Here is a 113,572-nt window from a genome sequence, read left to right as displayed (position 1 = left end):
TTTTGGCTGTTTTATTTCTTCGGCAATTTGTTTATGTTATGCTGGAAACGGTGCTACAATTCTGGTTGTGGCTGTCTTCTGCTCATTCAGCGTATCTTTGTCTTTAAATTTGATGCCTAGATTCTCACACCAGTTTTCAAAGGGGATTTTTGTGTTGTATTAGCTTTGTGTTTGGCTGGGTTTTACTGAACAAGCAGACACAAGTTTGTTGATAAAAGAGAAGTTTTTTATTTTCATTATTTTATGATAAAGTTATTAATCAAAAGCAGCATAAAATATTTAAAACAAGATATATATTGTATTATTTTAAGCTATTAAAGTATTAAACTATGAATACATATTGAAAGTGAATTCAACAAGCATAGTAAAAATTACTGTATATTAACAAATACAACTGAATGTACATACAACATGATTTACATTTATATAAGTTAATAATTTTAAAAAGTTATTTTTTGTTATTTTCACAAGGGATCTTTGCGTTGAATTGCTTTGGAGTTGGCTGGGTTACACTGAACAAGCAGACACAAGTTTATTGTAAAATAGAAGTCTTTTATTTTGATAATTTTATAATTAAATCATTAAACAAGAGAAGCATTAGAACTTCAAGAGAAGATATATTTTGTATAATTTCAAGCTATTAAAGTGTTAAATCATGAACACATATTGATAGTTAATTTAACAAACATAGAAAGAATTACTGTGTATTAACAAATACAAATGAGTGTAAATAATAAAACATAATTTACATTTATATAAGTCAGTAATATAAGAAAGTTGTTTTCTGTTATTTTCAGTTAGTACTTATATTTAACACAAGATTGATAGATAAAATAAGTACATAGTTTTTAATACTACAATATTAGAAATGAAAATATATAAAAATTCTTACCTGAACAAGCAGACACAAGTTTGTTGTAAAATTAAAGTCTGCCTGTTCAGTTTGAAAACTCTCAATTTATACCAATAGGGTAAATAAATGTCACCTTGTTAGGAAATAACTAATTAAACATATATACATAAAACATTAAAATAATATAATAAATTTGTAAAACATTATTTACAGTCATTTTCAAAACACTATAGTGCTTCAGGGAGCTGTCTGTCTGACAGCTGTCAGCTGTAGCTGTGTGACAACATCCCCTGCTTCTGAAGAAATCCATGCTCCGACATGGAACTGGCAATTGAGGATTTAAATGGCACGGTGTCGTTGCTATCACTTGGTTGGAACTCTGTGTGATGAACAGACCCTTATTTTCATGACATGTAGGATTGACCCTTGAACCTCATTATATGTACATAGATACCTTTTTCTTAGACATAAGAAAAGTTAAAAATATAAATGTGTTCAAATTTAAATTGTATTACATGTAAATGACATGTTTTAATAATATTCTTACAAATTGGTACTCAGAGGTACGAAAGAAATAAACATGAAATAAACAGAAATAAGTTCACTGAAAAGTACTTGAAAATATATCTTAACATATGTACTGAGTTGTACTATAATGTTCAGAAATGTACTTTTAATAAAAACACATGTACTAAGTAGTACAGGCAAAGAATAATGAAAACATTTACAAGTACTGAGTAGTACTGAAAAATATCACAAGTACTGAGTAGTACTGAAAAAGATTAATGATAAATATTCAAGTACTGAGTAGTACTGAAAAATATGATGAATATTCAAGTACTAGGTAGTACTGAAAAAGATTAATGATAAATGTTCAAGTACTGAGTAGTACTGAAAAAAAGATAAAAAAGTACTAATTAGTACTTTAAAATGTCAGTGATTGTCTTCAGCATACAATATTGAATCACAATGACGTTGGTGATGGTAATGGTAGGCACTTTGTTGAAAAGTGGGATTGACCTTTGAACCTCTTACATAAAACAATACTAGTTTTTACGAAACAAAGAATACAAAAATATTTATATAAAATAAAATGAATTAGTTCTAATATAGCAAAAATAATTAAACGCTCAAGGGGGAAAAATGTTCATCTATTTTCATTACTTGATAGGCTAAAGATTCTAAGAAGTAATTTGCTTTATTGATGTCTTGTTTTAAATATAATACATGTATGTGTATTAAGAATTTCTGTAGAAGTTTTTTAAAGGATCCAAACACGGACTATTGTATGAAGATTGTGGTGTTTGTAATTTTGTGCATGTAGAATGTATTGACATACATGTGTGATTATGTTTTGTAATTAGGTCTTCGTTCCAATCATTCCCCAGACAAAGTAGGTATAACTACTGCCATGAGTAGAAACTCATGGACGTAGAAAAGAAGAGTTCTGTGAATAAGAAGGGTAGAGTTATAGATATTGTAAAGTTAATACCGGTTAGCACTTATTTCATGAGACCTGCCCATTACTTTTAATATTTTACAATTCTAAAGGTAACCTGCTTATTCAAGAAAAGCCACATTTCTACAGTAGTTTAACCATTTTATGTCAAAATTTTAGGGTGGAACAAGGACCAGAATTTTGTTGAAAGTTACAGTGTTTAAGATTGAGAAAAGTTGGTTATATAGAATAAAGTGTTAAATACTAAATAAACAAAATATGTAATTGAAAAATACATGAATGACATTGATACTGAAAAATTTAGAACCTGTATGGCAAGGAATCATAGTTCAGCACAGCCTAATGGTGAAAAAAAATGTAGATATTATGACACCGCTGTAGAATATAGGAATAGCCCTTTTTGTGAGTGTTTTATTTGGAACATTTGTACCATTTTGTGTTTGTGTGTCATTGTAACTATGTTTTAAGGATTAAGTACATACATTGAACATATTGTAAATTATCAGGCTACAAATGTGCTAATGTTTTATAATTTGATGCCTTGTGAAAATGTAAAAGTCATTAGAGAACTTGCTAATGTTATGTATTTGTATTTTGCCATAAAAGAAAGACTACATTTTTTCTCACTTAAGGTTGCTTTGACCAAATTGAAGAAAAAATGTTCTTATTAATGTTTTAGTATCATTTTTGACCTCATCTTATAAATTTAATGAAAAAGCCAATTAAATGCTGAACTTATAATCTAAACATATTACTTAAATCAGATTCTTTCAATTTCACGACATGACCGTAATAAATATATATCTACTTAACCATTAATGAGGTTCATGTTTAAACTGGTCAATTTTTCCCACTATATCAACATTTGGCCTACCTTTTATCTGCACTTTCAAGGTTTCGGATTCCATGCTTTTTGGTTCCATTGTTATTTCTTGAGGGCTGTCCGATGTGCATGTGGAGACTTCTTTTGTATTGAGCCCGTTTGATCTTAAATTTCTCACAAATTCTTGTTGTGGCTTCCTTCTGCTCATTATGCCCCCATTTTGAAAAAAAGGGGGTATATTGCTTTGCACTTGTCGGTCCGTCGGTCCGTCGGTCCGTAGACCAAATGGTTTCCGAGTGATAACTAAAGAACCCTTAGGCCTAGGAACTTCAAACTTGGTATGGTGATTGGTCATGACCAGTAGATGACCCCTATTGATTTTGGGGTCAAGGGGTCAAAGGTCAAGGTCACATTGACCTTGAAAGCAAAAACGGTTTCCGATCAATAACTAAAGAACCTTAAGGCCTAGCAACTTCAAACTTGGCACGATGATTGCTCATGACCAGTAGATGACCTTTATTTATTCTTGAGTCAAGGGGTCAAAGGTCAATGTCAAATTTACCTTGGAGTAAAAAAACAGTTTCCAATCAATAACTAAAGAACTTTAAGGCCTAGGAACTTCAAACTTGGTATGGTGATTGGTCATGACCAGTAGATGACCTCTATTGATTTTGGGGTCAAGGGGTCAAAGGTCAAGGTCACATTGACCTTAAAAGCAAAAACGGTTTCCGATCAATAACTAAAGAACCTTAAGGCCTAGGAACTTCAAACTTGGTATGGTGATTGGTCATGACCAGTAGATGACCCCTATTGATTTTGGGGTCAAGGGGTCAAAGGTCAAGGTCACATTGACCTTAAAAGCAAAAAACGGTTTTCCGATCAATAACTAAAGAACCTTAAGGCCTAGGAACTTCAAACTTGGTATGGTGATTGGTCATGATCAGTAGATGACCCCTATTGATTTTGGGTCAAGGGGTCAAAGGTCAAGGTCACATTGACCTTGTAGGTAAAAACGGTTTCCGATCAATACCTAAAGAACCTTAAGGCTTAGGAACATTAAACTTGGTATGGTGATTGGTCATGATCAGTAGATGACCCCTATTGATTTTGGGGTCAAGGGGTCAAAGGTCAAGGTCACATTGACCTTGTACATAAAAACGGTTTCCGATCAATAACTAAAGAACCTTAAGGCTTAGGAACTTCAAACTTGGTATGGTGATTGGTCATGATCAGTAGATGACCCGTATAGATTTTGGGGTCAAGGGGTCAAAGGTCAAGGTCACATTGACCTTTTAATTAAAAACGGTTTCTGATCAATAACAAAAGAACCCTTAGGCCTAGGAACTTCAAACTTGGTATGGTGATTGGTTATGACCAATCAGATGACCCCTATTGATTTTGGCGTTAAGGGGTCAAAGGTCAGGGTCACATTGACCTTGTAGGTAAAAACGGTTTCCGATCAATAATGAAAGAACCCTTAGGCCTAGGGACTTCAAACTTGAGATGGTGATTGGTCATGATCAGTAGATGACCCCTATTGATTTTGGGGTCTAGGGGTCAAAGGTCAAGGTCACATTGACCTTGTAGGTAAAAACGGTTTCCGATCAATTAACTAAAAACGCTTAGGCCTAGGAACTTCAAACTTTGTGTGATGATTGGTCATGACCAGCAGATGACCCCTATTGAGTTTTAGGTGAAGGGGTCAAAAGTCAAGGTCACATTGACCTTTTAAGTAAAAACGGTTTCTGATCAATAACTCAAGAACGCTTAGGCCTAGGAACTTCAAACTTGGTATGGTGATTTGTCATGACCAGCAGATTACTCCTATTGATTTTGGGATCAAGGGGTCAAAGGTCAAGGTCACAATGACCTTGTAAGTAAAAACGGTTTCTGATCAATAACTAAAGAACGCTTCGGCCTAGAAACTTCAAACTTGGCATGGTGATTGGTCATGACCAGCAGATGACCCCTATTGATTTTGGGGTCAAAGGTCAAGGTCACATTGACCTTTTAAGTAAAAACGGTTTCTGATCAATAACTCAAGAACGCTTAAGCCTAGGAACTTCAAACTTGGTATGGTGATTTGTCATGACCAGCAGATTACTCCTATTGATTTTGGGATCAAGGGGTCAAAGGTCAAGGTCACAATGACCTTGTAAGTGAAAACGGTTTCTGATCAATAACTAAAGAACGCTTCGGCCTAGAAACTTCAAACTTGGCATGGTGATTGGTCATGACCAGCAAATGACCCCTAGTGATTTTGGGGTCAAAGGTCAAGGTCACATTGACCTTGTATGTTAAAACGGTTTCCGATCAATAATAAGAGAACCCTTAGGCCTAAGAACTTCAAACTTGGCATGGTGATTGGTCATGACCAGCAGATGACCCCTATTGATTTTGGGGTCAAGGGGTCAAAGGTCAAGGTCACATTGACCTTGTAGGTAAAAACGGTTTCTGATCAATTTACTAAAAACGCCTAGGCCTAGGAACTTCAAACTTTGTATGATGATTGGTCGTGACCAGCAGATGACCCCTATTGAGTTTTGGGTCAAGGGGTCAAAGGTCAAGGTCATGACCAGTAGATACTTTATAACCCTTATTAATTGTTTGATCACTGGGTCAGACGTCATGCATAATAACCTTATCACATGACTAATTGGCTGCTGATAGGGGGCATACATGTTTTACAAACATATCTTGTTCAGTGAAATTTGCTGTTTGCGGATTCTCACACCAGTTTTCACAAGGGATCTTTGCATTGAATTGCTTTGGAGTTGGCTGGGTTACACTGAACAAGCAGACACAAGTTTGTTGTAAAATAGAAGTCTGCCTGTTCAGTTTGAAGACTCTCAATATATACCAAAAGGGTAGACTAATAAATGTCACCTTGTCAGGAAATAACTAATTAAACATATATACATGAAACATTAAAATGATATAATAAATTTGTAAAACATTATCTACAGTCATTTTCAAATACACTATAGTGCTTGGGGGTGGTGGTCCTCTTGAACGAAGAGCAGGCATGGGGTACTGTGGTGGGTTTCGTGGGTTGCTCATTAAATTGTTACCCGATTTATCTTGCACCAGTCTTTCAGGCCGTCGTTGGGGAAATTGTTGTTATTGTTGTTGTTGTTTAGTAATTGAAGGGTTGTTGTACACTAAATATTATCTTTACCTATATCTGAATATAAACAACACTCTAATAAAGATATATTTTATATACACTTTATTTTCTCAAAAAACTGTTATGCTTGTTGGTTCCATTGTTGGTTCCATTGTTATTTCTCGAGGGCTGTCCGATGTGCACGTGGAGACTTCTTTTGTATTGAGCCCGTTTGATCTTAAATTTCTCACAAATTCTTGTTGTGGCTTCCTTCTGCTCATTCAGTGAAATTTGCTGTTTGCGGATTCTCACACCAGTTTTCACAAGGGATCTTTGCATTGAATTGCTTTGGAGTTGGCTGGGTTAAACTGAACAAGCAGACACAAGTTTGTTGTAAAATAGAAGTCTGCCTGTTCAGTTTGAAGACTCTCAATATATACCAAAAGGGTAGACTAATAAATGTCACCTTGTCAGGAAATAACTAATTAAACATATATACATGAAACATTGAAATGATATAATAAATTTGTAAAACATTATCTACAGTCATTTTCAAATACACTATAGTGCTTGAGGGTGGTGGTCCTCTTGAACGAAGAGCAGGCATGGGGTACTGTGGTGGGTTTCGTGGGTTGCTCATTAAATTGTTACCCGATTTATCTAGCACCAGTCTTTCAGGCCGTCGTTGGGGACATTGTTGTTATTGTTGTTTAGTAATTGAAGGATTGTTGTACTCTAAATATTATCTTTACCTATATCTGAATATAAACAACACTCTAATAAAGATATATTTTATATACACTTTATTTTCTCAAAAAACTGTTATGCTTGTTGGTTCCATTGTTGGTTCCATTGTTATTTCTCGAGGGCTGTCCGATGTGCACGTGGAGACTTCTTTTGTATTGAGCCTGTTTGATCTTAAATTTCTCACAAATTCTTGTTGTGGCTTCCTTCTGCTCATTCAGTGAAATTTGCTGTTTGCGGATTCTCACACCAGTTTTCACAAGGGATCTTTGCGTTGAATTGCTTTGGAGTTGGCTGGGTTACACTGAACAAGCAGACACAAGTTTGTTGTAAAATAGAAGTCTGCCTGTTCAGTTTGAAGACTCTCAATATATACCAAAAGGGTAGACTAATAAATGTCACCTTGTCAGGAAATAACTAATTAAACATATATACATGAAACATTAAAATGATATAATAAATTTGTAAAACATTATCTACAGTCATTTTCAAATACACTATAGTGCTTGAGGGTGGTGGTCCTCTTGAACGAAGAGTAGGCATGGGGTACTGTGGTGGGTTTCGTGGGTTGCTCATTAAATTGTTACCCGATTTATCTTGCACCAGTCTTTCAGGCCGTCGTTGGGGACATTGTTGTTATTGTTGTTGTTGTTTAGTAATTGAAGGATTGTTGTACTTTACCTATATCTGAATATAAACAACACTCTAATAAAGATATATTTTATATACACTTTATTTTCTCAAAAAACTGTTATGCTTGTTGGTTCCATTGTTGGTTCCATTGTTATTTCTCGAGGGCTGTCCGATGTGCACGTGGAGACTTCTTTTGTATTGAGCCCGTTTGATCTTAAATTTCTCACAAATTCTTGTTGTGGTTTCCTTCTGCTCATTCAGTGAAATTTGCTGTTTGCGGATTCTCACACCAGTTTTCACAAGGGATCTTTGTTTTACACCGTTAGGATATCGGATTATTATATGTAATATCCAAGTTGGTGTAAAATTAGTTTTGAGATTCTTGTGTCTGTAATAATAAGTAGACAATAATTTAGATCTCTGGTAGATTTATTTTGTCTCAGTCAATTTAGTATGTCTATCAAATACAATACAAAACATAAAACATCATTCATAAAGAAATCATACAAGTAATGTATATGTATCTGAAATTATCTATATTATAAAAGATTTCATAATTTTACTCATTTCATTTAGATATTTAAACATCTATAAAACCAATGTAGATAACAATATAGGTTTATTCTATCTAAAAAAATAAAATAATATTTCTTCGTTATTATTCTAACAAGTTATTCAAAGTGGGGAATGGTATTAAATATATTATATAAGTTACTCGCAAGGCACATGAAAAGTACCGAAATGTTTTTACATGAGATCATTATTTTTTAAACAACAATATTACTAACTAATTGTAACATAAAATTATAAACTTGATAAGAAATCCTATAATTATAAGAACACCTTATTTGACAATTTTAAATTTGGAAGGTATTTACAAAGAACATATCTAAACACATCTAGATGATTAAAATTAAATTATTTCTTAAACATATTTCTAGAATACATTTTTCTATAAATTTCAACTATAATCTGTAAAAGTATAACAAATCTTAATGTTGTAAAATTACTAAACTGGTATCATATTTAACTCTTAATTAATATGTAAATGTTACATAGTAACAAACTGTAGTATTTTTTATTGTATATTATGTATATATTTGTTTTTCTAACATAGCCATGTTTATATTTAAAATGTTGGTTTTTTCATATATATTTTTGTTTTCAATTTTGTTTGTTTTTCTATCTCAACCCTTTTCTCAGGATTTTGTCTATATGGCGCTGATCGGACTGGTAGCGCCTCTGGGTAAGTTTCAATAGTATGTTTACATATGCCTGTTTTACCTATGTTTTGTAGTGAAGTAGAAAATACATCTTTGTTCTTCATTAAAAGATTTTTTAGCCTTGAACTTTGTACATTTGTTAAATTGTCATTTTTGATTTCAAAGCGTATATCATCTGTAAAATCAGGCACCTTTTTGTTAAAAGTTGAATCAACATTCAAGTTTGAAATATTGTTGGTGCTAGAAGATTCATGTAAACTGTCATCACCAAAACAAAATATCTTTTCACTATCAACAACATAAACATTTGCAAGAATGCCAGATTTTGACAAATAAATGTCTTCATCTGTTGGATTTGCAAGTTTCATAACAGTTTTATTGTTTTTAGTTGTAACTAAACATCTAGCACCAATAATATTTGTTCCTTGTAAGTTACTTGAAGGATCAAGCAGTAGAGTTTCATTTTTATGACCTTTAGAGACTCTAACATTAATTATAGCTTCAGAATTGGCTTTAATTACTTGAGGTTTGATACACCGAACATAACCAAGTTTATTATCTTGAAGCATGACAACAGAAACATCTATATGTGGGAATTTTACTAAGTTATGTTGAAAATCAACAATACATTTATTTTGTTTAAGAAAATCTAAACCTATTATCATTGAGTGATGAAGATCTTTAATTATTATAAAGTCTTGTTCCATTGTAAGACCAGAAATTTTGATTGGTAATCTAATTGTACCATCTACCTTATGAAATTCACCACCCACTCCCCTAACAAGTGGAATTTTAGAAGGTCTTAATCTACTTTCATAATTAGGAATGGTTTTCTCAAGTAAAGATCTTTGGATACAACTCACACCAGCACCTGTGTCTAATAAAGCCTGAATTTTCTTGTCATTAAGTTCGATATGAATGGTGTTTTTTACCATAGAAGCAGTTAAGGTAATTATATTTTCAATCAATGGTTCTTCTTTTTGGTTATAAATATGATTGGTTGGATTTTTGTTATAATTAGCACTAGTGTGAGTGTATGTTGAATTATCAACAAGAGGTTTTACACTTTCATGGGAATTTAACCTATTAGCACACTTAACTTGTGAGAAAGAGTGATCTATAATAGCACTATCATTTTGTTTTAAGTAAATATCTTGATTTAACTCATCAGTTTGAGTATAAAGCACACTTAGAACTATTTTCAATGTTTGAATTTGACAAACTTTTTGTATTGAAACAGCTTGATTCTTGTAAGTTTCTATTAAAAGTTGATTTTCTTTTATCTGTCTTACTATTTAGTATTTTTGAATTTGCTTTTAAAGATTTATCTAGATTTGTGTTCTTATCAATTTTCACAGATCTACGTGCCCTATGCCTGTCTGTAACATTATTACAAACAGGCCCGTGGCCCTATTGTTGATTTAATTGTTGCCTACGAAGCCTAAAACACATAGGATAGGAATGACCCTTCTTCCCACATAAATTACATATCATATCTTTATACCCCCAAAAACGAAGTTTGGGGGGTATATAGGAGTCACCCGGTGGTCGGTCGGTTGGTCGGTCGGGCGGTCGGTCGGTCGGTCCAGACGTCCGTTGCATTTTCCTTGTCCGGAGCATAACTTGAAAACTAATGATTGGAATTCAATATAACTACATACAATGGTCAAGCACATTGAGAGGAAGTGCAGTGCACAAGAACCATAACTCTATCTTGACTAATTACAGAGTTATTGCCCTTTGTTACTTTTCCTTGTCCGGGGCATAACTTGAAAACTACTGGTTGGAATTCAAAACAACTTCATACAATTGTCAAACACAATAAGGGGAATGCAGTGCACAAGAACCATAACTCTATCTAAAGTAATTACAGAGTTATTGCCCTTTGTTGCTTTTCCATTGCCTTCTTTTTTTTGTCCGGACCATAACTTGAAGACTAATGGTTGGAATTCAATATAACTACATACAATGGTCAAGCACATTGAGAGGAAGTGCAGTGCATAAGAACCATAACTCTATCTAAAGTAATTACAGAGTTATTGCCCTTTATTACTTTTCCATTGCTTTCTTTTGTCCGGACCATAACTTGAAGACTAATTGTTGGAATTCATTATAACTTCATACAATGGTCAAGCACATTGAGAGGAAGTGCAGTGCACAAGAACCATAACTCCATTTTGACTTATTACAGAGTTACTGCCCTTTGTTTCTTTTCCTTGTCAAGAGCATGACTTTAAAACTACTGGTTGGAATTCAAAACAACTTCATACAATGGCCAAGCACAATAAGGGAAGTGCAGTGCACAAGAACCATAACTCCATCTTGACTAATTACAGAGTTATTGCCCTTTGTTACTTTTCCATTGCTTTCTTTTGTCCGGACCATAACTTGAAGACTTATTGTTGGAATTCATTATAACTTCATACAATGGTCAAGCACATTGAGAGGAAGTGCAGTGCATAAGAACCATAACTCCATCTTGACTAATTACAGAGTTACTGCCCTTTGTTACTTTTCCTTGTCCAGAGCATGACTTGAAAACTACTGGTTGGAATTCAAAACAACTTCATACAATGGTCAAGCACAATAAGGGGAAGTGCAGTGCACAAGAACCATAACTCCATCTTGACTAATTACAGAGTTATTGCCCTTTGTTACTTTTCCTTGTCCAGAGCATAACTTGAAAACTACTGTTTGGAATTCAGTACAACTTCATACAGTTGTCAAGGACATTAAAAGGAAGTGCAGTGCACAAGAGCCATAACTCCATTTTGACAAAATACAGAGTTACTGCCCTTTGATACTTTTCCTTGTTCCGGAGCATAATTTAAAACGTACTGGTTGGAATTCAAAACAACTTCATACAATGGTCAAGCACAATAAGAGGAAGTGCAGTGCACAAGAACTATAACTCTATCTTCAGTATTTATAGAGTTATTGCCCTTTGTTCTTTTTCTTTGTCTTTCTGGACTTATTACAGAGTAATTCAATTTAACTTCATCAATGGCCAACCACATTGAAAGGAAATGCAACATACATGAACCACAATTATCTTTAATTGCCCACAACCATAACTCTATGTTTCAATTCCATTACAAGGTATTCTGTTACTAGTAACATCCTCATTTTTGAAGCAGACTTGTGGGGGTATTAATCACATTTAGTGATAGTTCTAGTTTGCTTTGCAATTATTTAATGAATGTTTCCTACCTTCCCCACATCGTTCACATCCTTGATTTTCATATCTCATCGGTGATGGTCTTGGTAGCTGTGGTTGCTGGTAGGGCTGTTGTTGCTGCCAGTGTTGTTGTTGATATTTGTCCGGCCTTTGCTGTGTTGACCAATTAGCAGGACTCATCGCTGCAATTTTTTTCAGACAGCCCCGCTATCTGCTCGCTTACAATATCAGAAAAGGCTGCAGCAACATGAGCAGTAGGTGCTGTAGCCAGTGTTCGCTCTGCAAGCTGTGCAGCTTTCCTAATCTTCTCAAGGTCGTTGAGACCTTGTGGCATCACAATATTCCTTATTTCACTGCGGAGACCTCTGATAGTGATGGAAGCCAACATCTCCTCCGGATATTGCATGTTCTGGGCAGCGTTTAACACCCGCGTTATATATCTTGAGGATGTTTCCTCTGGACTTTGGGTAATGTCCCAGATTTCAGTGGCACCATACTTCCCACTAAACCTGGCTGTAAGCGAATCGCTTAGACTTTTATAGTCAATCCTTACTTCCAACTTAAGATTCCTATAGAAAGCGTCTGCGTCAGCTTCTAAATAGAACGCTATTCCCTTTAACTTCTTTTCTTCGTTGTAATTAACGAGTTCACAGTAGTTCTCTTATTTATGCAGCCAGTCTGCTGCACGGCTGCCTGGTGCCCCACTGAATTTTGGCATTTCAATCCTTGCCATAATTAAGAAGTCACTACCTCCAAAAGAACTAGTAGCACTGTATAGTGTAGAACTTTCGGCACTTAAACAAGTAGAAACTTCACTCTCAGAATCTTCTTCTGCTTCTTCAATCGGTGGTGGCGGTCCGCTTGAGCGAAGGGCAGGTTTGGAATACTGTTTTGGGTTCTTTGGATGGCTCATTAAATCGATACCCGGATTCTCCACCAGTCTGTCACGAGGTGTGTGTTCGTGGACGTTGTTGTTGTAGTTGTTGTTGTAGCTTGGTTATTGAAGATTTGTGGTACTTTAAATAATATCTTTACCTATATCTAAATATAAACAAGACTCTAATAAAGATATATTCTATATACTTTATTTTCTCCAAAAACCAGTTATATATATAAACATTATAATGCACAATTTTGTATCAATATTTTACACAATACATTTTTAATGCATAATAATGTCACAATAAATAAAATAGAAATAATGAAGCAATTAATATTAACGTAAAATAATTATTTAAAGAAAAACAGTAAAAACATGCACTATGTATAAAAACTTTAGTTACTTGAAAAATATAAATCTTAAAGAAACTGTGCATTGAAAAACATAATTAAAATAATACATTTTATTTGGGGTTTACTCGCTTTAATGAGAAGTACCGAAGAATCAAACGATTTAATCTATGAGCATTAATTAAAATTAATGTTATTTTACAAAATTCAGTTATTTCTTATAAAATATTATTTGTATCTAAATAAATCTAAATTTGTTAAGTAAATATGTTTTAAAGTGGTATATATTGGAAATAAGAAAAATAATTAAATATTACTTGAATCTAACTTTAAGAATAAAAGATATGTTTTGAATAAAGTAATAACTGTACATTTATATTAAATAAAATCACTTGTTCATGTATTTCAGAAAAGACACTTTATTGTATGAAGTTTTAAATTTAAGCAATGTTAAATAATATTACAACTATTAAGTATAAAAATAGACAGTCTTTAAACAAATACTCACATCCTCTGGGCCAGAATCTGTCAAAACACCTGTTTTGTTGTGTAACAATTTTAAGGTATACATACAATGGACAATTATCAGTTTAAATATTTACCTATTTCAAAAATAAAAATATTTTAGTTTTTTTTGAATTAAATGAAACAATATCCACAAACAAAATTGAAAACAAAAATATATATGAAAAAACCAACATTTTAAATATAAACATGGCTATGTTAGAAAAACAAATATATACATAATATACAATAAAAAATACTACAGTTTGTTACTATGTAACATAAAAATATAACAGTTTACTATTTAAACCTTATATGAAATAAAATTACAACAAAGTAAGAAATGAAAAATATAACAAATTTTAACAAACAGAAAATAACATACCTGTAATAATAAGTAGACAATAATTTAGATCTCTGGTAGATTTATTTTGTCTCAGTCAATTTAGTATGTGACTGCCAGAGTACTGTCCAAGCTTATATACAGGAGTCTGATATCTGCTAAATACCTTGATGAATAGTCTCAAGTTTATACTTTGAATTATTTATTAGATTTATGTCACTTTTACTTGTAATTACAACAATGTATCTTTCAGAAGTATATGTTTTGAACATCTTGAGAAGAAGCTTATCTTTGCTTATTGTTCCAATGAATGGTAATGAAGAACGTCTATTTCTGTTCAACCTTGGTGTTGTGTTTGTGTTAGGGAGAATAGTGTTGATGTGATTTAGTAAATCAGGTTTTTCTTCGTCTTTAGGTTTTTTAATTAATTATGCCCCCATTTCGAAGAAAAGGGGGTATATTGCTTTGCACTTGTCGGTCCGTCGGTCCGTCGGTCCGTCGGTCCGTAGACCAAATGGTTTCCGAGTGATAACTAAAGAACCCTTAGGCCTAGGAACTTCAAACTTGATATGGTGATTGGTCATGACCAGTAGATGACCCCTATTGATTTTGGGGTCAAGGGGTCAAAGGTCAAGGTCATATTGACCTTGTAAGCAAAAACGGTTTCCGATCAATAACTAAAGAACCTTAAGGCCTAGGAACTTCAAACTTGGTATGGTGATTGGTCATGATCAGTAGATGACCCCTATTGATTTTGGGGTCAAGGGGTCAAAGGTCAAGGTCACATTGACCTTATAAGCAAAAACGGTTTCCGATCAATAACTAAAGAACTTTAAGGCCTAGGAACTTTAAACTTGGTATGGTGATTGGTCATGATCAGTAGATGACCCCTATTGATTTTGGGGTCAAAGGTCAAGGTCACATTGACCTCTTGGGTAAAAACGGTTTCGGATCAATAACAAAAGAACCCTTAGGCCTAGGAACTTCAAACTTGGTATGGTGATTGGCTATGACCAGGAGATGACCCCTAATGATTTTGGGGTTAAGGGGTCAAAGGTCAAGGTCACATTGACCTTGTAGGTAAAAACGTTTTCCGATCAATAACTAAAGAACCCTTAGGCCTAGGATCGTCAAACTTGGTATGGTGATTGGTCATGACCAGCAGATGACCTATTGATTTTGGGGTCAAGGGGTCAAAGGTCAAGGTCACATTGACCTTGTAGGTAAAAACGGTTTCTGATCAATAAGAAAAGAACCCTTAGGCCTAGGAACTTCAAACTTGGTATGGTGATTGCTTATATCCAGCAGATGACCACTATTGATTTTGGGGTCAAGGGGTCAAAGGTCAAGGTCACATTGACCTTGTAAGCAAAAACGGTTTCCGATCAATAACTAAAGAACTTTAAGGCCTAGGAACTTCAAACTTGGTATGGTGATTGGTCATGACCAGCAGATGACCCCTATTGATATTGGGGTTAAGGGGTCAAAGGGGAAGGTCACATTGACCTTGTAGGTAAAAATGCTTTCCAATCAATAACTTAAGAACCCTTAGGCCTAGGAACTTCAAACTTGGTATGGTAATTGGTCATGACCAGCAGATGACCCCTATTGATATTGTGGTTAAGGGGTCAAAGGGCAAGGTCACATTGACCTTGTAGGTAAAAATGCTTTCCAATCAATAACTTAAGAACCCTTAGGCCTAGAAACATCAAACTTGGTATGGTAATTGGTCATGACCAGCAGATGACCTATTGATTTTGGGGTCAAGGGGTCAAAGGTCAAGGTCACATTGACCTTGTAGGTAAAAACGGTTTCCGATCAATTAACTAAAAACGCTTAGGCCTAGGAACTTCAAACTTTGTATGATGATTGATCATGACCAGCAGATGACCCCTATTGGGTTTTGGGTCAAGGGGTCAAAGGTCAAGGTCACATTGACCTTGTAAGTAAAAACGGTTTATGATCAATAACTTAAGAATGCTTAGGCCTAGGAACTTCAAACTTGGTATGGTGATTTGTCATGACCAGCAGATTACCCCTAACGATTTTGGGATCAAGGGGTCAAAGGTCAAGGTCACATTGACATTGTAAGTAAAAACGGTTTTTGATTAATAACTAAAGAACGCTTCAGCCTAGGAACTTCAAACTTGGCATGGTGATTGGCTATGACCAGCAGATGACCCTTATTGATTTTGGGGTCAAGGTCACATTGACCTTGTATGTTAAAACGGTTTCCGATCAATAACTTAAGAACCCTTAGGCCTAGGAACTTCAAACTTGGTATGGTGATTGGTCATGACCAGCAGATGACCTATTGATTTTGGGGTCAAGGGGTCAAAGGTCAAGGTCACATTGACCTTATAGGTAAAAACGGTTTCCGATCAATTAACTAAAAACGCTTAGGCCCAGGAACTTCAAAGTTTGTATGATGATTGGTCGTGACCAGCAGATGACCCCTATTGAGTTTTGGGTCAAGGGGTCAAAGGTTAAGGTCATGACCAGTAGATACTTGATAACCCTTATTAATTGTTTGATCACTGGGTAAGAAGTCATGCATAATAACCTTATCACATGACTAATTGGCTGCTGATAGGGGGCATACATGTTTTACAAACATATCTTGTTTCATATAGCTTTCCCATTTTCAAGCCATGAAAACGGCTCCATGCCTACGTTAAACTTAGACAACAATGAAAAATCATTACCTTGCGCCATGTTTGTGTCTGTATTCTTTGTGATTGCTTCTGATCGTAGACGATAGGGTAGCATGAGAGGATGATCTTTTTCAATTCTCCACCAATTATTATCTAGCTGTATTTCTCTAGATATTTATTTGAATAGGTAAGGACTGATTGTTTGACGACTGTAATTAAAAGAGACAACTCGTTTGTACTGTCTAATAAAACCGAACTTAAAACCATTACACATAATACATATATAATTGAAATCAACAAGTTAATTTGAACAAAAGATGAATAAACAAACATTGAAACAATATGTACAGAATAAATGAATATACATCATATTCTAAATTATCAAATTTCAAATACATAATTAGTATAAAGTAGTTAATTAACTATAAATTGTCATTAAGGCCATAGAAAATTAATCTTTAGACTCTCATCCAGGTTTCAAGAAATAATTGGGGCGGGTGGGTTTAATTTATAATTTATAATTTATTTTATCCATCACTTTTAAGACCTGAAAAAACAGAAATGTATGTATGAATATATTGATGAACGTCGCATTATTTCCACCCAGATTTTGATCAAAACTAAACCCAAACCAATCACAAACAGTATTCTTGTTTACTGCATCATATATCTCACATGTGACGAACATTTTGACAATTTTACTGATCGAAAACGAAGGTATTTAAAATCTTGATCACTAGACTCTGTAAAGTCTGATTTTTATGCGTTCGTCCCGCGAATATTCAACCACAATTGTCGTCCACAGACGTTGCGAAATGCAGGGTTCCCGCTGTCGCTCGCCAATGGCGCCAAATGGGACAAAATATTAATTCTGGCGCATAAAATCTTTAATTTGCAAATTTAACTGGCGCCAACTTAAGATAAAAACATTCGACAGCTAGTAATTACTTAAATGTCATAAGCGGCCGCGTCACTTACATAAGCGGCCCAAATGTGAAAGGTCACGCACTGTTAGTTTGTTTATCAAACTGTATAATCGGGTATCGTACAATCAATTATGTCATCAATTGTGTGACACTTCGGGAAAATGTGAAGACGAAACTAATTTTCACCCAGAGGGAACCGTTATTTTTTTATGAAAATAAATTATTTTTGGGCGGAAAGATTTTGATACGGGCGGGCGAGGATGAAAGTCTAAAAATTAATTTTCTGTGGCCTAATACTCTAAGTAAAATATAAGAGAAATTTTTTTTCATCGATCCATCTTGTCTCTGTGATCGTCTATCGGTATCTTCGGCCACAAGGCGATTCGATGTTTATCTGCCGGTAATGGAATTTTATTCATTTCGTTTCTTGAACATGTGTTCCATTACACAGCAGTAATCTATGATAGGACGTATGCGAGAGGGCTGGAGCTCCTCTCTGAGACAATGGCAGCATATTTCCGCACTTCTGGAGGTCGCCTCTTCGGCAAAATGCCGCTTAGCTCTTCGAATGAAGTAATGTGTTATATATTTTTGGTGCATGTAACATCGTATCCTTTTCTGCGAAGCCAGGCACATGTCCAGCAAAGCTTATTCTGGACTGCAGCAGCTATAATGTATTGTTTCTCTGTAATTGTCTCACAGGCTTAAAAAATGAGTTGTATACAAAATATAAATGTATTTACAAGTTCGTAACAATTTATACAGTTTCATTGCACATTTAAAATTTTAACAAATATTTTACAAATATATATATATAATTATATATAAAAAGTTTACCAAGGGATGACAGTCTCCAAGAAAAAAAAATAGACTGCGAAGCATTCTGGCCTGCCTTCTTACGGCTTGTGATAGTGCTTGAATTGTAACGTCCATCCAGAGCAATGTTGATAGCATTCTCAGGATTGCCTCGTTTTCGGTTGTTCTCGAATGAAGTAATGTGTTGTTAGCGGTTCCGAAAGGTTTAGAATCGCGCGACCAAACGCCTCTGCAAATTGTATAACACCGTCAATAGGCCGCAGATTGTGGTCGCAATTGATTCGTCCGTTCCCCCAACATTCATTGCGCAAGTCCCTTACTTTTGCGACATTGTCTTCCGACACCGTTGCAAGAAGTAAGTTTATGATGTATGCGCGGAACAACATTCCAATCTTGAATTTCCTCATAATTGGCATTCTTCTTCTTCTTGTTGTTTCTATGATAACACCATAAATACTCTAATGAAAATGTTAATATGAAGGTACAATTGTTATATATTATTAATAATCAGGTAATATCCGCAAGTAAAGACTTAAGAAAAATATATAACTGAACAATATAATAACCCCTTTATAATAACCCCTCTTTATATAATATACCCGTTACATTACAATGTATATAAGTTATAAACTCATGAATATTATCTTTAACAATCTGATCTTTGAGGTTATAATATTGTTCACGTTTTCTTTGACTTGTTGCACCAAGTTTATGACAGTTTCGGATCTTCTTGTTGTTTCATTGTTGTAAAAGAATTTGTCTTGAATTGAATAATACGAAAAAGTGATGTTAGAAATAGAATTCTTCATTTATTTGCAATGTTTTTAACATTTTAAACATCGTAGATGCTTATTTTACATGGTTTTACATTGAAAAAGGTGTGTGTTCACAGTTGTATGTACATGGTTTTACATTGAAAAAGGTGTGTGTTCACAGTTGTATGTACATGGTTTTACATTGAAAAAGGTGTGTGTTCACAGTTGTATGTACATGGTTTTACATTGAAAAAGGTGTGTGTTCACAGTTGTATGTACATGGTTTTACATTGAAAAAGGTGTGTGTTCACAGTTGTATGTACATGGTTTTACGATGTAGAGGCTGACTTAAATAATGTCTAGTCAGGCAGTGTTTAACTGTACCAGCAAGCTTTTTCACACCTCTCTGTGTTGGTTGGACGATAAGTGACCTTTAACCAATCTTTTGTGTTTTTCGTCCGTTGTTTCTAAATGTGTTGATTGTCAAACACATAATCTAACGAAAATAATAAAATTAAAACACATGAATGATAATTAAACATAACGACTTGAATGTAATAAAAAAAAATTACCATGAATACTTGAGTTAAATAAAAAAAGTTTTTTTTTTTTTTTTTTTAAATATATTCTATGTATATAACTGAATAGAGTTAAACATAAATTTAATTATATTGAAATACAAAGATCATAATATTAATATATAAAAAATATACAATCCCTCTGAAAAAGAATAAAGATGTATTATTATCTGAATGGATGTGTTCTTTGAATTTACTTCTATTCTTTGCATTATATGACAGTTGTCTTGTTTTTCAAATATCTTACAAAAACTTATTGTAAAGCTACAGTCTCACTTACATCCCGGCAGAGCCCAGGTAGACGTCCGGGGTGATCCGGGAACGACCGGGTACAACCGGGGTACATCCGTAACTCTGCCGGCAACGTCCTGGATGATCAGGGAACATCCGGCATTCGACCCCGGATGGAATAAAATATTTAATATCACCGGGGTGGTCCGGGATGATCCGGGAAGGTATAGCTTTGCCGGCTTCATCCTTAGCTCTGCCGGGAACGACCGGGGTTATACCGGGAAAGCACCGTAGCTCTGCCAGCCCAAACCGGGGATGTTCCTGGGTATGATATAGCCGGTAGAGCTACGGCAGAGCCCCGGCATATAACGGCAGAGCCCCGGTAACTACAGGCAGAGCCCCGGAGGATAAAGGTAGAGCCCGGATCATTTCAAAAGAAAACGACAATTTGCGATGATTGCACTTGTTTGTATTAAAAGCCTTCCCATTTCCCTTCTATACAGTATGGCATAAGGATTTTTCAGAAAATCATCATGAATAACTATTCTGGAAAATAGATATTATATTAAATAAAAATTATGTATCAATGTTATCATTTTCGGGAGTTTTCAATCCACCGGGGTTCTACCGGGGCTCTGCCTGGATCGTCCTGGGCTCTGCCGGGGCTCTGCCTGGATCGACCGGGGCTCTGCCACGGTCAACCAGGGCTCTTCCGGCGTCATCTGGGAACGACCGGGGAAGCACCGGCATGAACCGTAGCTTCACCTGGGCTCTGCCTTGATGATCCGGAGTGCATCCTGGGTGGTTAGTAAGGAACTATCGTAGTGCTGCTGGGGTAAGTGTGACCACAACAATAATTTCATCCCGGACCGTCCCGGATCATCCCGGTAACTTACCGGGGTGGTCCTGGGCTCTGCCGGGAGTAAGTGAAACCGAGGCTTAAAATAATTCGTATTTTTTAATGTACACACAGTACATTGTGTTCCTCAGGTCTTAAACAATTCAGAATTAATCTGAAATTGATTGATTCTTGTACAAAATTGTAGGATATAAGAGTCTGTTAGTTGCTTAAAATCACTTTTAATATCTTTTTGTGAATAAAAAAAATCTAGTTGGGCCTTGGGTCTGCTGGGCCTTATATCTAAATTGCAAAATGTTCTGGCAATATTGACATCCTTCAGCTGTAAGTACGGAACATAGTTCCAATACTTATTTAAGGAAACATAAGGGTCATCACTATACAGGTCAAATTTTCTTACAATATCAATGAATAAGGACCTACCTTTGTTTGCTGATGTGGACTTCATTTCTCTGTCTTTGGATTGTGAAGTGATTCTTTTTTCTTCAGTTATAGTGCTGTCTGCTGGTAGATATCGCTTGAACACTGGATTCTGCTCTCTTTTACACATCCAGTGTATTTCGATGTGTGTTTCTTTCTGCTATCCGGATTCCCCACCAGTTTTCACATTGGTTATTTTGTTGATAATTAACTTGGTCAGGTTTTCAATGAAGAAACGTTCTTGTTAAAAAATTCAAGTCTGTTTATACCAATGGTAAGCCACTATATGAATAGCAAATGTCCAGACAGAAACTAAGTTGCCATGAAGTACAAATCATAAATTTAATGCTATGACAATTCTGCCTTTGACCTGGTGGAATTAAAATGTGTCAGTCTCATTAGAATGCATTGTGTTATATGCTGAAATTCTTCCAGAAATTAACCAATCATTTTGCTTGAAATAATGAATAAGGAATTATAGCAATTTGACAGAGGAAGTCGATATTTATCTTAATATGGTGATTTTATTTTAATTAACATATTTTATCACCTTAATCAATACTTAATCAGTAGAGACAGGAAATAAGTGATAGATGGACATACTACTGTATAATTAAAATCAATCCAACAATGTGTGAAGAAAAAATCTTTTAACATGATAAGTGTTACATAATTATATAAACACTAGGATAATTATCATTGTTATCTGATAATAAATGTTATAAATGATGATAATTATATTAAAAAAATGAATGAAGAATTTTGTATATTAGAAAATTGAATAAAGAATTTTGTATAATGAAAAAAATGAATAAAAAGATTTGTATATTATAAAATGAATAAAGAATTTTGTATATTGAAATAATGAATACAGAATTTTGAAAATTTGCAATACGACGGAAATAACAACTTGTTTTGCAAAATTGTTGTGGCATTAACATTGCAGTTATATAATAGAACTGAATTCAGTAAGAAAGATTTAAACAAAAAAATATCACACTGTTTTCATTTTGAAATTTGTATCTGTTTTTCTTTTCTTGAAATATCAATATTTGTAAAATCTGGCAATAAGAGACCAGACTTTTGATCAGGGCAGGTTTCTAAAATATTTGTTGCTAACTTTTTCCAGGAGTGGTTGTTGTCTTCCTTTGTAAAAAAAACACATTTTCTTCAAAATCACTTTTCACAAATTTGTAGTGCAATGGTTCACTTGTATGCTTCATATGATTAATTTTTTCCCCATCCGTTCTTTATAGTTGGCCATTTATTTGCTCATCCTTCAATAACTTGTCTCCCAATCTGTAGAGTTAACGTTTGTGTGATATCTTGCTAAAGTGGGCATCTATATCTTCATGTGTATGGCCCACTGGTAAAAATGATGGGTGGTTCTGGGGGGAAAAAAATGTCACAAATGATACGGATTAGGTATCACTTAACCTAATCGGATGGCGAAAGAACCAGGGTGTTAAAAGTCTCATTTTGAGAATGGCATATTGCTCCATCAGACTTTGTACTTAAATTGCCACCACATGCACTTAAACGACTCATCAGGTAAAATACCAGACAATCTAATAATATTATGAAAATCTATTATTCTATGCTGCTACATTGTTTGTATGAAATCACAAATTCCCTATATATTTTGTCTTCAAAATAATATTCATTTATTAAGATTGTGATGAAAAATAGTTATGTTGCCATTATTTAATCAGAAGGTAGATTCATACACCAGTATTTTAATAGAGATTTCAATTGAAACCACAAAGCTTTCATTTTGTTTATTATTACTTTTATGAAAATGTTTAGGTATTTTTATGATTAGTTTGAGTATAAAATTATACTGTTGTTAATTATTATAAGTTTGTTAAGATTGTTTGTTGACTTATATTGAGACTTGTACATTTTATCATTTTTACCACAGAAATATGCATACAAGTGTAATTATAATTGTTATTGTCCAGTTTACTAGTATTTGAATAATTCACAATTGTTCAGTTTATTTGAATAGTTCACAATTGTTCGGTTTATTTGAATAATTCACAATTGTTCAGTTTATTTGAATAATTCACAATTGTTCAGTTTATTTGAATAATTCACAATTGTTCAGTTTATTTGAATACATGTAATTCACAATTGTAATTGGTCAGTTTATTTGAATACATGTAATTCACAATTGTTCAGTTTATTTGAATAATTTACAATTGTTCAGTTTATTTGCATTATTCACAATTGTATCAGTGAAGTATTATGAAAATTTATATTGAGTTCAATCATTTTGCAATAAAAAAAAGATTCTAAAAATAAACAAAATTCTGTATAACATCGACACCCGAGTAAGGATTGTAAAAAATCATAATGGATTCATTATTGTATATGAAAACAATGCATTCACTTATGTATATAAAATAATGGATTCATTTAATTTATTAAAAATGAATTCACTTGTTTATCCAAAAAGGTGTCCCTTTTGTTAATATTAAATATAGATTCACTTATATTTATAATAATGGATTCACTTACGTTATATCAAAACTTTATAATAAAGGCCATGCTTATGTTAATAAAAAATGGATTCATTTAGTTCATTAAAAATGGATTCACTTTTGTAATAAAAATGGATTCACTAGTTTATCACTTTTGTTAATTAAGCTTGTTAAATAATTTTATGTTGTATTGTTTATACAAATATGTATTGTTATATGAATAAAAAATTGACATAATGAAGAATAAATTTGTTGTTGATTTTTCACTGAATTATAATGGCATAATATGAACCATCAAGAGTTTTTGGAAAGGTGCTTGCCTATATTGTTTTCTTTGATAGAACATTTGAAAAATAGACCATATCCGGTTTTTGTGTCGCCTTGAAAAGGCGACATATAGGGGTTACTTTTGTCTGCGGTGTCATTGTCGGCGTCCCCTAAAGCTTGTCCGGAGCATAACTCAGTCACTATAAGTCGGATTGACTTCAAACTTGGTATGCATGCTTTTTTCAATAACCCAAAGTGCAGTGCACAAGGACCAATACTCTGTACTTCTTAATTTTTGAGTTATTGCCCTTTGTAAATTTTCATACTTTAATTTTGTCCAGGCTATTTCTCTTCATCTATAAAAACTATGGACTTGAAACTTCATAGGATGATAGATCTCATTAAGAAGAAGTGCAGTGCACAAGAACCGATACTCTGCACTTCCTAATTTTTGAGTTATTTCCCTTTGTTAATTTTTATACTTTATTTTTTGTCCGGGCCATTTCTCCTAATGTATAAAAGCTATGGACTTGAAACTTTTAGTTAAGACGTACATTCTATGTAATGCAGCCCAGGCATTTAACATTCTGTCCTTGTAAATATATAAAAACTAAAGGCCTTATTTATCTTATAATTTAAATACATTTTCATACCAATAAGATTTTTACCCTCCCCATAGGATATAGCATATAGTTGCCAACTTGTCCGTCTGGTCATGTGAACGCGAGAATACTTGTTGGGTACCGAGAACAAACAGTAACAGTAAATTCATTTCTGTAACTATTGCTGGGTATTTTATGGTCTTACCTGATACATTTAAAACAAAAAAAGTGGTTGATAAATATCCATTTGTAGAATATCAATTCATCCATCTGTGACAAGCTTGATATGAGAATAACTTGGAAAGGTCATCTTCTAAATTTAGGTAGAAAAAGAGGTCACTTGGGACATGGTCTCTGGTGCTTAATATATATTTTTACACATTTGCACAAACTTACAATGTTTTTCTTATTTGGTAGGTAGATTATATGTGGGAGGATTTCTAAATTTAGGTGGAGAATATAGACATTAAGTTCCCAGCAAAAAAAAGTATAGTAGATGAATGATGTTAGTCAATCAAAGGCACCATTGCCCTCCCCCCATCCCCCTCCCCCAACCTGACGAAATGCTTGAAATGGAGCTTAATAACTATATTTATTTCAAAGTAAGTTGTTTGTTTGACAAGCTTTTTGTGGTCATGGCAATGGTACTTTTGACAGACTGACTTCAAGTTGCTAGTTATGACCAACGTGTATACCAAAAGGACAGTAAGCACAAATATTAAGTGGTCATGACTAACCTTCACATGGAATCTTATGACTGTAGGCATTCTCTAGCTTTTGGTTGGATAAGCTTTTTGTTGCGAAGACCACAGTGACTTTGTCTGACACATTAATCAAAAGTGGTCATCTACTAGTCATGTTCAACCGCCAAACCAAATCTCGCAATCTTCTCAAGTTAATGACAAGCTTTTATAGTGACCTTGACCTTTGTAGAACTGACCTACACAGTTAAGACCAGCCTCCAACCAAATTGCAAGACAATAGACCAAATTGTTCTATAGTTATCTGTTGTAAACCCACAGCAACCTTCACTACTGACAGACTCAACCCAAAATCAATACTTTATGCTTTCTTAACATTGATAGATATGAGGAACTGGTGAAAATCAATCTTCTAACCATGACCAATCTCTACAAAGCATTCCCTAGTTATTGCTCTGACAAGCTTTTTGTGGTGGTCAATGTGACCTTGACCTTTGAAGAAATATCCCCTTTATCAATAAGGAATATAAATCTGCCAATCAAAACCAACCTCAACACAAATTCTAAGAACTAAAGGCTAAAGCATTTTCTTGTTATTGGTCATTGCCTATAGACGGCCACTATTGGTTTTGAGGTCATCAGGTCAAAGGTGAAGGTCATTTTAACACAATAAATTGAGTGGAATGAAACTTGTCAGTAATTCTCTACATTAATTTTCAGCAGAGACATGGCCCTTGGCCAGGGGATAACCCATACTGATTTTGTGGTCATTCAGTTTAAAAATATAATTATTGCATCATTAGGAAGTTTGCAATCTTTTCCAGTTCAAATGGATATGTATGGAAAAGAACTAAAATTTCCTTAAAAATGATAAATGGCTCTGTCTACATTAAATAAAGGACAAGTCCATGAAAGATATTTAACATGGTAAATGTTAAAAAAGGGACCCAGGGTTGGACTTAATGAAAACAACACAAGAAAAACTGGTGTTTACCTGAATATTTATGTATACACTTTCTAGTATATATATCAAAAGATGTGTACTCCACACATGTTTCACATTCTTCCATAACAGCTATATACACATAAACTAGCACATATCACTTGAGTAAGATCAGAACAAAGTAAAAAGCAAGGATAAAAATATGAACACATTTTCCTAAGGGTTTTACAGTTTGCATCATTATATATCAATAAAATATAACATGACTTGTATACATGAAGCAAGGCAAAATAATAGAAAAAGTCGGGGTGGGTTTGGCAATGGAAAACAAGTAAAATGGGGTTGAGGAGGGTGCGTGAGGGAAGTTCTGTGGCAAAAATATTTGATTTAATACATTCTGCATTAGACGGTCTGAGAGTATAAATAAATTTTCTTTTATTATCTCAAACTCAAATGTCTGGTAACTTATTAGTCAGAAACTAGCAAAGAAGGTTTACCGACCTACTGAAATTCTGTGACTGAAGACAGAGCACAGAATTTTTTTTTTTATAACCTAAAGGCCGGTATTCAGGAGCCATAATCCTGTAGAATGGGTCTCACAGTATTTATACAGAATACAAAATCTTCACACATCATATTGTAGCGAAGGAATGGCATTTGGGAAATAATGTTTCACTAACAAAGGCATGGCATTTGGGAAATAATGCTGGACTTCTAAATGAATGGCATCAGAAGAAATAATGTCAGAATACCTAAGGAATGGCATCAGGGATGTAATGTTGGACAACAAAAGGAATGGCACTGCTGAAATAATGTTGGTACTATCAAAGGCAAGGCATTGCGGAAATAATTTTGTACTTATACAGGTATTGCAATGCGAAAATAATTTTGGAGTATCAAAGGAATGGCATTTGGAACAAAATGTCTGAAAAAAAGGATTGGCAGAAAGGAAATAATGTCAACTACCAATCAAAGGCTCTTATAAATAATTTAAAAAATAATACTATATTCTGCCATCATCCATGGTTCACTTGATTTGATAGTGGAGAACCATGGTGAATGGATAAACTTTGTCAATTAATCATTTTGCTGCCTATACTAACAGGTAAAAACATTACTGGAATCATTCAAGCTAAAAAAAAATAAAAATAAATTGACTGGATTTCAAAATATTATAGAAAAAATTAAAACAAAAATAAAACAAAAAATATATGAAAATGTTTACAGGGAATGGTACGAAACATCACAAACAAAATATATAATTCATGGAACGTAACAGAAAACATTTACATCTCCGTAACTATAACATAATGTATTGAAAATTAATTAAAAGCATAGAAAAAAATTGATACATGTATGTTATTCCATAATCTTTTTCAGTTCAAAATGTTCTCTTATCTGCTTGCGCTTTATTTAATCAAACCACTTCCTATTACTATATATCACATACATGTACATGTAATTTAATGTAAATGGCATTTTTGCCATTTTTGACATTTTTTAGCTGTATCATATCATGTGGTACAAAGAATCTATATCTAATACTTTTTTGTGTAGACTAGCATCAAACACTCCCAAAGCTTCGGGGTGGGGTAATGAAAAAAAAAATATATATATATATATAAAAAGAGAAAAAAGCAGCAAAAAGTATAAAGGAATAACATGAGACATGAATATAATATATAAAAGAAGAATATGTTGTATAAACTTAACAGATCTGTAAAGATATAGGCAAGATCATCTATATAAAACAATGCACATTTTCCCCCCTAATATTTAACAATGAATAAATAGGAACACATATGAAATATTGCACAAAGGTTAATGTTTTTGGCAATAGCAATCTAAAAGGTAAAATATTAACATGACTAGAAAAAAAACATGAATGTAAAATTGTGAAATGGATTTATAAAGATCAAAAAACATAAAATTGATACATGGCCCAGCATGTGACTTAGATCTACTCCCTGGTAGTAATTCAACTTTACACAAGATTTTGAATTAATGACTTAATCTTGATCATTCTAATCCATTATACAAAATGACATCCAATAATTATGCAGTGCAGTAAATATAAATGTTTTTAACTAGTGAGAGAAAACTTTTGGCACTACTGTCTAGTAAATGATTCATTATCCACCAATGTTTCTTTACTTTCCAAAATCTTAAACCATATTGGCGACTTTCCAGCTGCTTTATTGGTTGAGTAAGACCTAAGCTGCCCCTGCAATATTTCAGGCAGGAATGGACACCTGAGTAGTTCCACGGATATTCCATAAACTAGCTGAATAGCTTCATCACATGAAAGAATTCAAAGTCTCTGCTGGGTTCGAAACCCACAGTGGTGAGAAGCAAGTGGTTTTAAGTCAATAAGGCCTAAACCACACAGCCATGCATGCCCCCTACTGGACATGAAGGTCACTTAAATAAAGACAGGTCAAACTGAACATCTGTGCAGTCTGACCAGGCTCTATACTCTTGGCTAATTCTTTCTTCAATTTTCATCTTGATATACCAAAATTTATAAAGCACATTTACAAACATATAATTTTGTTGTGTCCATTGTATAAATTCAGCAGGTTTAGGGTTCAAAGTTTTGGCATTAACAATTTGTCTACAAACTAAACAAAATGCACTATTTTAAGCAAGAAACATTGGTAAATTTATTTCTAAAAGAAGCTGCAAAATGGTTTACAATAAGAAATACATATCATAGAATATTATATGTGAATACAGCATCATATTCAAATGTGAAAGACTGTGCTAATTTGCTCCCCCCTATATTTTACCTTAAAATAAAACAAGTATGTCATCATAAATCAAAAATATTATGGCAAAAATGTAATTTCCATATGACAAATAATGACTGCAACCATGCATTACAATACCGCTACCATGTGACAATTATTGCAAACATATATTTCCATGTGGAAAAGCAATGATTGCAACAACCATGTGACAATGACTGCAACCATGTATTTCCATGTGGCAATGGTTGCAATCATATATTTTCATGAGGTAAACAATGATTGTAGCCATGTGACAATGACTGCAACCATGTATTTCCATGTGGCAATGGTTGCAACCATGTATTTCAATGTGACAATTATTGCAACCATGTATTTCCAGAAGGTAAACAGTGATTATGTCAATGTGGTATACAATGACTGCAATAATATATTTCCATGTGGTAAATTATAATAGCAACCATGTATTTTTATGAGATAAACAATGACTGTAACCATATATAAAGCATAACAACAAACCAGACTAGTATTACATTCTCAATAACCTTGTAAATTACGAACATTGCTATGCTAACTGGAATTAGTCCTGATTGGTTTCAAATTTTTGCTTGTTATCAGATTTGAACACATTATTTCTAAAACTGAATTTCATTGGTAAATTATAATGTAAATAAATACTTGTATGAAAAACATTAGTTCTTTGCACTAAGGTTAAATAGTGAGGCGTTAAGAATGGCTTCATCTTCATTTAATTTATCAAAGATAAATTGGAAAATGTTTTGGCTATTAATTTAGGCTGAGTAAGAGGACTTCTATAGTTTTACACAAAACAAATTTTATAATGGAAAATTCAATAAAATGGATTCTTTTTTGGTCTACTCTGATGTTTTTGACTAAAAGAAACATTTAATAAATACTAATTTGTAGGAATCTTGTCTTGTATCTTCATTCATGTAAAATACTAAAGAAAACATGTAGCAACTACAACAGCAGCGTTAACTTGATAAAATAGACAAAACAACACATCATATTTCCATGCACAATAGGTCTCTACAAGTCGGTGCAAATATGCTTTACTGTTTTATTTGAAAAGTTGTAATCTGTTGTGGCCAACCTACGTTATACTCCGGTATATCACGCACATGGAAAAATCTCTCCATTCATTTTTATTTGACATTTTGATTGCTTTTTAAGGTACAAAGACACTGTTAAGTTTTATATATGGTAACTTTCTAGCTGGACAGGTAGTAGCTCAAAATGTCTTTAACAAACACTCAGTATCTTTAAAAAAAATATTTTTTTTTGTTTTACTTAAAACAAGATTTAATGTAACCTTCATATTTCAACCAGCAAGGAAAGAAAGTTGGCCACTATGCTTTTAAGAATAGTAGATTCTGAATGACAGTACAGTTGTTATCTTTCTATGAATGAAAATTATCTATAAATTGCCTACAATAAATTACTTGTGATACCTAATGATTTCTATTCCATATAAAATATGACTTAACATCTTTAAAGAACTTCAATAAAAAAAACAACTGACTACAAAATTATTCAAGAGCACATAAAACATGCATGCTGTGAAAAAGAGAGAAAAAGTGAGAAAGTTTTCATTCACACACTGTCAAACACTATCATACAAAGAAATATTATTTAACAAAAGATAATGTATACATTAAAAAAGAACGTACATTTATACAATTGAAATAACTCTATATATATATATATATATGATATATATATTTACACTAACTGTATTTCTAACAAGGCACTGTTTTCATAATTTTGTATCACTGGGGATATTATCACACTTACTTCTTACCAAACTGACTAATCCTGCTTTGTTACCATTTTAAACTCGATATGTAAAACTTGGTATATGCTGCTTTTTATAAACATATTTTTGGGTAATATACACTTAGTAAGGAATAGGAAAACTTAGAGGACATATTTATTTATATACCCACTGATTTATATCAAAGGTAGAATTCCCAATTATCATTCTTATCATAATTTTATCTTGCCATTTTTTAAAATTATCACCCAATGATAATAATTAAACTATTTCTCAACTCTTCAAAATTATCTCTAATTCTTCTTTTGATGCTTGACTTGAAATTTGTTCCTCAAATTCTAGAATTACCACTAAATACAATCTTGGAATAATTTTTAAATTCTAGAATTAACAACTCAATTCTTGGAATAACTCCTCAAATTCTAGAATTACCACTAAATACGTTCTTGGAATAGTTTCTGAAATTCTAGAATTACCACTAAATACGTTCTTGGAATAATTCTTCAAATTCTAGAACTACCAACTCACTTTTTGGAATAATTTCTCAATTTCTGGAATAACCACTCAATTCTTGGAACTATTCCTCAAATTCTAGAATTAAGACTTGATTTGAAAATTCTAGAATCGCAACTGGAATTTACTATCCTTATCATCATTACAATGTCTATGGTAAACAGGTAACAACAATCACTTTTTCACAGATAAAAACAACAATATGAAAACAGTGGGATCAATAAAGACATAACAATTAATTCGTATAACAAGGAACAAGAACAATACATAACAAGAGAACCCTGTTGGCCCTTTGTGACTCACCTGTATCTTACAGTGCAAAATAATTGATGAAAAATATAAAAACTTTTAGATAAAGGCAACAGCTATTTGTAGTGAATCAATATAATAAAATATTTTCCTATGGTGCAAAATTAGTTAATTAAATAAAAAACCCATGAAAGAAAAAAAAAGAAAAACAAAGTTGATGTTTGATTTGGTTGGTTCATTCAGTAATCTTTTCGCTTTCAGCGAACATTTAAGGAAGATAAATATAGCCGCAGAAGTAAAAAAAATCTACATAAACAAAATATATTACAGATAAGGGACACTTTTCCAGAACTCGGTGTATACTTTTAAAATAATGACTTTTGGATATTTGAAGGAACACCGATACAAACTAGCAGACAAACACGGAACATCTAACAATCATAAGAGCTCAAAATGTGCATATAAGCTCAGGTGAGCTTTAAAAATTCATGGAATGATATAGAAATAGTGCATCTGATATACAATAAATTTACAAAACAATGCATACTTGAAACTTTTAACAGCCATTCATGGATCAAAATCTTGCTGTTCATGTGTAAAATATTCTACACACATGTCAAACATCAAAATATATGTTTCATAACAATTATAATTATCTAGACATTCTAAATATATGCTGTCATCTCAATAGTTTACAGATTTTCAAAATTAACCCTATATATATATATTTATATCAAAGAAGAATATCTCCCAATATTTTACAGTTGTTTAGAACTTATAACTAAAGGTGAACCTATCAAAATCCACCAATTTACTGGAATTTTATGGCTGACATTACGCTGTCATGTTTCGTATGTGTTAGACCATAGTCAAATTAAGACTCTCCCTCCCATGGAGTGACGACGTTTGTTCTAGGAACGCTGATAGCTAGACATGGATTCACGGCTTCAGACTTGCGGTTCCCCTCTGAATTCATCCCCTGGTACGTTGATCGTGGAACCTCCAAGTTGCTACGGCGACGTGGATCATTACTACTGGTAGTTAATTTGTTGTCGGAATCCATGTTTTCAGTACGTCTACGTACAGACGGGGAATTACTTTGCCTGAAAGAATGAATGATTATGTAAAAACATGGAAATCAAGATGGTCGTTTCTATTCATAAGAACAATTTTTACGCAGTTTTAATCTAGAAAAGTTTCATCAAATAACTATGTAAAATTTATATTCTGTTTTGTCAAGTATTCCCATATCTTATTTCTAAGAATTGTTACATCCTATTTTATTACATGCTTTTCGGTGGTTTATAGAAATATATCAGTGATATAAAACTGGTAATTTCACTGTCTGAAACAGTGAAATTACCACTTTGATAATTTCACTGTTTTGAATTTAAGCCCCTCATGTTGTTTCAGTGAAATACCAGCGTGCACAGAACTGGGTACCAACTTAATGACGTGACGTCGTAAATGACGTCACGTTGTATTATAATTTGGCGCGCTTTTCATTCAATATTAGGTTTAATGTCTTTTTAAAACGTTTCTTTGCATGTAATAAAAAGAAAATTTGTTTAGTTTAGTGTAAGATCGAAATATATTTCACCTTGTGAACACCAAAAGTTCATATTTCACTCGTGGCTGCGCCACTCATGAAATATACCTTTTGGTGCTCACTCGGTGAAATATATTCCGATCTTACACTGAACTAAACAAATATCCTCTATATATTCTGTTGACCTATGATCTTGTTTTCTATCAACTAACTTTTTAAGCATTACCTCCCTTTGATACAATTGAACACATATTCTCTTGTGTATTTAGAGAGTCATCTTTTTAACTTTTATGGTTTTGTCCTTCATTTGATATTTCATTTAAATCAATAATTGTCATTTGAAATATACATCAAGGACACATCATATTTTTATATTTCAAAAAAGTAACTTCCACCATTATCATAATTATACATGTACATGTATATCATATATATCCATACCTACTTGATGAGGGTTATATAAAAAACATGGCCATTAAAGCTGTTTTTTAGTCTTCAGAACAAATTTATAATATTGAGAAAACTGGGGGGGGGGGGGGTTTGTTTAAACTAAAAAAAACTAAAAAGTCATTTCATACATAATATAAATATCACCACTGTCCCATGAAAAGTGACGTTAAAAACATGCAATATTATGTAGACAAATTAACTCACATAACAACAAGAACAACAACAATAACAACAGGTAAATACGTTTGTACATCACACATTCCCTAACACACATACATCACATTAACAACAATATACACAACAAAATTAAAATAATAAATCCACCACCATACTGTTTTCCAAGCACAATCAAAAACAAACAAAAACAACATTACTCAAAAATAAGTTTATTAAATAATAATTTAACCCCTGGTGTGTTTAACAGTTTTTAACAGCCCAATCGAAGGTCAAGGCAATCAAAGGTCAAGGACTCATCAGGGTAGTTATTGCTAATAAACCAAGACTGGGAACAGTGCATGTACAAAGAGGGAAAAATGGACAAAAAGGTCACCCTGATTTTTTTTAAAAATACATGTATTTTAATGTTAAATATTCCTTCAAAATTTCCATTAATTTCATTTACCACATAAATAGTAATCAATAACTTAATTTTAAGTAAAATATGCATATTCAAAGTGAATGTGGAAATAACACTGGAATTGTGCAATAGTAAAGCTGAATTGTGCAAATCTATGGCCAAAATAAGCCATACTTAGGTACATAACTGACAAAATGTGTTTTACTATCACAAATTTTAGCTCATCAAAAAAACTTGTAACCACTGAAAATACAATTGACAAGAAAATGGAGGCAAGACACTCTCACAAAATGCCCAGGAATTTTAGTGCACATTTTTTAAGTCACACTCACACTATATGAGTTCATATGGTAACTTACAGGCGTTTCTGATGAAGGAAAACCTTTCCTGCTCCTCTGTGCATTATTTCAAGCACAAATGAGCACCAAACTATAACTTATAACTAAGCTGGCTGGATAGGTTCTTAGCATAAAATAATCTAAACTTCTGGTCAGGATTCAAAAGTAGGAGGGGCTAGAGAGTAGGAGGGGCTAGGCACCAACAATAACAACTTGACCACAGAGACTCCCACATCCTCAGAACTACACCAAAAAACAATAACTAAAGGTAAACGAAATGTTAAGCAATAATCTGTCGAGGTAGCCACTACGTATACAGGGTTTGTACCTACCCGTCGTAAGTGCCCATATAAATACTGCTATCAGATCCCACATATGAGGTTCTGAATGCATATCCAAAATATAAACACATAACATTACCACGCAATGCCATAACACAACTTTATAGCAATTTTAAAATTTTGTTTTAGTTTGATGTAACAAATAGCTTCAGTTAAAAAGTATTTTCGTGACAAAGAGTATGTTAATAAATTGTTGTGATTCTGAATAATTTTGAAGACCATCTGAAGATAATTGAGTCTTAAGTTAAAGATAATTCACTGATTGCTTCACGGATGCTTAAAGCAGCTTTCCTCCAGATTTATGATAACTTTAGTGGGCATATTTAAAATGTATTAATTATTAAAAATATCATAAAGTGAACATAGAAAGTAGACACTTAAAATGTTCGAAAATTGACAAAACCTGGTTTGAATATGCAAAAATTGCTTTTATTGCGTTAGTCACATAGTAGAAATATGCTGATAGATACTGGAAAAACAGTCATGAATTACATATTATCTGTGAATTATTTCTTAAATTGTGAATACTTTTACTGTCCTTTAAATCTAAGTACATTATTTGCAAGATTTATTTTATTGAAATATCTTGGCTCATCTGGAGGCTTGCAGCTTTAAAGATATTTCTATTTGCTTTCCTGGCTAACAAAATTTTATTTTGCGACAATCTAAGAATTTTACAGACAATGCTTGATGATGATTCATATATCTGTTTATAAGAGGAATTTTTCATATAAACTCTGGCTGCTGGCCACTAAATGTAGCCCATGATGAACTTGACATCAAAGGATGCTACAGCCAAGTATTGGTGATGACTCATACATTGGTTAATAAGATATTTAAAGCAGCACCTAAATTTAAAGGGGACACCAAAAAATTATTTCTCACATGACAGAGGATTATACATGTGTTTTTATATACAGGTATATGTTCCTAGGTTGTAACTGTAAGTAAGGGAACTTTTCAAAATAAAACATATTGCAAAAACAGGTGAAAATTTACTCTCCAGAAACATTGAGTTTGTAGGTACGAATTTCTTTTCTTCTTTACAGTGAAATTAGTCAGGTCATTATTGTACTTTCATATTGGAGGCCAAGCTTAGATGATCAGAGACTAACATAGTTTTAAATTCAGCTTTATACTAGATGAATAATTTTAAAAGAAATTTAAGTAAAGAAAAACAACTGTTTAGTGTCACAAAAAATATGTTTCCCTGTACATACCAGTAGATTTACATATTAAATCTAAAAGCTATTTGTTAATCAAGGGTCAACATAAAAATCCTCATTTCTTTAATAATGACAGAATATTGTTTTCAGAATAATATAATTCATGCGGCTTTAAACATGTAAATCTTAATTACGAGCAAATGGCAAGCAACTAGAAATAAAACAAAGACTATCCTAACAGTTTATAATCTATAGCTTGCAGTCAATACATGAAAACAGAGATGCATTTACACATGGATCTGCTTGCATACATAGAGCAAATGTTAAAATTATTATACATAAAACATAGACAAAATATTTAAACATGACTTCAAATATGCATCTATAATCAACATGAAATATATACTTCTTAATATATTTAACATTAAATAATATCATACATAAATTTTTAATCATCTTTTTTTAAAGTTTCACACTCATTCAAGAAACTACAAGGGATTCTAGTAACTAGTACTCGAGAAAGTACTTTCTGACCATTAATGATTGTTTGTTTGTTATTTCAGGGATAGCGCGAACGCAGTCCCCACACCAATAAATTGCGTACCCGAGTAACCCACATTTGGGGCTATCGCAGACGTCAGCCCAACCGAAGTGCAATGGAAGGGCCTCTTTCTGGGGAAACCGCCTTGCAGATCACGGTGTTCCCTGTACCAGGTAAGTATGATTTCACCACATTTTACAAGCTATTTATTCAACGTCTCGACAGCATATTGTTACACTTCAATTATACCATACAATTTAATGCTAATTTAACCATGATTTATAAATCAATGTCAGCATAAAAAAAAATCATTATTATATGAGTCATTAAATTGTACATTTATATTAATGATTAATGAATTAAAAATAATAACTTGCAAAAACGTCTGCTTAAATTGGTAAAATAAGTGATATTTTATTACTTTTTCCAACAGGGGTAAATTTCTATAAATAGAACAAAGCCAGAAGGGACTGTACTCTCCCAACTACTAATGCTATCAATGGGCACAACAAAGTTATCTCGCTATTGATTTTATCTCATCTTTACATTTAATTTAGTCTAAACAACTGTGATAAAAAAAAAAAGTGAAATGCAGTGTTATAGATATTGTAGAAAATAATTTCTGTATTGAAATATTTAGACGAACTTACTAAAATTGTGTTCTGTGAAATTATTGTTATTTTTTTTACTTTATAAATTAACCAGTTTGGCTTTAAGGTTTAAGAAGTTTAACCTCTGATGTAAAATAACCGAAACTTACAGGTTAAGAAACACTTAATATTACTAATAAAACATTCCTTTGCAATCTTAAATAAATTTTCCTTATTTAATGATCCCCTAAAAATGATCCTCCACTAAAAAAGAAAAAAAAAATTTTAATGACAGTTTCATATTATTTACTGTTATGCGAGTTTCAAATAATAATATTTATAACTTAAGTGTTGTTTAAAGATACTATTATTCAACTTTATGTTGTTTTCATATATTATTATTATCATTATTATTTATTGAAAATAACATTTTTATATAATATTATTTATTTTTAATGTTGTTTTCATAATAATATTAACTATTCTAATGTAGTTTTTTTCATCTAATTCTAACCATTTAATGTTGTTTTCATATAATTCTAACTTTTTAATTGTTGTTTTCATCTTTTATTTTTTACTTGTTTTTGGTTGGTTTTGTTTGTTGTTTTTTTGTTGTTGTTGTTGTTTTAAATACAAAATAAGATATTGTGGAGTTTCAGATAAAATCAATTAGCAGTTGATGTTTTTTTTAGATAATATAAGATACTATTTCATTTTTAGATAACATCAATAATTGTGTTACTTAAAGATAGATTTGTTCAAGATAACACTATAAATTATGTTGCTTTTAGATAACATTTGAAAACCATGTTGCTTTCAAGTTATATTGATGATGTTGTTTGGATAAAATCAGTCATACATGAGATTGTACAGTATAGAAAATAATAAGTAATGATAATTTTAGATAATACTTAAATCATGTTGCATAATAATAATCAGTTTCTGACTTGTTTTCATCAAAAGAGATATATGAATAAATTAATTTATCAATTAATGTTGCTTACAGAATGATGTAACCAAAATAAAAATTATACCTCTGAGATCGCCTTGGTTTTTCATCAAGTTCACGAAGGTTCCCAGTACTGTATGAATGGTACGCGGGTCCCCCTAAATCGCCATCGGCACCTTCGCTGGAAGCACTACCTCTTCGACGAACAAGAGGGCTTGGAGTCTTTTTACGGTTGCTACCAAAGTTGAAAAACCTGCAAAATATGATTACTTCATTTAGATTTTACCTTTGTTTGTTTCTTTGATTTTAACAGACTATTTTTTGGTCATATAATGGAGGTGGATCCACCTATCGCCTCTCCTGGATAACTTACCAGTAATTACCAATGTCTCCCGTAGTGAACGACTACATATCCCTCATGATTTCAGAATCAGCGATGACAGACAAAATGTCTTATTAGACAGTCGGACCTGATTTTTTCCCTTTAAACAGAGTGTTGTATTTTATAATATTTAAAGAATTGGTCGGAACTTTGTGATAATTCTTAAGTAATACAAAGTAAATTGTTACACTGCTTTTGTATCAGTTTTTCAAAAATAAATACTTTTTTAAAGATTGTAATCTCGTGTTTTTCTTACTTTTTCTTTGTATAGTGTGTTTGAGATTTGTCTAACAGTTGGTTATATTGGTCAGAGCGGAGAAATCTTGAATAACTGTCTTTTTTCATCAATGCATATACATGCTCCATGGCCGGTTGGAATATATATCTGTAAATAGAAATATAAATTGTATATAAAATTTATTATATAAAAATTGCTCGAAATGAAGATTTTACAAAATCGAGGAGCTAGCATTCTCAGGATCAAATGAATACCTACCTGCATACACCGATATTATCCATTTCCCAAGACTGGGAATTTCCCCAGATTATCATGAACTGTTTATAGTATATTTAGATCAAACATTGAGAACAAAATTCTAAGAAATGTAACGAAACGAGACTAAAAGTAAAACACTTTCCAAGAATCGTTAAAATTGTAAGTTTATTAAAATGTCAGATCCTATATGTATCAACATACAGCCAGAAAAAAATTAAAACAGAGTTAAAATTTATCGATCTGTCTATAAAACGATCAATTGGAACATTTCAAATTTACCTAGTTCTTCCCGACAAATCTTTATCTTCCTTTAACTGGGATGTAACTTTCTCGAGAGTTTTACAATCCACGTTCACCTCATGTATGGCACCAGCAGTTAAAAACTCTCTGTAATATAATATACATGTATATAGGAGCCGCACCACGACAAAAACCAACATAATGGGTTTGTGACCAACATCCGCGCAGTCTGATATTGATCCATGCTGTTCGCTTAAAAACCCTATAACAAGTAGAGAAACTGATAGCCAACAGCATGGCTCCTGATCAGACTGCGGGGATGCGCAGGCTGGTCTGGATCCATGCTGGTCGCAAACCCATTATGTTGGTTTTGTAATGGCGCGGCTCATTTAATATTATATTATATAAGGTAATTACAACGATAAATATACCAGTAAACTTCAACCTCGATTTATATAACAGGGCGATAACCACATCTAAACATAGAAATTTAACACTGTTGGGAGCACCATTTCTTGCATGAGTTTAAGAGTTTTTGGTTCATTTGATTTCCATGCTTTGTGTTATATTATATCACACTCTATCAGAAAATTACATCGCAAAACAGAAATTTTGACCCTCTTCTTTATTCGAGAAGATAGATAATTATGTTATGTATATTGATGTATTGAATAACTAAAACTTCACATTCAATTCATAACTGATGTCATTTATTTTTTAATCATTTAATCAAATATTAATTCCCCCCCCCACCCCCAAGAATTCTCGAATAACAAAAAATTAACTGATAATAATATCTCCACTAAATATGGTTACATAATAATTATATATCAATATTTGATGAAACAAAATTTCCTTACTTTTCGATTTTCGTCTTCAGTAAGACTACTTTTGCATTAGGACAGGTGACCAGATCTTTGCAGGTTCTATAAAAAGCTATATTCTCAATACTGTATTCCTTCTTCAAGAACTGTTCAAACTCCTTCTCACCCGTCTTGTCATGTAGCAGATCTTCAAAGCTAACCGCCCACTTCTTTATACGGTTCACAGTTGGTACATCTACTCTGTGAAACACAAAATAATTTCATATAATTCAAATAATGTTAAATGACTCATACAGAAAACAGTAACCTTTCACCACTGGTACAATATCTTAATTTTCTCTTTTCCTGACTTTTTAATGAAGAGTTTCTATGTCAACATTTTCCGAATTAATTTTGTATAATGGACTGGTCCAGCTTTGTTTAAGGTACAGTCTATTTTTTGACTGCTATTATAGCTGTAGAAAATGTCTACAATATTATAAAAATTTCAATAATGGATAATTAAAACAACATGTGGCGCCATGGCCCAAGTGGTTTACAAGTCAGACTAGTAATCTAAGGATTGCTGGATACGTTGGATCAAACCCTGTCAGGAGCAAGCAGTCTTTTCCATGAGCAAGGAACTTTACACTCGTTGCTTAGTACTGGTTGGTTCCAGGAAAGCATTCCAGAGTGCTTCAATAAGCTTATAGCTTCCAACACAATAAAACTAAAATAAATACCTCCTCCTGTCTATAGATTGGGGGCATGATGGTGAACAAGAGTGCAAACTTTCAAAACCATATGTTAATGGACTTTGAAAATATTTGAAGTTGTACGCAACTTTTAATGTAAATTTTAAGTAAAAAGGGGCATAATTCTGTTAAAATGCTTGATAGAGTTATCTTCTCCTTTCTACAGGTTGGGGTCATGATGGTGAACAAGTGTGCAAAGTTTCAAAGCCATATGTCAATGGACTTTGAAAATATTTGAGTTGGTACACAAAGTTTAACATAAGTGGTTGCGCCGACACTGACGACGCTCAGGTGCCTAGGACAGCTCTACTTATTCTTATCGAATAGTCGAGCTAAAAAAGGTCTCTCAACACTCCATGTGTTTTGAAAATCAAGTAAATGTTGATTTGACCATAATGATAAAAAACTTGTCTTATGTTTCTCAATATAAATATAACACACTGAAAAAGACCAAGATGGTCTGATTTATGAAGCATATGTGAGTTGGCCTGATTCATACGAGTTATTAAAGCTACATGCGCTCCAGATGAGTCAAAATATTTCAATAAAATCAAACTTGAGAAAAATGTTCTAAGATGTAAGGAAAAGTAAAAAGTGTCAAGATTCAAGTAATATTTTACATATTATGTGCGATTTATGACTGATTTTTCAGTGTTTACAACTATATTTCTACTGCGTTACTAACGCAGTAAAGGCTATTTATGCATATTTTGACCACTTTTTGGTAATTTACCTGGTTTGTAAGTGCCATTGATAATGTTTAAATTGTGTCCTTTTGGTTACTTCACAATATTACACATGAAAAAAAATATTTTCAAAATTTTCATGAAAATTAGCATGATTCTGGAGGCGTGCTGCTTTAATGAATACAATACCTTAGTATATAAAGATGGAGTGAACGAAATTTGTGATATAAAAATAATAAATAGTAACTTTCACTTTGACCTCTTAATAAAAAGGACTACAGTCACAAGTATGTAAGTATCAAATCTACATAAACATACTTATACACATCCTGCATGTCATTATTCAATATACATGTTTGATGAAAAGTGACACACTTCTAAACTTGATTATTTAACACATGGATATTGTATGCAAACAGAATAAAATGTTCTAGAACAAAATGTCCACCCTTCAAAGCATTGGGGGTGGGGGTGGTAGGCAGCACAAATGGCAGTCCTTTAAAAACATACAGGGGGAAGGGGGTGGGGGCAAATGTCCACCACCTCCAAAAAAGGAGGCAAACTTCTGGGAAGCAACTGTCCTGGTGTCAAAATTTATGTCCTAGAAAATATACACATATACACATGTATTTCTGTCATACAGGTTTTAAGGAATTATTTCTTTTTAAAATTCAAACAACAATTATGTAAACTACAGGTTGCAGATAAATAGATTGTTACATTTTATGTGTAACTGTGCGACGTCAGTATTTTGTATATCATGCATCACATTGACTCTATAGCTGTACTGTAATCTTTATAAGCAGCATAGACAGTCATTTTACAGTCATACCGTACATTAGTGTACCAAGATTCAGATAAACTTCTGGTTATTATATTGAGACATTAATAGCAGCAGAAATAAAAACTTATACCGAGGCTTATTTTTGTCTTTTTAATACTTCCTCTTTCAGTGTAAATGACTTTTGAATGAAAATATTTTAGAAACAATCAACATGTTTATTTAAATTTGGCAGACAACAGAGCCTTAGCAGATTTCATGAATATGCAAGCTGCCATACATCTATAATAACAGTTGTATCTCGGCCAGTTGAAATATGATCCATATATTTTAGTCCAATTACATAAAAGGCTAAAATTAAAATTAAACTTTTTTTCCTTCAACCATGTATTACCCTGTCCCTGTCTGTCAGGACCCTTTAGCTTTGATTTAGATTGTATTGCTATATACATTTTCTTGTTCACAGTCATCATTCTGCTTGTATAAGAATTCTGTTACTGTCCCTATACTCAAAATGTTTTACAAAAAATAAACAAGAGCTGTCACAGGAGACTGCAAGGTCGACTAATAAAAAACTGGACGCTGTAAGGAAGGCAAAACTATGAAAGAAAAATCAATTATGTATAATTATGTTTTAAGTTATAGTAAAAAAATAACATTGTAAACATAAATTCCAAGATCAAGGGGTATAATTCTAGAAATAGTCTCGCTAGAGTTATGAACCTTGTCACACAACATGTGTGTAATGATAAGAAATATATATTTGAAGTTTGAAGTAGATACCTTAAAAAGTAAAGAAGTTATAATATTTCATAAAGAAAATCCTAAGTTCAAAGAGAGATAAATCTGTAAATATTGCTTCAAGAGTTATAAAAATTGTCACATAAAATGAAATTGATGATAAGGTATGAGTATTTGAAGTTTGAGGTAGATACCTTTAAAACTTAAAAGTTCATAGTAAAAAATAACTTTTTTCTAATAAAAAAATCTAAGTTTATGGGGAGATAATTCTTGCAATATTGGTGTTAGAGTTATGAACCTTGTCACATAAAATGTGGATGATGATAAGGTACATATATGTATGAAATTGATCCCTTAAGAAATAAAGAAGTAACAGTAAAAATAGTATTTTTTAAGGAAAATTCTAAGTTCAAGAGGAGATTAATCTGAAAATATTGGTGCTAGAGTTATGAACCTTGTCACATAAGATGAGAATGATAATAAAGTACATATATTTGAAGTATGAAGTTGATACCTTAAGAAATAAAGAAGTAACAGTAAAAAAAAGTATTTTTTCAGGAAAATTCTATGTTCAAGGGGAGATAAACCTGAAAATATTGGTGCTAGAGATATGAACCTTGTCACATAAGATGTGTTTGATGATAAGGAACATATATTTAAAGTATGAAATTGATCCCTTAGAAATAAAGAAGTAACAGTAAAAAATAGTATTTTTTAAGGAAAATTCTAAGTTCAAGGGGAGATAAACCTGAAAATATTGGTGCTAGAGTTATGAACCTTATCACATAAGATGTGGTTGATGATAAGGAACACATATTTGAAGTATGAAGTTTATCCCTTAAGAAACTAGAAATGTGTCCATAGGCCACGGATGCCCACACACGCCATTGCTCTGTCAATCTTATGACTCTAGGTCAAATATTTTTTGGACTACATGTGCCACAAGTTGAAAACTAAAAATCAACAAAGGGCCATAATTCTGTTAAATTTGGTCGCAGCAAAAATTCCTTCCTTTACTACCATCTACACATTAAGGTTGTTCATCTCTGGAAGTTTAAGCAAAATCTGTCATCCGGTTTAAGAGGAGTTGCTTCACAAAATTTCTACATAGTATATAGTGAAAAAATCAACAAAGGGCCATAATTCTGTTAAATTTGGTCGCAGCAAAAATTCCTTCCTTTACTACCATCTGCACATTACGGTTGTTTATCCCTGGAAGTTTAAGCAAAATCTGCCATCCGGTTTAAGAGGAGTTGCGTTCACAAGATTTCAGGACGTATGGACAGACAGACGGACACTCGGACGGACAAGTGCAATGCTATATGCTCCCACTCTGTGGAGGCATAATAAAGAAGTAACTGAAATAAAAAGTATTTTTTAAGGAAAATTCTAAGTTCAAGGGGAGATAAATCTGAAAATATTGGCGCTAGAGTTATGAACCTTATCACATAAGATGTGGTTGATGATAAGGAACATATATTTGAAGTTTGAAGTTGATACCTTTAGAAATGACAAAGTTATAGTGAAAAATATTTTACTGCACCAAAACTTTAATCTGAAATCTGGACGCGGACGCCGACGCCACCGCCGACGCCGGGGCGAGTAGGACAGCTCTCCATATACTTCGTATAGTCGAGCATAAAACTTACAAGTCTCTATTAATATCCCACATTGTCTCGTCATCAGTGATCCAGGGATTGCTCGGTTGAGCTAGGCGTGGCTCTAACAGTGGATCGTACTGCATATACTGAATATTATGCTGGAAAAATCTGAAAATCACAAGAAGAGAAAGTTAGTAATTTAATGAAAGGTTACTTTGTGAAAAGATTGAACGTAAACAAATAATAGACATTTTCTATCATTATAGTACCCATTCGATCCATGCATGCTCAGGTAAGCTGATAAATATCAGTTTTATAGCAACGCATAACCTACCAAAAGAAAAAGAAACTTTTTTCTTTATAGCAACTCTTAACAAAACATTATAGATCTTAACTTTTTCAGCAAATCAGCAAATCCTTATTAAAACCCAGAAGTTTTTCTTTAAATACTTGTCAAAACAAAAGTGAAGATGCCTAAATTATAGATTATTTTTGTTTAAATGCTCAGAATTTTGTTTAATGCCCAGGGAAAAGTATCAGTGATGAAAAAAACATTAAATGAAATAAATTGATTTTGGTCAAAATAGCAGGCCGACCATTCATGTGGTCCAGTACTTCAATTAGCATTGGATAGCCACATCATATAATGAATTTCATGTCCCCATATTCAATGCATACAACTATAAGACATTTACAAAACGAAGGAAATATTTTCTTCCCGATTTCGTAATCTGTGGTTGCCGATCTTGTGATATCTAAATGCGTGATTGATACGCTGAACAAATTTCTCACAGAAATGTAAATATATATACAGAGCTTCTAAATAGAGAATCAAAATTCATTTCCCCCGATAATATTTGTAGGTCTGTGATATGTAAAGCATGTCTGGAGGACATTAATCAAATACTTTATTTATGTATTTTATATCCTAGTAAATTGTAGAGGGGAAAAACATCTTCCCTTTTCCTCTTCTGAATGAAAAAGAAAATGACATAACATCATGACATAGATTATTAATGTCTAAATTTAGAAACCACCGCAGTGACACAATTTTGTTTTTGATTTTGCATTTTCTTGGTTAGGTTTCATATGGTTTATTGATTAGACTTTATATATTTATATCTTTGTAAACTGTCGAAGAGAAAACATCCTCCCTTTTTCTGTTCTGAATATCATGACACAGTTTCTAAGTGTCTAAATTTAGAAACCACCAATGTGACACAATTTTCTTTTTCTTGGCACACTGACACTCTGTAAAGGTCATATGGCAACTTTTCAGCTTCACTGGTAGAGGAAGACCCCTCTAAAGGCTCTATGCATTATTTCACACACTAACAAGCATTTGAGTAGAATCACCTACCTTAATCATGTGAACTAGCTTGATAGCTTAATTATATGAAAGAATCTTAAGTCTCTTGCAGGATTCGTACCCTGCGTAGGGAGAGTGGGCCAAAGCCATCTACCTTTTCCAATCAGCGTTGAAGGTCATATAAGTGGCACACAGTAAGTCATACTGATTTAAATTTGGAACATAATGCTGAACCCAGGGAAATGTTAAGAGATAGGATTAGGTTAAAGGTTTAAACACCTTACTCGTGGGAATATGGGTAATTGACCTAGTGACCTTGATTTATATTTTAAATACCATAATCTATATTCAGTTTCAGAGATTACAGCATGAATTTTTTTTTAAATCATGTAACAGTATAGAGTCAGGTCCAGCTACAAAGATGCTGCCACCTCAGTCTGTACTGGTGGCAAAGCTTGGTATACTAGTACCTCACAATTCAAACCAATTTCATAAACAGTGGTGCTTTTAATAAATGGATGTAAAAATAGCAGTACGGTATCAACAAAGGATTTTTACAGTACAAGAATTCTGACAAATTTCTCATATTCAGTATAACCTCAGAGTTATGTCCATAGCTGACCCTATATAGAGCAATAACCTCTGTTACAAACATATTAATTACCAAACAGATTAATTTCTTTCAGATATTGTTAACGTTTCTAATGGCGTCAATATGTAATGCTGCTTTATGTGACGTCAGATGTTTACGTTGACACCATCAGTATTTTTGTTTTGTTATTATGAAGCTTGTCAGTTTAAATCTGGGACAATGTATTGAGAAAAGTCAAAATTGGTATGTTTCGTTTAACAAATAAGCGCAATTGTTTTTACAAGATAATTTACACTAAGATTTAAATTTAAAGATATAAAAGTTCTAATTACATTTATTGTGTAATTGGTATATAATTTTATTGATGATGTGAATGTTTATATGTGTATTATTTATTGTGATAGTACATTTTCTGATGATGAACCAGATAGGTTCGAAACCGGTAGATCTTAATTAAAATATTGTTCATATTTATCCGGTGTTGACGTGTGATTTCTTTATATTCTTCCTTTTCATCCAGTTTATTTATTGAACAGTTCAAATGTAAATGAATATTTTCAGAGAATTGCTAATCATTGGTTAATAAATTAACACTTACATGTATCAACCCTTATGAATATCAAGGAAATAAAAGTTAAAGACGCATACTTGTTTACATTTATTTAAAGAGAAACCAAAAGTTCCTGATCAACCTATTTACAAAAACAGTATCATTTCTTCCCAAAGTTTTGACTAGGCAGTACAGTACAACCAGTGTAGACCAACATCTCTAGGTTGCTGAGGTTTTACTATACTGTCTTTTGTTTGTCCATCTTGTCAAACATTTCATCAAAAACTAATTATAACTTTACTTAAAATACAGCACGTTTGTAAGATAACTTTTCATTGGATAATCTTGAGTTTTATATAATCCATATACATAGTTGCTGTCGATTTATAAAGTAATTTCATTTTTCTCTCTTGAAATGGAAGTTTGCAGGATTATAAGTTCACTGTCAAGATTCTTGAAAGGTTATATGGCCATATATATACACTTGTTTGTAATATAATTGGAGCCATTATATACAAACAACCATTTATATAGGGCCATAATATAACCTGTCAAAAATCTTTTTAACTAATAATATAGACTTTTTGGACACAATTTTATATTATGACATAGAACTGTCTTAACTATGAATAAATCTGGGCCTCATGCTAAGGAAAACCCTTATTTGAATGAAATACAATCAAAGAGCAAAATTGAACGATTGGTTTCACAATATCTGATTAACAATGTCTCTATTCAAACATTTTTTTTTTAAAATAAACAAGGAAATTAAGTCAAATATGACATAATAAATTTATATTAAACACTTTTATTGTCTTGTATTGAAACTCATACTGAATTATTAATCACAATATTCCAACAATTTTTTTAACCTTTTAGATAAAAATTATTGTTCTTTACAATGATCGTCTTGTGTATATGTTCTTTTTCTTTTCTTTTAATTTAATTTCAGTGTAAAAAAAAATTATGTACAAAACTTACATTTCAAGTGATTTTGAAAACTTCATACGTGGTTTTGTCAAGGCTTTCTTCAAATACGCAATCTGGAAAAACAACAACAATTGAATAGAACTTTCAAATGTTTTTAGTACATTTACATTTTCAACAGAAAGAGGCAAATGCATCAGAACAAGAATCCTACTCAGTGTGTGGGGGATCTAGCCCCTGGAAATACAGGTTCATTATAAACATGATTCTTTGGCCCAAAGAGTCAAAGAATTGAGTCTTACAAGTATTTGTCACTTATTGTATTCACATTATAATTCAGGTAGGTAGAAATATACACAGCATGATCACATCGCCTTAGTGCAATAATGAATAAGTTCTTCTATATTTGATAGCAATTATTCAGTTATTGCACTAAGGTGACGAATATTACTCACATTCCTATGCAGAGACAGTCAGATTGTAAAATACCTATTTAGCTACCCCATCATTCATTGGAACTATCCCTTGCTAATTTGGCACTTAAACAATATGCAGCACATTTGACCTGGCAATGCTGGGTCAGATGTATTAAAAATTGACTTATAACCCCTGCTCCCCCCACCCCTCCCCCCCCCCCCCCAACAACTCACTCTGTCCTGGGTTGGTAGGCTAGGAGTATAATTAACTACTGTATTAAACTTATTGTCACTATGAATGTATATATTTAACAACAATTGACATCAGACTCAGTGCTTAGCTTAAACAAAAAAAATCAATTAAAATCTTCTTTTCTGACAAAAATACAATGAAATAGGGCAACAAATAAATGTTACTTTCAATTTTTGTCAAACAGAATTCAGATTATCAGATATAAATTTCCCATGTCTATCAGCTTCGTTTCCAAGCTTTATCATTAACTAAATATATATGACAAATGTAGATAGATTTCACACAATGCCTATAGATAACCTGTAAGTAATTAACAAAACCTGTGACAACATCCTAGCAAAAGTGAATAAGCTGGATAAAAATAATTCTCATCAGGCAATGACCTTAGTAAGGCAGATTTTATCTTGACTTATAAGATGTAGGTTCTTGACACTATGGTATTTCTATGAATGTGTGACCTTTAAACTGTGATATCAAAACATATTTTATATAATCATGCATTCTTGTACTAAATTCTAGCTTTTCAAGTAATGACATTAAAAACTAACACATGTCAGAACTTGAAATGCAGTACTTTTAGAAACAATATACAGTATTTATCTACCTCTTTAACTTTAAGATCCCTATTCTTCTTCTTTCTTGCTGCCATTTGACTTGGTTGAAAACATCTGCTTGGTCCTTCCTCCAAATATTTCACTTGACCAGGCTGTAAGAGATGAAAATATCAGTTTATTATAACATTTTTTTGAAAATTGTCTTTCCAAATGTCCTATCTGTAAATTTCTTAGTTGGGATTTTGTCATACCTGTAATTTTCATGAGAGGGGATTTTGTCTATCTGTAAATTTCTTAGGAGGGATTTTGTCCTACCTGTAAATTTCATGAGGGGATTTTGTCCTACCTGTAACTTTTATGAGAGGGGATTTTGTCCTACCTGTAAATTTCATGAGAGGGGATTTTGTCCTATCTGTAAAATTCTTAGAAGAGATTTTGTCCTACCTGTTACTTTCATGAGTGGGGATTTTGTCCTATCTGTAAATTTCATGGGAGGGATTTTGTCCTACCTGTAAATTTCACAGAAGGGCATTAAATTTTGTCCACTTTCTCATTTTTAGATGGGAGGGTTTTTGTCCAACACTGTAGCAGTATAGAGTACAGTCAGGCCAGCCTGCATACCTTTTCAGTCAGACTAGATTCTACACTGTTAGCTGTGTTTCAAACTTTATGTAGAAATAGCTTGAATAAACAATAAACATATCTAAATGCAAACAAGAGCAAGTCCTTTCTAAAATGCAAATCTTTCTAAAATGCAAACAAGAGCAAGCCCTTTCTAAAATGCAAATCAGGGCAAGTCCTTTCTTAAATACAAATCAGGGCAAATCCTTTTTTAAACACAATTCAGGGCCAGTCCTTTCTTAAATACAAATCAGTGCAAGTCCTTTCTTAAACACAATTAAGGGCCAGTTCTTTCTTAAATACAAATCAGGGCAAGTCCTTTCATAAACACCATGACCATGAAATGTTGATGGATATAAATACAACAAATGGTATATCTTACTAGTCTGCACTATGTTTTCTGGACTTTAACTCAAAATGCATGCTTTACACATATATTTGTGTTCAAAAATCAAGTAAAGATGATTTTAAATTTTGTTGAAAAAAATCATAATAACCTGTATGGTACATTTATTATTTTGCATATCTTCTTTTATTTTCTCTCGTACTTTCTGTGTTAAAACTCTCCGCAATTTTTGCGTATGAATATCAAATCCTTTCACTTCAAAGAAATTTGTCATGTCCATACTTTTTGGTCGTTTCCGTGGAGATTTGTCCACGGTTTCATTTATACTGTGTAAACTTCGTGGATGTTTTGTCTTTAACAGTCCAGGACTATAACTCAAAGGTCTAGATTTTCTAGGAGAAAACTGGTTTTCTGCAGAGTCTAAACTTCTTGGTCTTTTTTTCACATCTATGGTAGGATCAAATGGTGCAATATGAGGAGGGGGGTAAAACTTTACGTGCTGTATCACTGATTCTACCATGATGTCAGGAACCGAATCTTTAGACTCGCTTTCCATGTCCTCTTTATCAGAGAGATCCACCATTTCATCTAAAATTTCTGCATCAGAAGCAATACTATGAGACAGTTTCGGTTTCAACTCCTCGTGATCTTTCGTCTCTGTCCCATCACTAGGTATGTTGTCATTGTCAGCGTCACAAGCAGTCTTTTCCTGTTTAGTCTCTTCAGCATCATCCGGAGGCTTGTCTTCAGACTTTTTCCGAGGTTCCCCACAGTACACTTGCTGACTATTCCTATTCCATGGTTTCTGGGAATCGCTCCTCTGCACGGTTGCCGTGCGCTTCACAGACTCCGCCTCCTGTGGCTCCTCATTCTCGGGTTTACCTGCCACACAGCTAAGACCTCCCATTGTAATGTCACACAAACATGTCAACTGAAAATTTTCCCGAACTTATCCCCATACATCGAATGTACATGTGTACCTTAGCAACTACTGTGCAACTATCTACTTGAATTTTAACATTCCATCAATACACTATAACCAAATCATTAACATTTATCTCCGAATGACAGCAAATAAACATAGTTCCACTGCATGATGGATCCACCACAAGAAAGCCTAAGCACAATTGCACATAAAATTTAAATTCTATGACTTTCCAAACTTTGAAAAACAATGCAAAAAGATATAAAATTTCCTGTACAGTAGGTCAGACGGAGAAACAGGAAGTTTTCAACATTAATTTTATCTTATGTTATTTCAATGTCACCACTTCCCTTCTACACACACATGAATTCAAGTGCTCACAGGGGGCACTTATAAGGGGAGAAAATATAAGTGAAATTTGCTGATGTAATGATCTTTCATTTCTGTTTTCTTCCTAAAATTATAATTCATTTTTGGTCACAAGAATGTTAGTGTCTTAATTTATTACAGAGGTAAGTATGACAACAATTTTCAAATCAAGTGTCCCTCACTTTGCAAGGTGTTAACATTAAAAATATCTAAGATATCTGCCTTCTAAGACCTTGTAGATTCTAACAAGAAATTTCCTATAATTGTTCCTATGCAATAAAATAAATCCCCACCTCTTTCAGGGATTCAGTTCTAATCTGAGGGCTATCATTTGAACAAGCTTGGTAGTGATCCATTTATCCTTGTATCATAGTTTGGGGATCTTTCTGTTGAAAATGTGTCAGAGTTAAATTGTATACATATACATGCAAAATGCGTAAACTGGAGTGCAGGTATTAGTTACCTGCACTCCAGAGCATGCCCATTGATTGGCTCATTTATGCTGGGGTTTACATATTGTGACAGCAGAGAAAGGGAAAGCGACAGAAATTTCATATTCAGATGTTCGTTCATTGGTTCCTTTTTGTCGGGGTTTCATATTGTGACAACAAGGAACGTGTTTTTATGTTTGACTATGATACAAAAGAGAAAGAACATCAAAACACTCCGCAATCTGATTAATACTCGGGGGCTACGCACCCTCATACAAATCAGATAGCCTCGTGTTTCGATGCTCTTTCTATTACATATTACACATTTAATATTTAAACACTAGTCATTGAACTTTTATGACAATGAGATGATTTTTTATGTTAGCAACCTTATATTAAATTAACTGACCTCTAGGGTGGTGTCAATTTTCACTCAAGGGCCATGATTTGCACAACCTTGATTCAAGTTCATTAATCAAAAGACCTTGTGATTTCTAACTAAAGATTTATTAGTTTTCATAATGCAAGCATAATATATTAAACCAAGTGACCTTTGTGGGGCCAATTTTGACTATGATGCCTTAGTATAGGACCAACAGGCCATGTTAACATAAAATACCAAATCTCTAGGCCTTCAGAGTTAACACAAAAAAGATTTTTAGAGCTTTTCCTTCATTACTTAGCAGTAAAATTAGGTGACCACTAGAGCTGGGCCACTTTGACCACAGTGTCACCATGTAATACTTATATATAAATATCAACAAGACGATACTTACATCAAATATCTTAAGCTCAGGATACTTTACATCAAATACATCAAATATATCTAGGTTTTACAAGTTTTTTTTTAAAGTTTCTAAAGATTCATTAAAATGCACACCCTATTGTTTTGGCTCAGTGAATGTCTTTGATAGAACTTCAAGCCAGGTATATGAGATGCAAGTTTCCTCAAAACTTGCCAGTTAGTTAAAGAGATATCACACAACAATCATGGATGACAATTGATATTTATCAATCCCAAAAGCTTGCTAAGTCAGCACAGGTGAGCTGATCAGTTACTGTAAGAATCATTATCTCAAATTTAAGAATACGACAACATAACCTGAGATGAAGGCTACAATGTAAAGGTAAAACTTGTAACAGTAACTGTTACTATCTAACATAATAATCTCTTATATCACTTACATATTACAATACACACAACTGTCAACTTCAACAAATAAGAAAACAGTATTTGCAATGTCATTGAATGACAAAGCACCATTAACCTACCATACTTCTATAATAGACTTGCCCAGTTTTGAATCCGGCACTGCCCGCTGGTAATTGGAGGGTTAGCAAGATCAAAATGCTGAATACACCCATTGACATCTATATGAACTACCTAAATAACCGAGGTATATCGAGTGAAAAAATACCAGTTGTTTCCCTTATCTTAAAAATCTTAAAATCAATATCTCTAATGCTAAAACAATGCAAATTTTTCTGTTTTTAAACCACTAGTTTGGGGCTATTTAATGTCCGATTTTAAAATTTATTTCACCAGTGAAAAGCTTGTGATCTTAGCTTCTTCTCAGTATATATTTCAACACATTGTTTGACACTAAAGGTTTTTAAATTTAAGGTTGAACCTACCACAAGTCAGACCATTTTACATATGATTTATACAATGAGCTACGCAACCAGTTATCTTTACTCGCAATTCTACTAATATGAATAGCCTCTTGTCTGCTAGTCCGGAGACTGTCAATCAGTGTATTTAACCCTTAGCTTGGTGGAACCAAAAGTGATAAGCCTTTGTCACTAGTATAAAGCCAGACCAGCCTGGGTATCAAGGTGTAGTCTGACCAAGCTAGCTCAAATTTTTTTTGTCTCAATATTTGAAAGCCCTTAAATGTTGAATGGACTGCTCCAAATTCAAAGCAGGGCAAATCCATTACACAAATTCAGCAGATAAAGCTGGTTAAAATATAGGCTAATGACTATGTTTAGTGTCTGGTTGGGATTTTTTATCCTCACCTATCTGCAATGTTGCAATGCACTTTTCACCTAAGGGTCACTGTCTTACCCTTTCATCTAGCATTTATACTAAACAATAACAGCATGATATTTTCTATTTCTGTCATATCAGTCAATGAATATTTCATAAAATATAAATATTTAGAATTTGCCACTGATAAGATCAAGGTTAAATTCATTATTGAGTTATTGGTTATACAGCAAAGCTGGTGCATGCCTTTTTTTAAAGGCATTATTGAATGATGGACAATATTTCATAACAACATGTTTACATAAACTGCCAGTATAATGGCCTGCACTGCTTGCTATGTGGTATATGCTCACAGAGATACTCCGGAACTAGGCAATTACCAGTTATTCCCCATACCAAAAAACATTCAGTTACAAATTGATGAATATAGTTCAAAAACAAGCAGAACCCATTGATAACTCTATTGTGGACGATAGTGCACCATAAAGCTGTAACAGTAAAAGTTTGTTTGTACCTAGAGACTAAAATGAGCCACGTAACAACAAAACCAACATAGTGCGTTTGCGATCAGCATGGATCCAGACCAGCCTACGCATCCGCGCAGTCTGATCAGGATCCATGCTGTTTGCTTACAAACCCTATAACAAGTAGAGGAACTGATAGCGAACAGCATGGATCCTGATCAGACTGCGCGGATGCTCAGGCTGGTCTGGATCCATGCTGGTCGCAAACCTATTATGTTGGTTTTGTCATGGCGCGGCTCTAATGTAAACTAGAAATGTGTCATCATGCCACGGATGCCCCCGCATGCAGCCAAAATTTCAAATGCTATAATATTTAGTTCCAAATTTGTTTGCACAAATTATTTTTTTCATTCTATGTTCAAAGCCCTTAAAACTTTTCAATGTTAACACAAACCATTTTTATACAATGTTTAAGGCACTGAAATTATTCAGTCTTAACCTTTTGAAAATAGCATATTGCATATTTGTAGCCAAAATAATGGCTATATACATTTCCACAAAAGTATGAGTGCTGAAACTGAAAGTTCAAAATTTTTCCAACATTCAGGAAAGATAAGTTTGTCCAAAATCATTGAACAACGACCAAATTCCAACTGAAACTGCTTATTCCTAAGATGTATCTATATTATTTTCAAAGTGAAAGGGACATAACTCTGCCAAAAATCATCGAACCATTACCAAATTCCATCTTGACCTGCGCATTCCTTTGACATATCCATATGTCAAATTTTGAGTTGAATATGTAACACTGTTGGGTTGATAATGAACAGAACTGTAAATTTTCATATCATTTTCAAAGTGAAAGGGGCATTACTCTGCCAAAAATCATTGAACCATGACCAAATTCGAACTTGGCTGCGCATTCCAAAAATATATCCATATGTCAAATTTGAGTTGAATGTGTAATACTGTTGGGGAGATAATAAACGGAAACTGAAAATTTCATATTATTTTTAAAGTGAAAGGGGCATAACTCTGCCAAAAATCATTGAACCATGACCAAATTTGAACTTGACCTGCGCATTCCTTTGACATATCCATATGTCAAATTTGAGTTGAATGTGTAATACTGTTGGGGAGATAATGAACGGAAACTGAAATTTTCATATTATTTTCAATGTAAAAGGGGCATTACTCTGCCAAAAATCATCAAACCATGACCAAATTTGAACTTGACCTGTATTTTCTCATGACATATCCATATGTCAAGTTTGAGTTGAATGTGTTGTACCGTTGGGGAGATAATGAACGGAAACTGAAAATTTCATATTATTTTCAAAGTAAAAGGGGCATAACTCTGCCAAAAATCATCGAACCATAACCAAATTTGAACTTGACCTGTATTTTCTCATGGCATATCCATATGTCAAGTTTGAGTTGAAAGTGTTGTACCGTTGGGGAGATAATGAACGGAAACTGAAAATTTCATATTATTTTCAAAGTAAAAGGGGCATAACTCTGCCAAAAATCATCGAACCATGACCAATTTCAAACTTGACCTGTATTTTCTCATGACATATCTATATGTCAAATTTGAGTTCAATATGTGCAACGGTTATTAAGATAATGAACGGAAACTGATGATGACGGAAGGACGGAAGGACGGAATGACGGAATTACGGAATGACGGAATGACGGAACAGGGTAACACTATATGCCCTTGCCATTATATGGCGGGGGCATAAAAAAAACGCACATTTGCCGAATTCTGGAAAACATCTTTTATAAAGAAGTGTACATAAATGACATAACGACAGCAATTTCTATAACAAGAGCCACTGCCTAGCAGGGGCCATGAATCAATTCCATGAACCATTAGGAAACTTATGGCCAATTGTAGCAAAGCCCACTAAATTTGACATCAAGTGTCAAGGGTCAAATTTAAGGCAAAAATCTAGCAAAATTCACAAATTTGACCTTGAAAGAAATAAAAAATAGTCAACTTTAAAGTTCCTGAAAGCTCAAGCGGGATAAATCTTTGTAAACAACAACAATGAGCAACATCATGTCCAGGGAGTGGTTATTATTTTCATAGGTTGTACCAGTTATCTACCATATATTAAAAGGTTAATACATAATAAATAACATACTAGCTACTTCCCCTATATATATATAGATAACAAAGTTGGTGTTGATATGATGTGTTAATTAAAGGTGCATCACACAGATTTTAAAAATCAAATTTTGATAATTGATAAGATATTCAAAAAGAGGGCCATGATGGCCCTGGGGTCGCTCACCTGTACATAGGCCCCCAGGGCGGGGCCAGTTTAAACCAAAGGGCTTTTATTTGAACAAACTTGGAAGACACCCATTAGAAGATGTTTCATGATGTTAAGTTTTTACTATACACAAATAATGAAAAACAATGACTTTTGCCCCCTTCCCCCCTCCCCTGGCAGGGCCAATTTTAACCCAAGGGCTTTTATTTGAACAAACTTGGTAGACACCCATTAGAACATGTTTCATGCTAAATATCTTAGCTCTAGCTCTTTGGGTTCTTTAAAAGATTTTTAAGTTTTTAATTACTATATGCAATATAGGGAAAATCAATGACCCCCTAGGGCGGGGCCAATTTTGACCCAAGGGCTTTTATTTGAACAAACTTGGTAAACATCCATTAGAACATGTTTCATGCTTAATATCTTAGCTCTAGCTCTTTGGGTTCTTTAAAAGAAGATTTTTCAGTATTAACTCTATGTATATAGGGAAAATCAATGACCCCTGGGGCGGGGCCAATTTTGACCCCAGGGCTTTTATTTGAACAAATTTGGTAGACACCCATTAGAAGATGTGTCATGCTAAATATCTTAGCTCTAGCTCTTTGGGTTCTTTAAAAGAAGATTTTTAAGTTTTTACTACATGTATATAGGGAAAATCAATGACCCCTGGGGCTAGGCCAATTTTGACCCCAGGGCTTTTATTTGAACAAACTTAGTAGACACTCATTAGAAGATGTTTCATGTTAATATCTAAGCTCTAGCTCTTTGGGTTCTTTAAAAGAAGATTTTTTTAAGTTTTTACTATATGCATATAGGGAAATCAAAGACCCCCTGGGGCGGGCCAATTTTGACCCCAGGGCTTTTATTTGAACAAACTTGGTAGACACCCATTAGAAGATGTTTCATGCTAAATATCTTAGCTCTAGCTCTTTTGGGTTCTTTAAAAGTAATTTTTTTAAGTTTTTACTATATGCATATAGGGAAAATCAATGACCCCCTGGGGCGGGGCCAATTTTGACCCCAGGGCTTTTATTTGAACAAACTTGGTAGACATCCATTAGAAGATGTTTCATGCTTAATATCTTAGGTCTAGCTCTTTGGGTTCTTTAAGAGAATTTTTTTTAAGTTTTTACTATATGCATATAGGGAAAATCAATGACCCCCTGGGGCGGGGCCAATTTTGACCCCAGGGCTTTTATTTGAACAAACTTGGTAGACATCCATTAGAGCATGTTTCATGCCAAATATCTAAGCTCTAGCTCTTTGGGTTTTTTAGAAGAAGATTTTTTAAAGTTTTTACTATATGCATATAGGGAAAATCAATGACCCCCTGGGGCGGGGCCAATTTTGATCCCAGTGCTTTTATTTGAACAATGTTGGTAGACACTCATTAGAAGATGTTTCATGCTTAATATCTTAGGTCTAGCTCTTTGGGTTCTTTAAAAGAAGATTTTTTTAAGTTTTTACTATATGCATATAGGGAAAATCAATGACCCCCTGGGGCGGGGCCAATTTTGACCCCAGGGCTTTTATTTGAACAATCTTGGTAGACACTCACTAGAAGATGTTTTATGCCAAATATCTAAGCTCTAGCTCTTTGGGTTTTTTAGAAGAAGATGTTTAAAGTTTTTTCTTTTGGTTGCCATGGCAACCAGAGTTCTGCATGGAATTGAATTCTTTGAACAACTTTGTTAAGGCTTCACACAAGGAACATCCCTGTGAAGTTTCATTATGATCTGCCTTATGGTTTCAGAGGAGATGTCGTTTGAAAAGTGTGAACGGACAACGGACGACGTACGACGGACGTCAGACGAAGAGTGATCCTAATAGCTCACCCTGAGCATATGCTCAGGTGAGCTAAAATAAATAATATCTTAATACAAAAAATATAAATATTGATAATCACGATTAATAATTTACATGTTTACAAAATAAAATAAATTTCTTGTTTATTAAAGCATGATGAATACATATTTACTTTGTTATTGTAAATGCTTTGATTATATGATTGCTGATTGATCGAAAAGGTTTATTCAATCATTTCCGATGATTTGATTATAATGTTATGTTATGTAATGATTATAATTTTTGTCTGATTAACAATCCCTACTTTTGTTCTGTATACAATTAAGCCTCTTATTTATTTTCGGAGTTAAGGACATACAGATGGATGTACACACAGACTGATGACCGAGAAGTGATCCCTCTATGTTGCCTGCTACTCTACTCTGTAGCAGGTGACACAAAAATGTTAACAATGGAAGCTGGACACCAGGACGAAAGAGAGATCCCAACAACTCACCTTGAGCACAAAGTGCTCTGGTAATTAAAACATGAGATGAGCTCCTATGACCAATGTTTGAACTTGTATGAGAAATCACTTGGACAAACATGCTGACCAAGTTTGATGACAATTGAGGCAAAATGTGACCACAACAGTATTAACAAACAAAATGTGGACAAAAACAGACGACAGACATTCAACGATCCTAAAAGATCACCCTGAGCCAGCTAAGGTGAGCTACAAACTAGAAAGGAAAGAAGTATAGGACTAGACTTACAGGTGGTCTATGTACTCTCCAGAAAGCACGTTCTTGTAGATCATGTATCATCTTATCATCTCGCTTCATTTCCTTCACCAATCTACAATACAATAATATTATCTTTCATTTCCTTCACCAATCTACAATACAATAATATTATCTTTCATTTCCTTCACCAATCTACGATACAATAATATTATCTTTCATTTCCTTCACCAATCTACAATACAATAATATTATCTTTCATTTCCTTCACCAATCTACAATACAATAATATTATCTATTCTATAATGCTACATATTTGTAATGTTGCATTTAATTGGATAATTGTGACGTTTATATATTTTTTATATATAAGGCTACTGTTAAATAAAAAGAAATCTCACTTTTTCCTCTCAAAGAAGAAGCTTGCTGTACATGTATTATAAATTCATTATAAATAGTCCTGACAGGCTATATGGCCATATATAAACAATTGCTTGCAATATAACCCAAGCTGCTTCCAAACAACCATTTATCTAGGGCCATGTCAAAATTCTTAATAACTAATAATATACATATTTTGTACATGTACTTCATTCATTTATTCATTATCTTTAGATATTTTACTATTTTTTGTTGGGTGTTGTTTGACTTTAAATCGCACTTGCACAATAAGGTCATATAATGAAGATTCTGCTGTACTGGTAATTAAAGACCCCATATAACCTCATATAACCCCTCAGTGTATTATTTCAGGCTCAATAGGGCACAAAAGTAGAACTTTAGATGTTACAAAATCTCTGGACAGCTGCCTTATATAACAGAATTTGAAGTTCCTGGCACAATACCAGCATGGAGGCTACACTTTATTAAGATTTGTCCATTTTGGTCTCAAAGTAGGTTAAGATTCGCAAGTTCATGGTTAGAGATATGTTCAACCATGGCAATTTTGTGGATGCCATTCATAAATTTATACATTCAAACACTGTAGTTGATTTGCCCCTCAAAGGCTGTAGGTTCAAATCCTGCCAGAAACTGCGGATTCTTCCATGTGAAAAAGCTATCCAGCTAGCTTACAGAAAGTCAGTGGTTCTGAAGTAAAGCTGGAAAGTCCCCATATAACCTTTACAGTGTTGGTGAGACGTAGAATCCACCCCCCCCCCCAAAAAAAAAAAGGAAAAAGGTACATAATTGAATTTAATATTTATCAGCCTGACATTTATAATGTAGCCCAAGTGATGGCTTTTTGGTAATGGCTCAGCCATCAGTATACTTCAACCAGACATTTTGATTTCTTTTTCTTTTATAAACATTCACCATTTTTTGTACATGTATCTAACAAATTGTTTTATTAATGTTTAAAATTTAATACATTATTTAGGTATACACTATGTTGCTTATCTATAAATATCAGTTCGTTGGAAACTAAACGAACCTTCAAAATCCTTAAGTTTGCTTTTATTTTTCAAAGAAAGCATAATGTAATACATTGATTATACATGTATATAGGGCATCCTAAAATATTTTTAATCTATGACAGTGGGTGTAAATTCTCAAGAGTGTACTTCGACGTACTTTCTGTTTTCAATTGTTCTGATAATTGGCTAATTGGTAACTATTAAGTTACTAAGTACCCATTGTCTTCAATATCAAAGGAAGAATTGATGTCCTTTTCTTGATTGTCAGTGGTAAAATTTCCAAATAAATCTAAATAGATTTACAAGTATCTTTATCAAAATGAATACTTGACGTTTATTCGACTGTCATTTCTTGAAAAAAAATCTTCCTTAGACAAACCCTAAAAGTTTGCATTTTCACTTTATGCATGTATGACTTCTATTTCAAAGGCAGTTTTTTTTAATATTGTGAAGTATAATATTAATATTTTATAAGGATGTGAAGTGCCTTTGCAATTTAAATACAACTGAATATAAAGCTACTCAGAACTCTTTAAAAAATACTGTAGATTTGCTATGATTGGCGTTTGGTCAAAATTAAGAAGTTGTTGTCTATCACTATATTTGGATTTCGATTATTCGAGCCCAATCGATAATTCAAAGTAAATTTTCAGGCCCCAGTAATTCAGGTAAGCAAACAAGTGCTGTGGTTTAAGTAAAATTAATCTACACTATAAAGGTAATATTGTGACTTTCCAGTTTTACTGGTAGAAGACCTCGGGTGCTTTTCCTTGCAATAGCCACCTGAGTAAAACCACTGACATTCCATCAGCTAGCTTTCACATATAAACAAAATCTAATGACCCTGTTGGGATTCAAACCCACAGAGGTGGATAATGAGTGATTCAATGTAAGTGATGTTAACAACTCTGTCACAGAGGTACCATAACCTCTTTTTGTGATGACCCTTGACTCGGACTCACTTACCTGACCTGTTCCTCTGCTTGCCTGCTCACGAACCCCATCTTATCACTGAATACTATCTGTAACTTACTCAGAGCATTCTGAAAAAGAAAACCATAGTTTATAAAATACAAAACTTTGTATACCTTTTTCAACTGTAATTATTCCTTATTTAATACTTTATACTTAAAATCCTTGAAAACAGCTGAGCAAAATTGTGGTTTTAATTTCACATCATGTTATATGGACTTGTGTCATGCTGTATAGACCCATTTAGACAGAAATCATGTTGTATAGGCACATAATTATAATATTGTAATTATATACCTTTATCTTGTTGTATTAGACTCATATCATGTTGTATAGACACACCTAATGTTGTATAGACCCATATAATGTTGTATAGACCCATATAATGTTGTTAAAACCTGTAATGGACCTATATCTTGTTATATAGCCCTGTATTGTGTTGTATGGTCTTATATAATGTTGTTTATACAAATATAATCTTATATAAGCCCATATCATACCGTATAGGCCCATGGATATCATGTTGTTTAGACCCACATCATGTTGTAGAAAGAGGGTTCGGCATTTTTATAGTTTTGCAAGTGGGGAGTGGGGGAGGAGTTATAAGTTAAATTTTGCCTGAATTTCCACTAAAAAAAGTTAATATTTAAAGTTTCATATAATATAATCTTATATTTAATGCATATTCTTTTCAGGCAGATCCATACTGAATCAAGTAAGTTCATCCTAGTGTAAAACATACATCCCGTAACAATACAACTCAGAAGGTCTTTCCCATAATTGTACATGTATATATGAACAAGGTAAAATAAAGAAATATTTTCAAGACAGAAGACTTAAGTTCTGAATAAATAAATGCACATGATTACATGTCTTAGCTTGACAAACAGTCTAGCAGGACAAAAATATATCCCAAATCTGGCCGAGATAAAAAAAATCCACAAAAATCTGCATATTCATCAATTTCGCCCAATCCATAATAATTCTACAGACAGACTAGTTTGGTATAAGGGAAATTGATTCAAAATATCAACATCAATAATTACACATAAAAAAATGAGTTATATTAATTGCGCAATTTACAGCTATATCACAGATCTAACCCTGTAGGCAATTTTCATCAACATTTTTTTTTCTCTCAGGATAAAAACGCATAAACCCCTATTTAATTGCATCAGATTTTGATGTGAAATGATTTGTATTTGCAAACTATCAAATTCTGTGTTCAGTCCACTACATCACCATGGAAAAAAGGTGCTCTCTATTGGGTAATGAAGAGGCTATAATACCATATCTTATTTACTTTTCTAAAAATCCTTGTGAACACAGTAAACAATAGATCTGTAATGGAATATCTTTTTTATTAACACACTGGAATGAGATAATCAAATTCATTTATTGATGCAAGGCACGGAAATAATACAGAAAAGGGAAAAGGCTTGATGCAAGGTACGGAAATAAAAAAGAAAGGGGAAAAGGCTATTTAATTCGCAGCTTTGGTACCCAGCTTTAACCTGCCCTAAATTAGGGGGGGGATGGGGTAATAACACTTTACCTGATGAATTTGGTTTAATTGTCCTCAAAACAATCCATTCAATGTTTAAGGGATTTAAATAACAAAATATAACAAGAGCAGTCAGTGGGGCAGCTTGCTCCACTATTTTCAGTGCTTGATAGTAAAACAAGAGTTTCAACCAATTTCCCTTCAGTTACGTTTTGGAGACACCAACTTGTACAGTGTCTCTCAATAGATAATTACAGAATTTGATATAAGCAAGAAACTGAGTAGTGGCGGCGTGGCTGAGTGGTTAACTCAGGTAACTCACGTGACTTGATTGTCCACCGTAGCCTCTTAGCCCCAATAACACATAATTATATTGAAACTTAACTTGTACTAAATATTTTTTTTATTTATTTATAATTTTATATAAGGTTTAAAATACCCTTCAGATAAATTTAGCTATAACACAGTAAATATTATACGGAGTCTAATTTCTCCTAACTCCTCTCTTAACTCCTATATACCCCCCCAAACTTAGTTTTTGGGGGTATAATAATAAATGATGCTTTTTGAAACTTACAATATTGATAAATCTTCATTTGAGCATTATATTTATGATATCAAAACCTGTGATATGGGATCTTTAAAATCATAAAGAAGTAAAAAGTTTTTCCAAAAAATGGCCGATTTTTACATCTGGTGAATATTTTTCGATTATTTCCTCTAGCACATGACCCAACACATCATTATTCAAGTTCAGGACACTTAACACGAAAATGTTAAGTACAAATAAGTGGCAGTTTACTCATTATAAGGATAATCATTGAGACTATACATGTGTTAATGATTGCTACACAGATTACCAATGTACTTCTAGTCAGTACATATCATAAATGTATATAGCTTGGTGAGAAAGTGTTAACATGCATGGCAAAAGGTACTCTTGAGTGAGTAAAGGTCACTGTAATAAATTTGAGAGTACTTTAACTTTACATAAAATGAATAACTTGAATTGTTTATTAACCTTCCTTCCACTAAATAGACTTTTCTTGTTTTGATATTGGAACTGTTCATTGTTGATTAAGGGAATCTTACGACGTGTATAAAATGCTAAAAAATAAGGTGTTGAGAGTAAAAAGTCGGGACAGGAAAAAATAAAGTCTCAGGACAGGAAAGAATAAATTCTGAACATGACAGAATTAAGTCTGGAGAGGACAGAATAAAGTCTTGACAGGACAGAATAAAGTCTGGACAGGACAGAATAAAGTATAGATAGGACAAATTAAAGGTCTGGACAGGACAGAATAAGTCTGGATAGGACAGAATAAAGTCTAAACATGGCATAATAAAGTCTGGACAGGACAGAATAAAATCTTGACAGGACAGAATAAAGTCTGGATAGGACAGAATAAAGTCTCTACAGGACAGAACAAAGGCTGGACAGGGTAGGATAAGATCTGGACAGGACAGAATAAGGTCTTGACAAGACAGAATGGGGCCTGGACAGGACAGAAAAAAATCTGGACAGGACAGAATAAAGTCTGGACAGGACAGAATAAGGTTTGAACAAACAGAAAAAAGTCTGTACAGAAAGCATTAGTGGCATAATTCAATCAACATTAAACTGTTCAAACAGTTATTAAATGGCACTTAAAACCACTACAACTGTACAACTGCAATAATTAACTTGGGAATTAGTTGTTGTAAAGAAACATTTCATTCCTGCATGTGTGCTGCACCCCTCCCTCATTTTTGTTTTGCAGACAAACAGTTTTTTGAGCACATCTGTCAGAACTAATATACTTTCAATCAGTTATATGAAACATTGGTGCAAGCGCGGGGGAAACCCAAGAAGAATATCCAATCAATACGAGAAGGGGAGAAATCTTCAACGAGTGATGGCCAGACTGTGTCTGATAATTAATGGAACTCCTTCATCATGCCCGTGTTATTGTGGCTATCCGTGTAAATGCCTTAATAACATATCATTAGACAGATTACAATTGTTGATTTTTCGCCACAATTACACTCATTTCCACATTGACCGATATCTGAAGTGCGAATAACTAGAGCAACTGTGACGGCATCGAGAAGTTGAGAACTACTTGTCAGGTGCAAAAATGTATTAGCTTCTGTATTGATTGAAAATCTTATACCGAGACGTCATCTCGAAAGAAAAAAATCCTGATTAACAATATGTTAAGTCATCGATACATCATGGTATACGAAAATAAAATATTTTGAATGTTGTTCTTTATGTATGATTGAATAAGATGGACATCGCAACGTCTATCCTAAATATGTTTGTTCATAAAAAAAAACAATTTTAAAGAAAATCCCTGCCATATATATTTATTTGTTCTTAAATTTTATCTTAATAAAAAACTTCTATATATTTTATCATTGTATGTAAAATGAAAAAATAATTACTTTATCTTTTTTTTTTTTTTTTCACAATTTGTATTAACTTCACCACAATATACATTTCAATAACACAAAAAAGAATATGCTGACTTTGCAAGGATAATTTCAATGCTACAAAAAGAAAAATGTCACGGAATTTGTATCTAAAAATAAACAATACCGTACTTTTTCTTATAAAATTAAAGTGTCAATACTAAAAAAAAATTCTGAATGGGAACATTGTAATAGTTTCCTATATAATCCTCACAGACCAAATATTCAGAATTTCATCGTGCTAAAATAGGCAAGCTGTCAGAGATATTCGGCTTTGTTCCTTAGAGATTTCATTACACACCATGTTTGTCTATCACAGAAATTGTCTCCGTTTCTTATAGATCTGGAATTTTCACGGAAAATATTTACATTAAAGAAATTTTGAAAAGCTTAGGAGAATTCTGCATTTTAAAGAAAATTAAAAATATTGAAAAGAACTAAGTTCTTCAAAAAAAATATGCTGGAAGAAATATTCAAAGAACTTTTAAATACAGAAATGAAAATTTAACATCTTGCCCGTTAACATGTTTATCCTTTATTTAACAGGGTTACCAACTTATCAACCCAAGATGATCTATATTTGATCTAATATGACCTTAAATCTTACGAAAGATATTCTAAGAAAATTTCATTAAAAATTAAACAAAAATGTGATTTTCACAAATGTTATCTGGCTTGGTGACCCCAACTCTTTTACCGCAGATGACTAATGCTCCTCCCTGTCCAAGTAACTTTGAAGTTAATATAAAGATCCATGACTACGCTATTTATTCCCGATATATTACTTATTCTTATTATTAAGTTGTGTTTCAACTTTGTATAAATCATTTGTTTTGATATGATTAATTTTATTCTATACTTTCTATTTCAATATTAATGCTGTCACTGGTAATATATATTCATGACTTGTGAATATTGCTCTTTAGTTATTTATATAGTTCATTGTAATAACATAATCATGCTCTTCTCATTGTAATAAATGTCACCGCCTTGCATGTTATATATGTGGGTAAAGAACATTTAAATATGTTCATATCCTCAATAAAATATTGAATTGAATTGAATTCCTACATCAAATAATTACCCCTCTCACCTTACAAAAGAGATTTTTCAGAATAAATCATTATGTAACCAAGTTACGTAATTTAAAAATTTCTTAGAGAAAAAAGGTGATTATAACCTTTTACTCCAATAAATATGCCATAAATAAATTACAACCCTTTATATCATGAATCATTACAATTACTTTTTCCAAAGAAATCATTTTTTTTACCCTTACAAGCTCTCCCTAAAATATTGTTACATTGTATTTTTGGTAATAAATTTATATATCTTCATAATAAATCATTATTTTTTTTCCAAATTAATTACTACAGTCCACCTACAAACAGCACCCCCCACCTTCCCCCACCCTCTCCCCAACTTTTCTCAAGTTAATTTTTATAACCACCACAATAGTATGAAACAACAATATTGGTATCATAGGTATAGTGGCCATATGGGAATATACACATGTGTATAATGACTGATGTAGGCACGCATGTTTGATGTCAAGAATGGACATTAACCCTGTGTAATTTCTAGAGCCTTAACAATTCCAACAGTATGTTTTCATCATGATATCATGAATAATTGATTCATTCTCCTCACTTTTCATGTTTACTGCAAAATTTCTTCAACATTGGTCGTCCTCTAGCACTAAGTACAGTACGAGTATTACAATAAAATACAATTCTGAGTGATTCATTTTTTATTTCAAGCTTACATGAAGTTGTATACACTATAAATACTATGAAATATACAGTTGTTCTGTAGGCTTATTTCAATTTAATGATAATTTAAAGTTAATCATCAAAAAAAAAAAAAAAATCTCTGATTAAACTGATTAATAAAACAAGAGCTGTCGGTAGGACAGCAACGCTCGACTATTCTTAGTGCTTGATAATAAAAAAAAATGCTTGATACAGTTTCCTCCTCTTGTTTACAGGTTGGGGTAATGATGGTGAACAAGTGTGCAAAGTTTCAAAGCCATATGTCAATGGACTTTGAAAATATTTGAGGTATTACAAAAACTTTAACGTAATTTCTAAGTCAAAAAAGGGGCATAATTCTGTCAAAATGCTTGATACAGTTACCTCCTCCTGTCTACAGGTTGGGGTGATGATGGTGAACAAGTGTGCAAAGTTTCAAAGCCATATGTCAATGGACTTTGAAAATATTTGAGGTATTACAAAAACTTTAACATAAGTGGTTACGCCGACGCGGACACGGACGCCGACGCTCGGGTGACTACAATAGCTCTACTTATTCTTATCGAATAGTCGAGCTAAAAATTACTTTGATGTAGCCTTAAATTATTTTTTTCTAGTTTCATTCCAACCTTTCTAAAGCAGCATGCAGGTGAACGCAATGGAAAATCTTAAATAATAAAAAAAATTTGAATCGCTTTTATTTCTATGCCAGATGGCTAATGATAAAGTTTATCATTGGTAGGAACCAGGACAAAATGTTTTATGTGTATAATATGTTAATTTTAGATAGCTTGACTTACAATCTAAACTAACTTTCAGTTTTCCTTGTTTTATACAAAACACAGTTTGTGAAAGCCTACAGTGCCTAAATATTCACAAAATTTACTTAAATAGGTGACTAAGACATTTTATTTCCATTACAGCCCTTTACTGGCTGGTGGCAACACGACTCAGTTTTTTTCTTCTTTTTTTTTTTGTTTTGTATTTTTTTTTCTACTGAACATGAACATAATAAAAAGCAGTATGTTGCAAATGGACTTTGGTATGTGCACAGGGCTCTCCCTCTCTCTCTCTCACTATCTTTCTCTGTTTAGGGGGAACAGTACCTGTACATGTAGGAGGGGGGAATTGGCAATTATATTCCCTAGCAGGGGGATTTCAGGCAATTTTTGCTGCACATACATACAACAGTGACAATACTCATGTTGTTAAATAATACATATTTCAATAGGATGTTGTTAAGGGTCTCCTGCCTTTGGCATATAGGCAGGTAAAATCCAAATCAATAAATAAATAACAAAAAAATTTAGGGAGATTGTGGGATATGGTGCCTACAAGTAGAGGGAAATGATGCCTAATATTTGCATGAAAATTCGTGAATTGAGTGCCTTTATTGATTTAAAAAAAAAAAAAATGTTGGATTTTAAGCCACACCGACACTGTATTGGTCATATGGTTACTTTCCAGGTTTACTGGTGACCTTCCATGCATTATTTCAGACAAAAACAGGCACCCGAGTAAAACCATCAACATTCCATATGCCAGCTGGATAGCTTTCTCACATGAAAGAATCCAAAGTCCTTGTCAGGATTCAAACACACAGTGGTGAGGGGCAAGTGGTTTGAAGTCAAAAGACCAAGGATGGCAACCCCCCCCACCCCCCTTGTTGATAATAATCGAAATGCCTGAAAAAGTAAGCATTGGTAAAAGACGCTCCAGTATACACATTACAGCCCCGATGGTCAATTGTCACACAATATCAATGACTTCTCCTACGATCATCACAATGTTATATGAAACAACCAGCACAACATTTGTACCATACCTGTTCATATTCCTCCAGTCCATGTTTCTGTTTATTCCGTTTACTTCGTTTTAGGAGGTATATTACTGAAAAAAAATACAATTAATCTTTTAAATTTATTTCTGCAAGATTAATTAAAAGATAAACATAATCATGCATTTGTTTCATTTGTATACACAAGGTTTTAAACCAGTATGTTTTCCATTCAATCGAACTATTCATTATTAAAATTTATACAGAATTTCTCAGAGGAAAAACAAATGCAAGAATATTTCATTAAAGATTTCCAGAAAAAGGAAGACCCCTTGAGAGCAATGAAGGCAAAAAATCAACAGGTGAAAATTACAAACTCGGTCAGATTAGTTCTAACCATCAGAGATAATGAAAAGTGTTACTAAGAACATGTAAACTACATTTTGTATTTGTAGATGGTCTTTTAATACAGGTCTCTATTTTAAAATAGTTCACCAATAAATGGTTTTCTCAAAAAAGTCTTTTAATACAGGTCTTTATTTCAAAATGGTCCTTCTATATAAATGGAATAGTTCACCAATAAATGGTTTTCTCAAAAAGTAGCTATTAAAATCATAATGAGAGATTTAACAGTCAACAAAACTGTCAAAAACAGTCAACAAAACTGTCAAATTATTATTTCTTTATTAATCTCTCTTCATAAATAAAAAATAGAACAACACGGAACCAGAATTTAAGAAAGGCCACACAATGCTGATCAACACAAAACCAATGTTGGTGAAAACTTGTATCTATTTTGTTCACAGATCAAATCTATTTTTAACTGATAGAGTCAACTAGATTTATTTCAACAGTATTGTAACAGAGTTATCTAAGAATGCTAATGACCAAGATCATTAATTTTCATAGATACAGGCATGCATGCTACAGACCTACTGAACTAAAGTAACCAAGATTTACAGGTGATACAAGTTGTGTGCAAGTTTAACTCAGTGCAAACTAAAAATGAAACTGCTATAATGCGCAGCAGAAAAGCAAAATATGTCTTTTCAGCCGCTTTCAGGAGCCACAACCCTTGACATACATACATGGATGACAGATAAATGATTTGATGGCCATCAATCATTAAAGATCTACGAGCATGATGTTACGTAAAAGTTTCTCTGTTAGATATAAGTTGCTAAAGTTATTAAATGTTATCACCTTAGTGCAGTAACAGATTAAGTCCTACTGAATTTTAATAGGAGTTAACTCATTACAACACCATTAACATCATTACATGATCATGATGTCTACTAATATGCATTAAGATACTTACTGTATTTTTCATTTGTCAATTTCAAGTTCATAGATGGCCAATAGTATGGACTCTGAAAAAAAAATTTAGCATTATTAATAAAAGACATCTTACAGGAAAGCCCAACTTTGCTCATTCCAGAATAAATCACTTGCAATGAAGCATTATTAGCCTTTACCATGCCGGAGGCGAAAGTAATTAGTCTTTGCCACCAGTATAGAGCCAGGCCAGCCTGCACATCCGTGCAGTCTGACCAGGCTCTATACTGTTGGCTGGCCAACTTCAAATTCTCACCTTGATACACCTAAAATTGATAATGGATTGTTCCAAAATGAAAATTGGAAAAGTCCATTTATGATTTAAGAAATTCAGCAGATTAAGGGTTAAGCAAGTGGTCAATGTCACAGCAACTTATTGTTCTCTTAAACTCTATTACAGTCTAGCAGTGGTGAGGGCAGACATCATAATGAACTCTTCATGTGAATTTGTGATACAGTACATTATGAACATTATAAGAGCAACAAATTCCTTATTTATAATCATTAATGATTGGGGTTTAACTCATAACCTACTGAATTTGTGAAATGGATATGTCCTGCTTTGAATTTGGAACAGTCTAATCAATATTTCAGGTATTTCAATATCAAAAACAACACTATATAGCCTTGCTCTATACTGGTGGCAAAGGCTGATCACTTTTAGGTTCCAGGAGGTCAAGGGTTAAAATATTACAATACTGATAACAAACAAAATACAACCAAAAATAATCAAACAACTCTCACCTGAAATCTGTAGAAGACAGATTTGTCATCTTTCACAGTAAATGTCCTGATATCTACTGGGTATATATATCCGTACATACACAAGAACGTGGCCAGGTGGAGGGCCTCAACACTGTCTTGATCACATATTTTGTTTGATAACCATGCTATTAAGTCAGAACCTAAAAAACAATATTCAAATTTTAACAAGCAGCAGCTAAATTTATCAATATTTACAAATGTTTGCAATGTTAAATCAATGTATGTATAAAATTTACTGAATAATTCTATAACAGACATACAAATGTATGTAGTATGTGTGTAGATGCATAAACGTTCATGTATCTTATTGACCATGGACTTTACATTTTGTAAGTGAAAGAATGGATGAGAAATTATATGCGGCAAACAAGACAGATTATCTTATTATAATCATAAAATTATGATCAACACAAGATGTTAAATAATTTCTCCCATAAACAACTTGAACATACCCGGTAATCCTTTTTACATGTTAAAGTTTCAAATTACATTAAGTTTTTTAAACTGCTCTATGAAAATGTACTCATTTTACTTCTTTTTTTTTCACACCCATTTGGGAACTAGTCTGGGACTGTCAAATTAAGAATTTTTTTAATTATGAAACCAGTTCATTTGGGGGGGGGGGGGGAAGAAGTTGTGGCCAGCAATCTTTGCAACATTCTTGGAAAATAGCATTTTTAAGTAACTAGGAATGGGTCAGTTTACCAAACAGTTCTGAAGAAGGAAAGAAATTCCATTGTACATTTTATTCATAAAGTACTTTTCAGCTGTGAACTGATTTGTGTAAAAGCCAACCTGTAAATATATTTGACATTAAACTCGAAAGCAAATAATAACCCTGTTCTAATAAAGCCTGTAATGTTATGAATACGCCTCCTCCTTGAAATGATGGAAGTCCTTATGTGTAAGAACAAAATAAAAATCAGGCCTAATTGATCAATATATAAGTTATAAAAAAGTTACAAATTAACTAAGTATTAATTACTCTGATTTGATATGAATGACAAAACAATGAGACCATCAGCATCAAAGTTAAGTGCTAACGATATTGGTGTAAAATGCTGTATGTTAATTGAAACTGTAACCAGGTCCTGTAAACAATCAAATTAAAAGGACCTCCTGCCCTATGAATATAAATTCACATCTGTTCATGAATCACAAATTTTTGCAATGCTAAAGAATACACAGATTTTTTAATATAGACTTAAACATTCTGTGGTCAGTAGTCGGACAAGTGTTTAAAGGTCAATGCCATGGTGACGCTGACCTTTTACTGAATCATTATCAACAGGGTCACCTACTTATAATGACCTACCTCCAAATCATATCTTAAGTCATATTTCGTGAACAATGCATAATGCAACTGACTGGAACCATTTGAACAACTTTTAGAACCTCCTAAAGATCATTCCTATTAAGATTTGTTTCAGATAAGATGTTGTTAAAGAAATTGTTGACAGTAAATCAATGGACAGAGTGGTAACACAAAAACTCACAATGTGCTCAGGTAAGCAAAAAATGTAATCTTTTCCCCTCATTGCCAATGCATACATGTATGAAAATTAATTAACTTACCTGTGAAAGAATTATGTACAGTGGAATAGAGAAAGTTTTTCTTGTCTTTTAGTGGAACACCAATTTTCTGATCATTCATGAATGTTATCAATCTTTCTATCTGAAATCAGAATATATCTAGAATTAACTTCTACAAGACCAGTGCAAGAATTTCTTTGAATTACTCTATATCTCAACATGATATATAAATGTAATTTCCTTATCAACTGACCAAAAGAAGATTGTCATTTGACTTAAATAGTTCAAAGATAATTATGAACAAAATGACCACTGTTATATTACATGTATGTCAAATGTATATATCATTCATGTCAAGTTTATATTAAATGCCTAAATATCTGAACTTGACTATTAGTCTGAAACCTGTCAAATTATGTCTAAATGGAATTGTTAACCATTGGTCTATTTTCTGACATGATGGCCCTAAGATACACTGCTAGAAAAGACCAGAATTCCTCGATAGAGAACTCAGAAGTAGGTCACTGGGTCATATAGGAAACAAGCCATTTTTCACATAAAGGCTATGATTCATTTAATGGGCATATTTTGATTTTTTTTTCAAGAGGACTTTTCTTTTCCCATATTAATCTATGTAAACTAAGTGACCTCCAGGGCAGGGCCAAGTTTGACCCTCAGTCCATGATTAATAGATGATGACCTGAAGGTGATAAAAAATATCTAGTTTCTAATGAGAATATTTTTTAATTTAAGACCATTTTAGCTCCTGTGATCTACATATCATAATATGCCTCCGACTAGCATTTCTTTGATTTTTCATTGACCAGCTTATTGTGAGGTCATTCCAGTAAAATTTGGTCAAAATCTTACAGTTAATAGTTGGAGATATTGTTTTTTAAAAAATGACACACAAAAAAACAATACCAAGCACCATTCTTTCACAAAAGTTCACCTCTGATCACTTTGTGCAAGTGATCCAAAAAAGAAATCGCAGTTTCAACTGGAAATTTTTATAAAAATTTCAGATAGTTTGGAAAACTTTTTCTACTGGGAATAAAACCAAATAACAGCAACATTATACATAACATAAAATGGCACATGATACTTTTACATGTACAAATAAAGAAATATGTGTTAAAAAATAACTTCAGCAAAAATCCCATGTTGCTCTGTTGAATGAACAACAAAGCCTATCTCAAACTTGTTAATAAGTTAATAACATCTTTCACACAATATTTGTATATTAAGTTAGTTTAATTTTCCAGTTAAACAGCAAAGCATAATTATGAGCTAAAAACCAATAGTAAGATGCTTCAGTATGACAGCAAACTGAACATTAAGTTTTTCACAACTAAGATATATAATTGGAGAGTTTGCTCAAACTGAAAGATCTTGAAACTTTTTAAATGTCATAAATTATGAGATAAAATCCATGTCTGAGTAAATTTTAAACATAATCTAGACATGTTATAACATACATAATGTGTCAATAATAATCTATGATAAAGGTAAAAGCTAAGCAAAAATTTTATCAAACTTGTACAATAAGATGCAGTCTATTTAAGAAACATGTGACATAATCCATAATTACAATTTACATTAGGTTTGGATTGAATACAATTAAATAAGGTAAGAGTGTTATTTGTATACAAATACAATACTTTGGATCCCTTGCTGACAGCTTTACTAATAAAATGTTCGAGATGATAATTTTATATTTTATTTTTAATCTTGTGGTTTGTTTTATCATTCTTTTACATAAAGACACTATATCAAACTACATAGCCCTTATGGAAACACAACATTGCCACCCTTGGATATAAGTAAATTGGGAACAAACCCATTTTAACAGGCACTTTTTCAGATGATAATTTATGTACAGTAATTTAGAATACAATATATGCCTTCCAGATGAGCTGGTTGTGGGAATGGACTAAATTTATCACCCTAGCTGTCATTTTAGTGTACATGTTCAATCCTTTTTAAAAGTAAAATACTACTCAATTATATTACTAAATCTCAAGTGATTCTACAAAATAATATATCTAAACATGCATTACACAAATATTTGAACAACTATCAACTATCCCCGTACTGCCTCTTTCCGATCAGCTAACAGATTTTTCAACAATAACTGACAGCGAAATTATATTTAATAAAAATCTCTTTCAATTCTGCGAATATTATCATTTTAGCTAATAAATGCACCAACTTTTTTTAATTTTACCTGAATTATTATTATGAATCGAGGACAAATCATTACTGACCCATTTTCCTGTTCTTTAAAATTTCACAACCACTTTTCAATCAGTTAACAAAATATAAACTGTACCACATAAAAATTGTCATACAATGTTAAAATATGATCAGTTATGTATTATGGAGAAATTTTGACATACTCAACTTCAGATAAATGGTAATAAACAATTTTAACCTAATTATAATGCCATTTTTCAATCTTGATATCTATTTGCAGTGGTAAAGCTGTCGTAATTGGGGTATGGATGTACATTTCAATTTGCATAACAGAAAAAGCATGTTCTTGTGAAATTTTTAGGATCTTAGGGTCTATATGACCCCATTCTAGTGACTGCTTACTGAAAAGTTATCACAGAGAATGTTTTTCCTTGGTTAAGTGACTGTTACTTTACTGATGTATTACCTTCCAATTAAGAACTGTATGGTAAAATATGTACATATTAAAATTACAACTTTTGAAGTGCAGTATACATTATGACTTCATGATATTGAAACAGTTGTTCAACTTAATATCCATTTCTGCAGACTGACAAAAAACTGAGTCTGTATATCAATTATTTTTAGAAAATTATTGCGATTTGTAACTGTGTAAATAAAGGATTAGTGGAAAACACACTTTTTACATATTTTGAACTAAAATGCTAGCATTTTCTTTTTTATCGCCTAAATTGACATTGCTGCTGATAAATTTAGTCAAGGGGAGTACAAGATGTGCTTACAGTTTGGTTACATGACAAATAAGGTCAAAAATAAAAAATTTCTAGGGGTGATTGAAAAGTGGTTGTGATTGAAAACTGGCAGTGTGTGGATATTTTCATTTTCAGAAAATTTGACACATCTCATTACTCTACTTAAGTTTAAAAAAAAATAATAAAGATGTCTCATTCAATTTCAAATCTTTTTAAATGGATAGGTTCTTATTGCGTATTATAATTTTCAAGCTATTTTATATAAAAATATATATTTATTTTTCAACATTCATACTATAATTTTGACAGTTGGATTCTCCTTTTAATCATCTTACTTTATGAATGAAATTACTAACTTTAGAAAAAACCAAATTTCTTGGTTTTGCGTCAGCGTTATGAGCCATCATTTTTGAACTGATTGTCATTTCTATCCTTTATCATTATTGCATTTAAGTCCAAATAAAATGAATTTGACGGCTATCTCCAAGACCTCAGCTTCAGCAGTCAGTTTTATGACCGCTTCAATCAATGAAAAATAAAAATATTGAAACCGGAAGTGTCAATAACCAAAATATTTTTCTACCTAATATGAATGTAATGAAAAAATACTTTATTTACACTATGAAAAGAACATTTAATGAGACAATGATTACAGTTTAAATACTTGATTTTATTAATAACTTGTCAAAATGCAGTTGATATTTAAGACTGGTTTCAGTTTTTACAATTATTGTTTACAGAAACGGATGTTTAGTCACGAAATTGTAAACCAGTCGAGACCGCCAAAGAAATAAAGCTTTTTCACACGCGGAAAACTAACTTTAGAAAATTGACCGAGTATATGACTATTACGATCTAAAATAAATCCAAAATGAGTGACAAACTTGACATGAGCTTAGATGATATCATCAAATCAAATAAAAAGCCAGGTGGAAGAGGCGGTAGGGGCGGGCGCGGCTCTGGTGGCAGGGGCGGTCGTGGCCGTCAAAACAGAGGTGGTGGTGGCCGGGGAGTTTTTCGGGGAGGAGTTCAGAAACGCCGGGGAGGTGGTGGCGGTGGAAACAGATCATTCGGAAGATCAGTGAGTATACTACTTTTTTGATAATTTCTTATCAGATATCTAAGAAATGTAGATTTACTAATTATAAATCAAAACAACAGTTCTGTTAGGTGTCTTGGGGTAAATAGACCGGCCCGTTCTGTTAGTATAATTTCATATGAAGTTATAGCACTTTTGATCAAATAACAGTCCTCTTGTAAATTTTAATATATTCTGAAAGTTTGAGGTTAGCGAGGATTATTGCATAGACAGGATTAATGCAGTACCAGGACTTGGATTGATGATTCAAATCAGTAGACCCCTATGTATATTTTAGTAGTAAAACTTGTATAATACACTAAAGAAAATGGAATGAACCTTATTTATACTCCTGGTTTAGACCTGGGGTCTATTCCAGCATATAGCCTTCAAATCATTTTCTCATGTTTATCATTGTTCCATAAAAGTAGCCGGCAGTAAATTCTGTAGTAACCAGTGATTTTTCTTCTAACTATTTAAAATCTCGTCAAATTTACTTATGCATCATTTTACTGAACTTGGATTATATCCAATTCATAGCTTCAGATAAATGTTAATTCAATGTGGTTTCAAGAGTTTTTGTTTAGCTTTTTATTAATTGAATGTTTACTATTATTGCAGCCAAGTAAAGGCAATGCAGAGGATGTTTGGCAGCATGACATGTTTGATGGTGGAGCTGGAGGTGGCATAAAACGAGCAAGGTCAGCACCTGGTGGTGGTGGCATAGTAACTAGCTCAGGAAAACTACACATCTCAAATCTAGATTTTGGTGTCAGTGAGTCGGATATACAGGTAATATTTTAAGTAATTGTCAAATATTGTAAATGTATTTAATACAGTATTATATTCAAAAATGATTTAACTTTATGTACAGGGCTGCCGATTTTCCGCGGATTCGCGGGTCTTGGGTCATTTTTGAGATCGATGTAAATTCGACAAAGACAATAAATTCATTTGTCATATTTTATACAGTACCCAAAAATCGGCACGCTTCGGCTTTTATCGTTACGCTAGCCGCCTATGGTACGTCTGTAAGCGCTTTTCTCATTGGTCAAATCGAGTCTTTGCGGGCATTCTATTTTAGAATAACCAATCAAATTACAGTTTACATTGTCGCTCTTGTCTGTTGTCAAAATGTCGGATATTTGTTTTGAGGGCTGATGAAAACCTGAAGTCCAACTAAAGTGTCTCTGAATGGCTTTAAAGGCAACCAAGGAAGTCAAATTTAGAGTCCAGGAAATTGATTTTAGAGCATACCAAATCATCAGAATCCAGGAGCTTCCTGGTGCTTCGCCCCCTGGGCCCCCACCAGGGCTCTGCCCTGGACCCGTAAAGGGGGCTTGCGCAGCCCCCTTGACCCCCAGCGTATTTTCCTCGGATTTTGCAATTTGCTGTTGGCAGCCCTGTATGTAATAATTAGTATAGAAAAGATTGATACATACTTAATATTGGGAAGTTTTGTTTTAGTAATTGCCTTGCATATTACCCTAGTACTAAAACCAAATCAATGAGTTAGCACAGATCTTTTTTCATATATTGTAAAATATTGTGCTTAATATTTAAATAATAAATTTTAAAGTTTAAGCAATAAATGATTAATGTCTGTAATTTTCTAATGATATTTATAGAAATTTTCATGGGTCACATGGATTATTTTTTGTGTGCAAATGTAGTATTAAATTGATCACAATTATAGAAAAATGTCAAGTTTTTACTTTTACCTATGCAATTTTCATTTACACTTGGATGGGCAAATCATTTTTAGAATCTGCCTGGAATATCTCATGATGTCCTTATTTAGGTGGCATGATAGCTCAATTGGTTAGATCTCTGATTGTCAGATTGTCACTCCTGTGGTTCCAGGTTTGATCCTGGGTAACACCCTTGGGATTTTTAGTTTCCTACCTACCTAGAGGTTTAATGATAAAACCCAGGTAATACTCGCATGTATTAGTGCTATACACTGGACATTTAAAAGAACCAAGGGGTCTATTCAACAAGAGCTAGGGCTGGTTCAGGGATTCCCTTGTATCTCATAACTGTCTGCTGAGGTAAGGACCCTACTGGAAATGTGCCTGCACATTCTTAGGTTATCCCTGAGCGCGTGATCTAAAGAAATTCATTCATTCATTCATACTCTGAAATGTAGCCATAACACAGCAAATATCAAGCCTGTTAGTCTAATAGCATTGGAAGTGTCTGTTGAGAGAGTTGAATTGTTATGTTAATTTTTACTGCCACACTTTCTGTAATGTGAAAATTTTTAACATGTTTGAATTTTATACTTCCAGGAGTTATTTGCAGAGTTTGGTCCATTAAGAAAAGCCAGTGTTCATTACGATCGCTCAGGTAGATCTCTAGGTACAGCAGAAGTTATATATGAAAGAAGAGCAGATGCAGCAAAAGCTTTAAAACAATATAATAATGTACCACTTGATGGTAAGTCTTGTAAGTCGCTGGTTCTGTCCTCGGACAAAGCAATATTTCCTTTGGCAATCAATCACTGCCATTAAGTCTAATAGTCATTCGTCTTGCACTGCAGATTCAGAAATCATGTGAAATTAGTAGTCTGTCACTTCTGAAGAAATTGGTAATTATTGGTTAGATATTCAGGAAAGTCGTTAAGATGGAATGACCACAAAGATATTGCAAAAAAGAAATATGTTAAAGTCGGCATTGAAATAATTTAATAAACCCAACAAACCAATTAATAAATTAGTGTAAAAATTATCCAATGAATTTGGCAAAAAGAAAGTTTTTATTGACTGGGTTTTATCATATTTAATTTTCAGGATAATCCTTAACACTTAAATTGAGTTGATTGATATTACAAACAGATTCTCGGAAAGTTAAAAAAAAACAACATTTGGTCCGACATACCATGAAAATCTGTCGGACCAAATGAAATTAAATAAAATTAATGGAAAACTTGTGTTTATATTTCTAAGATTCTTCGTTTTTAATTTTTTCGTTGTAAAATCCGCATAGTTTATACAACACATTTTCACCTCATCTCTGTCATACATCAACCATTCATGGTCCTTCTTCCATTTTTCATTAAATTTTCTGTCGGATTTATTGTTTTCATAGTTTTTCTTCTGTTCTGTGCACTCCTCTGATGTAGATTTTCATTTTTTCCCAGATTTGGCACTTTGGCACCTTTGTAATATTAAAGCTACACCATTGTGTTTACACGTGGTTTATATAAAAGCGGAACCAATCTGGAATAAAGAATAGTCAGACCTAATCAATATATATCTGACATGTCTGTAGGACCGACATATTTCGGGAAGTCTGTTTAACGCATGAACTCTAGATAATACCATATTTATATTTTATGTAGCAAAATTATTTCTTTTCTAATATGCAGGTTGTAAATATCTACAATTATAAAGACTGTACAAGAAAGTTGTATTTATTTTAGGTAGACCTATGAGTATACAGTTAATAGGAGCTGAAAGTATGTCTCCAGCCAGTAGATTAGGTAGAGGAGCAACTGGTGGTGGTGGCGGCGGAGGTGGTGGAGGCCAAAGATTCACTAGTGGTGGTGGAAGGGGTGGTCAGCGACGATCAAATGGGTAAGAGTTTAGAGGTTTTTCCCATTGATGGTTTGATGCTTTTTAACTTTTGAACACTTTTAAGGTTGAATTATTACACCTATTCTATGTGACAGTTGATCTTGGAGTCAAATAGTCATTTGTCTCTCACAGCTCATTCAGAAATCAGTTGGCATTAGAAATTGTCACTGGTTAGTTATCCAGGAAGGATGGTTAGGTGGATCTACCTCTGATATATGGCAAAAAAAATTTGTAAAAATTGCCATAAAATATAAACAAACACATTTTTAGCTCGACTTTTCTATGAAAAGGGGAGCTATCCTACTCGCCCCGGCGTCGGCGTCACACCTTGGTTAAGTTTTTCGTACCACCCCACTTTATTTCAGAAGTATTACAAGTATGGCTTTGAAACTTACCATACTTGTTCACCATCATAACCTCCATCTACAGACAAGAGTACATAACTCTGTCAAGGTTTTTGACAGAATTATGGCCCTTTTTTGACTTAGAAAGTGTATTGAGCTTGGTTAAGTTTTTTGTACCACCTCACTTTATTTCAAAAACCATTGGAGGTATTGCTTTGAAACTGACCATACTTGTTTACCATCACGACCTTCATCAACAGACAAGAGGACATAACTCTGTCAAGGTTTTTTGACAGAATTATGCCCCTTTTTGACTTAGAAAATACATTGAATATGGGGTAAATCCACTTATTGCCTTAACCCTTTGAGATATTGCTTTTTGAAACTTTTAATGCTATTTCACATCATTACCCCCATCTGTACGCAAGAGAAGGTAACTCTGTCAAGGATTTGTTTTAAAAATTAAGGCCTTTTATCGACTTAGACATCTTGGGAAGTTTTTTGTGCAGTAACTCTGATGAAACCATTTTGATATATTAATTTGAAAGTTTATTTCTTCTAAATGCATTTGAAAATTCTACAAAAATGTTCAAGAATGGTAATTTTGGTAAATGGATTTTATTTGAAATATGCTCGCCATTTAATTGTCGAATGGTTTTGGGTAGGTGGTAGGCCCAAGACACTAGTGAAGGTTAGAGAATCTTAAGAGAAATTCATTCCTTTATGGACTTTTTAACTTTTACCTAAATTAATTATTAAACCAAATTCTTGTAAATTATCTTTAAATGTCATGTTTTTCCCCAACTTTCAGAAATACAGTTTTGGGTTATTGCACTTTTATTTATCAGAAAGATTTTTCTATTGAAGCAAAAAAAAGTTCGATGCCGCTAATTTAAAACGGACAGCTTTTGATTTTTTGTTGTTCGTTTTGTTATATTGTCACAATTGAATTCATGATAACAAGAATACAATCTGTTTTTGTGTTCTATTCTTTGTGAGGATTCTAAGCAAAAACAGACAAAACCTGTAAAAAAGAAAAAAGAAAAAAAAAATGTACTTACTTCGGTGTTAGGCTCACAGTTTTTGCGTTGGTAAATTGGTGTCTCCAAAATGGATTGAAACACACTTGTTCTCTGTGATTATCTAAAAGGATTGGCATGGGTCCCATAACTTTAAGTTAACTTTTTACAGACCTATGCCCTTTTCCTAACTGTCAAGCACCGAAAATAGTGGAGCCTGATGTCTTACAGAACACTCTTGCTTTTGAAGAAAAAAGACAATTGTACCGAAAAAAATTTACTTCATAAATAGGGGATTATATTTCTCATTTTTAGTTCAAATCTTCAGTGATGTGTAGGCCATAGGTTTGAGAGATGGAATTACAATGCATCTTAAAGAGCAACACTTCGAAAATAAATGTAACATCATTTTAACATGTATATAGAAAAAGGATTGATATAATTTATGTTAAATTTGTTTAGAGAATTTTTTCTATACTTAAACTTTAAATAATGTTTCTGAGGTGTGTTGTTGTTGACCTATCAATGCTAATCGTTAAACGGATGAGAGTTCCACCGTTGATTCATTGTGACAAAAAGTGGTGTTGCTTCTGTATTCTATAAATAAATGGAATCAAACAACGAAACTTTTGATAATGCTACAGAGAAGAATGTGTGAATGTAGCAAGGTCTTTATCAGAATATTCATTAGTATGACTATTTGGCTAAATGAATTGTACGTTTCCAGATTTAGTGGTGGTAGAGGTCGAGGAGGAGGTGGCAGAGGGAGCCGTGGCCGAGGAGGTAGAGGTGGTGGACGCGGGGGCGGAGCAGCAAATAAAAAATCACTCACAGCTGAAGAATTAGACGCACAATTAGATGCTTACAATGCAAAGGTAACAAAGAGTGGTTTCTGTTATTAACTTAATATTGTTTTGACAATAGAAAACTTTGACCCAAATTAAATTTTACTGTTTCAAATATAGAAATCCCTTACCCACCGTTATAAAAAATACAAAAAAGGGTTAATCAAGCATATGTTTCATAAGTTATTCTGTATTTATTTATAAGAAAGTTATATAGCAGACTGTTTTACTGGTGTTGATTATCCCATTTCCAAGTACAAAAGCACTGGAGGTAATAGAATGAAATTTCTCAAACCTTTGCTTTGCTGGAACCAAATGAAGTGATTTGAGTGGTTTTTCTCATGTAATTAAAAAGAAGCCTTAGCCTCTTGATTTTGAGGAAAATTATCATAAAAATTACTAATTTGGGAAGTAGATTAGCTTATGTAAGTTCAGATTCGTGGGAAAACTTGCATGATTTTAAAGATTTCTTATTTGGCCTCTGTTATTTTACAAGGTGAAAAAATCACTGCATCATGGTATGTCACTAGAACAAGGGCAAATCGGTGTTCACATCCAATGTTCATTTATGTGAACTGCACTACAATCCAATTTCAATTTAATTTTTACGAAATTGATTTAAAGTCTTGGCTTAGTGTTGATTTTCAGTATTGTCAAATTACTTATATCATTGGAAAGCCATTGAAAATTAGTTTGCTATTTTATGCTTACCTATTGAAAAATAGAATGACAGGTTGTTATTATCCGTCGAAAATCAGTAATATTGTATCAGTGAAAAGTATCATGATGAAGATCTAAGATGATCGAAACTTGTAAATCCTTGAACAAACCAGTTTACAAACCAGCTCCATGTTTTGATGTCTGCTATCTCCTGTTTTACTTTCCATTGAAAATTAGATTAGATATTTTTGACTATACATGTTTTCTATATAAATTAAAAAAAAAAAATGTTTACTTTCAGATGGACACAGATTGATAGGAGCACATTGATATGTGATATTAAAAACAAACATTTGTAAGTGAAATTGGATAACAAGGAACAAAACAGTGAATATTGACAGAAAAGATTTAGATGTGCTCTTAGTAAAGTGATAAAGGCTGCTGTGAGACATAAATATCATGGTGAAACTATTATAACATGGGCATAAATAATAATATGATAAATCGGTTAGGTGTATTGTGAAAATTATAATGTTTTTAATTTATGTTTTTATTTTATTACAACTTGTATTAAAGTAAATATAGTGAGAACATAGTATTTGATTTTAAATTGTTTGGTTTTATATAATTTAGAACGAACAATATGCTGTTGCAACAGTCACTGATTATATTCCAAATGTATTTATTTTTTTATATATCAATTTCATGTGTGTTTTCAATTGAACATATTTAGTTAACTTTATTTATAGTTCTACTGATTTAGGTTTAGATATATAATATTTTTTTGAGATATAGAGCTTAGGTGACTCAAGTTTTAATTATTAGTTATTGACATATTGGAAAAAAGTCCCAGTTTGTGTGTTTTTAAGCAATTCCCGAAAAATTCGACCAAAAGGAACTAGTTAATGTGTCACCTGCCAAATTTTATGTTGTGCAAGATGGCTGTTAAGTGGTATTGCATGTCATAGGTGTATGGTTTAAGGATTATTCCTGAATTCAAGAATCTTTTAAACAAAAAAAATGTTAAATACAGACTTCAAGATATCCAAATAAGACATATGGATGTGCGAGCAAAATGTTAAATACATAATTTTCAAGATATCCAAAAAAGACTTACGGGTGTGCAAGCAAAATGTAAAATACAGAATATTTTTGAGACCACCAAATAAAACTTATGTGTGAGCAAAACTTTAAATACAGAATTTTCGAGATATTCAAATAAGACTTAATGGGTGTACGAGTGTGTTTTTAATGTATATGGGCTATACTATTACCAGTATTTGAAATACAAGGCAATAGAATAAAAATAGTGGTAGATTTATATAGAGCTGGTGAGTGGAACCCTTAGATTTTGTAGTATGAATGTCTATAAGAAAAGGAACATTTTATTCAAGAATACAATTTATGTTAAGTTGATCTCATTTTTGCGATGAAAAAAATAAGTGTTGCTTTTAACAAATATATATATTGAGTGCTGATTACAACATTTATATATTTGTTAATAGTGGTACTTTGCAAGTCTGATTTACTTAATAGATGAAGGTATCTAAAATATTTTTACATTTAAACATTTTATTATTTTTTTAGATTCATTCTACGGTTCTCTTTTCTTTCATGTAAACAGTATGTTGGTGTGGCTTTTAAACCAACATGATAAAAAAAAAAATCCTTTTTTTATAATGCTCAATATTTCCTTTTGTTGGACAGGATTCCAGTCCTTTGGGAGTGATGATATATTGTTCTGGAATTTTTTTTATTTTTTGTTCCTTCAATTTGTTGAAATATTAGATAAATCGAGCAGCTATGTACATGAGGAGACTAGACAAATGATATGCGTTATTCAGTTTTGTTGTAAAGATTACATTTATTATGTTCACATGGTATCATCATTTTATTCTTACTCATATCGTAATACATTCTGTTTGTAAAAAAAATCTCATGAAAAAAAATTCTTAAAAACATTTATTGTACATTGTGACTTTGTAAATAAAAAGACAAACTTTTTAAATTGGTTAGTTTTTCATTATTTTTACAATCTGGAAGAATGGTGACATGTATCCCTTGGAAGCATAATTTACAAAATTACATGGAAATTGCAGACTCGGTTTGACAAGCCTGTCCATGAGGGTAACCTGATTTTCAACATATCCTTAAGTTTGTTGACCTGCTAGATTTATCTGATGCATATGCCCTGCTGCTAATTGTGTGTGTAAGGGATTTGAATATCAAAATACAAAAATTGAGCCAGCAACAGTCTTGGAACTTGGTTAAATTGCAGGCTGGCCTGATTATACTGGTGACAAAGGCTAATCACTTGGTTTCTGGAGGTTATGGGCTAAATTGTTTTGACAGTGCAAATCAGGAATAGCACTATATCCCCATCTTAAATTTGGATATTTTTGTGGTCCTGAAAAGGTTGTTGGTTCAATTGAGCTGCATGAAAAGATTTGTGGTTCTTTTTGAGTGCAGCCTGAAAAGGTTGGTGGTCTTGCACAAGTGCCTGAAATGAAAGGTGGCTCTAAACAAAGAGCTTAAATTCTACTCAAGTGTCTGAAAAGGTCCGGACATTCTTCAAGTGCTCGTAGATTCTTAGAAATATTATTTTTGTACTTAATCAAAACTATTATCAGACATGGTACAAACTCTGTCCCAGTCAGTGACCTACTTTGCCAGTTATTTTGCAGAGTTCATATGGTGAATTTCCAGTTTTACTGGTGGAAGAAGCCCCTCTGCATTATTTCAGGAAGGGACGAGCATCTAAGTAGAACCAACAATTTTCTCTAAGCTAGCTGGTAAGCTTCCTCGACTGAACAAATCCCCAAGTCTGTGGCGGGATTCCAACCTACAGCAATGAGGGGCAAGGTTTTTGAAGTCAACCTAACCCTCAGTTACAGATACCACTCAATTTGTCTGCAAGTGACCAACTACTAATCCCACATGATTTCTGAATCACTGTTGAAAGACAAATGACCATTAGACTCGATGTTTTAGATCAATTGTCATGGAGAAATTACACCCTTGCCAAGGATAAAACCAGTAGAACAAGCATTCCCTGGGTTATGTATCTCACTGTGCAGCTTAGCAGGTAGATAATTCTTAACAGTGAAATACATACAGATGTCGGCTCCAGACTATATCTGTAAAAGAAGCCATGACCATGAACCTTGGTAATGTAAAACGTTTTACAAGGGCAACATGTTAAGTTGTAACAGACATCTGACCTTGCAGTATGACCTTGAGCTTTGACAAGTCAAACAGTTCTTATGCACGAACATGATGTTGAACATTTGTGCCAGGTTATTTGAAATTCCACCAGACAGTGATAGTTATGAAGTGGACAAGCACATTCGGACGGACACATGCACATACACCAAACCGCCATTGTGACAACTATGTAACTATGTCGAGTTCGCCACTAGTGGACTAAACCATAAACAAGAGGGCCATGATGGCCCTGAGGTCGCTCACCTGTATATAGGCCCCCCCAACCCCCACCCCCCCCCAACATGCAGGGCCAATTTAACCCAAGGGCTTTTATTTGCACAAACTTGGTAGACACCCATAAGAAGATGTTTCATGCTAAACATCTAAGCTCTAGCTCATTGGGCTTTTTAAAAGAAGAGTTTTTTTCAGTTTTTACTATACACATATAGTTAAAAACAATGATACCCCTGGGGCCGGGCCAGTTTTGACCCCAGGGCTTTTATTTGAACAAACTTTGTAGACACTTACTAGAAGATGTTTCATGTTTAATATCTAAACTCTAGCTATTTGGTTTTTTTCAAATAAGATTTAAAGTTTTTGCTAAACACATATAAAGAAAATCAATGACCCCCCGGGGCTGGGCCAATTTTGATTCCAGGTCTTTTATTTGAACAAACTTTGTAGACACTCACTAAAAGATGATTCATGCTTAATATCTTAACTCTAGCTATTTGGGTTTTTTCAAAGAAGATTTTTTAAGTTTTTGCTATACACATATAAGGAAAATCAATGACCCCAGGGGCAGAGCCAATTTTGACCCCAGGGCTTTTATTTGAACAAACTTGGTAGACACCTATTAGAACATGTTTGATGCTCAATATCTTAGCCATAGCTCTTGAGTTCTTTAAAAGAAGATTTTTTAAGTTTTTACTATATGCATATAGGGAAAATCAATGACCCCCAGGGGCAGGGCCAATTTTGACCCCAGGGCTTTTATTTGAACAAACTTGGTAGACACCCATTAGAACATGTTTCATGCTAAATATCTTAGCTCTAGCTCTTTGGGTTCTTTAAAAGAAGATTTTTTAAGTTTTTACTATACACATATAAGGAAAATCAATGACCCCAGGGGCGGGGCCAATTTTGACCCCAGGGCTTTTATTTGAACAAACTTGGTAGACACTCACTAGAAGATGTTTCATGCCAAATATCTAAGCTCTAGCTCTTTGAGTTCTTTAAAAGAAGATTTTTTAAGTTTTTACTATATACATATAGGGAAAATCAATGACCCCCCGGGGCGGGGCCAATTTTGACCCCAGGGCTTTTATTTGAACAAACTTGGTAGACACCCATTAGAACATGTTTAATGCTAAAAATCTTAGCTCTAGCTCTTTGGGTTCTTTAAAAGAAGATTTTTTAAGTTTTTACTATATGCATAAAGGGAAAATCAATGACCCCCCGGGGCGGGGCCAATTTTGACCCCAGGGCTTTTATTTGAACAAACTTGGTAGACACTCACTAGAAGATGTTTCATGCCAAATATCTAAGCTCTAGCTCTTTGAGTTCTTTTAAAGAAGATTTTTTAAGTTTTTACTATATGCATATAGGGAAAATCAATGACCCCCGGGGCGGGGCCAATTTTGACCCCAGGGCTTTTATTTAAACAAACTTGGTAGACACCCATTAGAACATGTTTCATGCTAAATATCTTAGCTCTAGCTCTTTGGGTTCTTTAAAAGAAGATTTTTTAAGTTTTTACTATATGCATATAGGGAAAATCAATGACCCCCTGGGGCGGGGCCAATTTTGACCCCAGGGCTTTTATTTGAACAAACTTGGTAGACACTCACTAGAAGATGTTTCATGCCAAATATCTAAGCTCTAGCTCTTATGGTTTTTTAAAAGAAGATATTTAAAGTTTTTTCTTTCGGTTGCCATGGCAACCAGAGTTCTGCATGGAATTAAATTCTTTGAACAATTTTTAAAGGTGACCACCAAAGGAACATTCCTGTGAAGTTTGGATGAAATTGGCTTAGTGGTTTATGAGGAGATGTCATTTAAAGTAAAAGTTTACGGACGGACGAAAAGCGATCACAAAAGCTCACCCTGTCACTTTGTGACAGGTGAGCTAAAAACAAACACAAATTTTATATTAGTAAGTTTTATTCAATAATTGGTCAGACAATGGGATTAAGTCAGCACTATTTTCCACCAAACATTTACTCTTGTCATTGTATATACGACTCTTCCTTTTCTTTCCAACAAAAAACCATGTCAGCCTTTATAAATTATGATGTTACTTTTGCCAAAAGAATTTAAAACATGTATCTAACTTGAAAAAAAAAATGCATGCATGTATAGAGATTAGTTTTAAACAGTTTTCAAAAGAGCATCCAAAACATGTAATAAACCAGAAAATTGTTCAATATGTCAACAGTCATACCAAGAAACAAAAAAAAAAGAAAATATATGAGAAATTGTTTAACATTTTACAATAATGACAAACAAAACTGATTCTTTTTTATAAAAATTTTACATAAAAAAAAAAAGAATACTTTCATATTTAAAACCCAGTCAAACAAAAACCCCATATTAAATATTGCTGTATTACCTTAGTGTATACCCTGTGTAACTTAGTAAAGATGTAATTTAACCCTTAGCCTGCTGGGGGGGGGAATGGATTCTCCCCATGCAACCAGCGCCGATCATGATCAGCCGGGCACATTAAATGTTGTCTGCACTCATGGTCTGCACTGTTTCACTATGCAGTCAATACTTATTTTGAAATTTTCCCTAAAAATGATAAATGGATTTGTCCAGATCGAAAGACGGTCAAGCTCATTTAAGATATTTAGCAAGAAAAAAGGGTTACGATTGTTATCATAATTACTTAATGTTTAATTCAATAAACTTTGGAAACAGCTATATGGAGTAATACAAAAATTTACATAGGAAATAAACACTTGGTATTTCAATTAACGCAGCTAAACACACACTGAAAAACTTTTGTAGTGACAAACTTCGTACATACTCTTGCAAGTAAAAATGATTAAAATGTTCAATTAATCAAAATTTATCAGATACACACTTTTTATGTCGATTTATCGGTAATATTTGCCTGATTTTGAAAGTGTGCAATGATACAATAATTAAATGAACAGCAAAGTGTTGATAAAATAACCACTGACAGGCATGTATAGCACTTTCGATGACAAAAAAATAGTTCTGATAATTTTGCAATAAAAGACGTTTATAGAAACTTGAAAGAAATTGAAATAGCTAAATAATTTTGCTATGATTAATTTTTTTTACACCCAGCAAGTTTAAGTACAAACAGACCTAGCACACAGTACAGGAAAGGTAGTTCCAAAAAAGTAGTTCTGTCTTTCAAATTTTTAAAAAAGTAGTTCTATGGCATTCAGAAAAAGTTACAATTATACACCTTTATATTATATAATAATCGTACAGATCAAAGTACAAAACATGTTTTACAATAAATGAATCACAAAAAAAAAATTTATACAAAGCACTCAATTATAACTTAAAATGGACCTAACTATTTTACTTTATTTATAAAATCAAAATTTGACTTAATTCTTTATAATTCACATGCAACATACCGAGTTAAAGTCAATGTATAAATAAGAGCTCTTTTATTCTTTATTTATTGCAAACTTCTGATATTTAATTTGATTTAAACGTTAATTACCATATTGTTTCCAATCAACGCCCCCTCTAAGTTATCACCCCCCCCCCTCCACCACCATAATTTTAGATTTATAATCCATAATGAAAAAGCAATCCAAATATTTTTATAGTTCTTATTAGCCCCCCCCCCCCCCCCTATAGTCCTTATTAGCCCCCTTCCCCCCCATCCCTTGAAAAAATGCAAGCACCCGGGGGACGTTAATTAGAGACAATACAGTATGATACAGGTAAATCTCTGAATACTGAATTAGCACTATACAATGTATAAAAAAATATCTTAATTGTAATCACGCTAATTTACAGGCTAAGAAAAGTACAAGTTTACAACATATTCATATTATCCATTAAAAACAATCATATTCGAAAATTGTGTACCTCTTTATAAACCAATAACAAGCCTTCAGGTGTGCAGAACCAATTTTTAACAGTTAAGGAACTAAGCAGTGTATTGGTTGCTATTGGAAAACAACTTAAAATTTATCAACCAATGGGCATGGACCAATTATCAGTTCTCTTCTGTCTTTTTATTAAAGATCAAAATTTAAAAGATTGTAATTATCTGTATAGGCTTCCTTTCTTTTTCAAAAAAATCCTGAAGGCCTTGTTCTGTTATTAAAGTTCTTGAAAAACAAAAAGTATATATTGTATTTACTTTCATACCTTAAAATTTAAAGTATTTATCTTTTTCAAAAATTGCGCAAATTTACCATCCTTTAAGTTCCCAAATACTGTAGGATACCTTCATTCTGTCTCTGCAAATATTAATGTCTCGTATCTTGTTTACATATTAAAGGTCACACTAAACAATCTAATCTATGCACGAGGTATTATTGCACGTAAATCTTAGTACAAAAAAATTGAAATCGAAATAAAACGAAGCTAACCTACAGTAAAGTAGGATATTTTATCCATAAATATCATTTTTTTAACTGTATCCGATATTGGTCCAAATTTGTATAAATATCTCTACTTGTATTATTCATTCAGGTCCCTGTGTTAGCATGATTCAGTTCTACTCAGTAAGCACTAATTCATCGCATATTTCTTAACCCACTCCTTTGCTGTGCTGGCGTATTTCGGTCTATCAGTCTTGTAGATCCTGGCTATTTCCGGTACTAACGGATCATCAGGGTTGGGATCACAGAGTAGAGAACAAATCGAGAGCAACACTGAAATACAGCAAAAATGGTCCTTGTCACTTTATCCCTATACTCTATTCACCCATATAAACTTGTCTGCTATATTATAATGTCACGCTACGTACATCAAGTGCAAGATTTACCGGGTATGTTTTTTTTTCATGTAAGTGCTCAAAAATAAAGCTCATATGGTATTACACCAATTCAAACCAGTCATGCTAGTTTCTGACAGCTTTACTCAGAAAATCGAAGGTATAATTAGTATCCATCAGCCAAAAGTCAAGGTCGTAACAGAGATAAAATGAAAGTTTAAGCAAATGTAGCCACCAGAAACTAGCTTTACCGGTTGGACACGGTGATACTTATAAAATGACACAGTGAACAGGAAGCTGAAGAAATAAAAATAAAAAGATTCACATCGCCTTTAAACGAAGATATGGCTACAGTATCTGAGAACATGCAGGCTACAAAAATGATACATGTGTAAATAAAAACATCCTGAGATATAAACAAACATATTGTGCATGACCAATTTCTGTTGTAAACAAAAGCAAAAAAAACTTGGCGGTCTGAAAAAAAATGTTTCAATGAGACTTGCTATCAAATCGTATAAAAACAGGTCAGATAGCATATTTTGATGTCCATTCTTTGGCTGAAGCTTCGTATTTTTTTCTGTCTGATTTGAAGATACGCGCAATTTCCGGTACAAGTGGATCGTCCGGGTTGGGATCTGTGAGGAGTGAACAGATTGACAGCAAGACTGAAATAGTACCATTATATATGCTGGTCAATAGTCTTCTAGTATTCAATAACTATATTATTACTACAATATTAATAACACATGCACACAAAAATTGAAACAATGTGCATAAATATTTATGTGGCTTAATTTTAAAAGTTCATTTACATAATTATGTGACAGATACATAAATGTAATTTAGGCTTATCAAACACTTTTGCATAGGCCTAATATCTGTAATTTTTCCTTGGTGTCATTTCTACTATGTCAAACTCTATGACAGTCAAAGCATCTTTACCATACATTTTTAAGCAATTTTATTTTATGCATGCGCATGTAAAGTCAACCTCCCAAGTTTAAACATATATTTATATACACAGCCGAGTAGGGTCGAAAGGTGATAATCTGTCCACTAAATGAATAATGGCCCAAAGGGCTGATTATCACTTTCCTGCCCATCTCTAATGTGCATTAATGTCTTTAATAAACTTGTTGTTTAATAAATTTAATATTTCGGTCATTAAAGGTCCTGCTCAGACACAGAGTTGCTTCCCATCAAGTGGCAAGTTTCTTTTCTCTGTGAAAAACATTTTTCTCTTGTGCATTTCTATTAAGATATGTGTTTATATACGTTACAGAAAGTTTCAATAATTTTTCCTGTGACAATAATATCCAGTTGAAATCATGGTTAAATGTTACTATTTATGATATCAAGTGTATAAATGATGATTTCTGAACATTATATTATTGCTCAAGGAACTAATGCTACATTTTTGTTTATTTCTCCTGCAAAGACCTTTTTAAGCTGCAAAGAAAATAATCCAAGTTGTTCTGAACTATTCTCTTTGAATTTTTTTCATCAGGCTTGGACAAAGATGCTATACATTTCTAGAAGATGATCAAATTTGCCCCTCTATAATGCAGTATCATCTGTGGGCAAAGTCAAATAATTCTTGGGCAGAACCACCAACCTGTATTGAACTAGCTGCAAAGCAATATATAAAGATGTGGGAATTTAGGGTCCTAAAGGGCGTTAAATTCACTAATCTGAGATAGCTTTCCATCTAAGGACAGATACCTTTCCATCTAAGGACATTAAATCCAGTCATCTGATACAGCTTTTTAGCCAAGGATATAAAATTCACTCATCTGATACAGCTTTTTAGCCAAGGACATAAAATTCACTCATCTGATACAGCTTTTTAGCCAAGGACATAAAATTCACTCATCTGATAAAGCTTTTTAGCCAAGGACATTAAATTCACTCATCTGAAATAATTTCCCTTGGCTGTGAATTTATTGGTCCATTGCTGGTTTAAAGGGCAAGATATGAATTCAATGCCTTCATCTGAATTTCAAGGGCAATAAATAATGTCATAACGTCCTTAGCCATAGTAACCATAGACTAAAGGGCAAATCATAAAATCAATGTCCATACCTTGATCAAAAGTTATTGCCAACAAAGGCAACTAATAAAGTCAATGTGTAGCTGGATCTGAAGTCAAAGTTGTTAAAGGTAACTCGGATATTTAGTCAGCATTCTTAATCACTCTACTTTGACAAGTCCTTTTTCTCTTACAACTATTAGTTCTTTGTATAATTAAACAGTTAAAAGGAAACTGCCAAACAACTATTAAACTTCTTTTTAAGCAACATCTACTAACTTCATGAATAAACAAACCAATTAAGGGTTTGTGCACCTTTTTCATACAATAACATCTGCAGAAACATGAAGAAGTATTTAAAGCTGGAGCCCACAATGGGAGAGATTCAGCAAGTCTGAGGGCTTCTGCAAATGTATGAAAAAAGGTGCACCCAAAGGTACATCCAAATAGTTATTTTTTATAAAAAAAAAATATTTTGTATTTTGTATAAAGAAACCGTTGCTTGTTCAATGCTTTCCACATGCTAGTGTGACATCATTTGGCAGCTATGTTTGATAACTGTGATTGCACCCCCAAGTCACGTACATCAAGAAACAACGGAAGAATCTATCTGTTAATACATGTTTTGTCCATAGTTATTTTATACCTCACTACACAGTTTATATGCAAGAATACTTGTTAAATGGCATACTCTTTATTTTATCAAACTTTTCCATTGATTAAACATTTTTTGATACAGCTGAAGGATATTTACTACAAGAGGTTTTCACACTTGACTGGTGGATGGATACCTCAGGTCTCACTCCCATTTTCATGCTTAACTTAAAGGTGGCACCCAAGTAGAACTACCCTCCTTCAGTATACTGTAATTAATCCGGAATGTTTCCTCACATAAAACATTCCAGTCCCTTTTTGTGTGGATTTCACACCCTAAGCTTTGACTGGACAAACTATCAAAGGATTGGAATTCAAAACTAACAACGACCTGGCAACAGAGGTTACCTTATTAGTATACATTTGACATTAATTCCTTCAATTTAGCTTCTGATAAAAATCACATGACTGAAACATTCATTTCAGCTGTTTGTTCAGATCATATGATTGGTCAATGACCAGTTACTATGAAACATACATTTCAGCAATTGGTAAAGATCACATGACTATGATGGTAAGCCATTATCAGACTACTATGTATAACTAGAAATGTGTCCATAGCCATAGTTTGTATAGTTAAAATAAGATCACTTTACGAAAGTAAGACCACATAAAGAAAGTGGTAACCATATATAATGACACATATGGAATGAAGGAAAAATAAAACTGTAACCACTTTTTGTCATTCTGGACACACACTTCACTCCTCTATGTGCAAACATGTAACTGTTTTGTCAGTTTATGGATGGACAGCGTGACAGTAACACGGACAAGCGCAAAACTATATGACCCCAACTGCTTAAGTGGGGGCATCAGAATTAAAATAATGATGAAAATGGATTAATAAATGATAAACAAATTGTCTGAAAAACGATTTTTTTATTGTCATTGAATTAAATATGATATGAGCAGTGTATCTACATGAATGCTTTGACATCATTCTAACCTAGGTAAAACATGAGAAAGGGTGCAAAAAGAAGAGCTTTAACTACATAATATTCATACATTAGCAACAATTATGATAAGAATTCACCTTTTACTACAACTAAAATACATGAAAATATATGAATACACATATGGGAAAGTTATGATTTAATTCAAAACATAATGATATTCACTTTATTACAATCAATTATTTCAAATATAGTTATATTTGTCAGGGTTTCCATACTTTTAACTATCAAGTTACAAATGTATCTATAATAAAAATATTTTACTTAATAAGACAGTAAAAATGACACTTTATTGTGCCCTTTTATTCTAAGCTGCAGTCCTTTAATCACTTAAATGCTGAAGCATGGTTAAAAATAAATGTTACAATTATTAATAAAACCACAAAATAACTTGTATATTCAATTGTTTTTTAATGGGAAGTCTTGTGATAAAAATAAACTTAATTGCACAAATGTGTCCATTTTGGAGACTTTTTTTTTTTTAATACAGCTTTATTTACAATCAATTAAAGTCATCATGTATCTAACTAACAATAAAACTATACAGAAGTAATTAATAATAATAAATTGTTACATGTATGCAAAATATGAAAACAAAAATTTATGTTGCTGTGTTAGTACCAGTAATAACTTTAAATACCTATTAATAGTTGTTTTTTTTTCCACAAAATAGAGAACATTCTCAAAATGTCTAAGCATAATGATCTAAAATACCAAAGTACTTGCCAGCAATGATTAAATGGTGTGCATAATGAAAAGGAAATAATTTTACAGGTTATATGAACAATTTAAGCAATTTGATTGAACATCTGTGCAGTACCCTCATCTTATTGGATAATTGCTCAGTTTGATTGACATGCAGTCACACATTCTAAAAATAGGCAAAATTTAAACTGATGGTTGCGAACAATTATCCGAACCTTTCAAATTATCAGAAATCAAGTGTTTTTGTTTTTTTTGTTTTTTTTAAATCTAATGATCAAATTTTACTTTCAACTCACTTAATTAATATCATCTTTCTTAAATACAAAAACAACAGAGTAGAGAAAGTATATGTACCTATATATAAGTTTATAACAAATAAGTGCACTCAAATTCAGACCCACACAAAGATACCCTATAGTGAAGTAACGAAACCAACAAAAACAATCATCAAGAACAAAATATAACACAAAAATAGCACATATCCATCTAAGCACTTCTTATCACAACAACAGAAAAATGAAAAATATTGTAAGAATGAGATGTGGCAATATCCCTTTAGACCATTGAATTTGTCAAGCTTCCATTTCTGGAACGTCCATTATAAATTTTGGGTATATCAAGATGAAAATTTAAAATTTGGTCAGCCAACAGTATAGAGCCTGGTCAGACTGCACAAATGTACAGGTTGGTCTGGCACTATACTGATGGCAAAGGCTTAAATCAAGGATAAAGAATATTAAACAGGAAACAAAGTATTGAACAGTCTTTTATCCTGTCAAAATAAAACAAAGAAAGTAAATCATTACAAAAAACTCAACTAAACATAATTTTAAGCATTTCTAAGAGCAACATTGAAGTTAAATCATTTAATTATAAAGATTAAATATAAATCACAATGTTACAGAATACTTGATAAAATTAAAACATATTTTACAGTAACTTCACAGATCTACTTGTTTTTTTTATTTCCAACAACTATTTAACAGCAAATACCTCTTAAACAGTGCCTGCATTTTAAATAACCTAATGCAGTCATTGATTTTATAAAAAACATTTTATATCTTGACTATTCCTTTATAACTGTCATCAGAAAAATGAAGATATTTATTTTATTCCTAAATTAAGTGGGTGGGGTAAGATTATATTCATTCACTAAATTACACCAAAGAAAGATTAACATACTTGTACTGATTAGTTATCCAAGAGTTCTGTTACAATAAAAATTTTAACTGAGTCCATGATCTTGTTAAAAAAAAATTCTTGTGCCAATTATTGAAACTGCTTTGTAAATGACTTGAACAATAATAACTTTTAACTTCCTATGCATCTATTATCTTAGACAAAGTCTTTAACTATTACAAGTGTCTATTGGGCATATTTCTTTGTCCAATCTTTAGCCAATTCTTTGTACTTTTCCCTGTCTGTTTTGTAGATGCGCGCAATATCTGGTACAAGAGGGTCATCTGGGTTTGGATCACAGAGAAGTGAACAAATGGAGAGTAACACTGAAATAAACAATAATCAAAGTGCTGAAAGCACTGAATTCCACGGTCTAAATGAATGCAACTATGATGGAAAGATGTCTTATTCATTTGGTGTCTTGTGCATCTTTTCATTTTTAAATTAAAATGCTATGTGAAAGCCTAGGTATCTTATGCTGTGATCTTCGATTAGAAAATCATGGACTTCTTTTAGGACGAAGTTAGGTGATGATTTTACTTTAAATCTCATTTAACTTCGCCCAGAAATCCAAAGCTTATTTCTGCGACATTGACCATACTCCCATCATAGTAGATATCTATGACAAGTCACTATTACAAATTTAAAATTATTTGATTTTTTATGAAATACTTGACTGTACGACAAAAAGAAATTAAATGTTATTCTATTCTAAAATGAAGCATTACAGTACTGACTGGCTGATTTTCTCACATAAAGGGGGACAATCAAACACTACAACACTTGGTAATACTTTTATTTTCATTTATTGATTGTATATGCTGTATTTACTGATACTTGGTAAATTTAAAGTATCACATACAAAAGAAAGTAGAATTAGTTAGATCAACGCATAATGGGGAAATAATCAAAGAAAGTACAACATAGATGTCATGATTTGCAAAGGCAACTTCTTGACAACTTTTACCTTAATGTAACTGAAATTTTCAAGTATAATTTTAAAATCTTCATACAGGGGTTTAATTAAGATTCTTCAATCACCTACAGTGATAGTATCAGATCAGAGTGTTTTTTACTTACACTATAATGCCAGCTGCCTAATTAAAGGATAATTGGTATATAAATTTTTCCTAATTGTAATATCCATATTCCATGAAGAGCAAGTTAATAACAAAATTTTAGTGATAAAAAACTAAAGGGAACACAGCAATAATAATAAACAATTGATATCCAACTATACAATGAACCTTTATCTGTCAACTAAATTAATTCAAAACAATATGAGCTAAGCATGTGACTTGCTTTTTGTTTATGTTTGTTGTTTTTTTCAAATGGTTGATTCTCAAATTAAAACAGCTTAGGATACATCAGCCAGGAGGTTAGGCAGAAGGTGCTATTAGAAGCATTTTTATATTCTAAGCTATTTTTGTTAAGTGTATGTATTACCCTAGGATTGTTTATACTTAGTTAAAAAGCTGAGCTCAAAACATAGTATTCCAAGTTGCAACATTCTAAAGTACAATCACCAAAACTAAACATTCTGAGCAAGTTTTATGAAGATGAGACTTTGCTTAGCACCTGTTAAAAAGGTTTGTTTGTGGGGGTATAGTAATGTTTTAATTAATGGAATAAAAACATACTAAATGTTTAACAACTGACGAAAGTAACTCCGAACATGCAGTAATGTGTTGTAAAGGTAGCAAAAATTTAAACAAAGTAGTATTTTCATACAAAACACTAATTTACTATAATTATACTAACTGCCAACAGAGCAAAAGTAGCAGAAGATAATTCATGAATATAGCTAATATGTTTTTTTTATGTTGTTTTTTTTTTTGATACCAGAAATAAAAATATTTTGAGAAATAAAATTGATAGCATTTCGGAGACATAATGGGCCTTTGCCTTGCTTTGATTTTGGAACAGTCCATTTCAACTTCTAGGGCAATCAATATAAAAGTACCAAAATAAAGCTACCTACAGTATAGAGCATGGTGATTAAGGCTATGTTATGTTATACATGTATATACAAATATGTCAGTGGCTGCAGATTCTGGACAAATTCTACCTTGTCCTAACAAGACAATAACAAATATGTATTTACATGACCCAGTAGCTGTGCAGAACAAAGTTCACATCAATTTCAATGTGTTTTGTGGTGTCCATGATTTTTTTGGTTAATCTTTCCTAACTTCATTTTAATAAATTGTTTAACTACAATGCTTCAATGGAGTTAGCTAAGAGTCTTGATCAAATTTTTATTATCTTTATCATTCAATAGTAATTTTCTATTTGCTTGGTCAGAAACTGCCATAGAATGTACACTGACCAATGAAAAAAAAAGTTTTATAACCCGAGTGTCAGGTTTTTGCCAGATATTTTTTCAAATTGTGTTCTGAAGAAAAAAATGACAGCAAAAAAAAACAAAACATTACAACACAAATTTTTATAAGCATAGTCCAATGTAGTACACTGTATTACATTTTCCAGTTTTAAGATTTTGTCCTTAGACAGGTCCTAACAATATCATTTACATAGCATATTTTTTCGTCCATTCTCTTGCTGATTCTGAATATTTGGACTTGTCTGTTTTGTAGACTCTTGCAATTTCTGGCATAAGAGGATCATCTGGATTTGGATCATCCATCAACGAGCAAATGGACAATAGAACTGAAAATAAAATGGCCATCACATTTGTGCACTATCTTATAAAGTAACAAAGAAAAGTAAATAATTTGAGGAAAAAAAACCACTTTATTATTTAGAATTTTTTCATTCAAGTATGTTAAACTTATAAAATTTCATTAGGTTATCCGATGATAACCTTAACATCTAATCAGAGGATTATCTAAGGATAAAGGATTTTACAATATTTTATTAATAAACTGCATATTCTGATCAATTAACAGTGTACTTTAGCTAAGATTTAAGATCTTTTTAGTAAGACATGGCCTATTGTTAAAGGAATTAAGCCTACATGACAACTCTTTTATTTGAAATTTAAGCACAAGTTCTCCTGATTAAAACTTAACCTGCTGAATTTTTGAAATGGACTTGTCCAGCTTTGAATTTGGTACAGTCTATTTGAAATTTAAGGTATTTAAATATGAAAATACAACAAGAAATGTGTCCATAGGACAAGAATGCCGCAACATTATACTAGTAGTTCATCAGTCTATGGACAGACATTGTAAGGTTCAAGCACAGGCAAAGGTATATGCCCCAGCCCCCCAGGCCCACCCCAAGTAATGGGGGTATAAAACTGAGCTACCAACAGTATAAAGCTTTAGTCACCCTGTACTGTAATGCAGCCTGGCCTGGTTCCATACTGCTTGAAAAATCTTTATCACTTTCGGTTCCAGCTTGTTTGTTTGTTTGTTTCATTTTATATCTTTTCCAAACAGTATTTCAGTCATATAGGCGGGTAGTTTCCTAACCATCATTCCAGCAAGTTAAGGGTCAAGTACTAGTAAAATTCAGATGAACTAATAACCACTAGAAAAAGAACCTGTTTATTTCACAATCTGACCTAGTGTATAACACTTGATGACCTACTTTCAAAAAATACCTCTGTTTAATCAAGGTGAGGAATAAAATTAGATAAATTTCTGTATAACTTTTAATATCCTTCTTTAAATTTAACCTTAAAATGTTAAAGTTTAGGTCTGTTAACCTTCTTACAATTTCACTTACATTAGTAATTTGTATAACGAAATAGTAAGGGAAGTGTGCCAACCAGGATTTCATATTAATAGAAAGTTAACGTGACCTTATTATGTAATAATCTAATTGTACAACAAACATACATGAAGTGATCAAAATATTTAACTTTCAGCTCTTACATAGCTTAAGAGTGGGAATGCTCCATTAAATTAGAGAAAATTACTATTTTAAAGACGTTTAATCAAATTGTAAGTTAGGATTAAAAGATATCAAGCAAATTATTAGCCAATAGGTAAATAATTCAACTAGAAAAGAAACACACACACACACATAATTTTAAATTAATACTGTTTTCAATAATATCTACATTTCAAGATGTTCAAGTCAGACAGAAATTAATAGGAAACCAAGACCTATGACTTATTTATCCTTAAATCTGAAAATAATTTCACATTTAAACAGATTTAGAATTGCCCAAACGGTAGTAACATAGAGAACAAGAACAAAATTTTTAGCTCAATTATATTTTGTTTAAGTCTATTGCTGATAATTAAATCCAAATTTAAATTCAAACAAGATTATGCTGGTCTTGTTGCCACAAATTTCACTCATAAAATAATAACTTTATTAAACTTAAATTTCTTTACAAATTTCATATAAATCTGAAAAAATATGTTTGTTAAAAAGCTATCAAGCGTGACAAAAACACTAAGTTGCAAAAGGTAACATTAAATCAAACATTTAAACTAGGATCAAAATTTCATAAACAAAATGAAAGTTTCAATTAAAATATAAGGTATAACAAATACCAGAAAAGATATATATAATGAAATGATAAGACCCCTATTCTTCCACATTGGTATCCATTGTTAACTTATTGCAAACAGCTTAACACAACAAAAATATTATCAAAGAGTCATGTTTCTTTTCTTGTCTTTTTCTTCCAAATTGGTATGATTGTAAACTTATTGCCAATTGATAGCTTAACACAACAAAAATCTTATCAAAGAGTTTGTTTCTTTTCTTGTATTTTTTCAAGAATTCAAAAAAAAATACTTACGACTTTGACTCTGGTTTCAATACTGTTAAGACAGTCATGAAAATTCCTATAATCCTTCTGTCAGGGCTTTTGTCTCAAATATTGGAAATGCTGAGACACCTTACTGTCTTATTTTATTAAAATCATTGTAATACTGCACATTTGTAACATTGCTTTTCATTGGATAATCATCACATTATAAACTATATACACCGCTGCTAACTATCTATTGGGTAATTTCATATTTTTCTGTAATGACGCAAGTTTGCTGTATTATAAAATTGCTTAAAAGATTCTTGGCAGGTTATATGGCTGTATGAGAACAGTTGTTTGTAATATAACCCAAGCCACAATATGCGAACAGCCATTTATATACAGCTATATACCTGTTAAAAATCTGTATAACTTGATAATATTGTATGTATATTTGTCTATCAAACATATTTTTACTGTATCCAGATTTTCATTAAAAATGATATCACAAATTGGCTGAAATGATGAAATATTACTCATATACAGAAAATTTTATTTCTTCTTGCTGTATTACGTGTAATACAAGTTTTTCAATATTTAGATAACAGATACCTGTGCAGGCCATTTATGTTATCATGTTTAGCTATTTTGGACTGATAGGAATCAGTTCCGGAGCGCCCAAGTGAATCATATGTCTTGGGTAAATCAAATGTTATTCCATTTATATATATACATATACTTTTATAATTCTTGACATGTGAAATGAGTAGTAATTCTTAATTGTCACCTAGCATCAATTCAAAAATTTATTTGATACGACTAATAAACAATCTTCAAAAGTATTTCTTCACACTCATTTATCACAACAATAAACATTCACCAACCAATGTCTTGGTTAAAGTTTATTCATTTCAATCCGATTGTTTGTTCAATCATGTAAAGTTCAAGTTTCAAGCTTTCTCAAGATACTATCAATAGAACAAATATGGTCATAACCTCAGGGTTGTTTTTGTGGGTTTTTTTGTGGGGTTTTTCTTTGCAACAACTTAACCTCAGGTTTTTTTTTTGTGGGGTTTTTCTTCGCAACAACTCTGTATGGGTCATATGGCAACATTCCAGCTTTTCTGGTGGAGGTCGACATTAGACGCCCCATATACATTACTTCAGGCACCAATGGACACCTGGGAAGATCTGACCTTCCACAATGTCAAGCTAGCTGGATGACTTTCTCACATGTAGAGTCCCATGACGCTTGCGTGGCTCAAACCTACAGCTGTGATAGGGAAGTGGTTTGAAATCAATGACCTTTACCACCCTGCCATAGACCTCAGTTACACCCTTATGTAAGCAGGCAGATCATACCCACTTAAACATCACTATCTCTTCCTACGTACTTAGTGGTTCAACACGAAATATTTCTCCCTTTTTTTTTTTAAATCCAGGAAAAAACATTTTGAGAAGAAACTTAAAGCTTTATATTGATTAATACACATATTCTGTCACTATGTCTCATGTCACTATGTCTCATTTTTGGCTTTAGTTTTTAATGATAATAAAAAATATTAACAGTTCAAAATAATTTTTCATGGCTTGTCAACAGATTTCCCTTTCTGATGACATGGCAGCCAAAGTACTTTTCAGAGCCATGAATGCTGGATTTTGCTGTTAGATCAATGATGTTGTTTGAATATATTAATTTTACTGGGATACAGGTCAAAAGGTTTGTCATTTTAGTCAACTCGGTATTTTCCAGATACCATAAAAGGCAACTACTTTGTCTTTGTACGTCACCCCTTCAAATCCACAAGTGTGCACTAGAAGTTTAAACCACTAACCTTCATTAAACTATGTAACTTTTAACTAAACCATGGACAAGTGCTTTGAAGTTAGATATCTTTACTGCTTAATGATAAACTTCTTCTTCACAACTTCCTTAATCAACTTGTGTAAACCTGCATTATGCTGCTTAATATTCAGTTAAAATCAAAAATCATCATTTTTTTCACAGATTTACTCATTAATTATGATATATTTACATGGTAACATTCATTAATATCAACAGTGAATACCGACTGTTCAAGCATCATTTTCGACCACCTATCATGTATATTTACTAGCACTTGATTCACTAATTAATTACTTCATTCTCAAATTTACAAATATTCTTAATAAATGTCTGAAAGCGAAAGGAGGAGAATAATATATCATCAGAATTCACTCAGAGTTAGTTACTTGTCACTTCAAATCTTGTCCAGAAATAAAATAAAATGTTTTTTGTACAACATAATGTCTGTAGATCATTTTCTTAGCACTTTTGACTACATAGCATATTTTTGAGTCCATTCTTTTGCTGTTTTTCCGTATCTGTCCCTGTCTGTTTTGAAGATTCTTGCAATTTCTGGCACAAGAGGGTCATCTGGGTTTGGATCACACAGCAACGAGCAAATTGACAACAGAACTGAAAATATATCAGAATATTTTGCCTTGCTACTTTTACATAAACATTATAAAAAAATGTTTATGTTTTTTTAACTTGTATTAAATTACCGGTATAAGTGTTGAAGAATCACTTATACCAATTCAATGTTAAGTAATTTTCTGTTACATAACTATTGGTATGAAACAAGGGCTATTTGGAAATCATTAAATAACACAAAGGGCAACATTTCCAGAAAAGTGGATTTTCTACAGTTGGAAAAGTGTACTTTATTACTATGATTGGTTTGAAAGAAAAGAGTTAGTCCATGTTGATTTTCAACCCTTAACCTGCTGAAACTGAAAGTGATCAGCCTTTGACACCAGTAAAGAGCCAAGTTCTAACTCATAACAATAGGCAAGTTAATTCTTATATTTTGATTCTGAAATCCTTTTAACTGTTCCGAAGTCAACATGGATGAATCTATCACACAAATTCAGCAGGTGAAAGGTTAAGTCTTTTGAATAATAGTGGCAATAACAACCTGTCTATATATATATATATATATATCCAGTACATAGCTAGTCTAGTCTGTACGGCCGTGCTGACTGACCAAAGTTTACTATACATTGCTTAATTAATACCCTGTATTTTAGAATCTTTAAACTGAAATTCAATTCACTAACAATGGAAGTGTCCAAATACAAAGCAGGAGTTACTCATTTACATAAATTTCGCAGGATAAAGGTTGATAAAAAAAAATTCTGTTTGTTGTGTTAAAACTAAAATTAACCTAGTAAAAATGTCCAAGAAGTATTGGCTATTGAGCACAAGGTAGTGTGAAAGAAATCAATCAACAAAATCTAGGTAAAAACTATTTTAAAACTAAAGAGCTTTGTGGAAAATCTGATTAGTTTATAGGTTACATGGTTTTCACAATTATTAAGACCTAGGGGATTGAAAATATAGGTTCTAAATATATATTAGACGGGACTTATATTACTTGTGCACAACAACGCAGTATTTCGTTCAATCCATGTTTGAATAAAAATTTGTTCATTTCAGTTATAATTTACCATAACGAGAGTTCCTGTAATTTGTACCAGTAAAAAACCTGCATCAAATAAAATAACCATTCCTTCACTTACAATGTTTATCAAAGGCCGAAGGATGTACTATTTGTCTATATTTACTACTTCAAAAATTAATTCTATCATGTAAGTGATAAAACAACATCTACTATTACTAGTAAATCATTATTCAATTATACTTTAAAAGAGGTGATATCTGAATATCTTATCTAATCTTTTTTTTAAGAATCAAATAGAATATACTTACGACTTTAATTGTCTTGAATTTCAACGATATATAAAAAATGCCCGCCAGTTACGAAAATGATATTGTCTTCTTGAAACTTCCAAGACTCAAGAAATTTCACTCAGTATAAATATATATATCAAATTTAGTCAAAATTAGAAAATAAGTATATGCCATTTGAACTTAAAATCTTTACTATATGACATGACAACATGCACAAATTTTATTAAGAAATATCAAAACTTAACAAAAATCATTATTTCAAAGCCCATATGTGAGCATCAACCAAATTTTAATGAGATTTTGTAAACAAATAAGACTAGGGGATTCACTATAAAAGGCATAGGAACTCCATAGTTTTAACCCAAGTACTTCATTTTTGTCAGTCTGGGATCGTTAGGACAGTCAGTACACAACACATATGCATTTACAACCACACCAAATTGTGAACACTTGTTTCGTTTTCTTCAAAATATATAAATTCTACACACACTTAACTTTTATGTCAACATTTTAATTACTTTTATCAATTTCCCCAAGTCATAATAACTATCAGACAACTTTTAATTCATGATCTAAAATCATATAACTTCTAGCAAGTTCAAATCCAATTTTATATTTTCGATCTAGCTACAACATTGACTTGATTTAAACCAATTATATAGTATCAGGGCAGTCTGCACGTCCGTGCAGTCTGACACGACTATACTGTTGGCTGCTCCATTTCTGTATTACGATACTGAAATCCCTTAAAATCAACAATGGACTGTTCCAATTAAATTCAAAGAAGTCCAGTACATAAATTTAGAAGGGTGATATTTTTTTTCAAGGAGGTAAAAATCAGCTAATGTGTTAGTATGAAATATTATTAAAAGCAAAAACCCTGAAAAGAATAAACGATATACAACAGCCATTATACAAATAGAAAATATGATAATTGTGCTCTAAGCGTCAAAAGGCAGAAATCTGAATGAAAACTATTGACTGCTCATCAAACAGCAAGTTGAGCAGATAATTTTAACAGCTATGAGAAGATTCTAATTTAAATCAGATGTTATGTGTGTAGAGAAACGGACTGTACTTTTGTTTTTCTCTCCTGGAATTCCACATTACAAAAGGTATTGCTAAACTCATGTTAAATCATTGTAATCAACTTGATGAGCATGAAATTATTTTTTTTGCTACACACAGTGGTAGAGCACACAATAATGTTAAAATATCATAAATATGCAACATCTCTAAAACACTGTAACGATTTTATATAGTCAACCATGTGTATACAGATCAGTATCAGGAAATGGTAAAAGGGGCACTGGTTAAGGAGTGGTTTCTAAAAGCTTGTTAACAAGTGGCTTCTTAAAAGCTTATAATTTAGAATGCATTTATTCAAAGCACGGAAAACGTTTATTCCCCGACAGTCTCTGGCACAGGTTTAACTGCTGCAGAATGCTACTAGAAAATACTTTTTTTACAAATATGGTAGTTCACTTCATTCCTTCATCAAAATACCAGTGCTTTAGAGATGTATATTTTCATAATTTGTCAGAGATAATCAGCAAATCTTAAAATTGCCCTGCCATATTAAATACACACCCACCAGATAAATGGTCTACAAGAATATTAATATTCATACTAATAAATAAGCATGATAAGAGACTTTACACAGTGCTCGGCTGTTAATATAGTACAGCAGTAAGAACTTACCTTTAGATATAGTTAAAGCAGGTGACCATTGTGATCGTAGTATGTCTAGACAGATACTACCATTACTGTTTATATTCGGATGATATATTCTAGTTGTAAAGGCAACCTGCAATATGATACAAAATGTGCTAAAAATATCTTAAGAGGTTCATTACAAACACTAGGCATGCCAAACTATGTTGCCTCTTTAAACAAGAGCCTGTTGAACCGGGTGATGCTCACCGAATAGGTTTTGGACACAGGAAGGTATACCTCTTGTAGTGTCAGTTATGTCACACACAAAGTTCAAAGTGAACAAGAACTGTCGGAGGACAGTAACGCTCGACTATTCGAAAATTTGTCACAAGGGTGTTTCATTGAGTATAATAATGCTTACCTATATGAATACATAAAATTGTCCGAAAAGGTACAAACTCTTCAAGTTTCAATACATTCCCTTCAGTAGTTATGGAGAGACAAGCTTACATGCAAAAACTTAACCAAGAATTCATGAGTCGAAAAAGGGGCATAATTATGTTAAAAAGCAAATCAGAGTTATGGGACTTGTGCCAATCATCTTAGATAATCACAGAGAACAAGTGTGTGAAGTTTCAATCCATTCCCTTCAGTAGTTATGGAGATACCAGCTTACATGCAAAAACTTAACCAAGAATTTCTAAGTCGAAAAAGGGGCATAATTATGTTAAAAAGCAAATCAGAGTTATGGGACTTGTGCCAATCATCTTAGATAATCACAGAGAACAAGTGTGTGAAGTTTCAATCCATTCCCTTCAGTAGTTATGGAGATACCAGCTTACATGCAAAAACTTAACCAAGAATTTCTAAGTCGAAAAAGGGGCATAATTATGTTAAAAAGCAAATCAGAGTTATGGGACTTGTGCCAATTATCTTAGATAATCACAGAGAACAAGTGTGTGAAGTTTCAATCCATTCCCTTCAGTAGTTATGGAGATACCAGCTTACATGCAAAAACTTAACCAAGAATTTCTAAGTCGAAAAAGGGGCATAATTATGTAAAAAAGCAAATCAGAGTTATGGGACTTGTGCCAATCATCTTAGATAATCACAGAGAACAAGTGTGTGAAGTTTCAATCAATTCCCTTCAGTAGTTATGGAGATAACAGCTTACATACAAAAACTTAACCAAGAATTTCTAAGTCGAAAAAGGGGCATAATTATGAAAAAAAGCAAATCAGAGTTATGGGACTTGTGCCAATCATCTTAGATAATCACAGAGAACAAGTGTGTGAAGTTTCAATCCATTCCCTTCAGTAGTTATGGAGATACCAGCTTACATACAAAAACTTAACCAAGAATTTCTAAGTCGAAAAAGGGGCATAATTACAAAAAAAAGCAAATCAGAGTTATGGGACTTGTGCCAATCATCTTAGATAATCACAGAGAACAAGTGTGTGAAGTTTCAATCCATTCCCTTCAGTAGTTATGGAGATACCAGCTTACATACAAAAACTTAACCAAGAATTTCTAAGTCGAAAAAGGGGCATAATTATGAAAAAAAGCAAATCAGAGTTATGGGACTTGTGCCAATCATCTTAGATATTCACAGAGAACAAGTGTGTGAAGTTTCAATCCATTCCCTTCAGTAGTTATGGAGATACCAGCTTACATACAAAAACTTAACCACAGGGACGCCGACGCCGACAAATGGGTGACTGCATTAGCTCGATTATTCTGCGAATAGTCGAGCTAAAAAACAACCAAAATGTTGCGCGCAACACATCGTCTAAATATGGTGATCATATCTGTGAAAGAGTTGTACAATCCGACTTCAAATAACAAGTTATGGGCCGGACACTATTTTGCTGCAAGGTCATGCTGTGACCTTGACCTTATGGGTAGCGACCCAAATGTTGCGCGCAACACAGTCTCAATATGGAGATCATTTCTGTGAAATAGTTGCAAAATCCGACTTAAAATAACGAAGTTATGGGCCGGACACGAATTCGGGACAGACTGGCGGACAAACCGGTGACTATATTCTCCCTCAAGATTTTTCGGGGAGCATAATAAAGACATTATTATTATTATCATCATTATTATTGTATGGCAACTTCCAAGCTTCACTGATATCATGCAGAATTCAGTCCCTCACTGCATCATTTCATTTCTGGAGTAGAACCACCAACGTACAGAAAGTACCTGGACAACTTACCCATAAGAAAAAATCTTCAGCAGAATCTCAAAGAATAACAGTCAAATACAAAAGGAGTTCAAACATTATGCATTGTTATTCGTATTGACTGTTCAGGATTTACTAAGTAGTTTCAACATTTACTATCTTGAGTATGATGTATCAATTAAATCAGTATACAAATTATAACTTTGCATTAATAATTTAAGCTCAGAGTTATTTTGAACAGCTACAAGTAGAAAACAATAACAGAATAATTCAATATAAGCATACAAAGAAAGATATATAATAATCCATATCCAGTGATTCTTCACTATACATTGTATATAACAGAGGCCTATACAAGGCCTCTTCCAAACATAGTTTTCCCAAAAATCTGAACTTACCAAAGCTTTTTTACTTCCCAAATTAGCAATTTTAGCAATAATTTTCCCCAAAATCAAGAGGCTAGGGCCTCTCCCCAATCAAATGAGAAAAACCACCGATCTCTTATTCAGCTGAGAGCCCCCATCTTATTTACATAAATTCTCTCCCAACCCTACCTGTAAAATCTTTTAACACTTTTTTTTCATTATCACTTTCACTGGATGTGTTAAAATCATTTATTAAAGCACTTACCTTTGGTGGTTTAAAAGGATAATCTGTGGGGAAATGTATAGTGAGGAAAAATACACCACCTTGGTAAGGACTGTCAGGCTGAAATGAAAAAATTAACAACTTATTACTTATATCATAATAGACCACTGCTTGTCTTTAAAGTTTAAATACACATAGATTGAAGAATTTTCTGAGTAGAAAATGCTTCCAAGCAACCCCTGATACAGATGAAAGTAAAGCCCTGACAGATGAAGTTTACTTTTGATACTGCATGTCAAATCATACATGAACTTTGTCAAATAGTGCACCTTTTTAGATATGGAAAACACACAATGTAAAAAAGATAAAATAAGATTATTCATGATTGATGAGATATGAAAAATCCTATGTTAATACAATTTGTAATCTCTCATGTAATGATGTATTCATTTATCAAAATAAATGAGTCATCAATATTACAGTTTTGAAATATTTAGGAATACCATAATCTTTAAAGTACATAAATGTCTATTTTTAAAATAAAACATTTCGACAAAATAAATAAACTAAACAATTAAGCAAGCTGAAGCACATCTTTCAGTGATACTGAATTAAAACACTAGCTGTTGGTAGGACAGCAACGCTCGACTATTCTTAATGCTTGATAGTAAAAGAGCCTTGATAATGTAAAATTAATTAGAGTTAATAACAAAAGGACAAATTTTTTCTTTAAATCCATGTTACAGTTATAGGCCTTCCAGAGAGTCTTTTTATGCTCTCAAAGAAGAGTATAAAATTTCAACTTGTTTCAATAGAATATGAAAATATCTGAGGTGGTATGCAAACCTAGATGTAAATTCTAAGTTGAAAAGGGGCATAATTCTGCCAAAATGCTTGAAAGAGTTACCTCCTCCTGTCTACAGGTTGGGGTTATAATGGTGAACAAGTGTGCAAAGTTTCAAAGCCATATGTCAATGGACTTTGAAAATATTTGAGGTATTACAAAAACTTTAATATAAATTCAAAGTAAAAATTCTGTCAATTTAACATAGTGGTTACGCTGAGGCTGACACCGACGCTCGGATGACTACAATAGCTCTACTTATTCTTATTGAATAGTCGAGCTAAAAATACACTCAGTACAAAAAGAAACGCAACATTTTCATTTTTCATTTTTTTAGGTTTATACTAAATTTGGACAAACAATTTTCCCTTTAATATTCTCAATGACATTTTATTGTTAACTTGAGTACAAAACGGCATAATTTATTACCTCCCTCAATGCAGTTTAACGGCAAACTGTACAAACCACATTTCCACGTGCACACCGTGCTCTATAGTTTACCGATAGTTTCTATACATGTAGCCGTGTAGTGATGAATCGGTACACATGAAAAACAAGTTTATTTGAACTGTCAGTACTTTATAACCATGCCGCGCCTTGCTGAACATTTGCGGAATCAAGCAATTGGTTTACTTGAAGCTGGTGTTTCGAAGATTGACGTTGCACGGCGATTTAATTGTCATGTTAGCACTATCACTCGTCTACAGAATAGGTACAATGCCTCTGGCAGTGTCAAAGACTTACCAAAATTCGGTCGACCACGAATAACCACTAGGAGACAGAATGTGAATATTCGAGTGGGGCATCTACGTAATCAATTGGAAGCGGCGTCCTCTACAGCTAGACGAACAATAGGTACTCACGGGTAGTAGAAAATATTGCTATCTTTCCGAAATTCTTCCTCTTATCAAATTTTGAGCTGTTCACATTTTGATGAGGTTTGCCCTTTTTGAGACGTTGCGTTACTTTTCAGGCGCAGTATACACGCACAGTTAGAAATCGGCTTAAGGAAGTTGGTTTGAGGTGTAGGAGACCCCTCAAGGCATCACGCCTCACTGCATGTCACAAACGGGATCGACTACGGTGGGCTAGAGTGCACATAAGAATGATCCGTAGATTCTGGAGCAGGGTACTTTTCTCTGACGAAACTAAAATAGTGCTGAGCAGAGCCGATGGTCGTGCACATGTTTGGAGGCGCAGGAACGAGCGTTATGCCGAAGCCTGTATTCAGACTTTTAATCGTTGGGGTGCTGGCTCCATTCACATATGGGCAGGGATGTCACAGTTTGGAAGAACAGATCTTGTAGTGTTCGACCGTAATGTCAATGCTCAGACCTATGTCAATGATGTTCTAGCACCTGTTGTCGTACCGTACATGAACCGTCATTTTCAGGGACATGGGACACTTCAACAGGATAACGCTCGCCTGCACACAGCACGTTTGACTGAAAACTTTCTTGCTCGGAACCACACCAATGTGCTAGACTGGCCTGCAATGTCGCCAGATATGGCGCCTATTGAACACTTTTGGGACGACCTAAAACGTCGCATTTATGAGCATCAGCCACAGCCCCAGACGGTGCAGGAACTTCGTCGTGTCGCAGTGCAGGAGTGGAATAACATTCAGGCATCCATTGCTATGTTAGTGACCTCTATGCGTCGCCACTGCCAGGCGCTTATCAATGCTAAGGGTGGACACACAAGGTATTGAAACTGAAATTTTCGTGATCGATAGCGCTGTGTTTAAACTGCTGGAACTTTCGTAATTTTACAGGTATCAATGAAATTGTTGTGTTATTGAATAAAGCATGGATGAAATATTGAAAAGGTATTGAAGTTTTTTCTGCACCACATCCACTATGGGAGATGACCAGGTATATATACAGTTTGCGTTTCTTTTTGTACTGAGTGTACGTATATTTCCTTCCATATATTTACTTTCATTTCTTTAATAGCTCTGGATTAATTTTTACCTTTTTTGAAAATCTATACAATTTTGAAAATCTATAAAATTGAGCAATTATAACATCCTTGTACAAGTAATAACTTTTTTTTGAACTGCCTTATAATTATTCAACGACAGTCATAACGATTAATTTGTCTATTTAAATGATTCTAATAACAAAATTTACTTTTCACTTGCATCTCAGGTTTCTAAAATCTATAAGTACTTACAGGGCCCATTATTGTTGCTTGCCAGTGAAATACTGAAATGAAAAGAAAAGAACAATGATTTATATGTTCTAAATAGTGCACAGTATTTTGTAAATTGGTCTGAGTCATTATTACCACACTGCTATGGTCACATGGCATATTTTCAGTCACATGGCATCTTTTCAGTCATATGACATGTTTTCACCCAGTGCATTTTTCCACTTTAATGAGAATGGTGCTAGGGTAAATGGAGAGGAAAACAGCATGAAAGGAAATATTTAAAACCAGGATAATAGTCCTCTTTACGTTAGACTGTGATGCAACACTATCTTTTCAAGCTATAGTTTATGTATACCACTATACATCAATAATAGCATTTATGTCCTGCGCTGAGGAATGACCCTGACCAACCCCTCACACTGTCACCCTAGTAAGTTTTTTTACTGGTTCTTTGTAGAGGAAATTTTTTCCTGAAATAGGGGATTTTTAAGAGGAATGGTCACCACTATAAAATGTGTCAACTAATGACCACCTTATAAGGTGTATTGAGCTCTCCTGTTTATCATGACGATAGTATCACTTCTTTCTTTGATACAATCATGAATTGGGTTTTTTTTTCATACATATTTGAAATACATTCATTTTTATTATGTTACAAATGTTTTAACTGTATGATCTACATAACATAAAAACAAATCAAAATAGATTTAAAACTAATGCTGTCCAACAAATCATTTAAACACATCTAAATTTAGCTGATAAAAGTTATAACTGGTCATCAAACAAATATCAGGGATTTTCCCCCTTTATTTTTATAGCCGATATTCGGTCATATTCCCAATTGAAAATAGTATATTATTATCCCAATCCACAGGAAAAATTCCCCCAATTGAAATGTACAAAATAAAAAAG

General features: G+C 32.9%; 3 protein-coding genes and 1 non-coding gene across 10 annotated transcripts; 1 reads left to right on the top strand and 3 right to left on the bottom strand.

Moving 5' to 3' along the window:
• Positions 1 to 30,432: 30,432 nt before the first annotated feature.
• Positions 30,433 to 76,175, bottom strand: LOC132714078 (regulator of G-protein signaling 6-like). Of its 3 annotated transcripts, XM_060696816.1 has the most exons (16): positions 75,989 to 76,175; positions 72,727 to 72,826; positions 71,131 to 71,291; positions 70,370 to 70,421; positions 69,100 to 69,164; positions 61,560 to 61,636; positions 59,212 to 59,293; positions 49,273 to 49,374; positions 48,054 to 48,115; positions 44,670 to 44,789; positions 40,115 to 40,318; positions 39,294 to 39,401; positions 38,775 to 38,903; positions 38,222 to 38,389; positions 34,882 to 34,932; positions 30,433 to 32,738 (listed from the first exon to the last, which is right to left on the bottom strand). In XM_060696816.1, exons 1-16 carry the CDS (start codon positions 76,055 to 76,057, stop codon positions 32,510 to 32,512), a joined length of 1,779 nt encoding a protein of 592 aa, XP_060552799.1. In that variant the 5' UTR covers positions 76,058 to 76,175; the 3' UTR covers positions 30,433 to 32,509. The 3 variants fall into 3 exon arrangements, with proteins under 3 accessions (XP_060552799.1, XP_060552797.1, XP_060552798.1); XM_060696814.1 differs by lacking the exons at positions 59,212 to 59,293; positions 61,560 to 61,636; positions 69,100 to 69,164; ... (2 more) ...; positions 72,727 to 72,826; positions 75,989 to 76,175 and adding an exon at positions 50,341 to 51,477; XM_060696815.1 differs by lacking the exons at positions 34,882 to 34,932; positions 59,212 to 59,293; positions 61,560 to 61,636; ... (3 more) ...; positions 72,727 to 72,826; positions 75,989 to 76,175 and adding an exon at positions 50,341 to 51,475 and having other exon boundaries at positions 30,435 to 32,738.
• Positions 36,617 to 36,778, bottom strand: LOC132714080 (U1 spliceosomal RNA). The gene has a single exon (XR_009623520.1). It is a non-coding gene; the product is annotated as a U1 spliceosomal RNA (small nuclear RNA).
• A 215-nt stretch (positions 76,176 to 76,390) lies between the features above and the next one.
• Positions 76,391 to 85,164, top strand: LOC132714079 (THO complex subunit 4-like). The gene is made up of 6 exons (XM_060696817.1): positions 76,391 to 76,713; positions 77,332 to 77,502; positions 79,002 to 79,149; positions 80,135 to 80,288; positions 82,379 to 82,526; positions 83,458 to 85,164. The coding sequence occupies exons 1-6, from the start codon at positions 76,504 to 76,506 to the stop codon at positions 83,470 to 83,472; spliced, it is 846 nt and encodes a 281-aa protein (XP_060552800.1). The 5' UTR covers positions 76,391 to 76,503; the 3' UTR covers positions 83,473 to 85,164.
• A 5,046-nt stretch (positions 85,165 to 90,210) lies between these two features.
• On the bottom strand, positions 90,211 to 112,804 carry LOC132714076 (ubiquitin-conjugating enzyme E2-17 kDa-like). 5 transcript variants are annotated; one of them, XM_060696809.1, is made up of 4 exons: positions 112,682 to 112,804; positions 109,705 to 109,782; positions 106,935 to 107,040; positions 90,211 to 91,237 (listed from the first exon to the last, which is right to left on the bottom strand). In XM_060696809.1, exons 1-4 carry the CDS (start codon positions 112,787 to 112,789, stop codon positions 91,095 to 91,097), a joined length of 435 nt encoding a protein of 144 aa, XP_060552792.1. In that variant the 5' UTR covers positions 112,790 to 112,804; the 3' UTR covers positions 90,211 to 91,094. The 5 variants fall into 5 exon arrangements, with proteins under 5 accessions (XP_060552792.1, XP_060552796.1, XP_060552794.1 ...); XM_060696813.1 differs by lacking the exon at positions 90,211 to 91,237 and adding an exon at positions 91,502 to 91,967; XM_060696811.1 differs by lacking the exon at positions 90,211 to 91,237 and adding an exon at positions 95,410 to 97,148.
• Positions 112,805 to 113,572: the final 768 nt, after the last annotated feature.

Source organism: Ruditapes philippinarum, unplaced genomic scaffold (assembly GCF_026571515.1).
Source record: "Ruditapes philippinarum isolate M1 unplaced genomic scaffold, ASM2657151v2 ctg3949_1_1_1_1, whole genome shotgun sequence".
Taxonomy (NCBI): Eukaryota; Metazoa; Mollusca; class Bivalvia; order Venerida; family Veneridae; genus Ruditapes; species Ruditapes philippinarum.
This window is presented reverse-complemented; position numbering and strand designations above follow the sequence as displayed.

Coding starts and splice junctions, on each gene's coding strand:
- LOC132714078 (XM_060696814.1), bottom strand. CDS start 51,096: ATGGGAGGTCTTAGCTGTGTGGCAGGTAAACCCGAGAATGAGGAGCCA. Junction 49,375..50,340: donor ATAATAAATGTACCATACAG/GTTATTATGATT, acceptor CATCTCTTACAG/CCTGGTCAAGTGAAATATTT. Junction 38,390..38,774: donor ACACACTATACAAAGAAAAA/GTAAGAAAAACA, acceptor CATATTTTGCAG/GTTTTTCAACTTTGGTAGCA.
- LOC132714079 (XM_060696817.1), top strand. CDS start 76,504: ATGAGTGACAAACTTGACATGAGCTTAGATGATATCATCAAATCAAAT. Junction 77,503..79,001: donor TCAGTGAGTCGGATATACAG/GTAATATTTTAA, acceptor TTATACTTCCAG/GAGTTATTTGCAGAGTTTGG. Junction 79,150..80,134: donor TAATAATGTACCACTTGATG/GTAAGTCTTGTA, acceptor TATTTATTTTAG/GTAGACCTATGAGTATACAG.
- LOC132714076 (XM_060696809.1), bottom strand. CDS start 112,789: ATGACTCAGACCAATTTACAAAATACTGTGCACTATTTAGAACATATA. Junction 107,041..109,704: donor ATCCTTTTAAACCACCAAAG/GTAAGTGCTTTA, acceptor ATCATATTGCAG/GTTGCCTTTACAACTAGAAT. Junction 91,238..106,934: donor TGCTTTAACTATATCTAAAG/GTAAGTTCTTAC, acceptor GCTGTATTTCAG/TGTTGCTCTCGATTTGTTCT.